At 39.9% G+C, this 144,179-nt stretch overlaps 2 protein-coding genes across 2 annotated transcripts; both read left to right on the plus strand.

Moving 5' to 3' along the window:
* The first annotated feature begins 441 nt into the window (after positions 1-441).
* DDC (dopa decarboxylase) lies at positions 442-98,494 on the plus strand. Its single transcript, XM_081286896.1, has 15 exons — positions 442-516; positions 18,235-18,462; positions 21,849-21,962; positions 26,147-26,266; positions 32,476-32,610; positions 40,076-40,219; positions 55,982-56,048; positions 62,294-62,388; positions 66,852-66,919; positions 79,865-79,941; positions 85,566-85,585; positions 89,451-89,549; positions 92,321-92,422; positions 96,023-96,241; positions 98,172-98,494. Exons 2-14 carry the CDS (start codon positions 18,262-18,264, stop codon positions 96,221-96,223), a joined length of 1,443 nt encoding a protein of 480 aa, XP_081143022.1. The 5' UTR covers positions 442-516; positions 18,235-18,261; the 3' UTR covers positions 96,224-96,241; positions 98,172-98,494.
* A 4,442-nt stretch (positions 98,495-102,936) lies between these two features.
* On the plus strand, positions 102,937-108,774 carry FIGNL1 (fidgetin like 1). The gene is made up of 3 exons (XM_081283380.1): positions 102,937-102,984; positions 105,315-105,434; positions 106,034-108,774. The coding sequence occupies exon 3, from the start codon at positions 106,044-106,046 to the stop codon at positions 108,072-108,074; it is 2,031 nt and encodes a 676-aa protein (XP_081139506.1). The 5' UTR covers positions 102,937-102,984; positions 105,315-105,434; positions 106,034-106,043; the 3' UTR covers positions 108,075-108,774.
* The last annotated feature ends 35,405 nt before the right edge of the window (positions 108,775-144,179 follow it).

A 144,179-nucleotide genomic window follows, 5' to 3' on the forward strand; every position in this document is an offset into this window, starting at 1 on the left:
GCTCCTGGCTTCACTTTCTGATCCAGGAAGCAGCTTGGCACCCTGCATCTCTCTCCCTCCTGCTTAAGGAGAGTCACAGTAGTCTCCCACAGAAGGAGCAGACCCCGAGAAGGGCTCCTCATATGCGGGGCTGACCATTTATTTACCCATGGAATGGAGCCTGTGGTTTCTGAGTAGCCAGAAGAGTGCCCGGGAGTGCTGGCCCTGAATCCCATACAGGGACCAGGAACTCGGGGCTCATATTTCCCTGGCCACTTCCACAGCCCTCACAGACTGCACTGTTCCACTTCGTCCTGCCGGGCTCCTGGATGACTCTCACATCCTGTGGGGGGCAGGAGGTGCTGGGAGAGTGGGAGATGCTCTGCGTAAATAATGCAGAGCAAGCTGCGCTGATTGGCTTCAGGGAGGCGGACACTTTGTCTACATAAATGGCAATCGCATCCTCTGTGTCTTTTAACTGTCACCAAGGAGAAGGGAGAGAGAGAGCGGACAGAGAGAAGCAACTCCCGGCTGCCTGTGAGTACGATTCTTTGTCCTCATGGCTCAGGGCCAGACCTTAGCGTCCACATCCTGGAAGGCTGCAAACCTGGGGGTCGGGTGGGTGCTTTGCAGTTGGTTCTCTCTACCTGTCTGACTCCCTCTCCTTCAGAAGGAAGGCTAAGACTGCCAGAGGAGACAGCTGAACATCTAGTGTGTGCAGGTGGTGGGGGTGCTATGGGAACTTTTTAAGAAATGAGGTACCAACCTAGGTCAGCCTAATTCTTTTGAGTCTTCTCTGAGCAACAAGTACAACAAAGAATCTGGAACTTTGAATGTTTTTTTTTTTTTTTTTTTAGCACATGTTCTTTGAGCCATGAGAGCAGCATAACCAAGTGAGTGGAAATTGATTTCCAGGCTGGTTCCTGTGCACATAGAGCCCTAGGGGCTGTGGAGTGAGGTGGGGAAGGAGGAGGCTGTGGGACTCAGGGACGGGGTGTGCTCTGCAGGTAAAGGAGAGCTACTAGCATCTTCCCACGGGACTGGAGTAAAATATAAATAAAATAGGAGGTCTGATTTTATAAAGGGTCAGGCATGCAGTAGGTGCTCAATAATTGGGAGCAAGTAAATGACAAGATGCTGCTGAGTGGTCCACTGAAATTCAGCAGGTGACCTGGATTTTCCCCTTAATCATCTTTCTCTCTCAAAGGTTTGCAGGGTTCTGCTCCCTACAGATAATTTCTCATTCACATAAGCAGTGTTACCCCATCTGAAACAGAATCAAAATAAAGGTGCACCTGCTGTGTAACCACTGACCCTCTTTGCAGTTGTCAAGGGTGTCAGAGAGAAACAGACTCTTTTTGTTGAGGGCCACCCCCATGCTCCAGCTAATGGTCTTACGAGCCCTAAGCAAGGACAGCAGACATCCCGGAACAACGATGCTGTAGCATATAGAGGTGTGTGGATTTTTTTAAGGAGACAAAATCCTGTCCATCTCATCCTCTTTTTCTCTCTCTCCTGGGCACAGGGTGGGTAAGCCTCTGTGCACAGTCAGTGTGAATAAAATAATTAAAACAAAATTCTCCTTTCAATCCTCCATGCGTTGGAAGAAATGGCGGGGGATCTGGTGATATTTGTTTTCCCTTCTTGGAAATGTCAATTATTCTGTAGGCTTTACCCTATGCTCTTGGAACCTCAACTTGTGTCTTGTGGGAAGTCTGGGGAAAGGTTCTGGGGAAATTAGAACCCTAAGCATTTTAGAAGAATGGTCTTGATGTTTTTCTCAGCGCTTATAAACATTTCTGAAGGGAGACACTGAGGGACACAAATACACCTTGCCGGGATAGGGAGCATCCATTGGCACATGGGCTTCTAGGAAATGTTGAAATCCCATTGCATTCTGAGTGGTGGCTGAGGGATCCTAGGCAAGAGGGAAATGGGCTTGTCTTCCAGTTTCGACAAAGCCATATTTAAAAAAAACCACTCTGGAGCTGAGATAAGCCATGTGCTTGCCCCAATTGATGTCCTCTTTTCTAAGGGTGGGGTGGGGGACAATGTTGCTGCTTTGCAGAGCTGATGTTCAAATAGAGAAAACAGGAAGAGTGCTTGCATGGTGCTCTGTACTCAGGTACCCATTCAACACACTTTATTTTGGAGAAGATGAGGACAAGCACCTCTCTTGGGCCAGAGTTTGTTCAGCCTCTGTTTCCACTGGGGTCAGCCCATGTGAGGAGGCAGATGGGGAGGCTCATCCTTCTTAGTAGAAGCCACGTTCTCCTGTTCTCCTGTGTGGGGTGAATGGGAAGAATCCCTAGAACTGCATTTCGGTTGCAGATACTGCCTTCCCAGCCTATGTGGAAGGCCCTGTTGGGGTCTGGGATCCATATGATAGATTCTCAAGCTATCATAACACTGGCTTGTGAGAATAATGCACTTTTTTGTGCACTTGATGGCCTAATAGTAATAATAATAATAATACTCAGCTTGCTGTTTTGTTGAGTGTTAAATGAGAAAATACATACCAAGTGCTTAGTGGGAGGTTAGGCAAAACTGATCTTTTTTTTTTTTGACAATAAAAGCTGGCAAGCAAATGTAAATGTGTTCTTGGTATTTGACTTGGAAGAGCCTCAAATCTAGGCTTCTTAGCAACATCGGGTAATAAGCCGGCAACTGTGCAATACAAGGAATAATGAAGGGTCACAATGAACCGGGAAGTCAATATTTACTACTGATCTGGCTCATGAAAAAAAATGAGACTCCCCAACTCGAGTGCCAAGGCATACCAAACAGATTCACAATGCCAGGTGTCCAATATTTATAATAGATGATAAACCAATATATGACATGGTCACAGGATGTTATTAATGTTATGAAAAGAAGCAACTAGCTAGAACATAATTCAAATCATGTCAAGCCTATAAGAAAAGCAGATGGCTATGATCTCTTGTAGACTATTAATGTGACTTCAAAAGCATAAGAGAATGGGGGAAAGAATTGAGGGGGTGAATCAGGAATAAAACAAACATGTTTAAGAAGGTGGGAGAATGCTTTCTATCTAAGGAAAATCTTTCCTGGCATAACACTGAAATAAAATGGGAACGAGGGAGAAATGTTAAAATTAAAATGACATAGTAGTTCTTATCTAAACTTTTAAAAATAGCAAACATGAATGAAAGTGATAAGATTCAAAAGATTTTGAATTTAAATGTTTTACAGTTTTAAATTTAAAATTTGAATGGTTGAGAAAAACAGAGACTGGCGTTCATGCTTATAATCCCTCCACGGTGGTGACATTTCTGTGCTCTCCTGTTTTTTTTTTTCCTGAAAGAAATGTGGCAACTCACAGAAAGAACTGCACGACTCCCTCCTCTTGAGGGCACTGGGGAATTAATATCCTTGAGGGACAGATTCGATGGGTGTCACCTGCATCTCGGTGCTGTGGTGCACAACCCTCTTTACACCGGCAATGCTGTTCATCACAGTAAGTGCCTGCAGACACACTGAAGGGTGCACACAGGACGGGATCCTGGTGACACTGAGAAATCCCTGCCCAGCAGTCGTAAGCAGGGCAAATTGGCATACTGTGTCCATGTAATTATGTATATTGTAATCAGGCACACAGGGACAATGTCAAGTGCAAGAAGGCTCCCCAACCCCACAAATATCCTCACTACAACTATTTGAATTGTCTTTGGTCAGGACTCAATTGAAATAATATCAATATCCCAGACATTCTTTGTTTTGCTTAAGTTATAGATTTTTTCAGCCGTCTCTTCAACGCAGGCTACGGGATGTTTCCAGAGATGTGATTAGAAATAACGGCATTTTCCCACATGAGTGAACGGGAAAAAATCATCACCTTCTGTGTGGCTCTATGCCATAGAGAATTGTCAACCAAGAAAATATCCAAATGGGGCATTATTGGTTAAACGGGGAATGAATGAGGAATAGTGGTCAAATCCCCAGAAGAGAAAGGCATTCCCATGGATTTTGATCTTTGTGGTGATTTTCTCCCTTTGGTCTCCTGTTTCCATGGCTGTTCCTATCACAGTGAAATCATCTGACCAGTTCAGGGGTACAGGCTCCCACCTTGCTTTCATAACATCAATAATAACACACACTAGACACGTATTTGAAATCCAAAGTGCTTTCTGCCTACATCATTTCACTGTCCTGTTTTGCTTTACAAATGAGGAAACTGAGACTCAGAGAGGGCAAGACATTGGCCAACAGCAGCACAGACTCCTACAACAGAGCTGGACTCAAGGAGGGTTTCCTCTTAACTCAAATCTACTGCTCTTTCTATTCCCTGTGGCCGTGGAGAGAAAGAATGCTGTCATAGAGAACGGTGATATTGAAAAGTACAATATTATAAAGTGCAGGTCCACCTGTAGAGGAGACACTAAAGTGAGTCCTTTATCCCTCATTTCATAGGAAGGCATGGGGAGAAGTCAGCAGTTCACCGTCTAGGAGGAGACTTCACAAGAACCTATTCATGATCTTAGACCCCAATGCCCCCCACCCCCGGGACGTTGCAAAATGAATATTTGTCGTTTATAAGCCACCCGGTCTGTGGTACTTTGAATAGCAGCCTGAATGGACTAAAGGAGCAGACCAGAGAGCTCAGTGGGCTTGGTTATGGTCACACCTCCAGCAAAGAGCTGTCCAAACCCACCCCTTTATGCTTTGCTTTTCCATTGGCAATGAACATGATCCTTTTGCCAATCCCTTAGCCATAGAGCCCCTCTGCTGTGTCCTCTAGGAACTCATTAGCAATTAGGCTCTGGGAGAAGCTGGGTTTTTAAACCTCTCATCCTGAAGTTGTCTTTCTGCAGGGTTTATCAACACACAGGTGTTTGCCAAATCTGTTAGGCATATGCTCTCTGAGTTTGAGTCCAGAGCCTTCACTTGAGCAAGTGCCTACAGAAACTGCCCCAGTTCAGCTGTGACCTGACTTTGCCAGCTGTGGGGTCTTGGTCTAGTTGCTTAGCCATTCTGTGCCTCAAACTTACCATCTGTTAAAGAGGATAAGAATCTGGAAGAGTCGTTCAATTGTGACGATTATAAGCAAAGACCTTAACATAGGGGTTGTCCACACCCTTCGGTGTGTCTGCAGGCACTTACTCTGATGAACAGCACCACCTGTGTTAAGAGGGTTGTGCACCACAGCACCGTGATTGATGCAGGTGATACCCATAGAATCTGTTGCTCAAGGACGCTAATTTCACAGTCCCCTCAAGAGGAGTTCCAGTTCACACAGGAGCTGGAGCTGGGCAAGTAGAAAATGGCTCCTGTGGTTTATTTAAGGGGGTCCATCAAAGGCCGGGGTAAGGTTTCAAGGTGGAGTCTTGCTTTGAGATGTCCTACAATTAGTGGTTGGCACATCTTGTTCATATAAATGGTAACTAATTTCTAGATCAGTGAGAGTGCTTACTTAAAGAACTCTGCGATTTATATAAAAGCAATTGTATGAGTACAAGAAAGTGATAAGTGTGCGTGAGGGCATGTGTGTATTTGGTATGATGTACACTGGCTTAATTTTTTGAATTCTAATAGAGGAAATTCGGCATAAAGGACAAAGGAAATCTTGAGTTCTGCCTTATCTTTGCTACCAACCAGCATCACATCTCTGGATTTCAGATTCCTCCCCTGTAAAATGAGGAAAGTGATTGTGCCTGCAGAACACCGCATCGACAAATTAAAGCTATCTTCTCCTCTCAGGTCTCTGCCTACAGATATAGTCCTGTCTCTGCCCTCCTGACCCTCAAAGATTGTCTCTCGGGTTCCAGTACCCCTGATTTCTGGGACCATTTTGCTATTGCCTTTTAAGGTGGCAGTTCTACACCAACAGCCTGAGCCCTGGCTCCAGGAGCAGTGCCCTCTAGTCTGGAGCTGGGGGGAGTGGGTGGGGGGGTGGAGGGGGGCCGTGAGGCACTAAAGTTCAGAGAGGTTAATAAGTTTCACAGGTCAACAGAAGTAACTAATTGATAAGCAGTGATAAGACCCAAACTGAGAACTTTGGATCCCCAGAGTCCACTCTCCGCCCACAGCCAGAGCCATAGCCACCTCCAGGGACATTTTATCTTTCTGTTGTTGTGATATCAACCCTCTTGTCCCTCTGCAGTTGTTAAAGATCACTATGCAGAGGACCTGAGTGAGATTACATTTAGATGTGGGACAAGACCTGAGAGCTAAGCTCTTGCCCCAGTTCCCCGACTTTGTTTTGGGGTGCTATTTGGTGCTGTGGATGAACCAAGGGCCTGGCACATGCTAGACAAGATCTGTACCTCTGAGCTGCACTCCGCTCCCACCCTCACACTTATTAAATAATCTGACTAAACAGCATTGAGTCTCCAGAAAAAAGAAAGAAAAATAAAAAACCAGCGGTTTCAGAACAGTGATTTCTACGTTGTAAATGGATGAATTTGTGAGACAGGGAAGAGAATTGCACATGAAATCATGATTCCTAGAGGAAAAAGAAAGGGGCTCCCAAATCATCTGAAGTCAGAAAGTGGGGTTCTCTTCCTCCGTTAATATCTGTTTGGTTTGGGGTTTTACTTTTTTTTTTTTAAAGAGAGAGTGAGAGAGGAGAGAGAGAGAGAGTGAGAGAGGAGAGAGAGAGAGAGAATTTTTAATATTTATTTTTTAGTTCTCGGCGGACACAACATCTTTGTTGGTATGTGGTGCTGAGGATCGAACCCGGGCCGCACGCATGCCGGGCGAGCGCGCTACCGCTTGAGCCACATCCCCAGCCCCGGGTTTTACTTTTTAAAAATAAAAATTAAGATATTCAGAGCCGTTTCTGGTTTGCAAGAAAATTTTTCCTTGTCTTGAAATTCCTCTTGAGTAGTGCATGTTCTGGGCTCCAAAATATCATGGGGTGGCCAGCCCCTCGCCTGGGAATTCTTGCCTGCTAGGAGGAATAAACCTCTTGAGGAATTAAAGTCTAGAATAATTAGTAAAGAACAAAAGACAAAGAGTTAGAAAGGATAGTTTCAAAGATGGAAGCCCCTGATAGGTCCAGTCCACACAGGAGCTGGAGCTGGACAATTGGAAAATGGCTCCTGTGGTTTATTTAAGGGGGTCCGTGAAAGGCAGAGGTAGGGTTTCAGGGGTGGAGGCTTGCTTGGGGGTGTCTTGCAGTCAGCAGGTTGATTGGCATCTAGGCAGGTCATACCCATCCCAGAGAGGCTGTGTGGCTACAGCAAGTCACCCCATCTCCAGTGCTGTGTGGGACCTTTCTAGCAGAGCGAGGGGTTGGAGGAGGGGTGTCACATGCATTGGGCGGTTTTCTCTGTGGAAGAGCCACAGGAAGTTCCAAATGGCTGTTCCCTCCCTGGCTGCGATGCCGAGAAAATGTCCTCATGCATTTCACCGATGGCTTCCCACAGGTTTGGGTTTTCACTTAAGAAGAGAGAGAGAGAGAGAGAGAGAGAGAGAGAGAGGTTTAGAGCTGTTTCTGGTTTGCAGGAAAATTGAGCAGAAGTACACAGTATTTCCCTATATCGTCTCTTCCCCCACACAGCACTTCCTCTGCTGCTAGTAAAAGTTCTTACTGAGTGTGGGTACCTAACACACCACTTTGTGCATGTGTCCCAGCAGTGCTCCATGGAAGGTATTTTCATGCCTGCTCACCTTTGCAGAGGCTTTCAGAAAGCCCTGGAAAGGTTGGAGATTGAAGGACAAACAGTAACGGAACTTGAGGTGCTCCTTGACCTCAGGTCTGCCTGACACTTCATGGAGTACCCCATTTCACTCTTGTGAACTGATTGGATTATTCATGCCCTTTGCGGTTCCTGGCAAAAATGCTCACCTATAGCTGCTTAATAACATGTTTAATAAGTGTATTAAGAGTTCAAAAGTAATTAGAGGATTGGAGGATTTTTTTTTATGCAAGGTATCAGAGTCATTCTTCCAATTCACAATCTCTCATGGCTAGAAACTTCTTCATGGGAGAAATGTTTCCAACCAAGACCATGAAGAAGTTTCTAGCCATGAGAGATTTTAAATTTATTTACTAAGAGTTGCATAAGATATGGCATAAGATATGGTCTACTTTAGAGAAGGAGCCATGTGCTGCTGAGAAGAAATGGATGAAATATTCTGTATGTATGTCTGTATGTATATATATATATTAAGTATAAATTATTGATTGTGTTTTTTAGTTCCATAGTTTCCTTACTTAGTTTTTGTTTGGGAGATCTGTCCAGTAATGAGAGAGGTGTGTTAAAGTCACCCAGTTTTATTGTATTGTTGTCTATTTGACTCTTGAAATTGAGAAAGGTTTGTTTGATGTTTGATGCTCTATTGCTTGGGGCACAAATATTTATAATTGTTATGTCCTGCTTTTATATATTTCCATTAAGAAGTATAAAATGCTTTTCTTTGTCTCTTCTGATTTTTTTTAATTTTTTTTTTAAAGAGAGAGTGAGAGAGAGAGAGAGAGAGAGAATTTTTAATATTTATTTTTTAGTTCTCGGCGGACACAACATCTTTGTTGGTATGTGGTGCTGAGGATCGAACCCGGGCCGCACGCATGCCAGGCGAGCGCGCTACCGCTTGAGCCACATCTCCAGCCCCTGTCTCTTCTGATTAACTTGGTTTGAAGTCTACTTTATCTGAAATGAGAATGGAAATTCCTGCTTGTTTAAGCAATTCATATGAGTGATAAGCTTTTTCCCATACTTTCACCTTCAGCCTATGGATATCTTTGCCCATGAGGTGAGTCTCTTGAAGACAGAACATTGTTGGCTCTTGACTTTGAATCCAATTTTCCAGTCTATGTCTTTTTATTGATGAGTTTAGGCCATCAACATTCAAGGTTACTATTGAGATATGATTTGTATTCGCTGTCATTTTGATTTATTTCTGATTTTTGATTTGTCTTAGTTCCCATTTGGTTGAATATCCCTTTAGTGTAGACTCTCCCTTTCTGGTTTTCACCTTTTTTCACCTCATCCTTATGGAATATTTTGTTGAGAATGCTCTGTAGTGTAGACTTTCTATTTGTAAATTCTTTAATTTTTGCTTATCATGGAAAGTTTTAATTTCATCTTTAAATCTGAAACTTAATTTTGCTGGATATAAAATTCTTGGTTGGCATCAGTTTTCAATATATAATTGAAATATATCATTCCAGAACCTCCTAGCTTGAGAGTCTGGGTTGGGAAATCAGCTGAGATCCAAATTGGTTTCCCCTATACGTAATTTGATTTTTTTTTCTTTCACAGCCTAAGATTTTATCTTTATTCTCTGTGTTAGTCATTCTCATTATAAATGTCTTGGCATGGGTCTGCTGTAATTTTGTACATTGGGGATCCTGTAAGCCTCTTGTATTTGATTTTCCACTCCATTCTTTAGGTTTGGGAAATTTTCTGTTATTATATTATTGAAAAGATTGTGCATTCCTTTGATTTGTATCTCTGCTCCTTCATCTATTCCAATAACTCTTAAATTTTGTCTTTTCATGTTATCCCATAATTTTTGGATGTTCTGTTCATGATTTCTTACCATCTTGTCCGAATGCTCAACTCTACTCTCAAGATTAGAGGTTCTGTCTGAGGTTCTGTCTTCCAAGTGGTCTAGTCTGTTGGTGATGTTTTTATTGAATTTATAGTTTGGTTTACTGATTCGTTCATTTTGAGGATTTCTGCTTGTGTTTTTTTTTTTTTCATGATCTCTAACTCTTTATTAGAGTGGTCTTTCACTTCTTGTAGTTTTTATTTGATTTCACTCCTCATACTATCCTTTATTTTACATATCAATGTTAACTATGTACAATCTGAACTCCTTCTTGGACATTTCTTCTCCTGAGTTATCAGTAGCTTCTGTTTTTGAAGCATCTTGGTTTGTTTGGGGCACTTTGTTCCCTTGTTTTTTTCATGTTGTTAGTGTGTTTTCACATCTAAAAGTATGGATCTAAGGCAGGATAAATTCTATGCTGTAGATTTTTAGCGTCCCTTTTCCAGCACTTCACCTTTACTGGTGAGATCAATATCAACCACACCCACCATACACATTTATAGCCTTAAGCCTAATAGTTCCCACTAAGGCATCTACTGCTTTCTCACATTAAACAAAAATGATGAGTTCAATAACTATCTATAGTACAAATAGAATATTTGTTAAAATGATTTAGAATTTTAAATAGTGGATGAGAGAACAGTGGTAATGTAGTATGCAATATTCACGAAGGAGGAAGAAAAAAGCTAGAAGTAAAATTCGCAGGAAGAGTGGAAGAGGAGCTGACAGAGATTGGATATTGGTTGGAGAAAAGTTGGAAAGAAAATAGATGAGACAGGAAGAATACAAACAAAGAGAAAAAAACTAAAGACATAGAATACAACAAAAATGCAAACCACATTCATATATCATTGTGCTCCACACACTGATGCATAAAAAACATTCTGTTCCAAATATGGTAGGAAGATTAGTGAATCAAAAAATAAAATAAAACAAAATAAATCTTGCTGGAAAGTCAAAATGTCTGTCAGTGTTCAACAGTTTCTCAGCCCTGTCTCTTACATCTCCTGGGATCATCAAATCCAGATCAGCCCTCACAAACCCAGTCTCTATCCCACCGATCTGGGCTTCAGATACCTCAGGCTTGGCCACACTGCAGTCCCAAGATGTCAATGCTGCTCCTAGTTGCAGAGAGACCACCAGGGATATACTCATACAAAGGAGCAACTCTGAGATGCAGCAGCAAGAAGGGCCACCAGCACTCTCAGCAGGAAGACTCCAGGCTCCTTCAAACCCATTGGCACCCCCACACTGGACTTGCAGGTCCCAGCTGGAGTCCCCAGACAGAGGCCCTTGTGGTGGTAAACCTGTTGGCACCCAGGCTCCAGGCCCTGGCTGGTGTCCCAAAATGGGTGCATCCATATACAACCAAACCTGGAGTCTCCCCCAAAGCAGTCCTCTACGCCATGGCAGCAGAGGTAGTAGCGATGGTTGTTGGCAGCAGGCAGAGGGTCAGCAGTAGCAGCAGCTGCAGGGGCATCTGAAACTGCAGCTATGGGAGCAGCTTGACCAGGCAGTCTCCAGGGGTCAACAGCAGTGTCAGCTTCAGTTGCAGCTGGAGCAACAGTTTCTTTTGTGGCAGCAGCACCCAGAAAGAAGACCTCCAGGAGATCTCAGGCTGGCAGCAGTGGAATCAGAGGCAGCAGCAATGGCAATAGTGGTACAGGCCCCAAATTAGATGTATACATATATGCTCAAGCGGAGGGTGGGGAGGAGAGAAAGAGATTCTCCCAGTTCCAAAGGGATCAGTGTTTTTGAAATATAAATTATGGTTCATATTGTTTCCTGGAAAAATAGTATAAAAATGTTAACAATATTCTTTTCATCAAGATAGGAAATGAAAGTCTAGAGGGGTTAAATGCAGTCTCCAGGGTCACAAGGTTTGAAGTAAACTGTCCTGTGTGAAATAATAGGCAGGACCATGGACAGATACAAAGCACTTTGTGGCTGTCCTATCCCTCAGCATGCAAGAAAGTGACTGGCTCATAGACACAGCAGTGGGGCTTGGTTGGTCCTGTGAGATTCAGGTTTGTAATCCCCGGCAACAGTACGTCCCATGGAGGCAGGATTCCCACTTCACATCCATGGTCTGTACAAACATCATCCAGAGGGCTGGGTCATGTTCTGGGCAAGTGGCTGTGGCCGAGGAGTCTAAGGAGTGAAATTCCAGTGCCCGAGAGTTGAGTCAGAGGTGTTGAGTGGTAGAAATGGGTCAGAATTCCATAGTGGAAGAGGACTGCTGTTCCCAAGTCATTAATGTCTCTGGGACTCTTGTGGCAGAGATGTGATAGGCTGCTGGTGTGGGGTGTCTTAAATTTAGAAAGTAGGGTCAAATATAGCATATAACCAGAAATAAAATAGAGGACCAACTTTCATTCATTCATTCATTCATTCATTCATCATTCAGCAAACCTCCACAGTGCTTCCTATGGCCCGTAGCCTGTGATTGACCCTGAGAATATAAAAATACATGAGCTGAGGACCCTGTTTGGAGAATCCTATGGTTAGCAAACAATATCTTTGGGAAAAAAATATATTTATATATAAAAATCTCATGATTGAAGGTTGATCAGGAGATCTGAGGGAGTTCATATCTTCCTGAAGCACATGGGGTTAGAGTTGGACTCTATCACTGAAATAAAGTACTGAGCCAGAAATCTAGGGAAGTAACTGACTCACTATGCATGCACAGCACACAACAGGGGCTGCATGTAAAATAGTGTGGAGTGCAGCTGCTGCAGACACACATCAGATTATGTCAACAGAAGCTCTTTCAAGGGCCTGGAGAGGCATAAGCCATCGCTGTTATCATACTCTACATCTTCCAGCTAATATTTGCCAAGCTTGGGGGCATGAAATATCAAACAGCTTCAGAATGAGCATAAGATTCTCTGTGGCTTTGCACTAACAGCCTTCTGAAAAGGTCTTGGTGGAAAATAATCTGTGAATAAATGACAGAGGATGATTTAAAAAAGAATAACCAGGTCCTATCCTACAATTTGACTGGTATTATTTCTTTTGGTGGAAAATTCGTATGTGTTTGTTTGTTTATTTCCTAAAGCCTTTCATTTTGGGCTATGTTATAGTCTATTACTGTTAGAAAGAAGCAATTGATCTCTGAGAAGCCAAGCATCTTTCTTAATTTCACACATCTCCTTCTGAGTCTTCAGTTTATTGAATTGTATGTGCTTCCTCTCAGTAGGGTAAATAGAGACTATTAGAATACACATTTTAAAAGGCATTTCTCATAGTCATATACATGGTCCAAACCATAAAGAAAAGATTATAAGATTTTGCTACATTGAAATTAAAATTCTTTTAGGTTGGGAGAAAAATCATAACCAAAATTAAGTCAAAAAATGAAGAAAATGTAAAATATGCTAGAGATGTAATAGTGGGTGGCAGTTTTAATTTATTAGGACTCTTGCAATTAAATAAGAAATAGCTAGTACCCTAGTAGAAGAGTACACGCTGAACAAGTAAGTCATAAAAGTATACATAAAAATAGCAAAGAAACATGAGACAACTGTTCAATGTCATTGGAATAGATTAAAATTAACACTCAAATCCAGTGATTATATAGCAAAATGAGCATTCTTACAGTCTCCCTATTAAGAGTAAAATTTGGTGAAACAATGTTCCAGGGAGAAATTTTGCAATGTAATTTTAAAACACTAAAAATATTTATATTTAGAAAAAAATCTACTCTAAAGGAATTATAAGATAAATGTTCTCCTTTTTAGGAATTTTTTATGCAAAACAAGTTTGCAAAGATGGAAAAAGAGGGGGTATTTAAAAAAATTCTTTTAAATTAGTTGTACATGATATCAGAATGCATTTTGGCACATTGTACATAAATGGAGTATAACTTTTCTTCTGGTTGTACATGATGTGGAATGACAATGGTTATGTAGTCATATAGGCACATAGTGTAATAATGTCTGATTTATTCCACTCTCCTTCCTACCTCCATAGCCCCTCCCCTCCTTTCACTCCCCACTGTCTAATCCAAAGTACCTCTATTTTTCCCTAGCACCACACCACCATTATGAATTGGCATCTGCATATCAGAGAAATAATTAGGCCTTTGGTTTGGGGATTGCCAGCTCCACCCATGTACCTTCAAATATCAAAATTTCATTCTTTTTTAAGGTTGAGTAATATTGCATTGTGTAGATATACTACATTTTCTTTATCCATTCATCTGTTAAAGGCCATCTAGCTTGGTCCCGTAGTTTGGCTATTGTGAATTGAGCTGCTATCAACATTGGTGGCAACATCACTGTAGTATGCTGATTTTAAGTACTTTGGATAAAAATGAGGAGTGCGATAACTGGGTCAAATGTTAGTTCCATTCCAAGTTTTCTGAGGAATCTCCATACTACTTTCCCATTTGGTTACACCAATTTGCAATCCCACCAACAATTTAAGAGTGTGCCTTTACCCGCACATCCTTGGCAACATTTATTGTTGCTTGTATTCTTGATAATTGCCATTCTGACTGGAGTTAGATGAAATCTTGGAAGCACATTCACAATCCATGAGTTGTAATCAGGGGAGCTCAGACTTTTTTATTTTATTTCTATGTGGTGCGGAGGATCGAACCCAGCGCCCCTCGCATGCCAGGCGAGCGCGCTACCGCTTGAGCCACAAGCCCAGCCCATTAGATGAAATCTTAGTAGAATAGTTTTGATTTTCATCTCTCCAATTGGTAGTGATGTTTTTGATTTTATAAAGAAATACGAATGCAGTAATCGCTCCTTATTCTCAAGGTGATATATTCCAAGACACTCAGTGGATGCTTGAAACCAAGAATAGTACTGAAATACATATGTACAATGTGTTTTCCCTATACATGCATACCTGTCTATGATAAGGTTTAACTTGTTAATTAGACATAGTAAGATATTAACAATAATTAATGAGTAAAATAGAACAATTACTGCATTAGATAAAATAGGGGTTACTTAAAAATCAAGCACTAGAATATCATGACAATTGATCTAAAAACTAAGGCAGCCACCAAGTAATTAATGGGCAGGTATCCTATACAGTGTGAGCATGCTGGACAAAGGGACGATGTTTCCTGTCCTGAAGGAGATGGAACAAAGCTTTCATCATGCTACTCAAAATGGTACACAGTTTGAAACCAATTAACTACTTATTTCTATAATTTTCCATTCAATATTTTTGGACCAGGGTTGACTGGGAGTAACTGAAACTTTAGAAATTGAAATTGCAGAAAAGTGGGGACTACTATAACTGATATTTATTGAGAGGTTATTTTATACCACTGTTCTAAACTTTTTCCAAGCACTTCCTTAATGATCACAAAAATTCCTCAAGATACTACTACTGTTATCGTGATTTATGTTTTCAGTTTAGGAAAATAAGATTTAACATGTTAGCAATTTATGCAGGATAAATATGAGTCAGGGTCTCATTCTTGAGTCTGTCAGCTCTAGATCCTGGCAAGTCAGCCCCTAGGACCCCACTCACTCACTTGTCCCGTGTCTTTTTCTTTGGGGGATTGAATCCAGAGGTGTTTTTGCAACTGAACTACATCTCCAGTCCTTTTTATTTTTTGAGACAGTTTCTCCCTAAGTTACTCATGCTGGCCTCCAACTTGTGATCCCCCTTCAACAGCCTCCCCAGTAGCTGGAATTACACACATATCACCATGTCTGGCCTTCTCACATCTAATAAATATAAGACTCAGGATATGACTCTGAGTCCTTCAGCTCTCGATCCTGAAGAGTTGGCCCCTAAGATCCATGTACTTTTCTCACTAATATAAGTGGAGACTGAAAATCATCCAAATGTTCAGCAATAGAGGCACACATTGTGAACATCATTAGAAATCACATGACAGAAAAAAGTGTATCACCGTGGAAAAGGGACTCAGTAATTATAGAATGAGAACCTGAACTTGCAAAAAGAGTTTTGGTGTGAGACATTTTGGTTGAATTCTAAGAATTTCACTTTCAAGTCCCTTTCACTTAAGGTGAAAACAGTTTCACTCTGTGTCCAAACTTTGAAATAAGCTGAGTCACTTCAAATAAAAAAAAATTAATTTTGAAAGCTATAAGACACTAAGAGTTGTGAACCAGAAGTTTTACCACATGGCTATGATATTTTAGCTGAGGAATGGAACCATACACAGCCCTTAGTTTATGAAGTGCAAAGATGCAATGTAAATTCAAACTGTCAATGTGGTTTTTCTCATGCTGTTAGTTTGGTATTAGCTATTGCTTTGCTATAATTTAGAGTCTTATCTTAAGTCCCAATCACTGCTTCTCACTCACTGAAAAATGTGCACCCAAATAATAACTTTAAAATGGGATTGGATCTAATGGCAGACCTTGAAGTAACCTACAAAATGCTATACATTGTTCATTTATCAGAGATCATTCTGAAGAAGGATGTTTATAAAGATTGCTGAGAGAAGAAAAACCATCTTCCAGCAGGTTCACCTTGGACAAAGGCTCAGTCCTTCAGCCAGTCTCCCTGATTCCTCTTCTTGTTTGGTTTTCTCTAGATTGCTGACACTAGTTTTAGCAGGAAATCCTGATAAGCCAGTTTGGTAACAAGGCCCCATCCTGTATATCCAATCAAGTTCATCTATTTTCACCCCTGGCATCTAATCAAGCTCTGCTTCCTCTCCACCCTTGAGACTAACCACATTACTCCTACTAATTTTCTATCCACTGACTCTCTCATCTGCCCTTTGGCTGTTGTATTGAAAGTTGAGTTCAATAGTCTCTTCCCTATTGCAATAATCTTCAATAAAATCTGTCTTACTACTTTTAACAAGTTCTTGGTAAATAGATTTTCAACACCTTAACATCACCAAAAAAATGTCAAAAATCCCAGAATGGACAATGGGGAACATGGAAAAATGCTGAGAATTTAATGTCAAGGTCATCCCTATTGCTAATTACAGTAGGTGTTGATTCACCCCTGAACTCTTCACAGGGAAATTCGTCTTGAATTATGAGGTTTTGGACTATGGAAGGAATCATAACTGCATCCCTTGCTTACCATATAATTGTCTAACACAAATATAGGAAATAATCTGAAAGAAGATGTGCCAGAATTTTTGTCGGTGCCTTTCTAGATACCTGTTTTGACAATGCAATCTGTTCTTACTATCTGAAGATTCCATACATGCAAATTCTCCTACTAGCTAAAATGTATTGATTCTTGTAATCAATGCTTTGTGACCACATATGCAGCAAGGGAAAAATTTTGAGTCACCAGATGTGCATGTTCACAGCTGAGGTTGAACAAGGCGATAATCTGCCCTCTGGTTTCAGCTCTCATACTAATAGCAAGTGTTCTGTTTTCCATATATTTAGTGTGACATTCTTTACAATTCTGTGCTTTTTCTTGGTGTTTTTCCATTTAAAATGATCTCCAAAAATGTAGTGCAGAAGTGCTGTCTAGGGTTCCTAAGCACAAGCAGACTGTGATGTGCCTCATGTAGAAATATGTGTTACGTAAGCTTCCTTAGGGCATGAATTATAGTGTGAGTGGCTGTAGATTTAATGATTAACATTAAACACATATTAATCATTCAATACATATTACATAAGGTGTCTTTTAAAACAACACACAAAATGGTCATGTATTGAAAAAAATATATACTCTTGATTACTCTCCAGGAACCTAACCCTGTGTTTTCCCTATGAGGTCTGGTATAGTGTTCACTAATTCAGAATTCATGCCAATTTTTTTAGGACATAATTAATCATTAGAATTGCCCGTATATTACTTATGTAATAAAAGTGCATTATTTCTGAAAATCAGGTTGTATGTTGTTTTAGTCAGCTTTTTGGCTGCTGTGACTTAAGGACCCAACCAGAACAATTGTGGAGGAGGAAAAGTTTATTTAAGGGCTCTTGGTTTGGGAAGTCTTAGCCCATAGAAGTCTGGCTCCATTTCTCTGGGCTTGAGATGAGGCTGAACATCATTGTGGGAGTGTGGCTGAGGGAAGCAGAAAGAGACAGACTCCACTCTCCAGATACAAAATATATACCCCTGCCTTGAACCACTTCCTCCAGCCACACTCCACCTGCCTCCAGTCCCACTCAGTTAATCCCATCAAGGATTAATTCACTGATTGTGTTAAGACTCTCACAATCCAATCATTTCTCCTCTGAACCTTCTTGCATTGTCTCACATGTGACCTTTTGGGGGACATCTCACATCTGAACCATAACATGTAGCAGCACAGGTCCCCCTGAAGATGGAATCCAGAGGAAAGAAGATGGTTGTGGACTGAGCCTAGGTAGAATGTTCAATCTCAGCCTTCCTCAGAGGTCGGAGCTGTTACAGTCATCCCTCAGCTGGGAAGTAAGGCTCAGGGGTGGAACTTGTCTCTGTCAAATGATCAGGCAGAACTTGGACCAGTGTTTGTCATTGAAGTTGGAATGGACCATGAGTATAAATGCATGCTTCTAGTGCATTTTATCAGTGTAGAAAATTAAATAAAGAGATGTTGTGCTGTCTTCTGTTGAGTAGCTGGCAAAGCATAGAATGAGCTACAGGACCCAAAGCCTATGTCCTGTCCGCCTCATCCACTCACAAAAGGAAAGGAGGACTGACTCTGTACTTGGGTGGCCTCCAGGGTATCGGGTCACTGCCCATGTACTTCTAACAGCTGACTTGGAATTGCCCTTCTCCAGTCCAGAGGCTGTTATGTTTTTTCAGCTGATTTCTTCTCTCTCTTTGCAGTTCCACCTCTGACAGAGCTCAGTCACCATGGATGCAAGTGAATACCGGAGGAGAGGGAAAGAGATGGTGGATTATGTGGCTGACTACTTGGAAGGCATCGAGGGGCGCCCTGTGTACCCTAATGTGGAGCCTGGCTACCTGCGGCCCCTGATCCCTACTGAGGCTCCCCAGGAGCCAGAAGCATTTGAGGACGTTATCAATGACCTTGAAAAGATAATCATGCCAGGGGTAGGTGTATATCCAAAGTCAGAGAAGAGGAAAGCTAGTGCTAATGTAGCACCTACTGGACACCATGCAATTCACATATATTATTTCCAAGAATTCTCAGAACAGGTTAGAGAGAAATTTCTATCATTTTTATCTTATATCAGAGGCAACTGAATCTCAAGAGATTAGGTGCTCCACTTAAGTTCACACTTCTAGTAAATGATGGAGCTTGGGTGCCAATCCAGATCATGCAGACTCCAAGTATAACTAGTGGGCTATCTTTTGAGGCTCAGTCCCTGCCGCAAGACACTTGGTACCTGCAGTGTGTTATCATATGCTGGTAAGAGGAAACAAGTCCCTGATTACTGATTGCAACTAATTAATTGCCCCAAACAAAGCATACTCCTATCATTGTTGTGCTCACCAAATGATAGATCATATGGATAGAGAAAAAAATTTTGTTCATTTTGTTTGAGTGGGCAACATGACACTGCTTCACCCCAGAGAGTGCAGATCAGCCCAGCCCCAAAGAAGCAGGACCTGTTGCCATCCCTGATACCCAGTGAGTGGAGCAGAGGGTTGGCATGAGACCTCATTTCAGATCTGTGTTCCTACGGTATGATTTTCCCCATCAAGGAATTCATCTCAAATCCCTTGAATTACTGTGGCTCTCTGAACAGGCCAGCCTCCCCCTGGCACATGGATGAGGATTGTCAAACCTGTCATCCTGTGTGGCTACTTTAATTTCCACAAACAATATGCAAAGTCCTAGTCTGGCACTGGTGGTGTTGGCAGGTTGATCCCCACCCTCTGCGCTTCTATGGTTGTAAGATCAATAAAAAGCAAATGTATTAGATACCGAGCAGGAGGAATCTAGGATCACTGAGATTCAGTCCCTCATTTTCAGACAGAATGCAGAGGCCCTTCGGTGGACCCAGGTCCAGGGCCTGGGGGCTGAGACTTAGGTCCTCAACTTCAGAGACAGTTCCTCAAAATAGGGCACTTCTTATGGCACTCTCCTTTCATAATACATAAAACCCATACAGAGGAGTATGGGAGGGGGGCATTAAAGTCCTCCTGCTGGACTAGACAGGAGTATTTACTGCTCAGAGCAAAGCTGGGAAACACATGGCTGCGGGGCTGGGTCCCTGGGGGTAGTCCAGGCCTCCCTGTTGCAGGTCTGTGGTTGCAGGGAAAGTAGGTGAGTGCTCTGCTCTAAGTAGAGAGTGAGATTGGGACCATCAGCCCAATGTGGTTGTGATTCTTAGCAGAGAGTGAAGCAAAAAAGGACATGTCCCAGTCAGGAACGACTCTTGCCTTCCCCAGGTTTCCAGAAGCGGGTAAGGGGGAAACAGAGCTGGAAGCAGTGTGGGGCTTCTGGTTCCCTGAAGGGAGGCTAAGACCCCAGGCCACAGTCTTACTGTCATGGGCTCTGCACACTTGTACCTTTTTAGGCTCCTTTCTTCATAGAAATATGCAAAATTAAACTGAATATATTAGTGTTATAGGTACATTTTTTTCCCCTTTGACTAGCAAGTTCATTTTTTTTTATCTTAAAAGAAAGCATGTCCTGGCCCCTAAATCTTTTGTGGACCCCCAGTCTGCTGCAATGAATGCAGCATTTCACCTGTGCAGCTCCTCATGGCTCTAAGAGTCACTGTCACCTTCCACATTAGAACCTCAGCCCAAATGCACTAAGCATCTTCCTCTCCCTCTCTCCCTTCATGGATCCCTAGTCCTGGCTGACTTGGAAGTGTCCATAGTTTCAGTGGGACCTACGGAACACTCTCAGCTCTTGGTGAGCTTTCTTAGTCAACTACCTTCCCAATCAAGATTTCTCATGCCACATCTTGGGCATTATATACTTAATAACTAGTTTCATGGAGAAAATTAACATTTGCATCTTTGTCTAGACTGTATGAAATGATGTCTCAGTCAGGTTTCTGTCACTATAACAAACACCTGAGATCATCATTTTATAAAGAGAAAAGGTTTGTTTTACATCACAGCCTCCTATGTTTCAATTCACGGTCAGTCGGTCCTATTGCTTTAGGTCTGTGGTGAAGTAGCACATCATGTAGGGGAGCACATGGTGGAGCAAAAACCCACTCATCTCATGGCTGAAAGAGAAAAACAGGAAGGGACCAAGGTCCCACACTCCCCTTCATGGGCATAACTTCAGTGACCTAAAGACTTCCCTCTAGGCCCTTCCTCCTAAGGGCTCCGCCACCTCCCAATAGCACCACCCTGGGGAGTGAGCTGCTAACACAGGAGCCTTCGAGGAAAACTTAAGAACCAAACTCTAGCAGGGGGTCAGAACAAAGGCTGTGCCTACTTAGGTGGCTTCAACAACATTGATTTGTCACAGCTCTAGAGGCTGGTAGCCTGAGATCAAGGTGTTAGGTTCTGGGAGACCCTCTTCCTGGATAACAGCAGACTTCAGATATTCTCACATGGAGGGAGAGAGCTAGCTCTCTGGTCTCTTCTCAGAAAAGCCCTAATCCTGTCAGGAGGACTCCACTGCCATCATTTGATGGGTTGGAGTTTCAACCTGTGGGGGGGAGGGGGGACAAACATTCAATCCATGGCCATCAATGTTGGCTTGAGGTGGCTTCCCTGCTACTCTGGCTCCCAGCACCCCTGGGCCCCTAAGGGTACTAACTAGGTCACAGAACTGTGTCCATTTATGGACCTCCTCCTCTTGTCCACCTTGAGCTTTTCCTCTGTGCCTGATTCAGGTGTGGCACAGAGCAGGTGTTTCCTTGGACTGGGATGGAGGAAGGCAGGCAGCTCACAGTCAGGGCCAGGAGGCTGGGGGACAGTGGCCGGTCTGAGGGACGGAGGGGGCAGGGAGTATACCAGAGGGATGCTTGGCAGGAGGGACTGGTTTGTACAGGAGAGAGTTAGGAGGCGGCCGTGAGACAAGATGTGTGTTTGGGATCTGACCGAAGAAACCTGAAAAATCAGGAATTTAAAAAAAAAGAGAGAGAGAGAGATTTAGATTTGATTTTTTAGAGCCCTCAAGAGAACAGTGCCTTCTCTGACCAGACACCCTGCTAAGAACTTAAAACACAATGCCATTTTTAGAGACTTCACTTGTTATGGTTGGTTCATTTTAACCAGTGATAATGATGTTCCATTTTTACTTTAAGGATATAGCATTTCCTTCTTACCTAGCAAATATATACAAATATAAAATAAAAAGAGTTACTTTACTGTAGTATCAGGTGAAATGTAGATGCTACAAAATGTTTGGAGGAAGGTCTTAGGATGACTGAAATTGAAGACATGCATCCAAGCCAAGGTCAGATGCTCCACCAGCCAGGAGCACAGAGGGCACCTGAGTCCCTGCTCCCGGTGTGGCCTGCTTCCCCTCTCCCCTGAGTAATTGCTCCACCTTTCCACAGGTGACCCACTGGCACAGCCCCTATTTCTTCGCCTACTTCCCCACGGCCAGCTCATACCCATCCTTGCTCGCAGACATGCTGTGTGGAGCCATCGGCTGCATAGGCTTCTCTTGGGTGAGTGTCCTGGTGATCCGGGAGGGGGGCAGTCCCTGTGTAGGGAGATGGCCTCTGTATACACAGGACATGAGCAGATGGCTGTGCTGCCGGTGGGCTGCAGGTCATTTTGCAGGGAGGAGGAAAGGATTAACTCCAAGAGGGTGCCTTTAAAGGAGGGAGATTTCCAGTGGGGAGAAGTTGACAGAGAAGCAAGAGTGCTTTATGGAAAGGTCTCCACAACCTGAGGTCAATCCTACACACTGATGTTTTTTATAAGCATTTAGTTTAAATTAAAACCACAGCCCAAGGCTGGGAATCTGCATTTCCCTAAAACAGACAAGAGGATTTCTATACATTCCAACGTTTGAGACCGATATTGCCCCTGTCTCATTCCATCTGCCTTTCCCCAGGGCTACTGCCCCAGGAAAGGCCCCAGCCCAGCAGATGGGCCCAGTGTGCAGTGTGCGGGTGTCTGGAAATGGGCCCATTGCTTGCATGATGGCCACTAGTCTCATCCTATCTGGCATAAGATGCCTAGAAAGTTCCTTGCTCAGAAAGCAGTAAGCCTGGCTCTTCCTGTGGTTCTCTGCACCAGCACAGAGTTTCAGGGAAGATCCTTTCAAAATTCAGAGAGGTCAGAAGCAAAAATTCCTGCTGACCATCACTGGGCCCAGGGATGCCCATGCTGTGAGGAGTTCTACCAAACTTGGAGTCTGTCTCGGACCTTCTAAGTCTAGAGTGTTCTCCTCATCTGTACCTGGGAGTGGATGGCCTTCTGAATATTAACTCATGTTGAGGGCCTGGGATACTGAAAGGAGAGGCTGATTTTTTTTTTTCAATTCACAGCACCAAGAAGCAGGGCTCAGCCCAGCTGGTGGCTTTATCTACTCAGCACCAATTGTTCTTTGGACTGGAGGTCAGCAGGTGCTGGTGCTGGGTCAGCAGATGCTGGTACTGGGTCAGCAGGTGCTGGTGCTGGGTCAGCAGGTGCTGGGCCAACAGGAAGGGCTGATGAGGTTCATCCAGTTCCTACCAAAGCTGACTGCATTGCTCCTCTGTTGAGAACCCGGGCTGCCTTCCTTGTGAGTCATAGCTGGCCCCGGGCACTAGCAGTGTAACCAGGCCTGGCACAGCCTCTTCGAAAGAACATTTTCTTTTCATTAGATAGTGTAGCAAGTTTTGTGTGCTTCTGCTAGTCCCAAGCTTTCTGTTCCTCCAGGGCGACTTGGCACATCAATCTCCAATTATATCTGTTCTTTCTAGGATAGTCTGATTCTCTTGGGCCTTTGAAGGGGTACATCCCTGTCTTGGAGGCTGTGTTGCCTGAAAGCTATAGTTCCTAGCAGGGAGTACATCTTCCTATGCCTGAATCTAAATTAAGTCAGGATGGGGTATAACCTATCAGGATGGAGCTGACCTGACCAGCAGGGAGAAGGACCTCACTTCTTTTTATGCAACGCATCATCATGCTGATGTACACAGGGTGACATGAGAACCCCTTAGCACCACATTTGGGTCCTTTACATGGAGCCTTAGATGAAGATGGAGGCTTAATCCATCTTTGGATGGGAACAAGCCCCACCTGCCACCTCCGTGTTTGCAATAAGGGAGAGTCCAGAGGCCCAGGTCATTGGAAGCTTAAAATACAAGATCAATGGCTTATCCAGGGATGTCCAGTGGATAAAAGCAGCCCAGAACCCACTTCCTTAACTCCATCCTAAACTCCTTTCATTCTCTTGTGACCATGGAGGACGGCCCACCAGTGGGTCTTTCTAGATCCTTCTATAAGCAATGAATACTGAGCAAGTATGCAGTGCCCATGGAGTGAAGCACACTGGAGTAAGGTTCACGGTGGTACCCATGCACTTTTTCCCAGCCTTGCATGGTTCTTAGTTAAGGAGCACATATTTGAGACTTGTTTCAGCTATTTAATGATATCTGAGATTGGGTGATTTTTATCTAGGGTTCAGCAGGTGTTTAATTCCTTCTGCTCCTCCCAAAATTATGTGACATCTGGCCTCCTTGCTCTGGCACTGGCCCCTAGACAATCCATGATTGTGTGTGTGTGTGTGTGTGTGTGTGTGTGTGTGTGTGTGTGTGTTCAAGGTGACATCTCTAGGCACAGTTCAGGGATCACCTCATGTGACCCAAGTCTGTGATGGAGAAATGATAAGGATGGTGAGTTCACCAAGTCAGGAAGGGCCCCTGAGACATGCAGAGACTTGCACATAGGAAGCACATCACTTCTAGTGGAAGATCTAGGAATTTTTCCAAGTGAAGGACAGGGAGGCAAACTCTCCTTTATGAAGGTCTCAGCACGGTTGCTCAGAATAGTCCTTTAGTTATGTATTAGTCTGGGAGAGACGTGGAACCCTACTGCCAGCCTTCCCATGGAGTAAGGTACTGTTAAGTATGCTGCTGGTTCTCTGAAACTAAGAAGGGAGAGCATACCCTTGTCTTTGTCCATTTTCTGATACTATAGCAGAATGTCAGAGACTGGGTAATTTGTAGACAATTGAAATTCATTTGGCTTAGAGTTCTGTAGGCTGGGAAGTCCAAGAACTTGGTGTGGTATCTGGCCTTTTTGCTGCATCATAACATGGTGGAGGAGCAAGGGAGCATGCCTGAGACAGACAGGACATCCGGCTACACTCCTCCCTTTTATAACTAATACACTCCTCTAATAGCCGCCTAATTCATTCATGAGGGTTATGCCCCCATGACCTCATCACTCTTAAAGGCCCCAACTCTTGACACTCTCACATAGGGAGTTCCGTTTTATGCAATTTGGGGAAACATATTCAGATCATAGCAAGCATATGATTAATTCCTACCCAGGAGTGGATGTTTTATTTTTTAAATTTTTTCTTCCTGGATTCTGTTTATTAGTGATTTTTTTTTTTTTTTTACGAACAACTTGTGTAGATTGATACAGCAGGAGTGGGAGCCGTTTGTTGTAGGACAGGAGGGGTATATATACATTCCACACAGCTTATCTTAATTAACATAAACTAGATACAGCAGTCAACCAATAAGGAATCTCCACACTTAATGGTTCGCTGGTGTTACTTCACAAACCACTCCCTCTGGCAAAATGCCAGGCACCATCCTGACTTGTTTACAGACTCTAACAGTATGAGGTCTTTAATTTTTAAGATAAACACAAAGGAGTGTGATAGCTGAGTTATATGGTGGTTCCATGCCTTCTCTTTTCAGGAACCTCCATACTTATTTTCATGGTGTTTTTATTAACTTACAATTCCACTAACAGTGTAAAGTGTTCCTTTTTCTCCACATCCTCTCCAACATTTACTTTATTTTTTTTTATTGGTTGTTCAAAACATTACAAAGCTCATGATATATCATCTTTCATACATTTGACTCAATTGGGTTATGAACTCCCATTTTTACCCCAAATATAAATTGCAGAATCACATCGGTTACACACTCACGTTTTTACATAATGGCATATTAGTGACTGTTGTATTCTGCTACCTTTCCTATCCCCTACTATCCCCCCACCCCTCCCCTCCCATCTTCCCTTTCTACCTCTCACCATGCACAAAAGTTAACTCGAAATGGATCAAGGAGCTAGATATCAAATCAGAGACACTGCGTCTGATAGAAGAAAAAGTTGGCTACGATCTACATACTGTGGGGTCGGGCTCCAAATTCCTTAATAGGACGCCCATAGCCCAAGAGTTAATAACAAGAATCAACAAATGGGACTTTCTTAAACTGACAAGTTTTTTCTCAGCAAGAGAAACAATAAGAGAGGTAAATAGGGAGCCTACATCATGGGAACAAATTTTTACTCCTCACACTTCAGATAGAGCCCTAATATCCAGAATATACAAAGAACTCAAAAAATTAAACAATAAGATAACAAATAACCCAATCAACAAATGGGCCAAGGAGTGGATGTTTTAAATAATTTTAAAACTTTTTTTAAAAAATAGGGCTGGGGATATAGCTCAGTTGGTAGGGTGTTTGCCTTGCATGCACAAGGCCCTGGGTTCAATCCCCAGCACCAAAAAAAAAAAAAAAAAAAAAAAAAAGAAGAAAAAAAGAAAGAAAAAGAAAGAAAGAAAGAAAAAGAAAACAGATTGAAATAATTTATCCTTTGTCTTTCCCTTGTATTCCAAGCAGACAAGAAGCAGAGGGCAGCTGCCCTTGGTTTATCCCTTCTCTCTCACCCACAGGCAGCGAGTCCAGCATGCACAGAACTGGAGACAGTGATGATGGACTGGCTTGGAAAGATGCTGCAGCTGCCAGAGGAGTTTTTGGCTGGAACAGCTGGAGAAGGGGGAGGAGTGATCCAGGTAAGACAGGGTAAGGTGGGGAGGACAGCTTGATGGGATTCATGGGTTCCACAATGGCCACAAATGTGGGTGGAAAAGGGGGCACATGTGCAGCTTTCTGCTGTGTCCTCTTTATTTCTTCCAGAGAATAAACAAAGCTGAGCTCTGAGGAAAATTCAGGTCTTGGAGAAGGCAGGATCTGGATTTGGATTCCAAGCTGTCTGTCACTAGCTTTAGGCAGGACACTGACTTCCCCAGGCTCCCAGTCATGGTTGGTAGCATAGTGGCTAATTCATAGCATAGCGGAGCAGGTGCACAGAAATAGAAACAACCAAATTTATGTTGGTTTTTCCATTGCCTAGATCCCGGCAATGTAAGCTCTATCACATAGTCATTCCCAACAGATATATGTTCAGTGTTAATAATCCTTTAATTTTCATAACAGCACAATGAATTAGGGAGCCCTATTTCACAGAAGACGAAACTGAGGCACAGAACATCAGTTAACTTCCCTTTCGCTCCAGGTGGTAATTTATAGGCCATATCTTTGTGACACAGAGACTGTAATCTCACCACCACCACCACAGGACCCTGTTCCCACCTTAAGTGATAGTTGTGGCTGCATTTCAATGAAGATAAATGTCACTTATCTATGAACCAATTGTTCGCCTAAAGATGCTGCTGTTTCTATGCATACATTTAATTCATTCTCTTCACTTAATATGTATCCTAACTAAACGAGGAGGCAATCTCCAGTACTGAAACTACTCAACAGGACTAGGGGTTTTAAACCCACATCTATTAGGTTTCTATTGCTGCCTAACACATTACCACCCCCATAACACATGTTAGTGAATTCAAACAAATTTATTATTATCTTGCAGTTCTGCTACTCAGAAGTCTGACTTGGGTCTTATAGGGTAAAATCAAGGTTGACACTTCGGAGGTCCAAGGGAAGAATCCATTTCCTCACCTTTCCCATCTTTGAGAGACTTCTGGAAATCCTTGTCCCATGCCCACACCTCCATCTGCAAAGCCACTATGCTACTGCTCTCTAACCTTTCTTTCATGGTCACTTTTTCTTACCACAAATGAGAAAGTGGGTCAAAACACCCATGTGATTGGATTGGGTCCACTCAATAATCTAAGATAATCTCCCCAAGTCAAGGTTCTTAACTTAATCACATCAGCAAAGTCACTTTTCTTTGTGAGGTAAATAGTCACAGGTTCCGGGGACTGACAACTGAAATCTTTGGGGATGGGAGATACATTATCTCAGTAGCCAGCATGAGTTATGGGAGAATGTGTGTACATAGCAGTTTTCTGGACTATTCAAATTCAACAGGTCTTTGATGGGTGCAGCCCTGTGAATTCTAATTCCTTCTGATGCAAAATGAGCAGGTCACACCAGTCATGGATGGCTTCCTTCTCTGTGACCACCTGACCATGGACACGCTCAAAACTGTTCCCTCTGTGAGCTCATCTCACCCCACTCATTCTCTGGTTATCTCACTCTAGCATATATAAGTCATTCTGAATGGGAAGCTGATGAAAATGAAATATTAGCTATATTGTAAGCTTTGATAGGATGGTGTGAACCCCACTTTTAAATACAACAGTGACAACATTCTTGCAAATTCAAAATATCTCAGCTCCCCAAGACAGGTTTCTTCTTATCAGAGATAATGAGGCCACTCCCATACTCTCTGGTCAAGGTCAAAGAAAAGACACCATGTATGGGCTGGGGTTGTGGCTCAGTGATTCAGTACAGCGCTTGCCTAGCATATGTGAGGCACTGGGTTCGATTCTCAGCCCTGCATATATATCGATAAAATAAAGGTCCATTGACAACTAAAAAAATATTTTAAAAATAATAATAAAAGACATCATGTCACAGGTGCCCTTTGGTCTTGTGGGCAGGCTGCTGCTTCTGGCCCTCACAATGACTGGTCAGTTTCATTTCCCCGGGGTGAAGTGCAGACAGGTTTCTCATTTCTGGTATTTGAGTCCTGATTCTCCATAGGATGCTGTTGTCCTCCTTGTCAATAAAGAGCAAGCCTGAGTGTTCAGAGACAGACAAAAAGGCAGCTACGATCAGGATGGGAGTGGTGCAGAGGAACTGCCCACAGGGGCCCTGGGTTTGGCTCTAGTTGACTCAATCCCAAGCTGGTCTCACCCTTCAAAACAGGCCTGATGCTGGGGGCAGACTCACTTTTTATTGTATTCCCATACATTTTGCCAAGATCTACTTTTCCATGAGTTCATTCACTTGGGCCCCTTAGCATTTGGTAACTCCTACTAATCCCAGACTCAACTTACATTAGAAGATTTTTCTTCTAATGTATCTTAGTTAATGTTTTAAGTCACTTCTACTCTGTTTTTCACATGCTTCAATTTCTACATAGTGGAAAATGCCTCTTCCATAATTTCTGTCTTTAAATAATTTCCTTTGTTTTTGTCATTTTATTCTGTATATTTTAGGGAGAATTTCTGATGGTTTTTCTCTACATCATTCAGTTTTCCACACCACCAAGATTTTGCTTATCTTGGATCTATGATTTCATTTTAAAAAATTATTGTCCCCTTTCTACTTAGAAAGGGGGAAATTAGACATTCATTGTAAAAATAAATGAATATGGTAACCATTTTGGGGCATGATTCCCCTCAGAGTTATTAGTGTTTTTTTAATACCAACATAGCTACACACACACACACACACACACACACACACACACACACATACATTTGCAACAAAATTGAGATAATACAATACAAATTTGCTTTCTGTATGGTGTTCCATTTTATATTAATTGTGAGGGTTTTCCATTTTTAAAATATTCTCTCTAAGAATGTTTTTATGCATGATTTCCTATGATGTGACAAAATTTATATAACTAATATCTTATATATATTTATATTAATTTTTATTCTTAAAAATAAAATTTCAAATGATATCCTATAGGGTGAGGTATGATAGTCTTATTGGTTTCCTCTTGGAGGCTCCTAGTTGTGGTCCATGTGAAACATTCATGCCGTTCCCAAACTTAAAAGAGCACTACCCCAACAACAAGAGAACTTTTCTGGGCCATTGGATTCTGTTCTTGTTGTTGTTTATTTTTAATTTTTTTTTTGTGGTGTTGGCAATCGAACCCAGGGCCTTGCATATACTAGATAAGTGCTTTACCACTGAGCTACATCCCCAGCTCCTCAATGGATCTTATAATAAAAACACTTTTATGTTTATATCTTTTCCAGCACCCCAAGATAAGTCTTATGATTTGGTACATCTCAAAGAAGTTAAAAATACCCCATAATCTGAAGTGTGTCTACTATAATAATAGCTACATTTATTGAACACCAGCTACAAACTTGGCTATGTTTTAGCCTATTTCTTATACTTTATGTTATCACTTTTTATCCTCAAAATAATTAGTGGATTGATTGCATTATCAAGAATCTTTTGCATAATTGAGGAAATTGAGGCCCAGAGTGGTAGTGTAGTATGCATGTTCCAAGAGCAAAAGCTATTTAAAGACAAAGCTATTACAATGGATCCCTGTTCATTTGTTAGGGTTAGTAACCAGAGGTGTACATGCTATCATGGGTTAAAATACCATTTTATTAAAGATGATCCCATTTTTGAAGCAAAAAAAGGGGGGGAGAGATCCTAACATGTGGTTAGGAATAGTCCTGGTATCTCAGCTCAGGCTTCAACACAATCCCCCTGTGCCCATCCCACTCAGTTTTGCTGGAAAAAAGCAGACTGCCAGACCCGTGTTTGTGGCAGGAAGCTTGCCTTTCCCAGATGACAAGGCTGATTGACTGTAATTTGCAAGACCCCAAAGAGCACCGAGGCTTTGGGTAACAGCCGGTGAGCCAGCCTGCCGCATCGATTCCCTAAGAGCTATAATCACAGCTACTGGGCATCTGCACAGTGATGGGCTTCTGAGCCAAGTGGCAAATCATCATTGTGAAGCTGAACAAATGTCACCTGGAAGAATGGTCTCCAAATTAGCTTAAAAGCTCTCATGGAAGAAAAGCTCCCAATTTCTTGCCCCGTATGGGGCGACACTTGAAAAAAAAAAAAAACAGAAGATGAAAAGGCAGTTCTGCTTATGACATCAGCAGCCCCAGCATCAGCTCTCGCCATCATTCCCTCCTGTATCCTGAGCAGGCTCACCATGGCAACCGTGGTCTACCGGAAGCAAAGCCATCAGGCACCCTCACTGCTCTCTTACCAAAGAACAGTCGCCCTCCCTACTCTTAACTCAGCAAAGCTCTGCTTCCAGCAAAAGACAGAGATCCACTTGCCATCCTGCTCAGATTTGCCAAAACCTGCTGGTTGCACTGGCCCTGTTGTGGTCTGGATGCCATACCAACAATTGGTTTCATTGAGTGTTGTTGTTGTTTTCATTGTTTTGTTACCTAAAGGAGGAGAATTTTTTCTCAGGACATGGAAAGTGCCCCCCTCCCAGCCCATGATGAATCAGCATGGTGACTCAAAGCCTTTCATTAGATCAGAGAATGAACATTTGGAATCCAAAGATTCAAGCAGGGTAGAATTTAGATAAGAAAGTTGCAATCATAGCTCAGTTTAAGGGAAACTGGACTTCCTGGGCCAGCCGTTTTATCTTCCTCAGGTGCATTTCTTTCATATGTTCTAAAACCATATTTAAAATAATTTCTCATCAAAATACAGCTTGAAGACCCATTTTAGATGTTGAATTAAGAGGATTCTCTTCTATACATTTGAGCTCAAGCATTGGAGCTACAGAAACATGAAAAATGAATTTATCTTCAAATCTTATCCATCTCTCTAAGGGATATAACTTGGTTCAAAGAATAAGTAAAAGCAGTGGAATGGGAAAACCAAAATGGAAAACCAGGCTCCATGAAAGAAGGATACAATGTTAATAAGAGATGTGGACATTTCTATGTAATTATTCCATTGTATTTTTCTCTGTATAACGCTGTAACTTTGAAACCTCCTTCATAGTCAGAAAAAAAAAAAACTACCTTCTTTTATCTGTCATTTCTAATGTTAGTACTGGCCAGCGGGTGGGTGTCTTCTGGGACTGGCTGAAGAGGAAAGTGCAGACAAATGCAGGGAGGCCAGAGCCATCCCTGAAAGGCCAGATGTGTGTCCACTGTTGACCATGCCACTCCCTAGCTACCGATTTGAGGGAAGTTGTGTAATGTCTCTGAGCATCAGTTTCCCTGTCTGTACATGCCAACATTTAAAAATGAGCTTTTGCAAATTAAATGGGATAATGTCATAGACACTGAATCCATATCATGCACCACTGTTAACTTCAAAGGAGGAATTTTGAATAGTTCTTTACTCCTTTTTGCTAAAATAAGTTGTTGAAATTAGTTGTATTAGTTTGTCAGGGCTGCCTTAAAAAAAAAAAAAAAAAAACAGAAATTCATTGTCTCAGAGTTCTGGAGGCTGAAAGTCCAAGATCAAGGCATTAACAGGTTCTATTTCTGCTGAGGCCTCTCCTTGGCTTGTACCTGGCTGCCTCCTCGAAGTGTTCACATGGTTTTTCCTGTGTATGTGTGCATGAATCTGGTGGCTAATTTCTTCCTCTTATTGAGATACCAGTCAATTTAGACTAGGGTCCACACTAAAGACTCCCTTTTAACCTAGATCCTATTAAAGATCCTATTTCTAAATAGTTACGTTTTGAGATATTGAGGTTTAGGGCTTCAACATATGAATTTGGGGGAAGGGCACAATTCAGCATGTAACATTCGGGATTAAAATAAGTACTATAAGGCCATCGCAGCCTATCAAGGAAAATGTACCTGTATTTTATATACAAATTGCTCTGTCTGAGGGCATATGAATACATAGGTGCCATGGACCAGTCTCCTTTGCTGGAGATATGAACAGTACATCCCTGGCCAGGCTTGAGGTGCCCACAGGAGAATGCCTGCACAGCCAGTTTAACAATGCAATGTGTGGCACATGCTTAGTGTTTGCAACTGTTGGCTACTGCTGATATGGGGGATAGACAAAGCAATGCTAAACTCACTATACGAACTAAAGAGGCCTCCACAGGTGTTAGATTGTGTTCCTTTGCAAAAAAAAAAAAAAAGAGTGAGCTTTGCAATTTCAGGTTTATCTTTTAAGAAAATAATGGATAAAAAGTATGTCTTGCCATGGTTCAGACACTGATTCTTTGACTGCATTTTGAATTTCATTTGGACCTTTCTCCTGGATTTAGGGGAGTGCCAGTGAAGCCACCCTGGTTGCCCTACTGGCTGCTCGGACAAAAGTGATCCGGCGGCTCCAGGCAGCATCTCCAGAGTTGACACAGGCCACCATCATGGAAAAGCTGGTAGCCTACTTCTCTGATCAGGTGAGTAAGTGCATGTGTCGGGAGGTATTGGGCTACAGCCCCACAGACATTCAAGGTCTGAATCCAAACAAACTTTACTATCGTTTCAAATCCAAGAATAGTTCCTCACAGATCACTAGGACAGAGACTTATACTAATTCTCAGGTGGGAACTTGAGAGGTCAAGTTGAAAAGAAAATATATGTACTGAGAACTCCCTGTGGCTGACTTGTTACCATATGTAGCAGCATGGACTTAGATTACGCTCATCTGGCCCACCTTCAGAGCAGCATTGTGTAGTAATTGGATGTTAGACTCAACAACCTAATCGCAAATCCCAGTTCTGCTTTTTTAAGCTTTGTGATCTCAGGCAAATCACGTAAATTCTGAGAGCCTCTCTTTCCCTCCTACCAAACAGGGATCAAAGCATCCATCCTTGGTATAGCTGCTCAGCTCAGCTTGTGGCTGAGCATAAGGGGAAAGATTTAAAGAATTTTGTAAGGTTTAGAAAACTCTGCAAATAGAAATATCTAATCTGATTCCATTGGTCAACCCATTTGAAAATAGTAAACAACAGCAACAAAACAAAGCCCAGAATTATGGGGAAAGGAGCAAGTGGAAAGAGAATTGATCAGCATGAAGAGAATAACTCTATTAGAGAAACTATGATCAAGAGGGCACAAAAAGAATAAAAACTGTGCCACCTTCAAGAAATTAGATTGCACAGGGAATTGCCGACTTAGGTTTGTCAATATTTTTATTTTCAGTGAATTCCTTAAGCCGCGCATTTGAACTATAACCATTTTTTCTAGGAAGTACTTAGCCTGAAATAAATACAATACCCATATTTCAGACCTAATTAGGAGGATTATATCTTTGTATCCTAATTCCATCCATTAAGATTCTACTTACATATGAAGAAAATTGTTCATTTGTACTTAGGACTCCCTTGTTTCCCAGAAGACTTAAAAAAAAATTAACACATAGGCACTCAATAAGTATATACTGATATCCACTGCTATGAATGTTAGGGTTTAGCCCTGTCCAGCAGGGCTTCTGTGAAGGAGCTTATCTCACCAGGAAGTGGCTGGGTGAGACAGAACTAGCATCATTCCAGATGCCCAGCAGCTCAGGATGCCAAGGACGCTATGGCATCTTTCTATGGATCTCTGTTAGGTTCCCCAGGAACTATACAGGGCTTGTGTCAATTTTTTTCTTTTCACTGTTTTTATTTTTATTTTCCATTTTGACATTTTGTAATTCTGTGTAAATTAAGTCACCATCACATTTTAAGTACGAGGTCAGCTGAATTAAGAAAACAGAACAAAGAAGCAAGAATGACAATGTTTTTAGAAGGAAATGGCAGTATTCATATCCATAAAAGCTAACTTTAATTGAGTAGCTGAAAGGGGAGTTAGAACACAGTGCAAACATGGTGGTTCATGGAGAATTCCCATCTCTATTCTGTGCTGCAGTATCTCATGGGTACATTCATCATTAAGATCTAAATTAGGAATGAAAGTAATAAAACAAATGAGAGACCTAAACTTTAGTTCAAATAAATGAAAAGCTGTGGGCTGAGATCTACTTTGTTCCCCGAGAAAAAGAAAGAATACGAATGAGGATTATTATTATGAGTTTGGGGGACCCAAAGATCACAAGTCAGCTGTAGGAATGCACTCTGTAGCAGCATATGTTGTTGTATCAACGCCCTCAGCAGAAAGTTCCTGCTTGTGTGGAGGTACTGCTTGGACCAAGCTGGTGTACATCTTCTGCAAAAACTGTGCTGCACGTGAAGCAGGCACATAGTCATCTGTGGCCTTGCCTTCCCCCCTTTTTTAAAATTCACTTTAGTTTTACATAATATTAGGGTTTATTTTGATATAATTATACAAGCATGAAATATAATTTGCTTTAATTCAGTATGCAGTAATTCCCCTTCCTCATCCCACCTCTCTCCCCCTGCCTTCCCTTTCTCTATGCTACTGATCTTTCTGCTATTTATTTATAGTTTTGTTTTAAACTAGTGCCTTGTAGATATACACAAGGTGAGATTCATTGTGGTATATTCATATATGTACATAGGAAACTTAGGTCAGATTCACAGTTCTTCCCTTATTCATTCCTTCTCCCTACCCCCAACCCCTTTCTCTACTCCACTGATCTCTATTCCATTTGATTGACACTCCCCCTCCCCACCTAGCTTCTGCATATCAGAGAAAACATTCAACCTTTGACCTTCTGGGTCTGGTTTATTTCACTCAGCATTATGGTCTCTCCAGTTCCACCCATTTACCAGCAAATGGCATAATTGTGTTCTTATTTATGTCTGAGTCATATTTCATTATGTATATACAACACATTTTCTTTCTCCATTCATCTGTTGATGGATTCCTAGTTTGGTTCCATAGCTTGGCTAATGTGAACTGTGCTGCTATATACATTGATGTGTCTGTGTCCCTATAGTATGCTGATTTGAGATCTCAGGAGTGGAATAGCTAGCTAGGTCATATGGTGGTTTCATTCCTAGTTTTTTGAGGAGTCTCTATACTGCTTTCCAGAGAGGTTGCACTAATTTTTAGTCCCACCAACAATGTATGAGTGCACTCTTTCTCCATGTCCTCCCCAACATTTATATTATTTGTATTCTTGATAATTGCCATTCTGACTGGAGTGAGATGAAATCTCAATATATTTTTTTTTAATTTTTAAAGAGAGAGAGAGAGAATTTTAATATTTATTTTTTTTAGTTTTCAGCGGACACAATATCTTTATTTGTATGTGGTGCTGAGGATCGAACCCAGGCCGCACGCATGCCAGGCGAGCACACTACCGCTTGAGCCACAACCCCAGCCTTCTCAATATACTTTTAATTTGCATTTCCCTGATTGCCAGAGGTGTTGAACATTTTTTTATATATATATTTACTGGCCATTTGTATTTCTTCTTTTGAAATTTATTCACTGGGCTATTTGGTTTTTTGGTTCTAAGTTTTTTGAGTTCTTTATATTTTCTGGATATGAATATCCTATTTGAGGAGCAAGTGGCAAAGTTGTCTCATTCTGTGGGCCTCCTCTTCACACTCTTTGTTGTGCAGAAGCTTTTTAGTTTAATGTCATTGAATTTTTATTTTATTTCTTATGCTTTAGAAGTTTTATTAAGGAAGTTGATGCCTGTGCCAATATGTTGGAGCGTTGACCTACATTTTCTTCTATCAGTTGCAGAATTTCTGGTCTAATTTCTAGGTATTTGATCCACTTTTGAGTTGGCTTTTGTGCAGGGTGAGAGATACGGATCCAGTTTTATTCTTCTACATATGGATATACTGTTTTCCTAGTACAATTTTTTTAAAGACTATCTTTTCTCAGAGTATATTTTTGGCACTTTAGTGTAGTATGAGATAGCCATATTTATATGGGTTTTTCCCTGTGTCTTCTATTCTTTTCCATTAGTCTTCCTGTCTGTTTGGGGGTCAATACCATGCTGTTTTTGTTACTATAGCCCTGTAGTGTAATTTAAGGTATGGTATTATTATGCCTCCAGCATTGCTCTTCTTGCTCAGGATTGCTTTGGTTATACTCTTTTATTCTTCCAACTGAATTTTAGAACTGTTTTTTCTAGTCTGCAAAGAATGTCATTGGCATTTTGATGGAGGTTGCACTCAATCTGTATAATGCTTTTGGTAATATGTCCACTTTGACAATATTAATTTTGTCTATCCAAGAATATAGATGATGTTTTCATATTCTAAGGTGTTCTTCGATTTATTTCTTCAGTATTCTATAGTTTTCATTGTAGAGGTCTTTCACTTCTTTGTTAGATTAATTCCCAAGTACTTTGCTTTTTGAGGTACAGTTTTCCTAATTTGTTTTTCACCAGATTCACTGGAATATAGGAAAACAATTGATTTTTGTATGTTGATCTTGTATCCTGCTACTTTACTAAATTCTTTATCAGCTCTAGAAATTTTCTGCTGGAGTTTTAAAAAATATTCTAAATATAAGATTATGTCATCAGCAAGAAGAAAATTTGACCTCATCTTTTCCTATGTGTGTTCATTTAATTTCCTTCTTTTGCATGATGGCTCTGGCTAGAGTTTCAAGAACTCTGTTAAGTAGGAGATGTGAGAGTGTATACCCTTGTCTTGTTCCTATATTTAGAGGAAATATTTTCTGGTTTTTCTCCATCTGGTATGAAGTTGGCCTTGGGTTTGTCATATATAGCCTTTACAATGTTGAGGTAAGTTCATTTTATCATTAGTTTCTCTAGTGTTTTAAATATAAATGGATGCTAGACTTTGTCAAATGCTTTTTCTGAATCTTTGAGATAACCATATGATTATTGTCCTTAACTTCATTTATGTGGTGAATTACATTTATTGATTTTCTCATGTTGAACCAACCATGAAAATCTCTGTAATGAAACCTACTTGATCATGGTGCACTGTCTTTTCAATGTGTTTTTGTATGTGGTTTGCCAATATTAATAAAAATTTTTGCATCTATGTTCAAAGCATATTAGCCTGTAGTTTTCTTTCCTCAATGCATCTTTGTTTGGTTTTGGTATCAGGATGACACTGGCTACACAAAATGAATTTGGCAGTTTTCTCTCCTTTTCTGTTTCATGGAATAATTTGAGAAGGAATGGTATTAGTTCTTCTTTAAAGGTTAGGTAGAACTTAGCTGAGAATTTGTTGGGTTCTGGGCTTTTCTTTGTTGGAAAACTTTTAAGAGCTGTCTCAATTTCATTACATAATATTGATCTGCTTAAGTTTTCTATATTCTCATGGTACAATTTGGGTAGATCATGTGTCTGTGTCTCTAGGAATTTGTCAATACTTCCAGATTTTTCTAGCTTATTGGAGTATAATTTTTCAAAATAATTTTTAATGATTCTCTGGATTTCAGGTGATATTTCCCTTTTTATATAATTTTGTTAATTTGAGTCTTCTCTTTCTTTTGGTTAGTTAAGTCTATCAATCTTGTTTATCCTTTCAAAAAATCAACATTTTGTTTCATTGATCCCGTATAATTTTTTTATTCTTCATTTTATTGATTTCAGCTCTGACTTGTAATTATTTTTTATCTTCTACCAATTTGGGTGATAGTTTGTTATTTTCTAGGACCTTGAGGTATAACTAGATTATTCATTTGGTATCTTTCTATTTTTTTAATGTAGAAACTCAGTGCTATAAACTTTCCTTTTAGAACTGTTTTCACACTGTCCCAGAGATTTTGATATGTTGTATCACTATTTTTTAAGAATTTTTTTTCTATAATATCTTATGATACCCATTTCTTATATGTCCACCGTTTACTGAGGGACTACTCACTGGAGTGAGGACCTAGAGAAGTGAAGTCAAGTAGGGAGAGGAGAAAACAAGGATATGGTCTCTGGGAAACTCTAGATCAGCCTTGTGCATAGGAAATGCTATAGAGTGTGAACTGTTCCCTTTTTGGGCACAGAACTGTTCCCTCCCTGGTCAAGTGCCAACTTTTTGTGCATTGTACAGTTTGTCCTGCAGTAGGTTTGTGGCAAGCTCACCCTGTGAGGAGAGGTGGCTCTCCAAAAGAGGGGACAGCTGATCAGCCAACATCCACTGCAGCTTGGCATGCACAGCTTTGTCAAGGGGAACCTGGAGCATCACACAGGAGGCAGGAGCACATGCAAAGAACTCTCTCTTAGGGACATCTTAAACTCCTGTTTTCATACTCCTCTCCACTGCCCACACATCCTTCTGTGACTGCCTGCCTCCCATTGCCTCCTCCTGAGTTTAATCTGCATTGCAGGCCAGCACACACCCCAGAAAGCTTGGGGTCAAGGTTTTGTCATAAGTTAATAAATTCATCACCTCCCTCATCCTCTAAAGGGTAGAATGATGCACAAAGATTATGAAAAGTACCACTTCCTAATGTGTCACAAGTTTCACAGGTGATTTTTCAAGCCTAGTAAAAGAAGGAGAATCTTAGTTTAATTTTTCTATGCAAGAAACCTGCCTGACACACGTTGATGTTGTGACACACGTTGTTGTTGTTGTTTACAACTATACTTTGAAGTGGGTATTTTCTGTTTCTCATTGTTTCCACAAGATCACCCAGGGTCACTGTGCAGAGTAACCTGGCAAGGGTCCCGCCAGAAAGGTCTGGAGCTGGGAGCCCCAGGGGCTCAGAAGATGAACATTATCTTCTGGAGCTCCTCTGCTAGAAGAGATGTTCAAAGAACAGGCAGGGAGCAGCAGGCCCCACAAAGGATCAAAGCTAAAGACAATGGGGGCTTCAGGGCAGAAGGTGGCAGCTTCAGTAAGAATCCACTTTCCTGGGAGTCTCTGAGAAGGGTGGACCTACCATCCAGTGACAGTGCCACATCATTTGCCATTCATCTCAGAAGATTCCATGTCCATGGATTCAACAACCACAGATCAAAAATATTTTTTAAAAATTGTGTCTGGATTGAACATTTATGGACATTTTTTCTTGTTATTATTCCCTAAATGATACAGTATGACAACTATTTATATAGCATGCCATTTGTATTTGCATTAGGTATTATAAGTAATCCAGAGATGATTTATAATATATGGGAAGATATAAATTGATCATATGCAGATACTATACCATTGCCATTTTATATAAGGACTTGGGCTTCTGTGGATTTTTGCATCCACAGAAGCCCTGGAACCAGTTTCTCATGGATGCCAATGAATGACTGTAGCATCTATTGACTGCGCTTAGCCACCAAGCTGCAAAAGTCTCCACAGGGAAAGGCAGGGTTTGAATCTGAACCCAGGATTTCTAAGTCCACCCATGAGCGTGCTTTCCAGGATCTCACTGCTAACTCTTGAGTTCAAACAAATGAATGAACTCATCACTTTATGGTTCTAAGTGCTTAATTCATTATATTTGTGGTTTAGATCTGAGGTGTCCTCTGAACCTCACATGAGAGACAATGCAAGAACATTCAGATGTGAAATGATTAGATTATGAGAGGTCTAACCTAATTGGTGAATTAATCTACTGATAAGAATCAACTGGGTGGTAACTATAGGCAGGTAAGTTGTGACTAGAAGGAAGTAGGTCACTGGGGTGTGACTTTGGAGTTTATCTTTTGTCCTTGTGAGTGGAGCTCTCTCTCTCCTTTATCACCACATCCTGAGCTGCTTCCCTCTGCCATGCTTTTGCTCCATGATGTTCTGCCTCACTTTAGTTTCAGAGCTATGGAGTCAGCCAACCATGGACTGAACCTCTGAAACCATAAGCCAAAATAAACTTCTTCTACTTTCATTTGTTCTTGTGAGGTATTTTGGTCACAGCAAAGAAAAAAGTAACTAAAACAAAACTTAAAAGAGCAAGGTTCCACATAAATAGAATAACAACTCCAGGAAAAAGAGGTGCCACTGTGGTGTCAGGTGTCAGGTACCCACTGCGGAACCAGGAACTTTGCCTGTGTGAGCAAACCTGCACCGATCTAACTCTAATCTTTCTTTCTAGGCACACTCCTCTGTGGAAAGAGCTGGATTAATTGGTGGAGTGCAAATGAAAGCAATCCCTTCTGATGGCAAATTTGCCATGCGTGCTTCTGCCCTGCAGGAGGCCCTGGAACAAGACAAGGCAGCTGGCCTGATTCCATTCTTAGTAAGTCTATCAGTACATTGTGCAGATAGTACCATGGGAGCCTCTCCCCGCTGCCTAGGGCGTGTGTGTGTGGGGGGGGGGGGGGCGGTGTGTGTATGCAGTGTGTATGCCAGGGTCACTTTCTAGGCTGCTGTGATAGTCACAGGCCAGGCATGAATTTTGTTATCTCCTTGACGAAAGCTAGAAACTCCACTTGTTTTTTTTTTTTTTCTTCTTTCCACATGCTTTAATCTCAAAAACAAGTTACTACAACATCCCAATTTGGAGGATTGTACTAAGCCAAGGAGTATAGTTTCTGTTTGTTGTCCAAAGGGACAGCTATCCCTTAACAGCCCTTTGTGCCATGGTAGATGCTCTAAGCAGTATGATGAGTGAACCAAACTGAAAATAAAAAACAGGCTTTGCTTCGTACATTAGTGGTTCAGAGTAGTTAATAAGATGTGTCATCTGTAAAAGGTTTGTTGCAAGCAGGCAGTGACTAATCCCAGATAAAATATCTAATTAACCAAATGACAGGCTGGTTCTCTTGCTCCCAGATATGCATTTTCCAATGGGGAAGAGTTACTTAGTATTGAAACTGAATTGTGGGAATTGTCACATTCCTGGCATGGTCCCAGCAGTGTGTCATACATGGGACAGATACATCTTGTGTGATGCAATCAAAATGTCGTGAGTATGGCCATACTTGGGCATTCAACCTGGCCACACATTAGAGTCACCTGGTAAGTTACTAAAAAGTCTAATGCCCAGGAATTCCCCCTGACTGATCTTGCCAGAATCTCTAGGGATGGAAGCAGGCATTGGAAAAAATTTTACAACATTAAAATTCTGATGAGCATGTAGGTTTTAGAAACATGCTCATGGGGATACTCCTCAGTGTCGGGATACTCCTCATTTCTTAATCATTAGAGCAATCTATGTTGGATAGATGTTTTATGGGCCACACATTAATAACATCCACCACTTTTCTTTTGAGAATTAATCTTTTTAAATGCTTTCCTTTCTCTGAAACGTTTTTTGCCAATTAAAATCAATGATCATTTAGTGAATATCTAACACACGTCTGTACTGAGGAAGTCACAGAAGGTATGATTTTAATATAAGTCTATCCTAATCTGAGGAGCTCACAGGAGAATCGGGAGCATAAACACATATTTATAGTAGAAGAACTGGCAAGTTTCAAAGGTAGCCCAGAGAATGAAATGATAATCAAGTGAGTTTGAAGGAGACAGAAATCAAACTGTGGGTACAGATTCAACTTCCACCTTGCCCTAGACATCTTTCTCAGTCCCCTTAACCCTGCTTGATTTTTCCCCATTGCATGCATCACTCCCTGCGATACCCATTTATTTACTGCCTTCTTCCCAACAGAATGTACACGAAGGGAGGGTTCATTTTGATCACTGCTTTATCTCCACTGCAGGAATAGTACAGAACTGACACCAGGAGAAATTCAATTAATACAGTTGTTCCTTATACACAGGACATCTGCTCTAGGACCCATCACAGATACCCAAACTCTTGGATGCTCAAGTCCCTTATATAAAATGACCTAATATTTGCATATAACCCATATACATCCTCCTACATACTATTTTTTAAAAAAACATTTATTTTTTAGTCGTAGGTAGACACAATACCTTTATTCCATTTTTATATGGTGCTGAGTATGGAACCCAGCAGCCCATGCATGCTAGGCTCTTCCTCTGAGCCACAACCCCAGCCCCATCCTTCCACATACTTTAAATCATCAGTAGATTACTTGTCCTACCTAATGGAAATGATGTAAATAGTTTTTTAGGGAACTATGACAAGAAAAGAAAGTGTGTGTTCAGTACATTAAAAAAACAAAAACAACAACAACAGAAACACATTTTAGAACCATGTTTGGATGAATCCATGATTGTGGAATCCATGGATATGGAGGGTCAACTCTAGTTGTCAAATATAGAAAGATTTGAAAAGATCATCTTTAAAAATCCCAATTATAAACCGGGCACAGTGGTGCATGCCTGTAATCCCAGCCACTCAGGAGGCTGAAGGAGGAGGATTGCAACTTCAAAGCCAGCCTCAGCAATAAGCAAGGGGCTAAGTAACTCAGTGAGACCCTGCCTCGAAATAAAATACAAACAGGACTGGGGATGTGGCTTAGTGTGGTCAAGTGCCCTGGGTTCAATCCCTCATACTCCACTCCCCAAAAATCCCAATTATAGCTGGGTGTGGTGATGCATACCTGTAATCCCAGTAGCTTGGGAGGCTGAGACAGGAGAATCCCAAGTTCAAAGCCAGCCTCAGCAACAGTGAGGCACTAAGTGACTCAGTGAGACCCTGTCACTAAATAAAATACACACACACAAAAAAAGGGCTGGGGATGTGGCTCAGTGGTTGAGTGCCTCTGAATTCAACACCTGATACCAAAAATAAATAAATAAATAAATAAATAAATAAATAAATAAATAAATAAATCCCAATTACAATTTTAGTGCACTTTTGAAGGATTTTATCTAAATGAAGTAAAATATTTTTAAACCTGTAGTGTCAATTTTAAGTCACTGAAATTTTATATCTAGGGAAAATATATATATATATTGAAACATACTCCTTCATATTTGAAGAATGAAAGCAATGGAGAATACATCGCATAAATGATGAAAATATTTTATGAAAATTACAAAGCTCATAACTATAGTAAAAGACAAATGTTGGTAGGAACTACTGATAGGACATATTATAAAGTAAATTTTAAAATAAAAAGAAGGCTTACATATCAATAAGTAAGGAAGCAACATTTCAATGTTAAACATGCAAAATATATATAAGAAATCAGTTCCACATTCAAACACACACACACACACACAAAATATAGACACAAAACCAATTCTGATCATGCAATAATCAAAGAAATGCAAATTAATTAGTGAGAGAGGATTGTGACAATCCCACACTGTGGTTACAGAGGTGTCAGTTTCTTTTATATCTCTAAACTTTACACAAATTCTGAAGGTCAGTGATGGGGTATATGCAGATTTAGAATCGTCATCTTCTCCTGAGAAATGACTATCTATTCTTAGGAAAGACTAACATCTAGCTATCTGGATGGATATACATGTTCATTTCTCTGGGATGAATGCCCAAGATTGTGCAATTAAGGATCATTTTGTAGTTATGTGTTTTAAAGAAACTGATAAAATCTTTACTGGAATGGCTGTACTATTTCACATTTCTTCTAGCAGTGCCTAAAACAATCAAGTGTATTTTTTTGTTTTCATTTTCACCCGTGTTTGGTATTATCATTATATTTTTTCATCTTACCTGAATTAATAGATGTATAGTAATATCTCATCACACTCATAATTTTCATTTTCCTAAAGACTAATGAAGTTGAACATCTTTTTTCATCTGCTTATTAACCATTAACACATCCTTTTTTAGTAAAACATAAATCTATGTCTTTGTCCACATTCCAATTGGATGATGGATTGATTTTTTAAATTAACAGATTTGTGTTAGAACAGCTTTAGAACAGTAAGCATAATTAAAGAGAGTTCCAGCACTTACTTAAATGTTTTACAAATACTTCCTCTCAATCTGTGGCTTTTGGTTTCATTTCCCAAGCAATGGTCTTTTGCCAGTCAAAAATTTTCAATTTCACTGATGTTCAGTTTATCAAATTCTTTCATGGATTATGCCTTTATTGTTACGTCTAAAAACTTACTGCTGAACCCAAGATCATCTAGATTTTCTCCTGTGCTATCTTCTAGACATTTTGCATTCTATAATTTAAGTCTACTATGTATTTTCAGTTAATTTTTGTGAAAGGTGTAAAGTCTGTGTCTAAATTCTTTTCTCTTTTTTTCTGCATTGGGATGTCTGGCTGTTCCAGCATCTGTTGAAAAACTACTCTTCCTCCACTAAATTGCTTTTGCTCCTTTGTCAAATGTTAGTTGACCTCATGTGTAGATCTAATTCTGTTCCATTAATAAGTTTATCTCCTTTGCCAAGATCACACTGTTTTGATTATTTAAGGTTTATACTAAAGTTGGGTAAGGTCATATATGACCTCAGTCGTTAGTCAATATTATGTTCAATATTATGTTTTTTTTAGTCTTTTGAATTTTTATATAAAATTTAGAATCAATTTGCCAATGTGTACCACATAACTCACTGTATTATTAAATATGATTGCAATGAATCTATAGATCTAGTTGGAAGAGCTGACATCTTCATGATATTGAGACTTCTTGTCCATGTACATAGAATCTTTCTGTATTCATTTATCTCTCTTCTAAAAAGTAGTTGCATCAGAGTTTGTAGTTTTCTTCATGAATATTGTATACATATTTTGGTAGATTTATATGTATTCCTTTTTCCCCTTTCTGTGCTAAATGTAAAGGGAATTATGGCTTTTTAACTTCAAATTCTATTTTTTAAATTTTTTTTAATTGTAGATGGACAAACTGCTTTTATTTGTTTGTTTGTTTGTTTGTTTGTTTGTTTTTATGTGATGCTGAGGTTCTAATCTAGTTCCTTACATTTGCTAGGCACGTACTCTACCACTGAACTATAACTCAGCCCTCAAATTCCATTTCTTATGCTAAAACATAAGAAATAAATTAATTTTTATCTATTGCATGTTTATCTTCCTATAATTGCTCATTAGTTCCCAGAGGACTTGCCTTTGGTTTATTCTTTGGTATTTCTACATTGACAGCCATGTCATAATGATCTATCTTTTATCGTCTAGTCATATCACACTAGCTAGATATATAATGTTAAAAAAGGTGTGGAGAACAAATATCCTTCCCTGATTTCTAATCTTAGACAAAAAACATGTAGTTTCTCATCTTAAAGTATGTTAGCAGTGGTTGTTTTTGTTTTTGTTTTCTGATGTCAGTTATCAAGTAAGTTCCACTATAATCCTAGTTTGCTAAGAGATTTTTTTTTTTGGTGTATTTGTTTGTTGTAAATCATGAATGGATGCTGGATTTTGTCAAATGGTTTTTGTGTCTCTATTTATTTAATATGATTTTCTTCTTTAGCCTGTAGATATGATAAGCTATGTTAATTTATTTTCAACTATTGAATTGGTCTTCAGGCTTTAATCAATCAAATTCCACTTAATGGCATATAATATTTTTAAGTATTGGACTCAATTTGATAGTCTTCTTGAAACTACGGGTCTATAATTTCTTTTGCAATGTCTTTGTCTAGTGTTGGTATTAGAGTAATGCTAGCCTTGTTGAGTTAGGAAGTATTCTTTTTGCTTCTATTTCTGTAACAAATTGTAGAGAATTGGTGAGATTTCTTCCTGTGCTTACCAGTGAACCTAATTGGGCATGGTGCTTTCTGTTTTAGAAAGTTATTAATGATTGACAGATATAGCCCTATTGAGACGATCTTTCTCTTTCTGTGAGTTTTGGTAGATTAAATCTTCAAAGGAATTTGTTCTTTTCATTTGCATTTTCAAATTTGTGAGCAGAGTCCATAATATTCCTTTCTTATCCTTTTAATGTTTAGGAAATCAGTAGAGATGGCTCCATTTTCATTTCTGATATTAGTAATTGTGTTTTCTGTTTTTTTCTTAGTTAACCTGGTTAGAGATTTATCAAATTTAATCTTTTCAGAGAACCAACTTTTTCTCTATTGATTTCCTGTTTCCCATTTCTTTGATTTCTACCTTAATGATGAATATTTTAATTTTTTCTTATGCTTACTTTATATTTAATTTGCTTCTTGCACAAATTTCCTTTATTATTTATAAAGTGGAAGCTTAGTTTATAGATTTTAGATTTTTCCTATTTTTCTAACATATGCGTTTAATGCTAAAAATTTCTCTTTAAACAACTGTATCCACAATATTGATGAATTATATTGTCATTTTCATTGAGGGCAAAGTATATTTTAATTTCTCTTGAGAATTCTTGTAGGACCTTCAGAACCATATTGAGTTTGGTGGTATTCCAGCCACATTTTTAATTATTGATTTCTAATTTAATTCCTTTTCAAATGTTTTTAGTAGTTGCCCTTGAGTTTGCCGTACACATTTACACCTCATCTATGTCCTCTTTCTAATAACCCTGTTCTACTTCATGGGTAATACAAATACCTTGTAAAAGAGTATTCCCATTCATCCCTCCCACCATTCTCTCATAAACATTGTTAACAATCATTTTAGGTATCTCTAAGCTAGGATAAATGAATACATTGTCACTCTTATTATTTTGAAAAAAAAAACTCCTTATCTCTGAAACCAGAAATATAGAGATCCTATTTTATCTTCACATCCTCCTAGAATGCTCTTGCTTTCTTTATGTAGGTCCACGTGTCTAACAGAAATAATTTTTCTTCCTTCTGAAGAATTTCTTTTAATATTTATTGCAAGGCAGGCCTACTGGTTACCAATTCCCTTAATTTTTGTTTGTCTGAAAAAGTATTTCTTTTTCACCTTGGAGGGTAATTTTGTTAAACACAGAATTCTAGGTTGTTGGTTCTTCACTTTTAACACTTTAAATGTTCCACTCCATTCCCTTCTTTCTTTCATGATTTCTAAACAGGAACCTGACACAATTCTCGTCTTTGCTCCTCTGCAGATAAGTTATTTCTTTCTCTTGTATTCTCATCCCTTCAGTAGCTTGTCTAGAATCACTAGTTTGCTACAAGCTAGTATGTCATAGCTAGAAGCTAATCTGGAAATGCAAATAAACCAGAGTCTCATAACACTCCATTCTTTCTTTCTTCTTTTTCTCCTCCTTCTTCTTCTTTCCTCCTTTTCCTCTTCCTCTCCTCCTTTTTTCTCTCCATCCTTCCTCTTCTGGTGCTAAGAATCCAAGCCAAGGACTCATGCATGCTAGGCATGCCCTTCACCACTGAGCTATATCCTCAGCAAAAGTGTATTTCTTTTTTAAATTATATATATATATATATATATATATATATATATATATATATTTAATTTTTAAATTTGTTTTAGTTAGTTATACCTGACAGTAGAATGCATTTATGCACTTTGATATATCATACATAGATGGGATACAATTTCTCATTTTTCTGAGTGTACATGTTGCAGAATCATATTGGTCATGTAGCCACATATATACATACAGTAATAAAGTCTGTTTCATTCTATGTCTTTCCTATCCCCACATCCTCTCCCCTCCCCTCTTATCACTTCCCTCTACCTAATCTAAGGTAACGCCATTCTTCCCTAGTGCCCCCGGCCTTATTGTGAATTAGTATCTGCATATTAGAGAAAATATTTGGCTTTTGGTTTTGTGGGATTGGCTTCTTTCACTTAGCATGATATTCTCCAACTCTAATCATTTACTGGCAAATTCCATAACTTTACTATTCTTTAAAGCTGAGTATTATTCCCTTGAGTATATATACCACATTTTCTTTATCCATTCATTTATTGAGGGACACCCAGGTTGGGTGCTGCAGTCTGGCTGGGCACAATATCACGAGCCACTCAAGCAGGAACAAACTTTATTTTTTGAAACTGCTGACAATGCTCCGTCCACGCCCGGGAGATTTTCGATTGACCCACGCCGCCGTTCTCCTGGATCCCAAGAGGAAGTTCCTCCTCCGGAATTCCCTCCTACCACCGCACTTCCCCAACCAATGGGAACTCTCCAGGAGTCAGGAGTCCAATATCCATATGAATGTAAATCTTAACATAATCATATCATCTCAATGGCTAGCTGGTGTCACCTTACAACCAAAAAATGCCATGCAATATATTACTTGGCTGTGGCTCTTAGCAGTTGGGTTCATAGTCTAGCTATTGTGAATTGAGCTGCTGTAAACATTGATGTGGCTGTGTCACTATAGTATACTGATTTTAAGTCCTTTGGGTATAAATCAAGGAGTGGGATAGCTTGGTCAAATGGTGGTTCCATTCCCACTTTTCTGAGGAATCTCCATACTGCTTTCCATAGTGGTTGCATCAATTTCAGTCCCACCAGCAATGTATAAGTGCACCTTTTTCACCACATCCTCACCAACAATTATTGTTGCCTGTATTCTTGATGATTGCCATTCTGACAGAAGTGAGATGAAATCTTAGAGTAGTTTTGATTTGCATTTCTCTAATTAGAGATGTTCAACACTTTTTCATATATTTATTGATCAATTGTATTTCTTCTTCTGAGACGTGTCTGTTCAGTTCCTTATCCCATTTATTGATTGGGTTACTTGTGTGTGTGTGTGTGTGTGTGTGTGTGTTTTGGTGTTAAGTATTTTGAGTTTTTTATGTATTCTAGAGATTAATGATTTATTGGAAGTGGATGTGGTAAAGATTTTCTCCCAATCTATAGGCTATCTCCTCACTTTATTTTTTCCTTTGCTGAGAAAACCTTTTTAATTTGAATTCTTCCCATTTATTAATTCCTGATTTTACTTCTTGAGCTTTAGGAGTCTTGTTAAGGAAGTCAGATCCTAGGCTGATGTGGTGAAGATTTGGGCCTTCCATTTCTTCTATTAGGTGCAGTGTCTCTGTTCTAGGGCCTAAGTCTTTGATTCACTTTGAGTTGATTTTTGTGCATGGTGAGAAATAGAGGTTTAATTTCATTTTGCTACATATGGATTTCCAGTTTTGCCAGCACCATTTATTGAATAGGCTATCTTTTCTCCAGTGAATGTTTTTGGCACCTTTGTCTAGTATGACATAACCATATTTATGTGGGTTTGTCTCTGTGTCCTCTATTCTGTACCATTCATCTACAAGTCTATTTTGGTGCCAATACTATGCTGTTTTGCTACTATAGCTCTGCAGTATGGTTTAAGGTCTACTGTTGTGATGCCTACTGCTTCACTTTTCTTGCAAGGATTGCTTTGGCTATTCTTTGTTTCTTATTTTTTCAAATAAATTTCATGATTGATTTTTTTAATTCTATGAAGAATGTCATTGGGATTTTAATAGGAATTGCATTAAATCTGTATAATGTTTTTGATAGTATGGCCATTTTGATAATATTAATTCTGCCTAAAAGTGTATTATTTAAAAAATATATTTATTTTTTAGTTGTAGTTGTACACAATACCTTTATTTTATTTATTTATTTTTATGTGGTGCTGAGAATCAAACCCAGGGCCTCACACATGCAAGGTGAACGCTCTACCACTGAGCCACAACCCCAGCCCTAAGAAGTGTATTTTTTTTTTTAAAGAGAGAGTGAAAGAGGAGACAGAGTGAGAGAGAGAGAGAGAGAATTTTTAATATTTATTTTTTAGTTCTCGGCGGACACAACATCTTTGTTGGTATGTGGTGCTGAGGATCGAACCCGGGCCACATGCATGCCAGGCAAGCGCGCTACCACTTGAGCCACATCCCCAGCCCTAAAAAGTGTATTCTTAATGAAGAAAAAAATCTTCCACTTTTATTATACATATTTCCTGATTTTAAATGTTAATCAATTTATAAATCTTGTTTTTTTTTTAATTTGGTAGTCATAGGAAAGCATAAGAAGTCAAATAAAACCTAAAGGAAAAACATGTTAACATTTTGATTTACATCTTTAGGCCCCTTTCTCTGTAAAATATACTAATATATATCTATCTCATCCCTAATTTGTGATTTTATTTCTTCATTTCATACATTTTAAATATTTCCCCAGGTTGTTATATATTATATGAAATGATATTCTGTTTAAAAGTTTCACAGCACTCCATTATATTTCTATTTTCTCTTTCTCCATGCGCGCACACACACACATTCACATATGGATAGCATACATAAATAAAATATTATTCTTTTCATAGGAATTCCCAGGATAGCAACATCCTCTGTTAAACATTTAGACTATTTATCTTACATTGCTTCTTGTAATAATTAGTGTGTGTAAGATATTGTATTTACTTACTTGTTTCCTCATCTTATATCTGTCAGCATTTCCTTGGGAACTGTTTCTAGCCCTGGAATTACTTGACCAAAGAGATGTTTTTTCCCCCAAGATTTTTGATATGCATAGCTGTATGCACTTTCAGAAAAATTGTATCAATTGACTCCAAATGCTTTATTAAAAGCTATTAAAACAGTTGTGAAATAGTGACTTCCGTGGTAAGAAATCTAATGGTAGTGATAATGTTGTGAGGAAGAGTGATGAATTATTTATTAGAAATTTCCCGTGCTCCCTTTTGCCCATTTTGTGTTCTTTTATTAGAATCTTAATTTTTCACTTGCATTAAAATTTATATTTTAATCAAAGTCATATGTGAACCAATCTTCAATTTGTTCTGTGCATCTTACAATACCAAACCAAAACACAGGGTCCACTGAACAGTACCACCCTCCTCACTCATGATCCTTCTTCTCTAAAGGCTATACAGCTTTCTTTGCGTTTAGTGTTTCTTGTGATCCTTTGAAAGGAATTCAAATGTATGGATTGAGAAATATAAAGTTAAAAGAGAGTTATACAGATAGACAGATTTGGAGAAGCTGCTAACGTTTTCATGCCTGGAGCACAATGTGAATGGAGGGATGTGTGATACTGTAGAGGACACCGTGGAGGGACCAAAATGAACATTAACCTAAGTACAATGGGCAGTCAATGAAGGGCTTTTAAGACAGGAAGCAACACATAAGGTTTGTGCAGTTGACCCTGTGTATCTGTAGGTTCTGCATCCATAGATTCAACAAACCATGAATTGAAAGCATTCTTTTTTAAAAACAAAACAAAACAAAACAAATCTGTTTTTGTATTGAGCATTTACAGAATTTTTTTCTTGTGGTTATTTCTTTTTTTTTTTTTTTTTTTTAAAGAGAGAGTGAGAGAGGAGAGAGAGAGAGAGAGAGAGAGAGAGAGAGAGAGAGAATTTTTAATATTTATTTTTTAGTTCTCCGCGGACACAACATCTTTGTTGGTATGTGGTGCTGAGGATCGAACCCGGGCCGCACGCATGCCAGGCGAGCGCGCTACCACTTGAGCCACATCCCCAGCCCTTGTGGTTATTTCTTAAACAATACAATCTAACAACTATTAACATAGTAATTACATTGTATTAGGTATTATAAGTAATCAAGTGTGATTTAAAATATACCAGAAGATATACAGAGGTTATCTGCCAATACTATACATTTTATGTGATGGATTTGAGCATCTGTGGAAATTCATCTATATTATTAGGCCCAGGTAAGGAAGGGGTGGTAGCTTGGGCTTTGTCTTTGTGCCCACTTGTCCTGGGGTGGTTGTAGCTCTGTGTGTGTGCATAATGAACACACGCACCCTCTTGAAATGCAGAGGCATAGCCTTCAGAATACTCTCAAAGGGGTCACAGTCCTCTCCACGTTCAAGACCTGCCACTGAGAGCTAGGGGTATATTTGGCAGAGTCTGAATCAGGCAAACTAAATCTTTGCCCCTTCATGAACTCACTTGGGTCATGGGGTAAATTTTTCCTATTTAACTCAGGATGTTTTGCTTCTCTCACGAGTTGACTTAATAACATCAGGCCACCGACAAAAGGCAGTGCCTGCAAGGCAAGTACGTGAGGAGACCAGGCTGGAGGATGGGGCCAGGACAGCAGCGGGGGAGGTCATGCTAGTCTCTGCCACCAGCAGGAAAGCCGCAGACTCTCAGAGATGGAGACTTGTGCCATCTCTTGCCCCTCCCTCCCCTGTTCAAATGTGATTATGTCTCCCAGAGCAGACAGAAATCAGGTTAGTGTCACTGAGCAATGCTGAGCTGAGGTAATAAGAGCCCGCAGCAGAGCAGGTGCTAGCTGTAATGTGGCTTCGGAGAATTAGGACAAGCTGACTTGTAGCTCAGTGCCACGTGGACATTGGAGGAATCATTACCAACACTGTCCACGTGGCCCCCTGCTGCTTCTGCAGCCTGGATCCCTAACACCTGCCCACTGTCCTCCCTCTCAAGCTACAACATGCTGGGGCTTGTTGGAAGTACATCTGGCGCTGCCCCAAACACTGAGTTCTTTAACTGGCAGCTCAGGGACAATGCTCCAGGGATCCTGTCTTTAGGTGTGACAGGACAACAAGGTTAACTAAACCTGATGTCACTTTTGGTCTGTTCCTGCTTATGTATTTTCTTGGACAATTACCTACCTCTGGGACTCTACATAAATTGACTATAAAGTAGGAATTTTGATCCTATCTAATTCATGAAGGCTGCTGGGGTGATTAAATATAATTTAGAAAAAAACTCCTGACACCCAGCCTGCCATCAAGTAAACACTGAAAAAATGTCACCCATTTCTAGTCTCAACTGAGGCTGAGCTCAACAACAGGGAAGTGGTTTAAAATGTAAGGTGTATTCATAAAATAGATCATGTTTTCTTAAAAATTAGTTCATGATATGGCTAAATCATCACAATGAAATAAATAATGCAAGATGCCAAATCATATCTTAAATATTTTAATTTGCTGAAAGAAAAATTGTAAAATTACATAACATGCTGTATTTTGTATATTACTTGCGTGACCTTGGGCCTATCACTTATCTTTTGAACTTCAGTCTCCACTGCTCTCAAGGGACAATCACAATACTTACCATGCCTTTCCTAAAGAGTCAAATGAGATATGTTCTTCGAAAGCACGAGACCAGTGCAAAGTATCGCCCACATCCCGTGTAGGCAATGGAATAGGGATCACTCTGCTTGGTTCTTGCTGGCGACAAAAAGACCACAGGGACATGGAAGTAGTTTTTTCACAAAGAGGGCTTTGCAGATGCCTCTGCGACCTCAAGGATCCTCTTCTACTCTGGAAGGCAAGAGAGCGAGTGCACCTGGAACCCCTTTATTTATAGGGAAAAGACATTTGATAGAATATTCTACCCAAAATAAGTCAGGGGATAAGTTTTCAAAGAGGTTGCTCAATCTTGTTGGGTAACGCTGAAGTCCAGAGCTGAAGCACTTCTTTGTTGAGTGAAGGTAAAAGCCACTTGCTTCCCGCATAGCGCTTGGCATGCAATCCCAGTCTGATACCCCCTTTACTCAAGATTGAGAGGGGACACAGGGCGCCCCCCCCAGTCACCCACAGCAAAGGATGAGGCATAATTTTATGGTTTCTACAAAAATGTTTCATGCTTATTACAAATAAATCAATAATTACATAAGAGTGTAAGAAAAAAGGTGTGTGTTAACCAGAATCTCATCTCAGGAGATGAGTAGTCATAATAATTGGTGAACATCATTCTAGAGACTCTTCTATGCATATAGTAATAGATAAAAATAATTTTAACAAGGGAATATTTAATATGTATGCAATTTTAATAGCAGAAGTTATTGCATTTAGTCCAATTAGCATTTAGCAGAGAATCATTAGCTGAAACTCAAAGAATTGCTACACTACAGTTAGATCATTTCCAAAAAACTGGTAAAATGGAGAAAACACAATAACAAGTAATATTAATGTCTTGAGTCATTCTGTGGTTTTATCAAGTACATAATTTTCACTTTTAATGACACAGACAAAGCATTCTAACAGTATCATCTCTACCAACTGAGCTAACCAGGTGCCTTAAAGCATTTTAACATTCAATTAAATATCAGGATGAAATTGCAAATATCAGAGAAAAATAACACACTCAGTTGATTCCCACTAAATGCCCCCAACTTGTCTAAGTGGAACAAGTGTGGAAAATGTTGGATGCTTGCAATGAGACAGGTGCACACAGAAAGATGGACAAAGAGGTTTGAGGTTGCCAGGAAAAGTGGAGCTATGGGACTCTAAGTCCATGGGCACCTTTTTCAAGGGTGGGTCCCACGTGTGCTATATGCTGGGAAGACTGGAGCCCAGCAAGGTGCCTGCCAATATAACACAGAGCTGAGTCACCAACCCAGATCTTTTTGTTTCAAATACATGGCTTAATTTTGAATTAATCTTGCTTTTTTTATTTTCTGTGTTTCTGATGCTTTAACATCTTTGGGACTTACTGAGGAGGGACTGCCTCTCCTGGGCTAGCCAATTCCCATTGACATTCAAAGATTTGCTAGACCTTTCATATGCAGACTAAGCTATCCAGAGCTCAGGACTTGCTTCCCTCCACCCCCACTGCATTTATGAAGCTCTGACTCTGGGCCATTGTCTACCTACTCTAATCACCTCAAACTAGGTACCACAGAACAGGTGGCATCCCCTGTGCCCCAGAGCCCACTGACATTGTTCAGAGATCATTGACAATGCTAAACCTGCCTCATCTGTAATTCTCCACAAAAAACACAATAAAGGCTTTTGCTCACATTTTCTCCTCAGTCTTCTGTCTCTTGACCAATCCTGATGTGTCCCTATATGGTCCCCCATGACATGGCATGGTACCCCTCTTGGGTACCATGAAAGACAAGCTAACTTCACTGGCAGTAATCTCCTGATCTACTGGGCTCACTGAACTTGCATAATGATAAAACCCACATTTTGCAACAGCCCGCCTCTTCTGGGCCTGTGGGTAGCCTCTTATGGAGTTGACTGTGCTTGGGCACAGCTCAATGATAAGGGAACTATGCCCAAACAGCACCTGAACATCCTAGGAATGACTGGGCAGCAGGGGAACTCTGGTGCCCGGACATATTTTGCCCGGACAGGACCAGTTGGATGAGCTACCCAAAGGCAGATGCCATGCTACCTTGGCAAGAACATATTGATTCTCACTGAGATGAATTTGTCTCTCAGATCAATCAAAGGTAGTCATAGGTGAGATGGAACCAGGAAGACCTATGCCTGGGGTTCTTACATGTGAATTCCTGACCTCTTCAACTTTATCCTTATGACGCATGGTGTTGCTGAGACCTTTGTGGGGGCTTGATAAAGGCTGCATACATTGTGTTAAGTTTTACACTATTGTCATATATAAGGAATAACTTCATATAGGACATCCATAAATCAATTAGACTCTTTGCTTTTGGAAATGTTATTTTTGTTTTCATTTGGAGAAAATTTCAACTCAGCAAATATATTTAAGCATCTATTCTGTGTTATGTATAGAGCAAATTTCCAGCATTACAAAGAAATAAGGCACAGACCATGGTTTCAGGAGCATCATGGGTCTAGAGAGACAGTGAGGTATAGGAGAACAGCATAGGTAGTGCTGGTGTAGTCACAGCAGCTCAAGGTGGTCAGGGGACAGGACACAGCCCAGTGAATGCTGGACCACATTTCCTAGTTATATGATCTACAGCACTCAGTGCTTTTTCAGAACACTGCTTTTATAATTATTTTCAACATCAGCGTGCTTCCTCATGAATCTTCTGACAATCGAAGTTAATCTTTTGGGAACAGTATCAGGATAGGAAGTGAGACAGATAAAAGCTAGTGTCAGATACTCTTGGTCAATGCCCTGATGTGGTTCTTAGCTGATCCCAAAGGCTCTTCTAAAAGAATCATTTCACTGATGCCTTGGGCAATTCCAGCCTTGCTGGAACAAGGATTATTTCTGATGTGTAGTTCTCTGCTCTGCCCACACACTCCTGCCTAACCTCAACTGAGGAAAAAACTTTCATCATAGTAGAAACTATGTTCTTATATTAAATAGATATGTTTAAAAAATAGAATATAGGATTATCTATCCATATCCTAAGGCATCATACATGGGAAATCTTTTCCAAGTTCCCTATTTTCTAATCTTACTTCTCAGGTTTCTGTCTGCAAGTTTGTTTCTCTTAACCTGCAAGGATACTTTCATTAAGCATGCATTTTTGGATTTCCATTCACTGAGTACCAAGTTAAGAAATTGGGCTAGTCCCTGGCAATGGTTGTACATGTGGAAGTTACAGCAATGACTAACACGAGTTTCAAAGGTTGTCTCTCTACTTTCCAGGTGGTTGCTACACTGGGGACCACGTCTTGCTGCTCTTTTGACAATCTCTTAGAAGTGGGCCCTATCTGTAAGTATCTAATTCCATATTCTTTTTGAAAACTGTCCTCAGCCAACCTTTCTTTTTGGATTTTATTCCTTATCATTCATTTCATATTGTGATGATTTTTCGAACTCTTCTTGCATTTCCAATACTACAACTTCATTGACTAGAATTCTAAAAACTCAGAATTTGGTATAGTTGGACAAGAGCTGAGCTTAAGTACACCAACATACTATCTGTACGGGAAAAAAAATGCTCCAAGCAATATAATAATGTTACAAAATTGCAGGCTATGCTGGCCCTGTTGAGGAGAATAAATTCTTCAACATCTTAAAGCTAACTACCATCATATGAGGGTTCATTATATATACGTGACATCTATATTGCTCACGCTTAGAGTGAGTTTTGTGGCATATTTTTTAGCACTACCCCCCCCCACCCGCACGCCATTTTAACATTACAATCATGCACTACATAACATTTCTATTGAGGACAGACCACATATAGGATGGTATATGCCACATGGCCTCGGTGTGCAGCAGCCTGGACCATCTAGGTTTGTGTAAGAACTCTATGATGTTCTCACAGTGACAAAATCGCCTAATGACCAACTTATTTCTCAGGGCCTAGCCCATCATTCAACAACACATGGCTGTGCTGAATGTACTTAAGCAGATTGCTTAAAGTAATTTAGCAAATCAATAGGTTGAAACTGGATTTCTCCAAAGAATACTCTGTGATTCACAAGATGTGCTGACTCACGCCTACCTCTTCCTCCCTTTGAGCACTTTGGTTTTCTCATGGAAACTATGATTCTGCTTCCCAAGGTACAACATGAATAAGTGGCTGTGTTTGTAAAGTTTCAACTTCAATGGGAGACTCTGGAAGCTCCACAGGCCTTGGAGCTCTTTCTAAGGATGGGAAAACTCTCCTTGGGCACCAAGGAGACACTGGTCCCTGAAACTCTCCCTTTCTTTGTCCCTCGGATATAAACATTCCAGGTAGAGCTGCCTCAAAGTCAGGCTCTCAGGCTGAGCATGGTGTCGTACACCTATAGACCTGGGGCTCAGGAGGCTGAAGCAGAAGGACTGCAAATTCAAACTCAGCCTCATCAACTTAACACACCCCTAAGTAACCCAGTGAGACTCTGTCTCAAAATAAGAAAATAAAAAGGGCTGGGGGATGTGGCTCAGTGGTTATTGAACCTCTGGGTTCAATCCCTGGTACCAAAATTAAATAAATAAATGAATAAAAGAACAAAAAATGTCAGACTCTCAGACTATCATGCCTATGGCTTGTGCCAAGCAACATGCCACTTGCTTGGCACTAGGCCCAATTCTCAGTCTGCATACATCAAGTACGTTTCTCATATCTCCTAACCCAGGTTGCTCCTGTGGTCTGTCCTCAGGAGTGGATCCTCCTCTCCAGGGCTACTGTCCTCTGGTTAGTGTCTGGGGAAAGTGGGTGCTTTAGGTACTCTGCAGTGATGGTGGGAGACCATGGCCCTGGCCACAGAGAAGCTGTGGTCCATCCAGCCCAGGCCTGCCTCTTTCATTTTCCATATTTCAGAATTGGAGGGAAAATCATCAGTTGTCATTGAAAAAAAAAATATTTCCTTCACAGGATTGTTCTGAGGACGAGATAATGCAGGGGGACAATGTGTTAAAGGTGGACAGTATTGCTTGTGCTATAGGGAATGCAATGCTAGTTACGTAGTCTGGGAAGTGGGGTGGGTACATACTTTCCTGTTCACCCAGGATTTTGCTCCACCCATTATGAGCTATGGCTGAAGGCAGCCAAACACAACCAGGTGGAGAAGAAGAGACAGAACTAACTGGCCCGCACAGGGTTTTGGGGTAGCATTGGCCTCCTTAACTGCAAACCTTCACTGGCTCAGCCAAGCAACTCGAAGTCCTCTGACTCAGATGTCAGGCTAAGAACTGAATGTCCTGGCCAAAATCTGGCTGATGTAATTCCCTAGGGCTATCAAATTTAAAGGGCCCAGGTCTTCTGTGGCTGCTGACCCCTGAGCAGAGTGCTGTCCACCAGTGGAAGCAGGTGATGATAACCAGCAGGTGACATCTGCCATTTGTGATGACCCAGTGATTGCATCTCCATGGTCCTGCTGTCCTGGAGCTCCCTCTGCTTTGCAGGGTCTGGAGGCTGTGGGTAGAGCTTGGCTTTTGTTTGTGTTTGGTTGAAGCCCAGAGGTTGCTTCTGGGTTATGCTTGGGGAGCTGACACAGGTGAAGGCAAAACCCTTTCATCCATTGCCATAGTTTTGTACTTGAAGATGAAATTACTAACTTTGGGTTGGTATTGCCTTAGCAATTCAGACAGTACCTTTTTAACCTAATTTTCCTCATCTAATACCTCTTATTTGACTATCCTCAAAGAGTTAGCATTCTTCAAACCCAAGCTGCCTTTTCTGAGATCCTGAGCTGACCTCACCTTAGATTATGATTAAAATAATCTATTAAAACAATTCAAGGAAGTTTTTCAACCACCATCATTTGACAAAGAAACAAAGCAGAAGATGATTGTCCTCAAATTTCTGTCTTAGGAAAGACAGTTTCTTTTTAGTCACTTTGAAAATGATTTCCCCAAAAAAGTGGTTGCTACTAGTTCACTTGGACGAGGTAGTTGCCCAGGAAGGTTCTAGTGAAAAAAAAAAAAATGATGAGATACAACAAGAAGATAGTTGATGACAGAAGCCAGGTGTGCAAGTGTGGAAATTAAGGCTGGGACGTGGCTGAACAGGTGAGGTGGTCTCAGGGAATGAGGAAGGGGAACAGTGTAGGGGAGGCAGACAAAACTCTGTCCTGGGGGTCAGGATGGCCGGGAGGAGAGCATGAAGCCGGAGGGGCAACCTGGCCTTGTAAGAAAACAGGTGCCAGTAGCAGGAGGCTGTGGAGGTAGCCCCTGTCCTCTCCACCCAGGTGACCTTGCTCAAGGGCTAGTTGTATCACCAACCCATGCAACTCCCCTAGCTCTGGCTGTGGATCTTTTGTGTCCACCCAGCTCCTAGATGTGCACACATATGTGGGAAGGAAATGTGTGTGTCAGCCAATCACGTACAAGGTGCACAGGACAGAGGTAGCATAAACCAGGCTTTATTTCCCCAGGCACAAGAGAAGCCCACATGGAAAGAACTTACAAGGAGTGTCTATGAGTTCCCTTCTGTTGGAATTTTGGGCCAATACAACCTTAAAGGGTGGTCCATAAGACCACCTTGCTCTGACTGCCCTCACTCTGACACCAATTCCTTCAGGTTTGATCATCTTCTAAAAGACTAACAGTATTCAGTAAAAGCTATGCTCCTGGTTATGGTTTATGGCAGGGATTAAAATCAGCCAAGGAGGAGACACACAGGTCGGAGACCAGGAGTGTGCGAACATGGAGCTTCTGGTGATCCTCTTCCATGGAGTCATGAGGGCATGGACTCTCTTGGTCACAATGTCTAACCATATGCCTAGAGAAGGGAGATTTTTCTAGCATGCAAATTCACCAGACTTTTTTTCTGTTGGATTTACTTTTATTCTTTTTAAATATATTTTGTGGTGCTAGAGATTGAACCCCCGGCCTCATTCATGCCGGGCAAGAGTTCTACCACTGAGCCATGTTCCTAGGTCTCTTGTCAGTTCTCAAAGGGCCTTGATCCTACTCTGCCTGCTTGGCTGACCTTTGGTCTCCAGTTCCTCTTGGAAGCCCAGCTAATACCTTTAGTAATCAATTTCTCAAAAGGTCAGAATTGATATGGCATAGTCCAATGCCCCCATCATAAATCATATTGAGATTATCTGAGGCCAAAGGCCCAGGCAAAAAAAGGAACTTGTATTAAGCAGGACATTCTTGTAGTAAGCATTGGTCCATCTCCCAGGAGCCAAGGGCAAAGGCTAGATGTTTTGGTGGTAAGATACATCTTTGTTGCATATCTTTTATCTGGTGCCCCCTTCCCTTCTCTCACTAGTTCCCTTGGTCTTTTCTTACCCATCATCCCCCTCCCCAGGTGTCTGATTCATTCTGGAGTGGCTTGGGTGCTGACATCCTTCTTGATCCCATCCTGGGGTTCAGGACCTCATCTCCCCTCTGGACATTCTGGAGGAGGTGCTGTGAACTGAGAGTTTGTGGGACTGAGCGGCTTTCTTTCTCTTCACTATTTTTCTGTGTTACCCACCTATGCCTATGGATGGTGGCTATGGGAGGAAGAACAAGGAGTGAGAAAGAAAGAGAAGCTCCTTGACTCCATCTGGATCCTGCCCCTTTCTCCTCCCATCCTGTGTCTGGTGTGTTCATCCATCTTCCTGTTCAGTCTCAGAGTCTTGCTCTGCCTCCTGCCTTCATACAACAGTCCTGAACTGAACACAAACATTGAAATCTATCGAATTCTACCAGAGGGCCTCAAAGAGTAAAGGAAATTCCATCACTAAAAGTCTGTGTGTGGCCCAAGCAGCTCCCATGGGAAGACCAAAATTGCCCGTAGTCCATCTGGACTGCTTAACAAAATACCTTAGACCAGGTGGCTTATAAACAACAGAAACTTGTTACTCATATTCCTGGTGGCTAAAATTACAAGATCAATGCTCTGGCAGATTCAGTGTCTGGTGAGAACCCATTTCCTGGTTCACAAATGGTGCCATCTGTGTATCTTTACATGATGGCAGGCATGGGGCTCTCTGGGGTCTCTTTAATGAGAATGCTAATCCCATATTTAGAGGTTCACTCTGATGAGCTAACTACCTCCCAAGGGCCCTACTCCTAACACCATCTCCTCTGGGGTTAGGATTTCAACATATAGTTTGGGAGGAACACAAGCATTCAGACCACAGCATGCTTTGAAATTCTGTGTCCTCTCTTATAAAGCAATGTGAAGTTTCTATTGACCCCACACACATCTGAGCTGTAGCTGTCCTGGTCATCCTGACATCATCTCCTGAATGACTCTTCAGGAAGAAGCCCCATATTATGCTAGGGCTTTGTCTCCTGCCTCATGCACATGGGGTCATGTGACCACCAGTTGGGTCTGATTGTTGGAGAGGTGATGAACCCAGACATCTTGGCCAATAAGCCTTCCTTCAGGCCATTCAGGTCACCCTCTGCTCCACGGTCTTTGGCTATGGTGCCCTGACGTGTGCCCTTACAACACATTTGATCTTGATCCAACTGAGAGTTTTAATCCTGAAGATCAAACCGAGTCAAAGATTTAAAATGTCTTTTGTATCTTTTATCAGCAGAGTTCAGAGTGACTTATCTCTCCTCAAAGTACACTGGTTCATGAGCATTACATATGCTCATTTGAAGGGTGGCTCTGCTGATCAGCAAAAGTCCGGGTGCCTGACTCTGACATCTGGCACCCTCATCTGTACAGGGCACAGCTTCCTCCCACCCGCTCTGTAATTCTCACCTATCATGTGATTAACTGGTGCCTGGGATGAAGGAAAGACTAGTCATGGAAAACGCATTTATTTCTCACCAACCTTGTGCTGATAGGCATGCTATGAAGATCACCTAATTTATTGCTCAGAGTTATGAGTACAACTTGGATGTCCATTTTGCCTTTGAGGAGAATGGACCTTGGAGGAAGCAGACAGGATCATAAAGCTCCTTAGCAATTGGAGCAGGAGCTGAACCCAGATATGTCCAAATTTGGGGAGCATCCCTGTGCATGAGGCTCTCTCACTCCCCACAAAAGCATGGCCCCGGCTTCCAGGCTCTTCTGGTATGATTGGAAAACAGAAATCCACTTCAGGATTAAAGATAGTGTAAGATGACTAACTTCATGGTGGTGATGGAGTGGGGCAGAGTATGTGGATTGTGTGCCAGACCTTTCTTTAGAGGATGTTGTGAGAACTTGAGAATGGGATGGCAAAGAGGATAGGGGAGGAAATTCTGGGTGGATGAGATGAGGGAGGACTATAAAGGGTGGTGTCCCTTGAAGACAGTGAAAGGGTGAGCAAGGGAGGCAGAGGTGGCGCTTGCTGGCCCCTAAGCACTTTACTGAGCAGTGAGGGTTTGGCAATGGATTCTGTCTCCCCTACTTTCCAGTCACTCACTGAGCAGCTGGCGTGTGTCCAGGGCCAACGGCACACACCTCTGCTCTCAGCTTCAGTACTTCTAAGAACAGGGGCCCTTTGGGGATCCATTCATTAATTTCACAAATACTATGGATGAGCTATATATACAAGAAGGATCCTGGCCAGGACGAGGTCATCTATCCGACTACACGTGGACAGGGTGACCGTGTAAAAACTCAACAATTATTTCTGGCTTCAGGCAAGAAGGAGGACCTGTGGCTGCACATTGATGCTGCATACGCAGGCAGTGCCTTCATCTGCCCTGAGTTCCGGCATCTTCTGAACGGAGTGGAGGTGGGTGAGATTTTTGCTGCGTAATAAGGTGAATTTTCTTTTTGTTTGTCTGTTTTACATGTGTGTGAGGTTCTGGCAATCAAACCCAGAGCCTTACACATGCTGGATAACACTATACGACTGAGCTATGCCTCCCAGACCAAGTTTTTTTTTTTTTTTTAAGCACTATGTTTATCCTTTATGAAGATCTGACAATCAATTTCTCACTGTTGTGGTTTGTTTCAGCAAGTCATTTTCCAATCAATTCCACTGATTATTGGAAATCCTGCTTCCTCAGGCTAAGGGCTGAGAACTTTCTCCAGTCCTACAAGTCATACAGCCTGTCTTTTTGAGGTCCTCCGGATTTTGACAGCTATTTTTCAGTTCTACAACATCCTGGGCAGAGTTACGCATAATAGGTTACATTTAACTTACAAAATTATGGGAAAATATTTAGGAACAAAATAAAAATTTAATGCATTTTATTCACAAGATAATTTAAAGTCCCAACCTGGAATCATCTACAATCTGTTTGTTATTCACATTCTACTCCTACATCTGAGCATGATGGTTACTTTAACCAACATGGAACAAGCAGCTACCAAAGCTTTTAAAGTCCCCAGTCACCCTTCCGGAAATTATAAAATGTGGCCCATAAAGCCAAGTAAAATACCTGCTTCATTTGAGAAATAGCAATCAAAATTATTGATCAGTTCTCTGCTTTTCCAGAGAACTATGGAACATGACGTGGTACAGACTTGCACCTGTGGCTGTGCTGACATTATTTTAGACTCGTCCTTGTGACAGCTCGCAGAGTACAAAGCCTTCCTCCCCAGAAAGCAATGAAGGGTTCTAAGAAGCTGCTGTTGGAAATGTGTCCAGGGAAGGAGATACTGAATCAGGGGAGTCGTAGTATCGACCAGGAAATAATTGCTTTCTGCTTATGGGTGGAAGGCTTGGTGAGATCTCTCCCTGCATGTGATCAGGATGAATGGTGCAGGTTTTTCCATTAGAATCCCTGGTTTTATTACCAGAATTACAGGTTCTGCTTCTTGTAGCTCAATCAAAGTTGAGAGGGCAGAGGTTGATGAAGGAAAACAAGTTTATTCAAAACTGGCTCTGGGGAAGATAGAAGAAACCTCTTCTGTTTCGAATCTCCATTTTGTGAGGGCTCAAAGGCATGAACAGCTTTTATAAGAGGAATGGGATATAGTGGACAAGATAGGAAGTATGCATATGTAGATTTATGATTCCAGGAGTTAGAATTAGGATTCCAGCTTTTCTTTTCCTTTTTTCTTTCTTTCTTTTTTTTTTTTTTTTTAATTTCAGGGATTGAACCCAGGGGCACTCAACCACTGAGCTATATCGACAGCCCCCACCCTTTAAAAAAATATTTTATTTAGAGGCAGGTTCTTGCTAAGTTGCTTAGGGCCTTACTAAGTTGCTGAAGCCGGCTTTGAACTCAAAATTCTCCTGCTTCAGCTCCCCAAGCCTCTGGGATTATAGGCATATACCACACTGCCTCACTGATTCCAGTGTTTCAACCTTTGATGGTACCCACCAAGATTTTGGGGCCAGTTCTTCAGTTTCCATCCTCAGCTTAAGGAATTTCAGCCACCAAAAAAAAAAAAAAAAATTAATCAGGATACTGGGGAAACTGGGGCTCTGTTACGGTTTTGATCATTTAGAACTAGCTGTGCACCCTTGGGCAAGTTAGGTATTCTCTCTATGTCTCATAAAATGTATTTCATAATGATGCTTCTTTTATGGGGTTGTCATAACGAGTAGATGAGTCAATCATATTTAAAGGGCTTAAGAACAGTCTGGCACACAGGAAGTACTGAGCATGCATTAGATGCTTTTATTATTTTTCACCATTGCTTGGAGAATTTTCCTTAAAACCTCTCTCTGCTTGCATGTCAGGGTCAGACTTACCAATCAATTTTCTAATTACTGTTTTGAATTCTCATAGTGCTGTAAAACCAGAAAAGTGAATGTCTGAGGTATAGAATACAAAAGCCCCATCTTTGAAGAGAATAATCCCCTTATTACTAATGAATAAAGTGTCATTCTTGTTTATATCTCATCATATTTATTCATTCACCAATTGCTTATCAAGTGCTTCATACATGCTAGGGCTTAGAGGGATCCCTGAGGATAAATGAAGCTTCCAGAAACATATGTAAGTCCTAGAGTGGGGGTTAGCTTGCAAGATGTTCTCATAATGTGATGGGAGTACCAGCCCCTCTATAGTTCATTGCTGATAGCTAGTTTTGTGGATGCTTAGTGCTAGAAAATGAAGAATAAATTTCTATATAGATTGAGCACTCCTAATCTACAAATCCAGACTCCAAGATCTGAAGCTTTTTGATCTCTGACATGACATCACAAATGGAAATTTTCACACTGTGAAAATTTGCTTCACACACAAAGATTTAAAAATATTGTATAAAATTACCTTCAGGCAATGTGTATAAAGCGTATCTTGAAACATATTTGAATTTCATATTTGGACTTGGGTCCCTTCACCAAGCTCTCTCATTATGTATATGCAAATATTCTGAAATGCAAGAAATCCGAAATCAGAAACACTTCTGGTCCCAAGCATTTTGGATAAAGGATACTCAACCTGTGCCATGCAAATACCTTTAATTATGGAGATAATACTCATTGCTTGGAAAGACTGTCCCTGGAAAGCTTCAGGGAAATTCTTCTTGAGTTTATGTGCTTCTCTCCAGAGCAGGGCCTGGGCCAAAAGCTCCAATCTAACTCCAGGTGTCAGGTTTGGGAGTTTCATGATCTTTTCCTACCACTGCTTTTCTTTTCCCCATGGATTGACAACTTGAGGTTTTTCCTTTCATAGAAGGGTGCCTAGCAGTCAGACCACCTCCGAGATGAGCACTCCCGCCAGATCCTATCGACAGCAGACAGTGTTTCGTGCCCAACAAGGAGTCATTTCAATTTTTCCTCCATTATTGTTCTGGACTCTCTCCTCGCCTGGCTGAGGGCTTTGCTGCTCAGTGGGTCAGATAAGCGAGCTGCAATATCCTGTGGTGGCCCTACCCTTGGAGATAAGAGCCTTTCTCTCTGTCAGCGGGAGGAAAATATCACTGTTGGGTAATGAAAGAAGTTTAAACAGATCAGCCTCAGAGGAGGGAACTAATAAAATTCCTAGCAAACAAAGCTCCTCTTTAACCTTTTGTTTCCTTTTATCAACAAATGAAACTTGCTGTAATTTCCTGTCTCTTTCTCAAAATTACTTTTTTTGAAACCTGGAAGGAAATGAATCTGTACCTCCAGAGGAGGTCGATGTGGAAGGTTGCCATCTGCTGACCAAATGTCTCCCTGCTGATGCTGACCTGGCCTCTTCAATCTTTGCTGCCTCCTCAGTGTCCATCCCAGGAACCAAATAGAGAAGAGGGGTCAAGGCTTGGACAGATTGAGAATTTTTCCCATTAGAACATGGGACCAGACTGGCTGCCCAATGGCACCTCCCTCTATTTCTGCTTCACTATGTCTTTAGACATGTGTCCAAATCCCGTGCATTTCTGATGAACTTAGTTCCTATTTATCAATCAGATGGTAAACCAGAGGGTGTATTTTGAAAAATCGAAGAAAGTCTCATGTATGGCAGTTCAGTGAGGATGAACAGTGCCCTCCATAGCCACTCTAGGTGGTTGAAATCTCTCATTTTTTCCTTGAAAATATGGTGGATGAAGCTGCTGCTTGGTTGTTTGCAGCTGCTACACATGATTTTCCAGCCATGGAATCTATAACTTTTAGGAATACAATAAACTTGGATATTGTTTTTAAGAATAGAGAAAAATACTAAGGTAAAGGGGAAGAGTTGTAATCTTATGGCATGTTGGCAAAGGAACTAATCAGTTGCATGAAAAAAATGAGTTTCTAATTACTGTAAATTAGATATGAAATTTTCACTTTCTCCTGGTTCATGATGATATATATAATCTAAGAACTCTGCTTGCTACATCATGGAGTTGAAAGAACTGTGGACATAAAAGTATTTCATGAGCACAGTAAGTACAATTTTTAGACATAGTACTTGTGAATTAAATATTCCAAATATCCTAGTACCTTGAAATACAATAAAGATACATTTTTTAAAAATGTATTTTTAGTTGTAGATGTATACAATGCCTTTATTCTATTTATTTATCTTTATATGGTGCTGAAGATTGAACCCAGTGCCTCCCATGTACAGGACAAGTGTTCTACCACTGAGCTACAATTCCAGCCCAAAATATGGAAAATTTTGATGTGACTTTAGACTATGTAAAATCTGAAAGTGCTTTCATTTGGAATATAAACTCTATTTATTTTGGTTCCCTGTAGTATATTTTAACTGTACTTTTTTATCCTTTGAAAAAATGTAAACTTTTAAAAAATGTAAACTTTTAAAGGTCTTGTTTTATACTGAAACATCTATAACTAGTTTACTTTTTATTGTTCTTATTCTTTGACAGTTTGCAGATTCATTTAATTTTAATCCCCACAAGTGGCTTTTGGTGAATTTTGACTGCTCCGCCATGTGGTAAGTTCTCTTTCACTGGACACCAGTTACAGGCACCCCCTGCTCTGCAGAGATGATAGCCCACCTGAGGGAAATCTGGCAGAGAAGGATGAGACAGCTGAGGGGGCGCACCTAGTCATTCAGCTCACTGCTGCTTTCGTTTCTGAACCATTGATGGAGTTCTTACTAAATCTTACCCTGGCTGTAAACTTTCATCTAGAACATGTTGCAACATATTGGCATGAGAAAAGAGAAGGCAAAGAGAGACAGTCTGAAATATGGTTGATGTAGCAGAAGAGAAAACAAATCCAAGGAAATTTCAGTGCATACATTTAATTAGATTGCTTCTGCATTTTAAATCTTGGATTCATCATCATTCTTGGTCTGATGCTAAGTTTAAGCAATCCAAATCTAAATGCTTGGAAGCATTTGCTGAGAGAAAACAAGAGCAATTCTGTGCTCTGAAATAAATTTCCCTGGAAATTCTTAATAACAGTGCCACATCACTTTGGTTTTATTTAGAAGTAGAAAAAGAACTCAAAAATTAAAGTGAGTGATATTGTCCTACAATAGATGGTGTTTAAAGAAATAATGATGACTAGAAGTGGCACTAGATAAAACACAGAAACTTGTTCTTACAATTTTTTAGAGTAAAAAATTGATTTATCAATCATAAGACCAAGGGGTCTTGCATGAATTTTGTGCAGTATGCAAGATGGCAAATTTTCAGCACTTCCAGTTATGCTTTGCTTTGCAAAATTGTTCAGTATGTAATCAAATGAATGATTTTTTTAACCTTAAAAAGATGAGGAATATAGCTCTCACACAATTAAACTCATGTCAGGTCTCTCATTTAAACAAATGAATAGTTTATTCTTTTACTGGTTTATCTAAAAGCAAACCTCATTTACAATTCTTTTGTTCACATCAAATTCTTTGTGTCACAGTCTTTTCCCCCAAACTTTTGATATGTGATTTTAAAAACTAATTGGCACATGGGCATTTCAGATTTAGTTTTGTCTGAAATACTAATCAGGATTTGTAAAATCTTCAGCTCCTTTGAATGTGAGTGCTCTTTTGTACTCGTGTGGATGTGTTCTTCCATTTTATTGAAAGTAGAGCACAGCGGTGATCCCTCATACAGTGTGTCAAAAATCTCTTTTGTCAAGTTTAATTTTAGTAGAAATTAATTTTTTTGGGGGGGCTGAGATATTTGGTCCATTAGAAAGCTGGTAAGGAACTAGAGTTTTGAGAACTCTGTCAGAGAGCCAACAGGGGCTCACTCACTAGAACAGGTGCAGAGAGCATCCTTAGATGAGAGGGAGGCTTCCAGAAGAATAAGACACAAAACCATTCTGAGCTGGGTGTCATGGAGCACACCTGTAATCCCACCTACTTGGGAGGTTGAGGCAGGAGGATTGCAAGATCAAAGCCAGCATGAGCAACTTAGCAAATCCCTGTCTCAAAGCAAAATAATAATAACTTTTTAAAGGATAGGGATGCAGCTTAGAGGTAGAGCACTTGCTTAGCATGTGTGAGACTAGGATTCAATTCCCAGCACTGAACAAAAAACAAATCCTGCCAGGAGTTGCTGCGTGAGGGCTGTTGGGGAAGGGATGGAGATCTGCCTGGCAGTGTTGGCCAGAGGAAGGACTCTTGTTGTGACAAGAGTTTTATCACAACCTGTATAAACCAATAACCTCCACAGTAGTTGTACAGCAAGAACCAAATAGGTGTGGGCTTCATTCTAAATCCTGTACTTAGGTAGCTCAATAGAACCTCCTGAGCAGCCCTTGAAGGACAGGAAATTACCATGCCTCACCTTTACAGATGAGGAAACTAAAGCTATCATGGACCAAAAATATTTGGGACCAAAAAATATTTGGCCTATAATGAAAATACTGAATCTTCTAAGGAGGATTATAATAAATGGGGTATCTTGCTTCTTGTTCTGGACAAGCAGTACATGCAATAAGGCTGGGAAAGCATTCTGCACCCATGATATGGTGAGAAACGTTTGAGCCTTCCCCAGGCCACTGTGTGCTTGTCCCCAGAGCTGATGTGACCCAGGATGTCAGTCTTTCTGGAGCAGATGCTAGGAGAACTGAAACTGGGTTTTCATATGTCTCAGACAGACCCTACCTAGCATTCAGACACCAATCTGTAAAGAGAAATTGGATAAAGTGGAGATGAAATAGGGAGGAGACACAGGAAATGTGTTATCCTGAGCCCAGGTCATTTGGAGAAAGAAAGGAAGAGAGTAGGATTACTTGTAGAAACAAACAAACACGAGTCCCAAGACACAGAAGTGGCCTCTGGTGTCTGAGAGCTTGCCTGAGAAGCTGATGGAGTTGGTTCTCATTCCTTGGGGTGAGGAAAGACAAGGGAGGGGTTGTTTGCAGGGAGGGGTGTAGTTTCAACACTTGAGAAATTTTCTACTTCCCCATGGATTTTTAAAGGCTAAAGTGTAGTATTTAAATTATAATAGGACATGTGCTCTTTCTCTTCTGAGCTGGTGGGTTCTGGATAAAATGGTTGTCAAGAATTTTTGTGAGAGTCTTAGGAAAAAAAGAAAAAAACAAAAAACAAAAACAGCCTCTCCCAAACCCACGATATTGTTCATGACACCAAAAATTGCATGAATGTTGACTGATGGAATCTGAGTTTGAATAGTGTGTTAATATAAATATTGCTAAATATTTACTATTTGGGACACTGTGCTTGTTTTGGTTGGTTTGCCAGACCTGTCATAACAAAGTACCACAGACTATACAGTTTACATGGCTGAGATTCCTTCTGGGGGACCTGGAGGCTGGAATTCCAACATCAAGGTGTCCATGGGGCTGGTTTCTCTGAGGCCTCTCTCCTGGGCTTGCAGATGATGCCTTTTCCTATGTGTTCCACATTGCTGCCCCTTTGAGCATCTGGGTCCTAATCTTTTTTTCCTTGTAAAGACGCCTGTCATATTGGATTAGTGCCCATCCCTATAGCCTCATTTTAGCTTAATTAACTCACAAAGGCCCTATTTCCAAATACAATTACAATTTGAAGTCCTGGGTCTTGGGGTTTCAACAGGTGAATTTGGGGAGTACACAATTCAGACCTTAACAGTGTTTGTAAGAAATGACTGAAGCTTTAAGATTAATATCTAGAGATTTAAACCTGATTAGCTTAGTTTAAACCCCATCATCTGAATTACGCCAACTACTTCCTGCTTTGTTTATTTGATTCTTACTAAACTTATGTTTCTTTTTGTCTCACTTACACCTAAATATACAATTTCCTGGTTTTTTTTCCCTCGTTGTTCTTTTCACCAAAGAAATTGTATTTTCCTTTCATGGTGAATATTTTTCATATTGCCGTTACAGTGATGGCATTGTTGCTTGTGCCGTAGCCCTTCAAACATCTGTCTAGGCCCTGCTCCCAGAATTACACTGCAGGTGAAGCTGGACAAGCAGTATCTGAATTAGGAGTAGCCCAGGTGTGGTTTTAGTCTGATTTCTAATACTATAATCAAATAAATGAGATAACCCATTTAAAAAGAAGACAGGTTTATTTTGGCTCATGGTATCACAAGATTCAGTCCAAGATGGATTGGTCCAGTTGCTTTGGGGCCTGTGGTGAAGCAACATGTGGTAGAGTAAACCACTCATCTTATGGCTAGGACATGAGAGATAGCAAGAGGCTGACTATGCACATCCCCTTTAAGGGCATACTCCCTTGTGACCAGAAGACTTCCAACTAGGTCCAATCTCTTAAAGGTTTCATCAGTTCCCAATACTGCCATGACTGAGGACCTGAGTTAATGGGCATCTGGGAAACACTGATCTCAATTATACCAGGCATCTTATTCCATTTGGGTTGCTATAATAAAATACCATAGATAGTTGACTTACAAAGAAACTTATTTCTCACAGTTCTGGAAGCTAGAAAGGCTTGACTTTGATCAAGGCTCTGGCAGATTTTGTGTTGGTTGAGGGCCTACTTTTTCACAGATGACAACCTTTTTTGAAGTCTCCTCACCTAGGGAAAGGGATGAGGAAGTTTTCTGGGTTCTCTTTTTTTAAGGGCACTATTTTGATCAGCTTAGCATGGCTGTGACTAAAATATCTGACAAGAAAATCTTAGAGAGGCTGGGATTGTGACTCAGCGGTAGAGCGCTTGCCTTGCACATGTGAGACCCTGGGTTCGATCCTCAGTACCACATAAAAATAAATAAGTGAAATAAATGTCTTGCTCCCAACTACAACTAAAAACTAAATATTTTAAAATAAAAATCTTAGAGGAGGAAGTTTATTTTGGCTCATGTTTCAGAGGTTCAGTCCGGGCTTGGTGGCCTCCATCGTTCTAAAGTGAGGCAGAACGTCATGGCAGAAGGGGGTGGAGGAGGAAAGCAGCTGAGGGCATGGCATCCAGGAAGCAAAGAGAGTCCTCCACTCACCCAGGACAAAATGTCAACCCTAAAGCAATCATATCCTGCCTGCCTCTTGTTACCACCCAGCTAATCTGTATCAGTGGATCAATCCACAGATTAGTTCACAGCTCCCCTAATCTAATCATTTCACCTCTGAACATTCTCGCACCTGTCTCACACATGAGGTTTTGGGGAACACCTCCCATCTAACCCTTAGCAGGCACTGATCCCATTCCTGAAGGCTCCATCCTCATAAGGTAATCACCTCCCAAGGCCCTACCTCCTAAGATCATCACCTTAGGGGAGATGGTTTCAACATGTAATTGTGGGCAGAGACAAAGCATTCAGAACATAGCTAGAGGGGAGCAGTCACCATTTAGTCGAAAGGGCATTTGATTTTTGATCATGATGGAATTAAAATTGGAGCAATTATTTTTATACTTTGGGAGTCTGATCCACGGGACAGAGTTTCCAGAATATAAAATACAACTGAAATAAATTAAGAAACTAATAAAATAAATTACAGGCCAACGCAGGTGGTGAGCCAGGTGATTAGAAAGATGTGAAGGGAGGGGCTTGGAAAGATAAGAGAGAGATTTAGGTAGAAAACAAGAAAAGGACCCAGAGGACAGACAGTGAATTAACTCTATTATTCATTGAGTGATTGTTTGTGATAGGGAAGTCTGGAGAAGCTTCTCTGTTGAAGGGGCATTTGACCAGAGAGCTGCATGGGGAAAGAGCAAAAGGGAGTGAGTACATAATGTGCAAAGGCACTGAGGTATAGAGAACATGTGATTCATATCAGCTAAAGGACTTATAGATCATTTTGTTTGGTCCACATGGGTTTAAATTTATTTTGAATAAGCTACATATATGTAAAAAAATGATTTTTTTAAATAAACAATTTTTTAATAGCCCTATAGATAAAGAGAGCTCTTTAAAGTGTCATTTCCATAGTTACAGTGATCTGGAGCGAAGCAGCCCTAGGCAGGGCACTGGCTTTCTAATTTGGCACAGCCTGACTGGCCTGCCACACACAGGCTGTAAACCTTTCCCTGTACACATTTGAGTGTGAGGCTCCTGGAGAACACACTTGGAAGATTGACAGCTCCTCACAAAATACTTTTGTTTTGAAGAAGTGCTGTGCCAAGTTAAATTACAGCATCAGGATTCTACAAAGAAGCAGAATACAAGCCTAAGTTCTCAGGCTCTCTGGAGAGAATCCCACTGCTCTCCTCCAGGTCCTTCCTGTCATTTGGCAAAGTGATGCACCTAAACCCTCCAGGAAGGGAACCTGATTCTGACATTTATTGCAACAATAAGTGCCTTCTGAACAGTACCTGCTATTTATGTAGCACTTCCTTTTCCGGTGCATCAGCTCATCTAATCCTCTCAGCAGCTTCCTTGGGGGAGCAATTATTAATTATTCCTACTTTATAGATGAGGAAACTGGAATTCAAGATGTTTAATCTAGCAGAAAATAATGACACTTGCAGTCCAAACTACTGGGGTGGGGCTGGGGTCTGAGGCCAGAGGTTCACTTGAGCCAAGGAGTTTGAGACTAGCCTGGGCAACAGTGAAACCATTTTTCAAAAAAGAAAAAAACAACAACAAAAAATTTAATCCATCCTCAAAGGGCACGTGGTTACCCATGTCAGAGCTGGAGTCACACATGCAATGTTTAATGGCAACAGGAGTGAAAAACATTGTATAATCTAATTTTTAGAAAGAAGAGTAGATAGAATTCTGTATCTCAAGGCTAAACTCATGAGGTTTAAATTTCTAGATATTCATCAGGTTTAAATCTCTAGATATAAATCTCTAGATATTAATCTTAAAGCTTTAGTCATTTCTTATAAGCACTAAACTAAAAGTACATGCCTGCAAAGGGATTCCCATTTTACAAACACACAGATGATGTTGAGATCATTCCTTGTGGATACAAAAGAAGTTGAAGAAAAAGGGCTATTTTATGTGAATGAACCAAAACCATGTTTCCCTTCTATTTACACTTTTACTCAATTTGTTAATTGATTTTGATTTTTCTCTGAATTCTGAAAATAGCCCTCAATTTTAGCCCAGGAGGTACAGTCTAATGGCAAAAGATGTACATCATCCTTTTTCTTCATCCACCTAGCTGAGAAGTCAGATCCACTGAGCATGCTCAGTCAAGGATGGTCCCCACTGCCTGTCTGCAGAAGGTATGAAGGCAGATGGCATTTTTGCAAGGTGGCAACAGGGAATGGGGAAAATGAAGTCTGAGAATTTATTCAGAGGCCCCTTGCACTGAACTGAGTACACATGGAATAAAAGCTAAATATTTTGCTAGTCTCAGAAATTATTGCAGTAATGTGAACTACTATAACACAATAGAGTACAGATTATAAAGATGCTTGTAAAAATCAGAATTCAGAGAAGGGCAATATTTTTACAGATTTTTTTTAAGATTTCACTAATACAGCAAACTCACATTTAAATGGACTTTTTATTGCTTTCATTGGCTTTTTTTGTATTCTTTAAAAAATAAAGAGTGTCTTTCTTTTGTTTAATGAAATTTTACCAATGGTTAGTCCATAATTTAACATAAACACTTTGGTCCTATTCTTTAAATATTGAAATGGACAAGATAATTGAAGTTCTAAAATTGGCAATCATTATAAGCATAGTAAATACATTTCCTAATGAATTCATTATCCTGTTCATAAGTGTTTTACTGTTCATTTGATATTTCAAATCTTTTATATGTAAATGTGAACAGCTCTGCATGGAGCTTAATATCCCTTTAGTATCAAATATCTTTCAAAGAAAGTCTCAACATCCACATACCCCAAAGGTATATATTATCTCTATGTTTTTAAAAGGCATGAGTCCCCAAATTAAATTTTATCACAAATTGTTTTATAGTTTTTGTACACCTACATTACACAGGAGATTCCTCCTCATCTTCTCTTCCTCCTTCTTCTAATCTAGTTACTTTGAAACAGTTTTAATCACTTCAGTTATGGTAAGACTTTATTCTTGAACTTGTTTCACTAATGGAAGGTTTTCTATATATCTTTTTGATTGCCTTGCCTAATTTTGTAGACTTTTGGGCAGGGAGGAGAGAGTTAATTGGGGATTGAGCCCAAAGATACTTTACCATGGAGCTATATCCCCAGCTCTTTTGAGATAGGGTCTCACTAAATTGCTTAGTGCCTTGCTAAATCTCGGAGGATGACCTTGAACTTGCAATCCTCCTGCTGGGATTACAGATGTGCACCACTGTCAGAAGAAAAGAAGCTAGACTTCCGAACCAAAACAAAGGCCATTTCCTCAGCCCTTAAGAATTTTCTGGTGATAGAGAAGGGCCCATGCAATGTGAGATGACTCTGATGCCACAAAAGCATCAGAGTGTATATCTCTTATGTAGAGGTATATAAGCCTCCCCACAAACTTATTTATTAAAATAAAATTTATTCTCTTTATAGTATTCATTAAATGCTACAAGGAAATGCAAAGTTGTCACCTAAATATTGAAGAGGAGATCACTATAGGCCCATTAGAAATGAGTCAATTAATAAAATATAATGGGAAATTGGAAGTATTTTGAAGTACCAAGAACCAAGGAAAAAATAAAGATGCAACAAAACTGTGTCATGCAACTGCTGTACAACTTAGAGAATAGATTTAACTAGAAAAGAAGAAAGCCAGAAAATCATGAGCTCAGGATGCAATGAATCCAGGAGACAGTGTATAATTAAACCCTCAAACAGTAAATGGAGTAAAACAGTTAAAGTTAACAGAGGTAGTAAAATTGACACAGTAGGGAGAGCCAACAATGCCAAATATTGCTCCCTCACCTGGCAATTAAATGAATGATCTCTGGAAACACCAAACAGAAATAAAAAGAGGACTGGGGATAAAGCTCAGTGCCCTAGCATGTGCAAGGCCCTGGGTTTAATCCCTTCAAAATAAAATAAAATAAAATAAGTCACTGATAAACTGCTGTAGAAAATAAAAAGGTCCTCACTGTAGTATGTAGCTATACATCCTTACCTGTATGTACTTTAGAGATTTCAAAAAATCATAAGGGAGAACTTATGAATAACATCTTGCCAAGAATTGCCCCACAAAATACACATCATTACAAAAATCACTTTTATCAAAACTGACTCAAGAATAACAAAAACCTGAACAATCTTACAAAGTTCCAATAGAATTTTCCTACAGCAGTAATATCCGTATTCTTTTAACAGTGAGTATCCTACTCAACTGTCAGGGGAGATTTCTATCCAATCTCAAATTTGATTCACAAAGAACAGCAAGTGTCACTTATGTCATAGAGTGGGTTTTGCAGCAATTCTAAAATCAGGTGAGAAGCAGAGAAAGAAAAACTGTAGAACAAACTTAAACTTAAAAGTTAAAATTCAAAGTCAAATGTCAGCAATAAAATCCAATGATTAAAAAAATAATATTACATGACCAAATTGTGTTTATTCCAAATATGCCAGGGTGGTTTAATGTTAGGTTAGTAAATGTCATGCTGAAGGAGAAACAAAGTTATCAACACATCAGGCCCCCCCCCAAAAAAAAAATTACATAAAATTCAATACCCAGGCAGGACAAAAAGTCTTAGTAAAGCAGGAAGAGAAGAGAATTTAAACTGATAAAATGTATCTACTGAAGAACTATAGTAAAACCTATTCTTAATGGTGAAATATTAGAAGCATTCTTTTAAGATCAGAAAAAAATTGTTCCTATCATTATCACTTCTATTCCACATTGTGCATTCCTAACATGCATAGTAAAAGATAAAGAAGTGCAAATATAGGAATTGGAATGGAAGATACAAAACTCTCATTATTCTCCAATGAAATGACTGAAATAAAGAGAATCTTCAAGGCTTTGTCTTTAATAAGAGAACACAGAAAAATTTCTAAGTAAAATAACTTTTAAGGTTGCATTTTTTTGTGTGTCTACAATTAACAACACATGAAATTTAAAAATCCTTTTTATAATACTAAGAAAAGATATGAGGTTATTGTGTATAAATATATCAAAATCTATTCAAACTTTTATGACAAAAATTCTGTATTTTTTTGGAATTCATTAAAGAAGTCCTGACTACATACCGTGATGTGTTATATGCATGGGTAGGAAGCCTTAATATTTATTTTAATAAATATCCCAACTGCCATAATATTTTTATGGGCCAAGAATAATGAAGAGAATTGTTAAGAAAAATATGGTAGAGACTTTGCCTAATCAAGTGTCAGTGTGTGTAAAGCAACTGATTGAGCTGATCTTGTATAGGACAGGTGTGACAGAGAGATTAGACCACAGGAGAAACTGGAGCAGGCCAACCAAGTATGCAAATTAGTATTCCTAATAATTCCATTCCATTATGACAGAGACAAGCAATCACACAGAAATATGAACAAACTTTTCCTTACCAAATAGGAAACTCTAGATATGGCTTCTTAGTGAATGCAGAGTTACTCAACCTCATTCATTATCAGCAATGCAAATTAAGCACCATTAAGCACTATGAATTTTTGGAAATGAAATCTCTCCAAATGATATGTTGGTCAGGATATGGAACTGGAGGAACTTGTACACTGCACAACCATTGTGGAGACTAATTTAGTGCTATTTGTCCGGTAAGGTTGTAGACATATTCGTACAACCTTAAGAGTACCCTGTGCCATTTCTGTGAAGAGATGAATATTCTACAAACACAGTGGAAATGTGCTAGAATGCCCACAGAAGCAGATCTTGTCTACTAACAAATGGGAAACAACACAAGAATGAATGGGTTGTAATATGTTTGTACAATGAAATCCAATTAGGCAATAAGAGAGAATGAACCAGCAGGTGTGGAGATACACACCTGTAATCTCAGCTACTTCGGAAGCTGAAGCAGGAGGATCACAAGTTTGAAGCCATCTTGAGAAATTTAATGAGACCATGTCTCAAAAAAAAAAAAAAAAAAAGAGTGCTGAGGCTCAGTGTTAGAGAACTTATCTAGCATAGGAGACTAGGAGAGGCCCTGGGTTTGATTCCCCAGTACAGAAAGGGGAAAAAGAAGTGAATGAATGTGGTGGGTACGGTGACACATGCCTATAATCCCAGTGGCTTGGGAGACTGAGGCAGGAATATCTTGAGTTCAAAGCCAGCCTCAGCAAAAGAGAGGTGCTAAGCAACTCAGTGAGACCTTGTCTCTAAATAAAATACAAAATAGGGCTGGGGATGTGACTCAGTGGCTGAGTTCAATCCCCAGTACCAAGAAAAAAAAATAGAACCAAAAGTGAATGAGTGCAAGTGACTTGTATGAATGAGTGTGAAATTCAGTCTGTTTTTATAAGAAAAAGTAAGTTGTAGAAAAATACTCAGAGAAGGATGACATTCATATTTAAACACCTTAAGCTGTTACAGTCTATTTAGAAACAAAACCATACTATAGATTACTTGGGGATTTGTGCAAAAGATTTTGTAGAATGACGTAGGCATGGTAAACCCAAATTCAAGTTTGTGGCCTCTGTCATGGACTCCAGAGAGGAAGGGGCTGAGGGGAAGGATACACAGGAAGAATTTCTTTTACTTAAAAGTCAAATTTTATTTCGTAATCGGGGGACAGAGAAATTGTTCTTTCTGCCTTTTATATGACTTCATAATATTTTTAAATTAAAAAATAATGAGTTCAGGGCTGGAGTTGTGGTTCAGTGTTAGGGGGCTTGCCTAGCATGTGTGAGGCACTGGGTTCAACTCTCAGCACCACAAAAAAATAAATAAATAAAATAAAGGTCCTTGAACAACTAAAAAAATAATGAGCTCAAACGTCGTTTCTGGAGTCATGAATAAGAGAATTCTGGTCTTCATGAACAAGGAATTCTACTGATAGCTGCAGATATCCATACCCCTTCTTGTCTTTCTTTTTCCCTGCTCTTTAACGCTAGGCTCAGAGCTTCCCCTAGTACAGAGGGACCCAAAGAAAAATCCTCCGGGGACTTCTTAGAAAAGGCTCATGATGTAGCAAAATGCCCATGTGCACACACACAATGTTTTTGGTACAATAGATTTTCTTCCATGGGCCAAAGAGAGAACATACACTAGACAGCTTATGATTGCCCACTGACATGGTCTGTCTTTTAACCCTTTAAAGAAACAAAGCCTCTATTATCTTCTATAAATAAATCTAACCTCTTTCTCTCTCATCTCCTCATTGTTAAGCCTCATCTGGGCATCCTATTTCATGCTCACTGGATTGGATCTCTCAGGGACTCTCACACTGTATTTGTTTTCAAGCCCAAACTACAATCAGATTGACATTTCTTCTCTAGTTGGTGCCTAGGATACTTTATTTGCCATAAAATGGCTTTGAGATGATGTCCCCACTGCCAAATGAAGCGGAGCAGCAATTAGCATAATCGCCCTTCAAATCCAAGTCCCAGTGAGAGTTGGACCCAAGTTATCCAGAATGGCGATTGCTGTGAGCGCTCCACAGGCAGAAAGGTGGACAGGGATCCATGTGCACAGCACTAGGCATCTCTCAGTGTTCATCCAGTGCACAGTCACTGATACCATCAGGGGCCAAGTGCTGCACTGGGCCCAGGAGCCACAGGGGAATAAATACAACTACAGTGCTTTCTTTGGTCCTGACACCAGTTGTCCAACTCTGCAGACATCAGTGGGGTGTTTCACAAATCAATCCTATTCTGTTTGCAACAGACCCCACAGGTTTTGGGATTCAGCCCCACAAGATGGCTTCAATTTCAAGTGCCAGTCTCAAGAACCAGACCCCCCAAGTAGCACCCTTCTGTCCAACATAGCTTTGATGCTGGGGGTTCTCATAATCCCCCACTCCGAGTTGGATAGTTTGCTAGAACAACTCAGAACTCAACAAAATGTTCTATTTATGTTGATAGGTTTATTATAAAGGTTACAAATGAACAGGCAATGAAGAAATGCACAGGACAAAGTGTAGAGCCAGGCAGGGAAGAGGGCTAGGTTTGGAACTTCCACATCGTCTCTGAAAAGAGAGCACCTCAAAATGCCAATCAACCCAGAAACTTTTAGGCCTCTGATTTTCAGGACTTTTTCACAGAGCTTTTCTTACTTAGCATGATTGATTAAAACGACCAACTCAGTCTTCAGTCCATCTTCCTTCCCCAGAGACTGAAGAGGGAGCCTGAAAGTTCCAACCTCAGTCAGTTTATGCTGTGAGTTTGGGGCCAGAAGTCCCCATCTGAAACTATCTAGGATCCCCAGCCATTAGTCATCTCACCAAACTCTTATTACCACCAAACTTTTAGGAGCTGTGTGCCAAAAACCAGGAACAAAACCTACTATTTATTTATTTTTCTATCCCCTTCTCCCTATTTCTGGGAGTGGTGCATGCTGGGCTGGAGTGAGACCAGGGAACTGGGGACAGAGGTGGCCATGTATACAGAAGTATGTCCAGACAGGTCCCTGGAGGCAGGTGCCTAAGCAGAGCCACAAAGGGGACAGCAGACAGCATGGACCAATCCAAAATCCTACATCTTGAGCCCTATCATTTCTTTTTTTAAACCCAGGGTGAAAAAGAGAACAGACTTAACAGGAGCCTTTAAACTGGACCCTGTTTACTTGAAGCACAGCCATCAGGATTCAGGTAAGTTGGGTGCTTGCTCTTACAATCTGTTCCAATATATGTTTTCATCAAAGCTTCATTAGAAGGATCTAAGAGCCAGGAGTTGGTCGTTCAAGTCTGGGGAGACACCAGAGTGGTTGGTTGCTGTGTGTACCTGAACTTGCCCCTCACAGCTCTTTCTTGTGCTGAGAAATCTCAAGAGCCCTTAACCCATCCATGGAGCCAACACTGATCAGGACTAGGGCAGAAGCAGCATCTGGAGCCAGTGGTGCAGCCAGGGGACTTCAGTATAGGTACAGATACTTCCTGTTAATAAGGAAACACCTTTACAAAAATGTCTGCTCTAACGTCTTTCCAGAAAAGAATTTTCATGCCTTCCACTAATACCAAGAGGAGGGAAGAAAGTAAATGAAGAAGATTCTGCAGGGAAGGAGAGTAAAGAGAAAATATGACAAAGCCCTGGGAAGGTTCAGTACACCAATATGCATGGCACTTGTTTAATGGTAGGCCCTCTGTGCCAGACACTGGTGACAGAAGTGGTGACAAAGACCCAGTGCTTGCATAACCCAGCGAGGAAGGTGATGAGCACACAGTATAGTGAGTGCCCACATCATAAGCCAGGAAGCAGAGAGAGAGAGAGAGAGGGAAAGAGAGAGAGAGAGGACTGGCAGAATGCCACACTCCCCTTTGAGGGCACACCCCCAATAAACTAAGGGACTCCCCTGAGTCTCCACCTCTAAAAGGCCCACAGCACCTTCTTACAGTGTTAACCTGAGGACAAAGGCTTTACATACCTTTGAGAATTATTATTCCTATGAGACCTTTACAGTGGTTTAGGGTTAGAACTTTTCCTACAACAGAGATGCCTCCATGTCTTCTCATAAAAAGCGTTTCTACAAGGCAGCAGAATTCCCACAAAACATAAAACATCATATTCTATACAATTACTACCCTTGTTCATAGGCCACAATCAAATGCCAAATCACGAGTTAGCACAGCAGGGCTCTGAGGGGGCACCCACGGTGTGGAAATCCAAATTTCCCTGAAAGGCAGTGCCGTTCAAAGATAATGATAATGATGAGAATGACCTCAGCAACACCAAAATGTGTGGAGTGGAAAATTTCAAAATGTTCACAGTGCTCACATCGAGATACTGCAATTATTTGTAAATGCTCTCAATTTTCTCTATGCTTTCAAAAACAGAATCATTAGCAATATTATCCTTAAATGTCAAGGCTCATGCATGCAGCACAGAAAGCCACCTGCATGATCCCTAAATACAGGGCACTATGAACAGAGGACCCCTGACAGCAAGGAGACTCAGCTCATCATTAGTCCTTTTCAGTCTTCTCCTCCTTTTGGTTTTCTCTCCATCACTCAGAGACAGGATCCCTGGGTCTTGGTTGGTTGTGGCTCTTGTTCATCCTTCCTTAACCATGCATCCTAACTGAGCCTGCCTGGTACATCCCCATGTGCACCAGGGCTCATGCCCCTTCTATTATTCCCATATGGTCTTCTTTAACATTTCTTCTCAGTTGTCTTCAACCACTCCAAACTGTCTTTTGTTTCCTTTCCCTGTAACTTCCTTTCAGCCAGAAATACCCTTCCTGGTGTCTGTGTTGCCTACCTATTGAAATTTTAAGGATTTCTAAAAGAATACAACTTTATTAAAAATATAAAATTGCTATACATTTATTATCTTAACTATTGAACAAAGCATTTTCTTACCCAAGGAGAAATAAAATAATACTTTCCCCGATAAAGAAATGTAATACATATATCATCATCACATTGAGTGCTATACTACCATGAAAACATTCTTTTGAGGTCAGAAATAAGGGTGTTTATTATCACCACTTCTATTATCTGGGCACTTTCAGAAGGATCCAGCCATTGTTGTACTACATTAAAGGAATACATCTTTTAGTGTAAGTTTTTTTTGGGGGGGGGGATCATTTGAGATCCTGGTCAAGTAAAATGTGTAAGAGCAACCTAAGCCAACACCCTCCAGCGAATTATTATGCTACTTTTAATCGACCTATGAGAGTAGTTGCATATGTATCTCTCCCTGAGACACAGTACCTCCTGATGGCAGATCAGTTTTCTCATTCCTTTTGAAATCTCTCATTGCTGCCAGCTTGGTGCCTGTGTGTGGGCTATCTTGGGGCCTGTTGCAGCACAGAGTGTGAATTAGTGAGTGAATGACAGGCCACATCTTGGGGAACTTCTATTATCTTCAAGCGTTCTTGGGTCCACAGAACCATAAAATATTAGTGAGAGAAGAAACCTTACAGAACACTTGATCCCACCACTTCAATTTATGGGGGAGGAAACAAACTCTGGACTGGAAAAGGATGTAATTTTGGTCCCTGGGTAGAGCACTGAGCAGTGTAACAGAAGTGAAGGCAGAGGCGCCAATGTCTGCCAGCCAAAATGGCAGCAAACTAAGACTTTGCCTCCCAGCAAACAGGTTGGCCCTTAGGAAAAGATGATAATGTATTGCCTGGTCTTCCTTCCATTGCAAGGCTCTGTGGAAAAACACTCTCTGGCTTTCTGCATGGCCCTGGAAGCCTGCCCCTGTTCTGTACACAACACCCTCAACTGGTCCCTGCATGGGCATTCTCCAGAGTCCTTAGGATGGATGTGTTCTCCTTGATGAGGTCTTTCTGGGCCTTCCCATGTCCACAGGGCCCTTAGCAGCCTCAGGTCACTCTGTGCTCTTCCTGGATCTTGTCTCCAGCTGCAATCATATTGCTCCCTGGTTTCTTGTCTGTTGTTCATCTTGCCCACCAGAACACTATATCTGCAAGCAAGAACCTTGCCATCCTGTTCACATCTCCAACAGGAACTGAGTGAATGGAGCACACCCAGCATCAGGTGTTACCAGGATGATGATCAACCCCTGTGTTAAGGCTGCACTTCACACATGTGGTCTCAGCTCACCCGGGGCCAGTAGAGTTGGCCTTACATAGCCATAGGTCTTGCTCCACTAATCCAACCAACTGTGAATAAAAAAATACTCAAAAACAAAAACAATTGCACCTGAACAAAGCAATTACGGACTTATTTCTTGACATTATTCCCTATGAAATACAGTATAAATATTAACATAGCATTTACACTGTATTAGATATGATAAGTAATCTACAGATGATTTAAAGTCTACAAGGTGATGTATGTAGGTTATATGCAAATACTATGCCATTTTATGTAAGAAACTTGAGCATCCTTAGATTTTGACTCCCACAGTAGGTCCTGGGAACAATTCCCCTTGGATAACAAATCAGTGTCCACAGATGCTTAATGGAAGACATTGAGCTAGAGTCAAAATAAATGAGAGTTTCCTTTATAACAGAAAGTTCTGTCAGAATTCTAGTGAGAAGGGAAAGTGGTCACTCCTGTTACACAGGCTTTTCAGATAGTCTTAATTATTAAAGGTTTATATTTGGAAAACAGAAAACAGTCAATGCTAAGCCAGAAGATTTCACAATCCAACCACTCAAATGCCAACATTATTGATATATTGTTGTATTTCTCAACAAGTCTTCTTTTATGCCTTGTTTAGTTTTACTGCTTTATCTATACATCATTTATAATTTATAAGCTGCTCCTACACCACATATATCTTATGAAGTTTTAATCTCACCATCATGTACATTCACAAGTCACTAATTTAACAAAAAATAACTATAAGTAAATAGCAGAAAGATCAGTAGAGTAGAGAGAAGGAAGAAGGGAGTGGGAGGAAGGAAGGGGGAAGTACTGGGAACAAAATTAGAACCAATTATATTCCATGCTTTTATAATTATGTAAAAATAAATTCTATTGTCATGTCTAGCTAAAAAGAACCAATGAAATAATAAATAAATAAATGACAGTAGGCACATAAGACCTATTAAGACACATTAAGCTCTTAAGACAGTGTAAGTAAGATCATTGTCATGGGAAATTAATGGTTTAGAGGAATTCATTATTGTTTACAGTAAATGATTGTTCAAGGAAGCTCCAAAGTTGAGCCAGTTATTCAAGGAGTCCTTAAAGAAGAAAGCAGATTCACTGAGAAGCCAATTCCATCTTTCATCAATGGTGTTTGGCTATACTAGCTGCTGTGTCTGAATCCTTGTCTTTGAAACTACGAGTTTCACTGTCCAATAAAATTTTCTACAGTAAAGGAAACATTCTATAATTTTGCACTGTCCAATATGGTAGACAAGGGTGGCAGGTGAAACCTTGAAATGTGGTTCATCACACTAAAAAAACTACTTTTTAAAATTTTCTATAGTTTTAACTACCTAAAATTTCAATAGCCAAATGTGGCTATTGGCTACTATATTAGATAGAATAGTCATATAAACTCATTTATTCATTTTTCATTTATGACAGTCATCTGGGTATTTAACAAGTTCTCTGAGTACCTACAACATGCCAAGTACCGTGGCCTCTGTGAATCACTGTCAGTTTCCTTCTGATGACTCTGCTATTGATGTTATATTTATTTAACAACTCTGTTACTAATGAGAGACCACGGGGTATAAAGGAATGAGAGAACTGGGTAGGAGTTGAGACAGGCTATGTGACTGTGGGCTTCCATATCAGGGTCTTCCAAATCATTAAATAAGGGACTGATACTGATGGTCCTACATTTTTCTCCAACACTGCCATTCTTATCCTAGCTGAGAAAAATACCTGGTTTTTCCAGGAAGCCAGATGCAGTCAGGGAAGGACTTCAGATTTCTTGTAAATAAAGCGTGGACGTTCCTTTGTAGTGGATGTGGGTTCTATTAGGTTGCTTGTCCTGGCTGAACATGGTGAAGGTCTGCTACAACCACTCTGCAGTCGATATTGCACAGGAAATAGGGGATGCCTACAATGTGCCTTGCCTGGCCTACGCTGGTGGAAAAGATTTCCATAGCTCATAACTCCTCTACCAAGCAGTGTAGCTACTACTGCATATCCTTATAACTCTTACCTGATCCTTTGACAGGGTTACTTGTAGAAACTCATCTGAGTCCTCACCCAGGGTACTTTTGCCATGTGATCCTGGGATGTATTGCTTTAGGTGTGAGGGAAGACTAAAGTTCAAAACATCCATTTTTTATAACCAATGTGGAGCCACTGAATCCAGAATGAGGAAACTGCCTCGATAGATACATATTCATGGAGCATCTGCTGTGCGTCAGATGCTGAACTAGATCTGTGAATACCGAAATGAACACTCCCATCAGGTTCCATTTTTTTCTTTATTATTTTTATCACTCTTTGAACCACCAATTCACCTTCCCATGCATGAATGAATGGATGATGAATGATTTACATGATTTGAATGTAACTTACTACTGGGCACTAGATGAAATCTCAGCTTTCCATTCTTATGCAACTGCAGAAAACAGAACTAATTGTGCTTCATGAATAATTCAGCATTTTCAATGTGCATCCTGGATATAGTGCTTTCAGAAGACTCCCTTGGAATCTGTTACCTTGAGATGTGCCACAGGGAACTCCCAGGCCCAGTCAACCCTCAGGCAGTTTTACATCTGCCTCAAAAGATTGTGTTTGTGACACAGAAATCTACCTTGAAGATGAAAATGATTATGTATGTTAACATTTTTTGTCTAATGGTTTCTTTTTCTTTCTCTTTTCTCTAGGGCTTATCACTGACTACAGGGTAAGTGGACAACTTGTCTCATCAAACTAGGTCCATTATAATCCAAAATGTGAATGGCGTGCTATCCCTCACTCTCCTGAGCAGGATTCCTCTGCAGAGCACCTTCTAATTGGGTCTCAACTGACCAATCAGGTGGGCTCTGTCAGGCACTGGGTGGATCTGCTGAGCTCACTACTCAGGGGTTCCAGGTTAGGTAGAATAACCTTGAATGCACCCTTAGACAGGGGGAAGGAACTTCTGCACCCCTATTCCTCTGGAAGGAAGGCTCTCTCTCCTGAGACAATGCAGCCCCTTCTTTCTTTGTTGCAGTTATGTTGCTGAGGTGGCATCCTGAGGAGTGAGAGAATACACAGATACCAGCAAAGGTGCTCAGACAGAAGGACAGTTATCTCAAAGCCTTGCCTCAAATTGCTTTGCTTCTCTCATCTTTTTATTTGACACAGTGTTCCATAAAGTATATTTTGAAAATACCGGGTTGTCCTAGCCTTACTCTGGAAAGGATTTGAAACAATAAGTAGAGCTGGGAGACTTACCACATGAGTAGGAGCTGGGGACACTCAGGAGAAAAGAGGTATTGGCTGCTTCCCCCTCATGACTTGTACCCAATTCTTTTTGTGTCAACGCAGAGGTGATCTGTGCGGTGGGCTTAAGATGTCATCAAAGCAAGGGCTGAGCTGTCCTGACAGAGGTTATGTGGCTGAACTGTCAGGGCCAGCATGTCTCCAGCTGATAAGCTAGCAGGGGCTGTGCCTCAAAGGCATACCTTTTCCTTTCCTTTTCCTGTAGCAGCTACAAGCTGGGAGTGCAGGGGACCAGGAAGCCTTCCAAAGCCATCATGGTTTATCCTAGGACAGAGTTTTGGTGAAGTTTTCCAGGAACCATCCAGTTGTATGCCAGGGAGAAAGACCAGGGTGTGTGAGAAGAGGGGCATGACAGGGAGATGTGGACATGAATGATATCATCGTTTCTTTCAGAGACTGGAAAACCAAACTGAAGACCATCAGAGCCACCAGGCAGGGGAGAGGACTCCCAGAACAGAATGTTGCCCACTGGGCTAGTCAGGGAAGTGAGGGATGACAGAAGTGAACAGGGTGAGGCAGGTCTGTGGACCCACCCCTGAATGAGGGCATGAGGAGAGAGTGTTAGATCTAAGAGGTGGCTGTTCAGGACATATGGTTTGGCAAAGTCATTTTGCATTCTTTCTGGTTATGAACTGAAGACCAAAGAGGTAAGGATAGCATCATTTGCCCAAAATTTACATGATTATGGGCAAAGTGGGTATCCTTATGCTCATTGTATAGGTGAGGAGATAGAGGTTCAAAAAAGTTAGAGAAATTTCAGAACCCAATTGAAAGAAAAAACGTAGGACCCAGGTCACCAGCTCATCCCATTGAGCTGTACCCTTCCCCAAACTATTTGGATGAGGAAACTGCAACTGCTGGTACATGTTGGTAGCTTACCAAGAGTGGTTCAGTGTACTGGTTTTAAAATTTTTGATCATAGAGGAAGAATGTCCCAAGAAATAGATGACTAATGTCTGGAGACTCACATAGAAGCACCAGAGGTGTAGTGTAGCTCAGTGGTAGAGTGCTTGCCTACTGTGCACAAGGCTCTGGGTTCCATCCCCACCATCTCCTAAGAGACAATACAAACTGACTTCCACATGCAGAGTCATTTTGGGTGACCCATGTGGGAAGGTAGAACGGTTTTTCTTGCTGATTGCTTCAGTATGTAAGTCAAAAATATTCCCTAAGGTGAGGATGGGCTGCTCTGAGTCAGACCAGGTGCTGGGCTTGGGGCCAGGAATAAAGTAGCGAACTAGACAGAGTCCCTTCCTACAGAACTTACATTCTAGCAGGAGGTGAGGCTGATTGCACAGGAAATCACAGCCCACCTGATGAGTTACATTCTGGTCTCATGCAGGTGAAAAGGAGTGGTGGGCGGGGGCATCTCATCCAGGCCTGTGTCAGGCTCAGAGAGGCAGTACAGGCATTAGGGAGTCACGTTCGAATGAGCAAACAATAAAACTGTGCACATTTTCACTCAAGTGTCATAAAAATTACGTTTGCCTTGTTTTTCCTCCAAACGTTGGACTTAAATCACATTTCGATTGTCAGGAGGTTGACTTGGCAAGGGATGGTTTTGGAACGCCACCTCCGTGCTGAACAATGGCAGGGAGCCATTGCTTCACTGGCTGTTAGTTAGTTGTGTGTGAGAGGTTCCTCTTTTAGATTTTCCAAAAAGGTAAGTTAGCCTAATTTTTCCTGAACCTCCCAATAGCTTGCAGACACATGGTTAAATCACAAACAGCTGTGTGTACACAGGTACGATTCCAGCTCTGCCACATTCTAGGTTGGTGACATTAGACATGTCATCCTCCGTGCCTGCTTTCCATCCCATAAAGGGAAGATCTGAACCCCTATTCCATAGCACTGATAGGAAGATGAAATGTGATGAAGTGTGAATACACTTAGCACAGTGTCCCGCATAAAATCAGAGGGAAACCACTGTAATCGCCTCTGAGCCTAGCTATGGGGTCCATGTTTCTCTTTGCAACTTGAGAAGCTTTCCCAGTTTGGACATGGCTGCTCTTCATTCATTTTACACACTCTGTAGTCATTCCCCCTTAACCACAGTTTCACTTTCTGTGGTTTCAGTTACTCATGATAAAGGGCAATCTGAAACTGTTAAGTAGAAAATTCCAGAAATAACAATTCGTACGTTTGAAATAACTTTTATTACAGTATACTGTTACAATTGCTCTGTTTTATTCTTAGTCATTGTGTTAATCTGTCTCTCTCTGAGGCTAATTTCTAAATTCAACTATCATAGGTGTGCATGTACAGGAAAGAACAGAATATGTAGGGCTCAGTACTATCTGTGGTTTCACACCTCCACTGGGGGTTTTGGAACGTGTCCCCAGTGCATGGAGGGTGACTGTATTTAAAACACACCAGGAGCTGTGCTGGGCTTAGGCTGAGCTTCTCTGGAGCCCCAGGTGAAAGGCAGTCCCAGTGAGTCTGGGGGTCCTTCCTCACCTTATCATGACACCCTGCACCCAGCAGGGGGCCCTCTCTTCCTCAAGGAAGAGAAGATACAAAAGAGTAGCCATCAGCATCGTGCTAAGTTCTCATAGAATATTATTATTAAAAAAAAAAAGCCATGATTTGCTCCCAGACGGTCTTCACAAATTGGCCCATCCTTCTCTTCCCTGTCCTTTTCCAACTTACTTTGTTACATTTTCAACCTTCCAAGAGTCACACCGGATGCAAAGTGCAGTCAGCCAGGAAAGTCTGGAAATTCAAGGGAAAGCAGAGGGAACACTTCTTTGAGGACCAACACATGGACACATGCTATGTCTTTCAGTAGAGGGGTCTTGGGGGTCACTCCCCTGCGGTCACTGAGATAAGAAAGGAATCAGTATTGGTCTAGAAAACAGTGCCAGGACATCATGGGAAGCATATGGCAGACAAATGTGGGTTTCAGCTCTCTCCATCCCTGCAGACAGACACCAGTGCAAAACTCTGCTTGCCCCCGCTGGTGGTAAGCTTCCTAGGAACAGGGCCACATCTTTCCTGTTAGCTCGCTGTAGAGCCTCTTTCCCAGAACAGGTGTGAACTCTGCAAACATTTGTTGAGTGAAAACAATAATCATCAATGCCTCCCAAGTCAATAGTCCCTGTCCTCATTTCTCTCAGAGGAGCTTTGCAAAGGCAGCCTCCCTCTGTGGCCCTGCTCATACCCCAGGATGGAAAATGTGCAGCCAGAGTGGGGTAGACACGGGGAACTAGTTGCCTTTAAGAGAAACAAGCCAACCAGTGGGTTAGAAAGGAAGCACTGATGCCCCTTATTATATTTTATTTCAGCACTGGCAGATCCCACTGGGTCGAAGATTCCGCTCTTTGAAATTGTGGTTTGTCTTTAGAATGTTGGGAGTCAAAGGACTGCAGGCTCATATCCGCAAGGTACTGCCTTCATTCTTTATCTCAGTAATACTATGGAGGGCTTAGGGGACTTAGAAATGAATTCAGATGTCTTAGTAAGTAAATACAAGCATGCATCACTTAACAACGTGGATAGGTTGTGAGAAATGCATCATTAGGTGGTTTTGTCATTGTGTCAACATCATAAAATGTACTTGCACAAACTAGGATGACTATGACTGTGTTGGAAGATATAGTCCATGGGGACCACCATGGCACATGTGGTCCATTGTTGACTGAAATGTCACTACACAGGTTGGGGCTGTATATGGTAAAGGATGCAAACTGTACTTTGGGTTGTCGAATGCACAATTATGGATCTTTGAGGACACCTTTATTAGGATTACAGGTTATCAGCTCCAGGATGATGATTGTTTTAGTTATCCTTTATACTGCTGTGACTAAAAGACCTGACCAGAACAATTGTAGAGGAGGAAACATTTATTTGAGAGCTGATGGTTGGTTTCAGAGGGCTCAGAACATAGACAGCCAGCTCTACTCCTTCAGGACTCAAAGTGACGCAGAACATCATGGTAAAAGACAGTATGGAGGGAAGCGGCTCACATGATGATCAGAAAGGGAGGGGGAGAGAGAAAGAGAGATATCTTATCAGACACAAATAATATATACCCCAAAACCATACGCCCATTGCCCCACCTCCTCCAACCATACCCTACCTGCCTTCAGTGACCACTCAATTAATCCCATCCGGTGATTAATTCACTGATTGGGTTAAGGCTCTCACAACCCAATCATTTCTCCTCCAAACCTTCTTGCCATGTCTCACACATCAGCTTTTGGGGGACACCTCACATTCAAAACATAACAATGGTCAAAGTAAAAACATTATGTAGGTTGTACTTTTGGCACAGTGAGTTTCAGTGAGCAAAGAAGCAAAAGTGAGAATATAATATATTTTTCTTCAGAAGATTGCCAAAATAGGAGAATTTTAGAGTTGGTGTGGAATAGATACCATCTACACCAATTGTTCTCAAACACAGTTCCTGACCTACAGTGCCAGTGGCCTACGGCAGGTCCCAGCAACCTGCTTTAACAAGCAGTCTAGTCACATAATATGCACTTAAAATTGACAACCACTGATCTACTTCAAGTCCCACTACTCTACCATTTTTGTTCATCAGCTGGGGAATCCGAGGCCTGAATATGAACCAGGACTTGTCTAAGGCCCACCCAGTTTGCCAGATGCAGGAGGCATGCTGACTTCAAGCTGGGTCCTTCCTTCTTCTGATCCTTTCTAAGCCAAGGCCTCATCCTGATGGTCAAAAGTCTCCAGGCTTCACAGGGAAGGCATGCCTGTAGTTTCTAACCCTAATGATATGACAATGCTTAACTTTAAGTCCTGGTGCTGCTGCATCACCAACTGTGCAGCTAAGGGCAGGGGTCAGATATGTTAGGGTCCTCCCTGTGACAGAGATGCAGAAATGCATCTATTTTCAAGCATTTGCTAAATGCTTGAAGCCACAAACTGGTACCCATCTACTTCAAGCCCATTCTAAGAAAATTTATGGAGCATCAAGCACTATGAGAGTCTATATGGTAAAAAAAAAAAAAAAAAAAAAAAAAAACTAGAAAAGGAACATGTGTATGAATTTATAAATAATGTATCTTATGTTCTTAATTGAGAAAAGTAGCAGGAGAATTGAATTCAAATTATTTGGAGAAAGAAGGCTAAAACATAAGTGGCTTATCTGTCCACAATGATTTCATCCATAAGCTCAAGGACAATGAGCTGTGATTATGCTGCCTCATGTGATAAACACATCACGCCTCTTTTTGAAAGGATTCCCAGTCCTACCTTAGCAGGAATGTGGGAAAGGGCTGGACCAAAACCTCCTCCCTAGGCAGGAGCCTGCTTTGGGGATACCTGAGTCCAAAGTCTTTGTCGCCCTCTGGTGGTCATAAGAGGGATTGCTTATTTCCCAACAAGCTTTGGTCCAACTTGCGCAGAGCTCCTCTGGTGCATCTACCACGTGATGGTGACCAGAAGCGCGCTGGATGCTCAAGGTTCTGAAAGAACGAGAACTCGTAATCCGCGAGAGGTTTTTCTCCATGGATCACAGATAATTCGAATCAGTTTTTGAGTTCTTAATATCTAGGAGTTAAGTAAGGTTGACATCAACCTTATTCAGTGACAGGAAGGCAGCTCTTGAATGTGATGGTGTATGTGTGGTTTCTGTGTCTCAGGGGCAAACACCAGGGAACTAGAACCACACCAACCGCAGAACTGAAAGTCTCATATTAGCTGCATTCGAATCCTAGCTCAGAAGGCATGGAAATAGGATATTGGGCATGTTAACTCTCTGACCCTGTTTCCTGAACTGGAAAATGGTTATAAACCAGTATCCATCACTATGTTGTGAGTTGTCATGAGGAAGAAGTGGTAGATAAATGTTAGCCTTTATATCTTCTACAGTGTTCCAGCACCTCTTTGCAATTTTGTTATAAAATTATAAAAGACAGATTTTTCAGGGGCAAGGGTGTAGAAATAGCCCCATGAACAGAGGAAAATGATGTTATTTTTTTTCTGAGGACATTAAGCCTTTCTTCATAGTAATGAATGAGTTTCTTTGGGAACAGATGGTGAGGGGACAGCACAGACACTTGAAGAAAATTGCAGAGAGTATGTAAATGAATTATGGATGTGCAGTTTAATAGGGTTTTCTAGATGGTTAAGTTTTGAATTCAGTGATGATGAGAAACTCAAGCACCTTTCCCCCTCTCTCTCTCTCAAGCACGTCCAGCTGGCTCATAAGTTTGAGTCTTTGGTGCGCCAGGATTCCCGCTTTGAGATCTGTGCAGAAGTCACTATGGGGCTAGTCTGCTTCCGGCTAAAGGTTTGTTTATGTCTATCATCGTCCTCATCATTTTCTTTGAATGGGACAGAGGGGCAAGTCCCATTCTGACCTCCACACTCAGATGCCTTCATCAGCGTCCCAGGAACACGGAACAAAAACCATGGTATTTAGCCCACAGCCCTGAGGAAATCTGGCTTCCTGGGAGGCCCTGCCCAGATAGTCCTGCATGGACCATTGATGTTCAGCTTTCTTGGAGATATACTTGTAGACTTCTTGCTCCTTAGTCCTAGATTTCTCCCTATCTTTTCCATCCCCAAGACTCTGTCCCACCACTGAAATTCTCTACGGGACGCCCATCTGTGGCCTCACTAACTTGAGCTTCTCTGTGGATCTATAGCATGGGCCCCATCTGGGAGCTGGTTAGAAAAGTAAATCTCTCCAACCTAGCCACCCTGACTCCATATCTCAACAAGACCCCACACAGGAGGGTGAGGTATTCCAGGCTGTGTGTTCCATGTGCATTCACTAGGTGAAGGAGTCTGGCCCTGGGGAGTCAAGATGAAAGTCATCTTGTTGAGATTCTTGATGATATTTCTCAAAAGGACCTATGGCGTACTGTATGCATACCCCATTAATCTTTGCGGTGTAAATGAAGTCAGATGAGAATTAACAACCAACTCTCGGACATCTGCAGAGATGGCTTTTAATACAATGAGAGGATTTTATTGTCACTGTTTCAGTGCTGGGGATCCAACCCAGGTCCACACACACACACACACACACACACACACACGCTCTATTACTGAGCTAAACCCCTAGCTCCCTTACCCTTTGGGTCTTGCTGTGTTTCCCAGCTGGTGGGGAATTTGAAATCTTCCTAAGTAATTGGGAGGTACATGCTACCGAGTTTTACTGGTTTATAGTTTCTGAATCAGTTTGAGGTCGTCCCATAAGGCCTCCTATTTCCAATCACAGACCGAAATCAGGAACAGGAACAGACTGGGTTGTGTCATTGTCATGGTACTGTCACTCAAAGTGTGGCACTGCCCCTCCATGTATTGTCTCCTTTCCCTCACCTGATTCTTGGAGCTTTGCAGTGAGGATGAGATCCAGGTATGGAAAAGTCGGGAGGCAGCAGGACTAGAGGGGCCTTATAACAAGAGAGAAGCCTTGGGTGATGGTGTCCAGAACATGGTTGTGCAGATGACATGATGTGGCAGTTCCATCAAAGTTGGGGACTGGCATTTTGCTCAGACTTGTCTGCCCCCAAGTGGTTGCATTGTTTTTATTGCCAGGATTCTTGCAGGAACTTTTTATTTTAATTTTTATGATTTATTGAGATGTAATTCACTTAAATTGCCCATTTGTGTGATTTCTACTGTATTCACAGGGCTGTGCAGACATCACTAATTTTAGAGCATCTTCACCCTAAAAAAACAAAACTCTCACCCATGAGCACTCATCCTCCATTCCCCAGATTAGGTTGATTAATCTGATCTCTGTCTCTAGACATTTTCCTATTCCAGACATTCATATAAATGGACTTTTAAATATACGTTGGCTTTTGCCACTGACTTCTTTCAGTTAGCATAATTTTGTCAAGGTAAAGACTTTCATTCTAGTGGCATAATTTACTAATTATGCCAAACCTATCTGTGCCTTAGTCCTTTCTTCTCAAGTGAACTGTAATGTGTGTGGCTCTTACATGCAGGAAACCCAGGGAAGTTTTCAGTTAACAAGCTGCTTCCATCCCATGAATCTGGTTTCTTCTTGAAGAAGCACGTTAGTTAAATGTTATGGTTCATTTTTCTGCCACTGTAACTATTATATTCTCATTATTTTCTCCTCATCCTATTCCTCTCCAGTAGGAGTTTCAAGTCCTCCACATCACTTACTACCTTAACATACACTGTGGCTCTTTACTTAAGCTGAAGCATGTGATGTTGTGATTGTGTAACTGATTCTCTTTCCCTCCATCCTTACCCTGGTCAGTCTCCTGTCTCATTCAGCTATTTTTGTCTTTCTTTCACCTCTGACCATTTTTCCTGTTTGCCTTCTTGCCTTTACTTACACATATCTAGTCCAATTCATTTGGAAATTGCAAGCAATTTTTTCCCCTAAATCATTTGCCTTCATTTTCTGCGCTATATAAATTTCAGACTCATACTTAGTCTCTTTAATAAAATTCCATTCCCTTGGTACCATTTTTTTTCTTTCCTTCCTCCCTCCCTTCTTTCCTTCTTTTTGTTCTCCACCTTGAATTTGTCTACCTGGCATACAAGGCAGCAATTTCTCTAATGTCTGTGGCCCCTTCACTGTGCACTTGGGCACTGAAGGCAGCCACATTCTAGCTCATAGCCAGAGTCGTGGTGGATTTGTCCAAGGCCAAAGCCATTTTCCAGTATTGAGCAGGTGTTCAGCTAGAGTGGACTGCCAAGTAGACTGGATCCCCTACTGGCTCCTCCCTCTTCTTCTTTCTCTGGACTTTGAAGAAAGGGCCAGAAGAAGTAGCACAAGTCTAAAAGGGTCATATGACTAGGATGCAATGCTCTACATCCAGCCCTTTCTATTTTCCACTTAGAGGAAGGGGGGCCACTATGTGAAAACTAGACAGAGGCAGAAACTAGAAAGGGCAAAGAAGAGCCATAAGCCTGGCTGGCTGAGTGCACCAGCGGTTAGTAGGGGAAGCACTGACTTCCCATGTACTGTTTGATACAGACCTCTCAGCCCTGATTAGTCAGCAGGAGCTGTGCACGTGGCCCCTGGCCCCCAAGCTGGCTGGCTGTTCTCTTCCTAAGGGGCTGTGTGGAGGCCACCAATGATCCCTGGATCCTGTGGTTCATGGACATCTTCCCAGATTCGAACAATAGCTTGACTATTGTGCTTCATTTTCTCTGTTGTTGAGATTTTCTCTGTGTTTCAGTACGAATTTAGACTCCCACTCTGGTGCTATTCAGAATCCTCAGGCATGTTGTTTAAACTCATTCATTTAAAATCAATTAAAAAAAAATAAAGATATAGGTCAAAAACAATAATTATAAAATGAATAGGGCTTACTAATTTTAATGAAATTTTATATTATATATGCAGATTAAAAAAGCAAAACTCATTCATTTGTAGATGACATCTCTAGGGATCTTCATTTTTCTTAAACAAACTTGGACCATATGAGGGTCATCTTTTTTTGGGGGGTGGGAGGTACCGGGGAATTAACTCAGGGGCCACTGAACCACATCCCCAGCCCTATTTTTTATATATATATATTATTTAGAGATAGGGTCTCACCGAGTTGCTTAGCTCCTCCCTTTTGCTGAGGCTGGCTTTGAACTTGCTATCTTCCTGCCTCAGCCTCCTGAGCCGCTGGGATTACAGGTATGTGGGGGGTGGGGTCATCTTTAGACAGTACATTAGAACTTGGAGGAATGATTTTGTGAGGAAAGGAGATGGTCTTTTAGCCTGTGTTACTATTATTTTATGGAACTTTTAAACACTGTAAATGAAAGGTGGATTGGGAAGGTCCTCTTTCACCGGGCATCCTAGTCTTACCAGACTTGGTGTTACCCAACGATGAGATGAGTTGAATTTTGGGGACCTCAGAGGAGTGAACGTAGTTTTTTCCCTTTGAATCCCTCCCTCCAGGGTTCCAACCAACTGAACGAAGCTCTTCTGCAAAGAATAAACAATGCCAAAAAAATCCACTTGGTTCCGTGTCACCTCCGAGACAAGTTCGTGCTGCGTTTTGCCATCTGCTCTCGCCTGGTGGAATCTGCCCACGTGCAATTCGCCTGGGAGCACATCAGAGAGCTGGGGGAAGACGTGCTGAGAGCAGAGAAGGCGTGAAAGTGGAGCCCGATGCAGGTAAGCCGAGTGTGCCAGGAACATCCTGTCCTCCTGGAGTCAGGGTCAGAGTGGGGATCCCCTACTGGCTCAGTTCTGGCTCTGCCCCTCAGCGCTGCTATGGACCGAGTTTTCTCTTTGGTAAAGTCAGAGAAAATTCTATCATGCTTGGTCCAGAGGAGTGGAAAGAGTGCTATCTGTAATGATTCTCTACAGATTTTTTGTTATTTATTTTAAATGAGAACATCGTTTTCTATCATTCTTTCCCTTCAGATTTCCCCAGTTTATTAAGCTAACTTGCTATCATAATGAGCTTATATATCAAACTGGCAAGCTTTAGATAAATGAAAACAATAAAACAGGAATTTCATGTGAGTGATAATTTACTGTCAGGAAGGACCCAGGTCTTGATGGTTTAGAGAAAGAACCTATTTAGACGACTGGGGTTCTTGGTAATAATGAGGGGTTTTAACTACATCAATTAAGCCCTGCAGAGAGAACACAGGTAACTCTTAAGGACAATGTTTTAAGCAAACGCAGCACTGGCAACAGGAAGACTATTTAAAATTATATGTGTGGGAGTTAAAACAATCTTAAACGACTTCATTAGATTATTTTTAGAATATCATTCAGAAAGGGAAGGTACTGGAGAATGAAATCGACCAAATTATGTTATGTGCATGTACAAATATGGCATAATGAATTCCACTATTATATATGATTTTAATGCACCAATTTAAAAAACAAGAACACACCCAACAGCAGCCCTCCCCACCAAGAATGTCCTTCAATTGGAATTTTCTACTTTTTTCTGTGTCTGTCATTTCTTTCTTTTTGCCCCATTTGGGGAAGGGTAGTAGACCCCCCCCCCCCAACCTCTGCTTGTCTTTGTCTCTCTCCTCTTCATTTCTCCATTGACCTCATTCATAACCCATCAGAGATGCAGAACGTAGGGGTATAGTGTAATTTATTTGACCAATTGTATGCAACTTTATCTTCCTTGCTCCTAATTTTAATTGAGAATTCCTGAAATATAGTGCTTAAAAAATCCAATAGTTTAAAATTGTATTTTATTACATGAGTGAACAGCCTATGGATGGTCGATTTCAGTAAGGTGAGGCCAAAGAAACCACCTTCTCAGTGGAAATATGCCCAGTAATACAAGGCCCTTTTCCTGGTGTGGTAAGGGCCTTCCTCCACGCCTAAATTAAGAGACCTCCCTCCCCAGAACAACTCGATCATACATCCAATATCTCTGGAAGGTATCAGGGAGAAGCTCATACTTTGATAGTATTCCATTGCTCTAAGCATATGTTAGTATACACAAAACAAGCAACCCTACAAGCAAGTACTACTGATTATTCTTTCTGCAAACCTATATTTGAAGATATCTAACAAGTATCTATTATGTCAGAATCTTATTCCCATATGCTCAAAATGATACACAGAGAGACTATAGCTCTGGAAAATAACATGTGGGGAGACTGTAGCTCACAGGCATATTTTAAATAGAAATCATAATTCCTGTGGTGTCATTATTTGCTGCAGATTCAAAAGGTAAAAATAAGCTTCAATTTTCTAACCAATATATAGAGGATACCATAGTAAATTATAATGCATGTATATTGTTTTGACCAGATTAATTGGAATAATGAAAATCTTAACACCTTGGTTTTATTTACTTGTAACTACTTGATGTTGTCATATCATTTTTAGGTAATCACAGTTCTAAGAGAAAGTAGGAGCTGTTTCTATTTTACAGAGGGTGGGAAATTAGAGAGTCTATTTGATGTTGATAAAATTTGTCAGTTTGTTAATAAAAGTTCCTTTCTTTCAATTCAAACTATTTTACATTTACAATTGACCTTCTTCACTGGAGAAATAGTATGCAAATTTTTATTCTTTATTTTCTTAATGTAGCCATATGCTCATTGTATTTTTTTTTCTATAGAGATGAAAAGTTGAAAGGACATATATCTGAAAACTGAAATAAGAAGAAAATAAATATCATCCTGATTCTGTGGAACTGAGTCTGTATGTGACCTCCCATGTCTGCTCCAAAGTTAACCAGACACCTGTCATTGTGTCTTTTAACATTAATCAAAGTTAATCAGACCTATCATAGCGTCTCATCAGTGAAGAAATATTTACTATATGGAAAGTTTATCCTAGTGACTACAGTTTTCATTTCTTATTTAACTATGATTTTTCGTGATTAAAAATCATAAGTTTCATGCTTTTGAATCAATTAGTGTGGCAAAAGAGGCTTATTGAAATATTTTCCAGGGCAGTCTATGATCATAACTAGAGATTATACCTGTGCTCCTAAATTATCCTGTCATGTGACTAAATGCTTAATAAACAGTTGATGTAAAATGCTAATTGTGGTGGGTAATCATCTTATTCTACATTATATCAATGGAATCTTTTAATATAAACTTATTCTTTCAACTAGCCCAAAACAGCATTCTTGAATATTATCAAATTCATTCATTTTTTCAAACATATGTTATTAAGAGCCTTGTATGCATTTAAAAAACTATTCTAGATGCATTCAAATGCACATCTTACTTGGAGATGACTTCAACTTCTAGGGCAATAAGTTCAGGACACTAGACAACCTGGATTCAAACAATGAGCTCAAGAGTTATATGACTTTCTGGGCCATGGCTTTCTTGTATGATGAATCCATCTGCTATATTGTATCATGACTAATAAGCAATGGAAGAGCACCCATAGAAACATAAATTCTAATAAGGATGTGGTATTTATTGAAATAAGTTCCTATCTTTATTTGGAACCATTTTTCTTTTAGAAACATGTGTTGTTATTCTAAGGTTAGTTATTATCCTCTAAATAATAACTGATAACTATGTAAATGTAATTGAATGATATGATCTGTTATTCCTAAATCTGGAAATTCACCAGATGCTATGTAGTTCTCCATCTGATTTGGGGAGGATATTTGTTCATCAGTGAACCAGATCTGAGTTCTGTCATGGGGTGGGGACATGGGATGGTCCATTAGGCTCCACTGGGGTTATATGTGATAGGACCAGTGGGTGTGGAGACCTCAGATCATTGAGTTGAGGCTGGAGCACCTAAATTTTACAATGAGATGTTTTTGCACCTGAGTGTGCCCTTGTGTTAAGATTATTGTAGCCTGGCAAGATTGCTGTAGCCTGGAACAGTGATACACACCTATAATTCCAGTGGCTCTGGATGCTGAGGCAGGAGAATCACAAGTTCAAGACCAGTCCCAGCAATTTAGCAAGGCTCTAAACATATTAGCAAGATCCTGTCTCAAAATAAAAATAAAAAGGGCTGGGAACATGGCTCAGTGGTAAGGCTATAAGACTCCAAGATGAGCCACTAGTCACTGTTATTAGCCTTCAGATTTTTGCAGCATCTGCATCCAGCCTGGATCATAAATGTACTTTGGGAAGATGGCTGAGACCTAAATTCAAGACAGGGGCCTAGGCAGAATTAGCACTAGAGATATTGCACAGATGTAAGGCAGGAGATTAGCTGTCTTCAAACTTTAATTTGGAAAGCCTTCTCTGTAGCTCCAAAGAGTGACTGATAAAAAGACAGGTCTATTAAACATGAAGAAAAACTTAAAAGTCAACCCATCAGCAAATGGAATATGTTTTCTTATAGGGGAGAGAATTCTCCACCATTGTGGAGACTCAAGTTGAGATGGGGAAAATCAAGGTTTGGGAAGTGGTAAAGAATATTCTTGCATGAGACAGAAGGTGGACTAGAAAGTAGGCAACCTTCTATGTAAGCCCTCTCTTATGCCTGAGATTCTGATATTCTGTGAAAATAAAAGAGAATTTGGCTACATTATTAAATAGCAAGATTAAGGAGCTTAAAATGTGGAAAAACCACAACAAGGTGGGTTAGTTTTCAGTACCAACCTCTAATCAGGGCAACCTCCATGTTACAAAGGGATGGCTTCGACATAATAACAACCCCAACACATAGGCAGTGCTAACTGGGGCCCAGGCAATGGTCTAACTGCTGTTTAGGCACTGACTATGTTTATTCCCAACAGCACTTGGTAGTGACTGGTGAGCTGCAGAGTAGGCACTTGAACCCTGGAAAATCAACCCCACAGGCCCTATGATCCTGTCCCTTTACAACTCCTCTGGTGCTATAAGAAGAGGTATTAGTTTCCTGGAGCTAATAACAAAGTATCACAATCTTGGAGTCTTTAAACAAGAAAAAATTATTCTCTTACAGTTCTGGAGACTAGAAGCCCCAAATCCAGGTGTCACCAGGCCATGTCACTTCCAGGTCCAACTCTGGTAAACCCCAGACATTCACTGGCTTCTGAGGAATCACTCCAATCTGCTTGTGCCTGCCATCTTCCCTCTGTGTATCTCTTCCTTGTGTTTACAAGAACACCAATTGGATGACTGCCTTCCCTAATCCAGTATGACCTCATTTTAACTTGATTAAGACTCTTTAAAGACACTATTTGCAAATAAGGTCAGATATACAGATATTAGGGGTTAAGATTTCAACATAACTGTGTGGGGAACACAATTCAACCCATAACATATCAAACTAGAAGCACCTAAGAGGACAGACTCAGGTTGGTAGCATGGTTCTGGAGGAAAATAACCAAAGCAGATTGTTCCTTCCCACTCTGCCCTGCCCCATAACAGGTGTTAAGTAAAAATTATGGGAGACCATTATTTTGGGCTGAGCTCCTTCACTAAGCCCCAACAGACCAGACCAAACCAAAATGGAGTCACTCATGCCAAGTGCCCTGTAATCAAACTGAAACTTTAAAGAAGTAGAGGATCCCCAAACAGACCAGTTCTTCCTGGAAACAGGATATTTACCGAAACTAATTGGAGAGAACTCAGTTTACCTGAGTCAGCAGAATAAGCAAGTCCCTCTACTATAACCCTTACTTAAAAAGTGTAACTTGACATAACCTGATGTTAACCCATCAGTTCTTTTTCTATCGTCCTGCTTCCCTATTCTGACCTTACAAAATCCACCCTTCTGCTTTTGCCCAATGGAAGCACTCATTCTATTTTTCAGACTCAACGTGCCTCTAATTCTGCCTCTAATTCATGAACTGCAAATAAAAACTAGTTAGAACTTCCGTTAAATTTGTGGACATTCTGTCTTCTGACATAGGGAAAGGTACCACCTCCCAACTCATGGGTTCTGTTTAAGATGGTGATGCCAGGTAGAGATTCTTCATATCCCTTTATGATTTTCTGTGCTGCTGATGAAAATCTCTCACTAGAATTGTGCATTTCCTCTACTCCAGGGCAGCATGTCTTCTTTAATGGAGGGCTAAATACTGTCTCTTAATCCTCATTCTGCCTTCTTCCTCACCACAGAATTAGGAAGCTGAAAGGTTTGGGTTATCATTGTGAATCTAACTACATTCAGGGAATCCCACAGAAAAGGAACTAGATTTAAATTTGTTTGTCTTATCTGCTTTCCTATCTCCTGGAGGCAAACCCAAACCCACCTACAAACACATCTCATTAAACTTTTACAAAGTAAATCTCCTGGCAGAAAAGGATGCACATTATTTGGGGCCATACTATCCCTCTGTTCAAAATCAAATGAGCTCACTGCACAAACACTGGCATTATCCAGAGACCATGTTTACAGCATTCATGAATATGGAAATAAATAAATAGCTCCCAGAATCCCTCACACCAAAAGGACTGGCACTCTGTCTGCAGTAGGTGGAAACGTCTTCCCTGAAGGTTAATTACTAACCAGGAGAGAAAAAAAAAGAGTCTATTACACTGTGTTCTTGGAATGAAAGACTAATATTTATATAGCTCAAGCTAGTGCTTTCATATTATGTTAAATTATTAGGATGCTATTACAACATGTCAGGTTTCAAAAAGATGGAAAAGTCTTGTATAGCATAAGGTTTTGAATCTCAGTAATGGCATTTTTAGTAACAATAAAAATTAAAGAAAAAAAGACATCACATCTTCTGTTAAATATCTGCCACATGCCAGTTACTGCTTTGATATCTCCAATTGATTGTGGACTTTACAATGGCATTCTGAGTCACAGATTATTTCTGTCTGAAAGAGGAGGAGATAGGGAACCTGCTAATGGTCCGCGAGGAGCGAGATCCCCAGGCTACAGTGAAGGCAAGGGGCTGGCAGGCCCCAGGACTCAGCCTAAGGACGTCTTGAATAATTCCTAACTTAAACGCAGTCACTCCTCCCCCGCCATCCCCACCCCTCTTTGCTCTAGCGCAGAAGGCGGGCGGTTTGCTCACCCAGGTGAGTCCTGGAAATCTCTATCTATCGGAATCCTTCGAAATTTCATTCAGCTCTCATCACTACTTCTCTTTATTTTGGAGCACTTTAAAAATTCATGCTTAAACTCATTGAAACGAAGACACTTAAGATAAATCTTCCCCAGCTGGACAGATCGCAAGTCTCCGTTCGCAGAATATCTGCAACAAGTCTCCTTTATCAGAATGTCACCATCCAGCACCGAAAAAATAAATAAACAAAAAGACAAGAAAGAGAAAGTGAAAGAAAGAATGCACGAATGAATGAATGAAAAGGAAAAGAAAAAAAAAAAAAACCCGCTCGCGGCCCCCCATAGAGCCGCGGCCTGGCGCGCGCCCCCGCCTCCGCCGCGCACGCGTCCCCGCTCGCACGCATGCACGCACGGCGCGGGCACGAGCACGTCACGCTACGCAGGCGCACGTCGGACCCGCGCTTTTCGGAGGCTGAGAGCAACTCGGCCAGCTGCAGGTAGGCTGTGGTGAGTCCCGCGGGGTTGGAGACTCGGGCGCCTGGCAGGTAGTCTGCAGAAAATCTCTGTGGGCCTGTGGGGCGCGAGGAGGGGCTCTGTGGGAGGCCAGTGACAGGTCAGAGTCCAGCAGGTGGCTACGGATTTTCTTTTGGGGCTGTATCTTCCGTTCCCCATTCTTTCACGTTTGTCGTACAGGACCTTGGTCTTGGGAAGTTAGGATGAGGTGACGATAGGTAAACCGGAGTGGGCTTGGCGGTGGGCTGAGAGCTGTTGGGTGCGGTTGAGGACCGGTTTTGGGCTGTGTCTGCCACCGCTAACTTCAGCAAAGACCGGGAGGGCTGGAGCCATTACTGTGTAAATGTACTGAGTCTCAGTATCTTCTACCATTATCGGCAATACTCCTAGTACAGGTAGAACATCCTTCATCAGAAAACCCGTATTGCTGCCGAGTCTGAAACTTTTTGAGCCCTTACACGACATTGCACGTGGAAAACGTTGCACCATGAAACTTTCCTTAATAAAATTGTTAATATTGTATAAAATTAACCTTCAGGCTGTGCTTATAAGGTACATATGTAGGTCTCTCCCTAAGATAGTTCATCATACATATACACCCACGCCACGATTTTTTTTATTTTCAGAAATCATAAACACTTCTGGTCTTAAGCATTTTGGATAAGGGATGTGCAGCCTGCAGTAAGTCAGAGCTGCTTTCTGCTGGTCCCTGACCATATGTGTTTCCTATAGATTGAGGCAGTCTGTTAACTTCTGTGGTGAGAAGGAAATGCTAATATCTCATTGTGAAGAATAATAAGACATATTTTATCTATTGCTGAGAAGTGTTTTGCAGAACTAAAAGACTGTCAGCTAGTTAGTTGCATTTTTTTTTTTTAAATATGTGAAAACAGACACACATTAAGAGACCTACCCAAGGTCAGTGCTGGATGATAATGGAGCCAGTATCTGAACATAGTCAGCCAGTATTCAGATCCTGTGCTCTTATTTCCTGTGCTATTTTTGCCTTTGGGAAATAGTTCTATAAAGGACCTATACAGTGTCTGCCATATGGTAGGAGCTGTACCAGTACTCTATTGCTATTATTTTAGTGGATACCAGATAGTCTAGGTTTTGAGAGAATGTAAATGTGATAGAAAAATAGTTCCTATTAGCAGAAGCTAACTATCCAGTTTGGAAGGCAAATATATTCAATAGGTAATTAGAAAATTATAAATAAAAGGAATTTTGAAACAGTTCTTATGTCAATGCTAATTAACCATAATTTTTAAGTCTAGGAAAGGCCATAAAAGTTAAATTGACTTAGAAATGGTAAATAGGATAAAACTGCCATTTAGTAGTGATGGCCAGTTTTGGGTTAACTGTCTTTATAATTGTTGGATAGATAATTGAATTAAAAGGAAGAAGTAAGACTTGGGAGATGAATATTGAAGAAAAGTTGATAATGGAAAGGAGAAAGGAGAGTTTCCTGAGAATAGTGACTAGAACTCTGAGAGGTTGGAATTATTCCAGGATTGCACATGATAAACTGGAATGAAGTCATGCAGAGGAAGAGGATTATTATAAAAGTTGTGGAAATATTTATTATAGTAATTGTGATAAATATTTTCCAAATTATTTCTTTCAATTTCTTGATTCCAGTATTGTTCAAAGGAGATTAAAATAAGAGCAGAATGGTATGGTGAAAGCAGGGTGACCTGCTTTTCAGGCGGAATGCTTGCATAGTGTTGATTCTAATTTATTAATCTTTAAAGCTTTAAATAGATTAGTCTCAATGGATGTTAAGTTTCCTCTTTTTTTTTTTTAAACAAAGATTTATGAACACCTATCTATAATGTGACAAATGGTTTGCAAGGCATTGTTGGATGTGCAAAATTGTATTGAACATGGCTCTTGCACAAAAAGAATTTATTGATAATTAATCTATACCTCCATGTAATTTAGGAGGGAAATTTAAAATATTTAAATTCTTAATTTTTAATTTATTGAAGTACTCTTAGGAAACTGAAAAGATTTCTCATAATTTGTTTTTGTAGGTAAATTCTTAGGTCCAACAACATGATACTTTCATTTATGATTCTGTTCAGGATAAATGTGAAGAGGTTTATGAAAATAACCTGAGAAAAAAATCTAAAGTAAAAGCATTTTAGTAGTAGGCGATTTGGCTTGTTCTCATAATTCATGTGTCATAACACTTTCAATTGTTAATACTTTACGTGAAATTGGGAAATTGTGATTCTGCAACTTTTTTATGTGATTTATTTATGAATAAGTCATTAAAACATTAATTATTCTATATTTATGATCTGTGCAGCTCAATCTATGACATTTGGAAGCATCAAGGAACACTAAGTACGTGGGAAAGTGCACAAGCACCCAGAATGAAACTGTATATTTGATTGTGGCTTGATTCATAATGTCTCTGTGATTTCCAGTAAGTTTCTTAACTCTCTCAGCTTCAGTTTCTACATTTTTACAATAGAAATAGCATTAGTAGTTTTCAGACTATTTTCATATTCATTACTGACTTGGTTGTCAAAATGGTTCCTTTCACTTGACAGATAAGGAAACCCAGAGATAGTAAAAGCCTTGCTCAGTCTATCACTTATTTTATTTATTTATTTATTTTTAAAGAGGCTACATGTAAACTCTGGTTTGTTGTCTGTATCTGCCATTCCTTTGTTCTTTCATATTGCCTTTCTTTTGGTGATTAGTTTTAAATCTTTTCCATTTAACCCTTACAAATGCTTTTCTCTGTTTTGGGGGGAAATTGTTATATAATTAAAATAGTTTTACTCATAAAAATCACTATAAAGTCTTTAATTTTGAGATTATATTAATATATCTTTATATTAAAAATTTATTCATATATATATGTGTATATATATATATATATATATATATATATGAATAAATATATATATATATTCCAGTGTGCCTTTCTTACCAGAGATTTTTTAAAGCTGCATTCAAAGCATTGTGTTTGTTTTCTTCTTGCTACTGATTTGTTTTCATTTTTGCCATTTGTTATAGAAACTTGAACATGCAGACCTCCAGTTCTAGGTCTATACATCTGAGTGAATGGCAGAAGAATTACTTTGCAATTACATCTGACATATGTACATCAGGACAGAGGGCTGATGCATATCGTGCACAGATATTACGCATTCAGTATGCATGGGCAAACTCTGAGATCTCCCAGGTCTGTGCTACCAAATTGTTCAAAAGATATGCAGAGAAATATTCTGCAATTGTTGATTCTGACAATGTTGAAACTGGCTTGAATAACTATGCAGAAAACATTTTAGCTTTGGCAAGATCTCAAACTAACAGTGAAAAGTGGCAGTCTGGATTGTCAATAAATAATGTTTTCAAAATGGATAATGTACAGAAGATGATGCAAGCTGGCAAAAAATTTAAAGATTCTATTTTGGAACCTGGTGATGCATCAGTAATAATCCACAAGGAGGTTGCTGCCTTTGATCTTCCTAAATTTAATGTTCCTGGAGCTCCTGGAGAGGGTGACCTATTACCCAACTTAATTCATGACACAGATAGGGCCCAAGACAACCCAGGAAACAACCCTTTGAGATGCCCTCAGGTTGTCCAGCCACCTGTAGTGACTAACACCACCACTAAGACTTGTTGCATGTCTTCAGTGCCTTTAGGTGAGTCATCCACTGCAAAAGTACATGCGGCACCATTATTTGGAAATGTCAAAAAGGAAAATCACAGCTTTCCCAAAGCCAACATAGGACTAAATATGTTCTCATCTAATCAGTCTTGTTTTCCTTCTGGCTCTGAAAATCCACGGGAAAGGAAGGGTTTTTATGATTCTGGCATCATTGATATCCTTTCTAATCCAGTACTGAATAAGGGTTTTAGTAAAATGGAAGATAATGGCCACAGGGAGGGTAGCAATCTGCCCACCTTTAAAACTGCAAAAGAACAATTATGGGTAGATCAACAAAAAAAGGGCCACCAACTCCAGCGTGCATCAGGGTCTTCCTATGGTAGTGTTAAAAAGTCTCTGGGAGCTGGTAGATCTCGAGGGATATTTGGAAAATTTGTTCCTCCTATACCTAAGCAAGATGGGGGAGAACATAATGGAGGAATGCAGTATAAGCCTTATGGGGCAGGAACTGCAGAACCAGCACATCCCGTTGATGAGCGTCTGAAGAACTTAGAGCCAAAGATGATTGAACTTATTATGAATGAGATCATGGATCATGGGCCTCCAGTACATTGGGAAGATATTGCAGGAGTGGAATTTGCAAAAGCCACAATAAAGGAAATAGTTGTGTGGCCCATGATGAGGCCAGACATCTTCACTGGGTTACGGGGACCTCCGAAAGGAATTCTGCTCTTTGGTCCTCCTGGGACTGGTAAAACTCTAATTGGAAAGTGCATTGCTAGTCAGTCTGGGGCAACATTCTTTAGCATTTCTGCTTCATCCTTGACTTCTAAATGGGTAGGGGAGGGGGAGAAAATGGTACGGGCTTTGTTTGCTGTTGCAAGGTGTCAGCAACCAGCTGTGATATTTATTGATGAAATTGATTCCCTATTATCTCAACGAGGAGATGGTGAACATGAATCTTCTAGAAGAATAAAAACTGAGTTTTTAGTTCAGTTAGATGGAGCAACGACATCTTCTGAAGACCGCATTCTAGTGGTGGGAGCAACAAATCGGCCACAAGAGATTGATGAGGCTGCCCGGAGAAGATTGGTGAAAAGGCTTTATATTCCTCTCCCAGAAGCTTCAGGCAGGAAGCAGATAGTAATTAATCTAATGTCCAAGGAGCAGTGTCACCTCAGTGAAGAAGAAATTGAATGGGTTGTCCAGCAGTCTGATGGATTCTCTGGAGCAGACATGACACAGCTTTGTAGAGAGGCTTCTCTTGGCCCTATTCGCAGTTTACAAACTGCTGACATTGCTACCATAACACCAGATCAAGTTCGACCCATAGCTTATATTGATTTTGAAAATGCTTTTAGAACTGTGCGACCTAGTGTGTCTCCAAAAGATTTAGAGCTTTATGAAAACTGGAACAAAACATTTGGTTGTGGAAAGTAAATGGGACACTTGAAATTAAAAAGTGGCTTCTTTGTAGTACAGTCTTTTTTGGATTTTAGCATAGAATGCTGGGAGTATACTAATTGCTTTTTTAAAAAAATCTGAATTGTACCTCAAATAAGAAAAACAATAGCTCAGATTTTTATGATCTACATAGCTTATGTTAATACATGTTTTTGCCTTCCTATTATTTAATATGTAAGCCTATATAAATAGAATGAGAATGAAATTTTTGTTCAGTTTCTGTGAAGTCATTGAAGATGTATAATATGAATAGTAAGCTCAAATAATCTGAAGATTGCATTTAGGATATGTCTGATTTTATTCACTTTTCATTGAAGAAAGTTCTGTCTGAAAGCCCCATAATTTTTAATGTTGGCTAGTATAATGGTTTACATTCAAAGCAACATTGCTTACTGTTTAGATAGATTTAAAATCTCACCAAAAATTAAAGTGAAAGTACCAGTTTTTACTTTCTTGTGCTGGTCTGTAACCTATTTTGTGATTTTCTTTCCTTACCAAAACAAACTAATAAAAACATGTTCAGAAATTGCAAGATAATAATCTAGTATCAGAGACATATCCACATAACCAAAAACTGAATAATAATATATTTTTTCAGGGGATGTTTATCATTAATATGGTGTTTATCATTAATACTTTATCTGATATTACTTCACAGCCTGTAGTATTGCTCTATTTAAAAAATAAATGTTTTCAGATTTCTAAAATGGACCATTTTTTATAAATACATGTTCATGTACAAATAAAACTGATCACTTTTATATTACCACTTTGGGATACATATTATTTCTTTTTTTTATTAGTTGTTCAAAACATTACATAGCTCTTGACGTATCATATTTCATACATTTGATTCAAGTGGGTTATGAACTCCCATTTTTACCCCGTATACAGATTGCAGAATCACATCGATTATACATCCACGTTTTTACATACTGCCATACTAGTGTCTGTTGTATTCTGCTGCCTTTCCTATCCTCTACTATCCCCCCTCCCCTCCCCTCCCATCTTCTCTCTCTACCCCATCTACTGTAATTCATTTCTCTCCCTTTTTTTCCCCTTTCCCTCACTTCCTCTTATATGTAATTTTATATAACGATGAGGGTCTCCTTCCATTTCCATGCAATTTCCCTTCTCTCCTTTTCCCTCCCACCTCTCGGCCCTGTTTAATGTTAATCTTCTTATGCTCTTCCTCCCTACTCTGTTCTTAGTTGCTCTCCTTATATCAAAGAAGACATTTGACATTTGTCTTTTAGGGATTGGCTAGCTTCACTTAGCATAATCTGTTCTAGTGCCATCCATTTCCCTGCAAATGCCATGATTTTGTCATTTTTTAGTGCTGAGTAATACTCCATTGTGTATAAATGCCACATTTTTTTTTATCCATTCATCTATTGAAGGGCATCTAGGTTGGTTCCACAGACTAGCTATTGTGAATTGTGCTGCTATCAACATCGATGTAGCAGTATCCCTATAGTATGCTCTTTTGAGGTCTTTAGGGAATAGTCCCAGAATGGGAATAGCTGGGTCAAATGGTGGTTCGATTCCCAGCTTTCCAAGGAATCTCCATACTGCTTTCCAAATTGGCCACACCAATTTGCAGTCCCACCAGCAATGTACAAGTGTGGGGTACACATTATTTCAGCAGAAATTATTTTAGGTATTTTTTTTAATATAGAAGTGGGGATTATATTAGCATTCTCTTACGTAGTCTGCTCTTTCAAGTATATTTTCACTTTCCATGTTAACAAATGTCTACAATAGTCTATAAGATTGCATAGGAGTTCATTGATTGGATGGACTGGATAATTGATTTGATCTCCTGTTAGAGTTCATTTAGGTTAAATATTAGGGTATCTTTTGTTTATTATAAACAAAATATGTTGACTGTCATTTAGTGATCTTTGTGTGTGTGTGTGTGTGTACACATATATAAATATATATACAAATTTATATATATATATAAATTTTTAGTAGAATTCTTGGAATAAGAATATGCATATTTTAAAATCTTTTGGCATGTCTAAATTGTCATCTAGGAAAATAGTGCCTGTTTAGAATTTTCATATGTACTAAGTGAAAGGGACTGCTTATCTGCACTGTGGCAGCACTGGGCAGTAGACAGTTTTAGTTTTTTGTTAGCATTCTTTTCCCATTCATTCCTTAAAAAATTGAATGCTGGAGTGTTCTAGGTGCTGAACACAGATCACTAAACCATACAGACATGTATACTTGTTCTACATTCAAGTTCTAATGTTTTGTCGAATAAGCACTGAAACTTGAGGTGGAATTTGAAATATTTGTAATAGGTGAATTTAGACCTTGTGTGTATGTGGATTTTTATAGTATATAAATAAATTTGGGGGCTGGGGTCGTGGCTCAGTGGTAAAGTGCTTGCCTAGCATGTGGGAGGTGCTGGGTTTGATTCTCAGCACTGCATATAAAGAAATAAAATCAAGGTCCATTAGCATTAAAAAAATGTTTACTCTGGGTTTGCCTTTTTATACTGTTTTAAAAACTTTATAGTTGCAACTTTTAGTTTTCCCCTTTGCTATATGATTGTCTTTTATCAGAATGTGGATGTTAAACTTTGTATGTTTAGTTTTTAGTTATATTTTCTAACATTTTAAATTTTTAATACTTTGTCCCATTTCTATATAAACAATATAACCTTGGATTCTTGCTTATTCTTAGTCAAGAAATTCTCTGTAGTTTTTTTCCTATTATTTATTAATTCTCTTTAATAAATAATTTAGGCTGCCATCCTCTGGGGTCTTTCAATCACCCTAGTTATTTGGATTTATCAGCAGTTGCTCACTAGGTATTAGCATTTTATTTAACTCTGTAACTTAGTCTTGGTGTTAATAGTTTTTTTCAACTACAATTTATGTCAATCCTGACTTTCTGTTCCAATGATCACCAACCGTGGGGCTACTTTCTCTATTCAGAGATTAGATTATGTACAAGAGAGAATTTCACCTCATCTTGGTTTAGGCAGAGATCATGTCTCTCCTTAGCATGTGAAATGGATCCTTCCGAAATAAGTATACTGAGTAAGAATCTAAACCTGAAATGAGTGGTCAAGTAGGATAATTTAAAACTGGAAAGAAAATTTGAGCTAGGGTAGTGACGGTTGTCTACCTAATGTCACATCGAAGCATTCTTTCTCTCATCCCTTTGTAATTCTGTTTCTGAGGCAGTTAGTTGAGTAAGGACTTTTCTGAAACTTTCACTCAAGATTGTGAAGATATGGTAATCTTGGATTATTTTCTCTCAAATGTTGGCATCATATCTCTAAGCCATTGTTTGAGAAAAATGAATGCTAAGCTGACTAAAGGTCCTTGAAAGTTAATATTTTTGAAAAAAAATGCACATTTTACCAACATATGTCCCCTGGTTGTGGTACTAATTCTTCAGAGTTTTGGTAGGAATATAGTTGTTTATCCATTTTTATAATATCAGCCATTTATTTGCTAATTTCTGGGTTTTATTTTATGCTTAGACAATCATCCATTCTGTATTCTAATTTTTCCTTAATTTGAGCCCTCATTAAATTTTTATTTTTTAACTGATAAAAATAATTACACATGTTGATGTGATTTTTCATTTATGCATACATTGTATAATGTTTAATTCAGGTTAAACATGTCTGTCTCCCTAAACATTTTTCATGGTGGAAACATTCAATTTCTTTCTTGCTTTTTGAGATATACTATACTTAATTGTTATCCAATAGTTACTCTACCATGCTATGCTGCACCAGAGAGTCTCACTCATGTTTAGTGGTAACTTGGTATCCATTGAAAACCTTTTCCCCATCCATCTCTCCTCCTTATCCACCACTTTCCCCCTATCCCCGCCACCTCTAATATCCTCTGTTCTACTCTGAAGTTCTAGAGAATATTTTTGTTCTTTTATTCGTGCATAATTGTTGTGTTCATTTGGACAAAATCATACATGAATGTAATTTGATTTACTCCATTTCAGTCCCCAATGCCCCCCATCATCCCTTTCCTCCTCCCTTCTATTCTCCTTACTATTGGTCTCCTTTCACTCATTTATTTATTTTTGATTGGTGCTTTATAGATACATATAAAGGAATTCACTGTGGTATATTTATACATGCACATAGTGTGATTTTGTTAAGTTTATTCCACATTTCCTCCCTTTGCATCTCCTACTTCACTGTCTTCACTACATTTTTATGAAATCTCACCACCACCCCTTTTCTCATTTTACTCTAGCTTTTGCATATGACAACAAGTATTCGAAACTTTATTTTCTGAGTTAGGCTTATTTCACTTAGCATGATGTTTTCAATTCCATCCCTTTACCAACCAATGTTATAATTTCATTCTATATGGCTGGATAAAATGCCATTGCATACACACACACACACACACACACACACACACACACATGCACATACACACATACATGTATATATCACATCCACTCATCTATTGATAGCATTTGGGATGGTTCCATAATTTGGCTATTATGAATTATGCTGCTATGTACACTGATGTGGCTGTATCACTATAGTACGCTGATTTTATTTCTTTTGGATAAATATCAAGGAGTAGGAAAATGGTCTTCTTGTTTTTTTGCCCTTCTTTCTGGAGTGGGGTGATAGCTCATTGTTTTGATTTGCATTTTCCTAAAGACTAGTGTTGAACAGTTTTACATATACCTGTGACTCATTTGTATGTCTCATTTGTATTTGAAAAATGTCTTTTTTCCTGTTGTTTTTTTTCTGTTGTTTTTGTTTAGTTCCATGTATTACTGGATGTTGACCTCTTGTTTGCAAATATTTTCTCCCATTTCATAGGCCTTTTCTTCATTCTAATGGTTATTTTAGTGTGCAAAGCTTTTTTGGGGGGGGAATACTTTGGCTCATTAGAGAAACGGAATGGGAAAACATGAATCAAGCATATATAACATGCTATTGAATAGGTAAACCATTTAAGCAAAGGGAGAAAAGAAATGAAGTCCATTTAAGGTGAATTTTAGGTAGCCTGCTGTGGTTGAAGGATGCCACGAACATTGGTGCTTGACAGTAGCTGAGCCAGGAGTCTGTTATCAGCAAAGTGCCTTCTGACAAATGGAGTCTACCTAGGTTAGAGAAGCCCAGGTTTATACATTATATATTTACACCCAGAAATTTACAAATGATTTAGGGAAAAACAGGCAGGTCCCAGGTTCTTATGGCCAGGGCCAGCTCCCTGATAGCACAACAGGTGCAGAATCAATGCAGAGCAAAACCTTGTCCCCATTTCCCCCTTTCTCATGCCTACCAACTGCTCTGGACTGTCAGACCCAAGTTCCCATCTCCAGGTGTCACTCAGACTTACAGTGCCAGAGAGAGCCTTCCTTTTGGGTAGTCCCAGTTTTTGGTGTCAGACTTGCTCCTTTGTATTCAAGATATGCAGAAGTGCAGCTTAGCCTTTCCTTAAAATGCTTTTATTTATAAGTACGCCAGTTCCCCAACAAACCCCACCTTTTTCAAAAATAAAATACTAGTTTATTAAGATGTTGTATGGAGATTACTATTTAAGATATAGACTAAGCCACAGATTCGCTTTTCCTACCCTTGTGTGCAAAATTCTCATTGAAACGAAAAGACAAAAGTAGAGTAGAAGAAGGAAAGAATGGCCTTTTCAAATGTGACATTTAGGTATTTCTGAGTTACAAGGCAAATGATGAGTAGGTTGTTGGAATCTCAGAGCTAAGAAACCTACAGTCTAAAAGCATTGTGGGAAGGCCTGCTGATTGATCTTCAGCACAGTGCCCAGGCTGCCCTGATTCAGGCAGCATAGCAGGCTGTGAGCCAACAGTCTGGTATTTGAAAGGATTGTGGAGACTATCCTGGGGACTCATGTCCTATTCTGTTCACATTGGAACCAATGGGAAGCAGACTTCCATAAGTCAGGCATGATTTATAGTATCCTTATTTTTATGGGCCCTGTGGCCCAAGAAATGTGTCAAGATGTCAGTTAACTTCAGATTGTCGCATTACACAGAAGTGTAAGAATTTGATGAAACTGAAAGTTTCCTTCGTACCCCTATCTCATTGTGTAAATGGTTACCTACTTAGTCATTTTTTAGAACCAACCACCTTTCCTGTTAGCCTCTGAAGAGAGGTCCCCTCTTTATGTTCCTCCCACTAACATACATGCAGACAGTTGGGCACACAAAGAAGATCATGCCAACCTCCTGGTTAAAAAAACCCTTCTCATCCAAGGCCTTGCTGAACAAAATAACAGACAATTGTGAAAGAAAAGTTTTCCCATTCACTGTACTGACCAATTTAAAGTATAAATTAGTTTGTTTCCTTTCCCTGTGGGAGGAAAAAATCCTCCAATAGATTTCTGTTGAAATAAAAATAATAACCAAAATCACTACTTAAAGATGAACATTTCATTTTCCTTCTTTTTGCTTTATTGCTATGGTCTTTTATCCATGTTTTAATGTCACCTGGAATTTTTACTTATTAAAATAGTTCTTATAGATAGACCCAGATGTACCTGTCTTTATCATATAGTCCTCTTGATGCCTCCTGCTTTCTGCTCAGTTTTTCAGAGTCTTGATTTCTTCCACTTAAAATTCAGCAAAAGCTTCAAGGAGTAAGGTGGCTCAGGGTATCAATCTCACTTCAGGGGCCTTCTCTTCTCCCTAAAATCCTGGCTGCCTAAATCCTAGCTGATTTACTCTTGTTTAATTACCAGAACTATGGTAGGCTGAATCTTAGGTGTTCTTCCAAGATTCCTGTATCCTGATTATTTAATCAAACATTAATTTAGATATTTCTAGGAAAGAACTTGGTAGATAAAATATAGTTATAGACCTTAAAATAGGGAGGTTATCTTAGATTATTTATGTAGGCCTAATCTAATTATGTAAGTCCTTACAAGAAAAGAATGTTCTTTATCTGGTAAAGAAAGGGAAGGGAGAAATGGAAGTTAGAGATTCCAAGTGTGAGAAAAATTTGACCTATCTTTGCAACTATGAGATGTAGGAACCTATGTGCAAGGACTGGAGAGAGGACTTGAGGAATCAACCATGGATCTAGGACACAGCCAGCAAAGAAAGAGAGGCCTCAGTGCTACAACACATAAAATTAAAATTTGCCAACAATTTCAATGAGCCTGGATGCCTCCCTTTGGGGACTGCAGACAAGAACCCAAGCTGGTTGACACTGATTTCAGTTTTACTTGACCCAGAGCAGAGAAACCAGCAGAGCCACCTTATTGGATGGGGCTGGTCTAGAATATTGAGCAGCAGTAACGATGTAATTAAGTGAGGCAGTTTCTCTTAACTCTGCTGAATATTTTCAGAAAGCCTCTTGCACTGGAAAATAATTTCTATACCTTTAAGGTACAAATTGAGAATCTGTTTTTGAGAATTAGTGTGCCTCACAGAAACAGACTTGTTGTTACCTCAATGTAGCTATAAATTTGAATGCTGGTCTTTAAAAACCCTCAGCCTTGATTGTTAGGCATTTTGTTATAATCTGTGCTCATTCTGTCATCCAAAATCATGTGGTTTTTGAATTGTACTACAGAAATTATTTTCAGTGGAAAAACTTTAAAAAACAATATTTTATAAATAATTTAGAAGTAGAAAAAATAGAAGACTATAAAATATAAAAATAAAAATGATAAAAATAATGATATGATGTAAATTTTTATTGAAAAATGTCTCTAAAATTATTGGATTAGAATTTAGAACTCTTAAAGTAGTTTGTATCTAACATTGCATTTTAACTTACTGTAAGTAAGTTATGGTAAGTTATTTGTTGTAAAACAGTAAGTTAATATTGGGGTGAGGTGACTGACTAATGAATTATCAACTGTTTTCACATGAAATCCCTCCTTTAAATTGAAACAATATGATTCCAATAGTCTTGAATAAATGTATAACTAGATATTATGTATGTAATACATAAATAAATGTATATGTAAATATATGTATCTAAGAGCAAAACAAAACTTGTGTGTGCACATGTGCATGCATGTGCATATTTAAATATATCTATCTAAAATGTAGGTGTAAAAATGTTAAATGAAATTAGAACATATATCAGAAATAGAAAATGAAACCTAAGTCATAAAAGGAAAAAAATGAAACAATTCAGTGAAAAAATATTTTTAAAATCTGAAGAAAAATTAATAAAATTTTAATGAAGATAAAATTTTAAATAAAATGTCAGGAAAAAGATCACACATTCCAAGGTTCACAGTAAATGCAAGGAACTCGTTGATTAATAAATAAAATCTCATAAGTTAGTAAAAAAGCAAAGTTCAATTACAATTTGGGGGGAGGCATATGAGAAATTAAACCCAGGGATACTTAACCACTGATTGAGCCACTTTATTTTGAGACAGGATCTCGCTAAGTTACTTAAGTCTTCACTTAGTTGCTAAAGCTGGCTTTGAATTTGGAATTCTCCTGTCTCAGCCAGCTGGGATTACAGGCATGTGTCACTATACCTGGCTTAATTATATATGTATGTATTTGTAGAATGTAATAAATGCTGAAAATAATAGGAAAGTATAACAAAGGGATAAAAGAGAAATCAAGACAAAAAGCATTTAGTTAGTTGGAAAAAGAATATTTTAGCTGGATAAGTGTGATTGCCTTTTATAACAGTCACAAACCATTGCACATTCAGCTAGAAGTGTGAAAATGTAAAACTTTTAAAATTCTTAAAAATACTAGCAAAAAATGAAAATATTAAAATATTTAGTGTTGGTAAAGGTTTGGTGAGTAAGGTGCTGGCATGCATTGTTGGAGAGAATCTATGTAAGTCTAGACTTTTTGGAAGGCAGTTTAGTAAAAGCTACCAAAAATGATTCCACTTCTAGGAATTTATACTACATAAATTAACTCATTGAAATAGTTTATAAAAAATAAGCAACCTAAATATCCATTATTGGAGAATGAAAAAATTCATTCTGTGGGTTTCTATATAATGGTTTTAGTAAGTCAAGTAGATGTACATGCACTGATATTAGAAGAGCTCCAAGTTCTATTGTTCAATGAAAAAACAAGTTACACAATAATTCATATATGTCATTAAGTGCATGATTTTACTTACGTAAGTGTTAAAATGCAAAAAAAAAAAAAAGCTTCAAAAGGATATACAAGATGGTTTACCTCTCTGTGGGCAGGAGTTGGGTAAAGGGAAGAGAATTTCCATATTTGAATTTACATATACAGTATGGTTGTTTTGATAATTTACAACATTAATATACTTTTTGAAATTGTAAAAGCTCAACAAAACAGTATTTTTAAAAGCATTGAACATGTTTTTTAAAAATAATTAGTATTATTTAAAAACCGGAGCCATTAGATTTGTTAGTAGGTAACAGAGAGGCAGGATGTAAGAATTGAAAGCGCCTATTATAAATTCCTCTTAGAAAACATTATGCATTACTTATAGGAAATGCAACTGAAAAGATAACCAAACAAAAATGTAACTTTAAAATACTGACTGAATGCCTCCATGTTTTGCACATATATAAGATTGTATTTTAAAGTAAACAGAATCAGAATCCATAGCAAATAATAATTCATCCAACTCCAAATTGAGCAAAGCTATCAAAATTGCTTTAAAAAGTAGCTGTGAGGCAAATACAGATTTCATCTGCATTTTAAGAAACTGAATGTTCAGAAAGCCATTTTACAAAGGAATCTTTGAGCAAGCAACATATATGCATAACATTACATCTGTGACTATAGAAGTGGATAAATTCTATTTCATCAACATTTGGTATAGAGATAATGTTGAGCTCTCAAATCTGGAAGAAATGGCCTAGCTATATACATGCTTCCGACCCAGTGGAACAATGCAACCTCCAATGCATGATAAGCTTCTGGAGACATAATTTCACAAAACATAGAAAATTGCTTTAAAACGAGGGCATGATTGCAATTTGAGGGAAATGGTGCAGATAAATCTATTTTAATGGATAAGCTTAGTAGATGCAAAATAAATATGTCAGTACTTCATTATTTATTCCTTTCAGCTGGTCTAAATTAGAGTAGAAATGCACATAATATCTACTTTAAAATTGTACACATAGAAATGGAAAAAAAAGGTGCTTTTCCTAAGTCATTTTAGTACTTTGGAAAAACTTAATCCTAGTATATAATTAACTTCAAAGGCTTTGCTGTACTCTCAATTCCATGGCACGATCTATTGTGTGTTATTTGTGTCTCAGAATTGCCTAGACAATCAAGTTGCTGACCACTGGATGGAGTTCGAAATTTCCTTTTGATGAAGTGAGTCTCTTTATACTAGAGTCAGTAATTTCATTTAGCAAAAAATAAGTTAGTGAGACTAACACTAGAGATCTAGTATTAAGTCTAACACTAAGCCTAAAACTAACAAAGAGATCTGCTTGGCATTGTTGCCAGTCAAAAGTACAATTAGAGATGTCCAATCCAGATACCCTTAAAAGACTTGATACCTTCCAACTTGGTAAGTTTTGATTTATTAAGTAGTAATACTAAGAAAGACTTATATTTCTTGCAGCCTATACAATAGATTAAGAAGGGGTAGGAGTTAACCTTTATTATTTAAGGGCCCCATAAAACTATCTATTAACTAACTATTTAGAAATCAGTTGCAGGTATTGATTCTGAGAAATGGGGGAATTCATTAAAGTATTTCTTTTATTGAATGAAATGTGCCATTTTTTTTGTAAAGCATAATACTTTATAAGATTGTAGAGAAAATATGACATTCAAAAATATATAGAAACAAGCTTCCTGAAAACTTGATATATGATGTTATCAGCTTAAGATAATTGAAGTCTTCTAAGATTAGATAACAGTTTTAAGTAAGGCAAGGCTTAATTTTTGCATGAGGAAAAAAAAACCTCAGCATTTCTTAGGTAACCACAAAAAGTATGTATAGAACACAGGTCAAAAAATAAAACAACCTAGCTCTAAAAGATACTAGAATTTAACAATCTTTTTATTCCTTGTCTCTTCTTGATTTTTCTTATGGTTTACTTTTTGTGAGGGTAATGATCTCTACTTTAAAGGTTACTATAAGAAGTAAATAAGAAATATGAATTTGAAAATATCAGGTAAAGGCTTAATATATATTAAAATACTTTTATTCCTTCTACTCTGCTTTCTTTCTTCTCTGTAGTTTTGTTCAAGATTGTTTGAAGCTTCCTGATTATTATTTGGTCAAATAAGGTAGTTTAATGTTTTTTTAAATAGGAACAATTAAAATTCAGAAAGTTTACCTTTATAAAAATCTCACCTTGAAGTTACAGTTCAATGTCTCTTTATGGTTCCTGCAATAAGTTTCCACTACAGATTTTTCCACTCCTAACAACTGGTGAAATCCTAGTTGTAAAAAATGTTTTAATGTATATAGTGAATTTACTGTAATACATTTTCATTGACTAAAATTTAAAAAGTACAAAATGTATAATGGAAAAAATAAAATTCACAACTCACAATATTTTGGTATATTTCTCTCAAGGGTCATTCTCTCTGTATATACACAAATACAGTATGATACATTTTATATAGCTAAAATTATACTGTAATTATAGGCATCATTAAAACATAATGTACTATATATACAATCTCACCTTTCTGAAAACTGTTTAGGGTTGTGTAGGTCAGTTAGTTCTTGGTATCTCAGGATTTAACATACCATAGATTGAACCTATGTTCAAACAAAAAAATTTTTGCATATGTGCAAACATTTACAGATTGTTCCTGTCATTCCCTAGACAATATAGTGTAATAACTATGTATTTAGTTTTTACATTCTATCAGGTATTATAAACAATCTAGAGATGATTTAAAGTATACAAGAGGATGCATGTAGATTACATGCAAATACTATCCCACTTTATGTGAGGTAATTAAGCATCCATAGATTTTGGTATCCACGGGTGCCCAGGAAGCAATCTCTTGCAGATACAGGGATAACTGTATCTCATTAAATAGTTCTACCATACTTTATTGAATCCCCTAATGTCTGACTAGTATAGAGAACAAGTTTGTTAGATGTTGAGAAATTTCTTAAGAACAGCAGGGAATTATAAAGGTTGAAGAAAAGTAAGAGGCTGATAATCTTAACAATGCTGTCAGTTTTATTTCTTCAGCACCTTAATTACTAGGGGATGTTTTCCATGATTCAGCAGCACCTTCATCACCTGGAGCCACCCCAGACCCACTGAATCAATAATCTGCATTTTAACAGGTAGTAATTTACATGCATGTTACTTTGAAAAGCTCTGATTAATGCAACTGAGGAAATTATGCCATCCAGAAAATTCCAATATTTTTAAATGGTGTAAACATCAACCTTTGAGAAACATTTTAAAAATATTTCATGTCATAATATTGTTCACAAATATATCAGGCTAGATTAGAAATGGGATTGAAGTTCAGAACATCTCAGTGGAAAGTTGGACTGAAATGGAAGAGGTAATCATCTTGGAAATGGATTTTTTAAATAAAAGTCAAACCTTCAAATCTGTGTTTTATAACTTCTATTGCATTTGGTTTAGAAAGTATTTTTTTCTAGCTGGAGATGGACTATTCTGATTAGCTGTTAGATTTAAATTCTCATGTACCTTTTTGTCTAGATATTCTTAGTGTTTAATATGATATGAGGCAGTAGATTGATTTTTTATAGTAGCTTAATAATTTTATAGAAGTATTAAATATTTTTTTTCCTGTTTAGTTTTCAGTGTGTTTTTGATCTGTGTGTTCTTTGATATCAGTAGTTTTCAGAGTGGGGTTTACAGACCTCTTTGGTTCCCTATCTCCTTTCAGGGGAGGTGCAAAGTGAAGGCTCAGGCATGATTCAGACTTTACTTGCTGTCTCCCTGTGTGATGGTGGGTAAAATTGTGAGCACCTAGGCTGAATCATGGCAGTAGCTTCACATTGCTCTCATATCCATTGTATTCTAATTGTCATGCATACACATTTTTAAAATACCACCCTGAAGAAGCTGCAAAATTTATTAGTTTTATTATATCTCATCCCTTGAGTGTACCTCTTTTTTGTTGTTGTTGAGGAAAAATGGGAAGTACACATAGAGTGATTCTACAGTCACTGAAGGACTGGTTTTCTGGAAGAAAAGCACTTGTCCAATTGTTGAACTGAGAGCTAACCTAACCACTTTTCTCTGTGGAACACCTTTTTACAGGAGATATGTTGGGGGCCACAATCAAGTCAAGGTGGCGCCTGGCAGTTTGCCAGGAGGAGTGATTTGTGAGGCAACGCCACCGAGCCATTAAGATGGTGGGGATTCCTTATTGGCTGATTGCTGTATCTGGATGATGCTAATTGAGTCAAGCTGTGTGTAATCAGTTAGGAATATATACCTCTGCTGTCCCGCAATAAAGTAGTTCCCGCTTCAACCTTCACAAGTTGCTTGTCACCTCCTGGGTATTTTGCCCAGCCGGACTGCCGGCAGAGATACTGACAGGAGAAATATAGTTATTCAGTCTTGGGCATTTGGCACTGTGTTACAGAGCAGTGGCCCACTGCAGAGCCCAGCAGCCATGGTGGTCCTCAGTTACTGGTTCTTGAGATCATGCTGGAAAGATTTCAGACATGTTTGGAGCAGCAGACATATGTTCATTAGAAGGGATAGGAAAAAGGAAACACTCTCAAGGGAGAGAGTGGGTCCTCTCAGAGAGGAAAGGAATGGTGGACTCCTCCTGCCCTCCTGTTTTATTGGAGGGGTCCCAGGGAAGTTCCTAGAGAGTCTTGCCTAGGTCCACCTCTTTACTTTTGGCTGACAGCAGGATTATATCAGACTTTCAAGTCCCTACTGCATGTGGTCTTATACCATGGAAGGGAGATTTTCTAAATATCCAAGGCAACTCTGGTTCACTTTGGTCCATACTGCCTGGTTCTAATTGGTACTTATTCTTACAGATTTTATTGTTAGGAAGGTTTTGCCTTATGTCCCTGAGTTCTGAAACCAGGTCTGCGTAAAGGTAACCAAGGTCCCCCCTTCAGGGTAACTTGTGTTCTTCTTATTGGCAGGGAGGAGCCTTTGGGGCCTGCATTTCTTCTACAGATAACAGGTTGTTTGCTGAGGAATGTAACATATCTTATTAAATTAAGCCTGGCAGGGCTGCTAGTAAATTGCTTCTAAAAAGAAAGTTTGTTTGGGGTTCAGCACAATGGGCACAGTTTATAAAATTATCCCCTTAGCTCATGTTCCCACTGCTCTTGTCTGTGTTAACTATCAGGAATTTTTTTTTAATAAATGAATGGAGCAAGCCTGTTACTTCAAGGAAAATAACTCACAGTATTTATTGCAGATAATCAAATTCAACTTTTCAAAGAAAAATATGAGTTTTAGGAAACTTTCATTTGTCATTCAGAGCAGCTCACTAACAATTTAAAAACTTTTCTGATGACATCAGTAGTGGACACTTCCATGTGACCTTCATGACTCTTGCTTCATGGTGTCCATGCCTGTCTTTGAATATGAGGGGTACTTTGTGGATTGCTTCTGGCCAGTAGAATGTGGCAAAAGTGATGGGATATCATTGCCATGATTATATTATCTGAGACTCAGTCTTGCTGGATGACTCATTCTCACTCTCTTGCTGACCTTGAAGAAGCATGCAGCCAAGTTGTGAACTGCTTAGGGGGCTCTGGAAGCTGATGACTGCATTTGGCCTATTGGCAACAAAAATCTAAAGTGTCAGTCATATAACTACAAGGAAATCAATTCTTCCACTGCCTGACTGAGCTTGAAGTAGACACTTTTTTCTGTTGATCTTCCAGAGGAGAATTCAGCTGACACCTTGATTGCAGTCTTGTGAGATCCTGAAACCGAGGACACAGCTCAGTTAGGTCTAGACTCTGGCTGCATAGCCACTCTGTTATTTTAAGCTGCTTAAGTTGTAGTAATTTACTCTGCAACACTAGATACCTAACACAGATTTTGGTATCTGGAGGCAGATGGTGGCCATCACAAAGACCTTCAGATGTGGGAGTGGTTTTGGAAGCAGGCCACAGTGGGAGGCTAGAAAGATTTGGGAGTAAAATAAATAAAGCTTAACACAGACTTCAACAGACTGTTATTATCTATGTGGATTTTGGCATTGCCATAGAGTCCTCCAAAGGAGGGAGGAACATGGTTAGTAGAAACCAAAAGAAGAGGAATTCTATCGTATAGTGGCAGAAAGCTTAGTGAAGTTGTGTTCTGAACTTTGGAAAAAACAGAGCTTTAGGTGATTAACTTGTCATCTAGTTTAAAGGGGTTTCCACACAAAGTATTGAAGATGCTGCCTGACTTATGATTTTTGCTTAAGAAGAATTGTTACATAGGATAGAATCAGGACTTGATGATATTGAATACTTTAACCACCATCTCTAGGTGGCAATTAAGGGATATATTGTCAGGAAAATGTGCTCTAGAGGAAAAGCAAAGGAGTAACTATACAACGTTTGCCAAAATCTCAGAAGAATGGAAAGTTCAGAATATATGATCATATAAAAGACCCTCTTGTGCTTCACAGGCCTTCTCAAACTAGAGGATCTTTGGGAGAGGTTATGGCCACTGTTCCTTAGCCATGACAAGGGGACTAAGCTGGAAAAGAAGTTACCTGATAAAGGTGTCTATGTGTGACTTGTGTCCAATGGTGTATACCCACTGAAATGCACAGGAGGCCTGTAGAATTTCTGAGAAAACGTTTTCTGCAAAAAACACAGCACAGACTGATGGGAACCAAGAGAGAAAAAAATGAAAGGCAGTTGTCACACTCCCAAATTATACTGGCAGGAAACAGATGGATAAAACTACTCACCTTCAAATTCTTTTTATGAAAACTGAAAGATGACTCAGAGAGTCAAATTAAAAATTCAGAAGACAAGCTATTCTCAGGCCTCAAAACTTAATCAAGAAACTCCCAGCATTTGCCTACTTGGATTTCAGAACGTGGACCACCGACTTCTTATTTCTCCTTCCATTTGAACGAGAATGTGTATGGATGCTCTTCTCTGCTTGTCTTACCATTGTGAAAACTGTAATTGGGGAAGATAGCTCAGTTCTTTAATTTCATACCCCAGGGACTTTACTTAATGCACTACACCCTGGGAGTCCTTTCTGAACCTGGACTTGATTTGGATTAAAGGACTTTGATCTTTTTGTTGAACTTTAAGTGGAATGGGACACCTGGGTACCTCAGAAGAGGTGAATGTATTTTGCATATGTCAGGGATATGAATCATGAGGGGCCAGAGGGTGGACTCAGCCCCATTGAATAAGGTGGCTTACAAGAACCCGGTCTTCTGCTATCCACATTTTTTATGTAATCTCCTCACCTGGGGAGTGTGGGGGACTTGGCTTTCTTCTAATGAACAGGACACAGAGAAAGTGATAGAATCTTACTTCCATGATTAGTTTACAAAAGACTGTGGCTTCTAGATTGTTCACCTGCTCATGCTCTCTCATCCAAATGAGAGCCAGCTTCCATACTATAAAGTGTCCTTTGGAGAGGCCCACATGGCAAAGAACAACAGGAAGACTCTGGCCAAAAGCCAGGAAAGAATTGAGGTTCTTGGCCCAACAGCTTGAGAGGAACTGAACCTGATAGTCATTAAATGAGTTTGAAAGTGAATCTTCTTCTAGTTGAGACTTCACACAAGATCTCAGCACATTCAACTCTTCTGTAGCCTTCTCAACCATCCTGAGCCTGAAAACTCAGCTAAACCATATCTGAGTTCCTAAATCCCAGAAACTGTTAGATAATAAATGTTTTCAAATTTAAGCTCCTAAATTTGGGAATAAATTATATGTATCAACTTATTAGATACCTAGTAAAGCTGGTAAAATGTGAACCCTTCCATACTTAAGTTGGTATCCCCAAATTCAAACACATTGCACTATTCATCAGTTCACATCTAAGCATATTTTTTGTAGTAAAAGACAGTTAGCCTTCATAAATTCCACATTTACTTTCCAATAGCAACTATTTGCTAAAAAAACTTAAGAGATTCTAGAGCTTATTAAAAGGTTGCTCACTTGTTCACATTTTTAAAACATTTTTTAAGTGAACACAATACCTTTTATTTTGTTTATTTTTTATATGGTGCTGAGGATCAAACCCAGTGACTCACCCATGCTAGGCAAGCATGCTACCACTGAGCCACAACCCTAAGTATAATTAAACTATATCCTACCCTACTCATTTAGAAATGCTTTTTTTAAAAAAACTTTATACACAAAAGAAATTTCAAAAGCAGTGCAGAGATAGGTGTGATGGTGCACAACTATAATCCCAGTGACTGGGGAGGCTGAGTCAGGAGGATTGCAAGTTCAAGGTCAGTCTCAGAAATTTAACAAGGCCCTAAGCAACTTAGCTGAGGCCATATCACTAAATAAAAAATAAAAAGGGCTGGAGGATATAGCTCAGTGGTAAATTATCCCTGGGTTTCAAGCCCCATACCAAAAACCAAATAAAGAGAAAATCACAACTTCTGGGACAGGATTTCTCTGTGTTTCTCCTTTGTAAGCAAAGCAATAAAACTTCTTTTTCCTTTTTCTCAAAATAGTGACCTAAATATTATTGGTTTGGCATCAGGGACAAGAACCATGCTTTGAGTAGCAAATTTGGTATCCCAGGTGGAACCCGAGAACAGACCCCCACTCCAGATTTCTTGAGCAGGCTTGTTTCTCCAAGGAACTTCACTTCCGTGCTAAGGTTGGAAGGTGACTAGTGAAGTTGTTGAGAGACAACTGCAGGAGAGTTAGGAGATGGCTGAGTTTGCCTCGTGTTGAACTAGAGGAGCTAGTTCGTCCAGTAAAGGGAGGCACTGAGGGATAGTCTTAGTGGCTGCTGAAGCTCCTTTTGGGGAATTCCTACCTTCTTTCCTTGAATGGTACAAGTTGCTCCATCATAGTCCACTTTGAGTAAAAGGAAACTGAACTTTGTAAAGTCTCAAAACCCTTGGCCATTTGGTAAGTCCCCTGGTGTGCATACCAAGACCCTTGATTCCACACATTTGGTTCCTCTTCATGGGAGCATCTGGTCCCTCTTTGTGGGGACATCTGTGGCACCACTGGTGTAGGAGTTGTGGTTAAGCAGGAATCAGGAACCTAGAGATATTTACTTCCTTCCGGTCTGTTCTAGGTTCTCATCTCTTTGTTGGCCTTGGGTTTGGGGATTCCCTCTGGTTGTCTGTCTGTACTTTTGTTTATATCTGTTACTGCCCCTTTTAAGACATGGCCAGTACTGCATTAATACTATAGGGAGTCTCTTGGGAAAGATCTTGGCTAGTCAATTTAAAGGTTCTCATCTGATGGTCATGGTTTTGGGGGCTCCTCTCTGGTTGTCTGTCTGCATTTCTTTTTTGTATAATCTTACAATTGGAGTTGTTCTATCAGAGGTAAAGCAAGTTGAAGAAAGGGCCACTTAGAGGAATAAGCCTGTTTAAGATAATGTTTTACTGTAACTGGTTTCTGAATAGTGTTCTGGATTATTATGTAATCTTGCAGTTGGAGTTGATCTGTCAAAGGTAAAGTTAAGTGGAAGAAATGTTGAGGCCTGCATGCTGAGGATGCAAGGTGGCTGGAGAACTTGTTGAGAATGCAGAAGGTCTGTCTGTTTTAAAGGTTCCTGGCTGTCAGCCCTGGTTTTTGGTGATACTCTCTTGTCTGTGTTTCTTGTATCTGTTACTAGCCCTTTAAGACATGGGCCATGCTGAGTTGATCTTGAGCAGAGAGTAGTCTCTTGAGCAGAGAGATCTTGGCTGAATGGGCCACCTGTAGGTAGAAACCTGTCTAAGATAAAGATGGTTTGCTGTAATGCAAACTGGCCTTTGGATGGTTTTTCTGGGTTATTATATAGTCTTGATGTTAAATTTGGTCTGTCAGTGGTGAAATGTATAAAAGAGATTCTTTTTATACAGGCATTATGAGATTGCATGATAAGGGGTCTGAACAATCAAGAACTAAGTTGAAGGTGCTAAAAGACATTGCTTCTGGTGTGCATGGATAGCAGGATACCAAAAGAAAGGGTTTTAAAAGATTTAAATCCTTTTAACCCAGTACTGGCACTCCCAGCGCTGTTTCTCAGCCTGGCCCCACACAGCCACAGACCATGTCACTGTGGGTCAAGGATGTAGCCCTAAGGTGGGGTTAAAAAAAAATCCAGAAAAGCTGCCTGGACTGTAGAAAAATGGTCGAATCTGTTTAAAGATGACATTGTAAAACATGGAAGCATTTTGCTGCTTTTTCCACATAAAAAGTTAAAAACTCCCTTAGCCTTTTTTTTTTTTTGATTCAGCTATAATGTTATATTGTGTTATTTGTCAAGAGTCCCACCTTACTTGAGATAAGGCTCTGCCTCTCAACTTATTCCATGTTAGAATGGCTCCAAAATAGGTTAGTCTTCACCTTATTTAAAGTGTTCAAAGATGGATTTTGTTGTAAATATTACTGTGATATCAAAAGAAACAGGGGATATAATATATAATTAAGGGTTTAAAATTATAAAAATCATTTTTGTGGTTCATAGCCATTACACAAATTAAATATTATTTTACTCTGTTAATTATATTTTGCATTTTCCTTGTAAACTTTGTAACTGTTGACTATTGGTGTTTTTGTTTTTGTTTTTGGGTACTGGGGATTGAACTCAGGGACATTCAAGCACAGAGTTACATCCTCAGCCCTATTTTGTATTTTATTTAGAGATAAGTTCTCACTGAGTTGCTTAACACCTCGCTTTTGCAGAGCAAATATTTAGACATTCCTTCTAACAAAGGTAGAACTTGAGACCCTCCTGCCTCAGCCTCCAGAGCTGCTGGGATTATAGGTGTGTACCACCATGCATGGTGCCTGTTAGTGTTTTGATAAACTTGATCTGATTTTTACTGATATGATTATGAGTTATTGTCTTCATGATTTTTAGAGACTGGCTAAAACACTAATTGCCTTTGTGCTAATTATATACAAAAAAGTAAGCTTTGCTGTCTTCTTTATTGTTGTCTTACCATGATCCCTGCCCTGTGTATGCCTTGTCCAGTCACCTGCCACTGTGGACGTCTGAACTGCTCTGATGCTGAATACCCCAAACTGTCCATGCCCTATCTGATAGAGAACAAGGACTTTGGGCTACTTCCCCCAACTTCACTCTCTTTCAGCAGGAAGCAGTTTGGAGATGTCATCGCCTAATTTTTTTCCATAGAAATGGAATGTAGAAATTGACAGCGGGGATATGTAACAGTGGTCCACTTTATGCTTTCAATATAGCCCTTGCTCTTCTGCCACCATGACTTATTTTTAAAATGGACACACTTCTTTCTCTTCCTCTCTCCCTATTCGTCCCTTATCTCTCCCCCTTCTTAATCTCTGGGGAAACAGGATTATCTTTCTTTCTCATCTGAGGCAGATGGGAAAGTGTGTACTTAAAGTACACAATCACCATAGGAACAAAGTAACCAGACTTTGGAGATGGTACCAGAAGATCTCAGAAATGACTGTCTCCCAAATTAACAAGTGAATTACAACTTCAATAGAGAATATGTGGAATGTAGCCTTTGAGTCATTCTCTCTCTCTCTCTCTCTCTCTCTCTCTCTATATATATATATATATATATATATATATATATACACACACACACACACACACACACACACACACACACACACACACACAATGCCAGGCAAGTGCACTTCCACTGAGCCCTAGCCCCAGCCCCTGAATCACCCCTTTAAAAGCCCCCGTTGCTGCTGAAGAGTGAAATCACAGCCTGTGGGATAGGAGTTCCCTGTGCTAGAAAAGCAATAAAAGTTATTTTTCCTTTAAAAAAATAATGACAACAAACAAACAAATAAACAGTGCAGAGATGGTGGAGCAGGTTGCACATGTCCCACCTCCTCTGCAGTTCAGAATTGAAATAGCTACTTTGATTGGTAATAGGGAGTTCACTGAATTTCAACACTGGACTTTCAGAGACTTGGAAAGACTCTGAGACTCTTATTATTGGAATAGTGAGAAAGAGCTAATCAGGTTTGAATCTACACTGGCAGCCAGGAGCAGGGCAGGGCAGAGATGAGGGGTCACATAAAGGTAGAGAAAGAGATGTATGACATAATTGTTGCAAAAACAGTGCAGAAGGGAAAGTCAGTGTGAATTTAGTTGGACCTGAAGCTGCATACTGAGCAGTTGCATAGTAAGTACTCAACTTTTCTCAATTTATAAGGAGAGAACTGTGGCAGAGAGCCATCTTGATGGGCTCCCTAAGTTTTATTCCCTAAGCATGCACCTTAGAGAAATAATCCCTTGCATCTTCATCTCTCCTAGAGATCAGCAGCAATTAGTACCATGGAAAAGTGAAACAGTAGCAAGATATCTGAATAATTTATACAGTGAGATCACAGTCATCCTAAATCCTGTGAAATCCGCCAGCCATCAGAAGGAAAGGAACAAGGCCCACTCTGCTACCCAGGAGCACAAGCACTTCTCCCTGCACACCAATGATTCTAGAGAATATACACAAAGCACCCTGCCCACGTCCAAGTGAGCTTATTTGGCTGAGCAGGGGATGTCCTGGCCCCAGAGCTTCCATAATTTGAGTAGGTCCACAGGTTTTCTACCAGTCTGGAATTTTCAGAGCTATCTAGGTCCCACCAGAAGAGGATAAGGTCTTTGTGATCAATTCTGGTCCATGGTGCCTCTCTCTGAGCACCCAAAAAATCTGAAGTGCACACAAAACTGCCACCTGCACTGGTGAAGACCCAGCATACCTAAAGTCAATGAAACCTGTTATCTGTCCTGCAGACAAAGGGTCCCACCCACTCCAGAGAGGGTTGGGTCTGCTGGGCAGGGGAATTTCCCTGCATCAGCCACTTGGTGAAAATATCCCCCACCACCCCACTCCCCGACCCCCCACCCCGGCCCCAGGTACCCAGTCCATCTGTGGAGTCTCCAGAGCCACAGAAGAGAAGGACATGGAGAAGCCTTTGTGATTAACTCAGGCCCATAGTATTCCTTGCCTGCACCAAAGAGGGATCTGGCGACTGGACTGGAAGCAACACAGTCCCTAGGGGGAACACTGACCTACATCAGAATACCAAGAGCTGCCTGAGTTTGTGCCAGATCAGGAATAGGACTAGTGAAGACTGGGTGTGTAGGCTACAGTGGCTGGACTCTTCACAGTTTTTTGAAGCAAGAGCCTGATCTAAACCTGGGAAAAACCAAAAACACAACCCTCACACTAATGCTGAACGGAGCAGTTTCATTGCTGCCTCCACACCCACAGCCAGTCATGGAGGTCATGCAATCAAGGCTCAGACATTGGCCATGCTTCTGGTGACTGGTGATTTCAAAACTACAAGTACCTGAAAGAAGTCTCTATGTGTTAAACACCTTGGCAGAGAAAAAGTTGAGTCTTTTTCGTATGTGTTTTTGATTTGACCTGTTGGTATGTTTGGTTTCCTAATATTACTTGTTATTTCAAACTTTTATATGATTTTAAATATTTTTAATTTATTAATTGGATTTTTCTTTTTTTTCTTTTCTCTCATATGTATTACCTCCCTTTTTGTTTTCTATCCCTCTTCCCTCTCATCTTTGTTAATTTTTTAATTTGTTTTAATTAGTTACACATGACAGTATAATGCATTTATGCACTTTGATATATCATACATAGATGGGATATAACTTCTCATTTTTCTGAGGGTACAAGTTGTAGAATCACATTGGTCATGCAGTCACATATATACATAAGTAATAATGTCTGTTTTGTTCTATTATCCTTCTTATCCCCACATCCCCTCCCTTCCCCTCCGGTTACTTTCCTCTATCTAATCTAAGGTAACTCTTTTCTTCTCTAGTGCCCACCCACATTGTGAATTAGCATTCACATATTAGAGAAAACACTTGGCCTTTGGTTTTTTGGGATTGGCTTATTTCACTTAGCATGATATTCTCTGACTCCAACCATTTATTGGCAAATTCCATAATTTCATTCTTCTTTAAAACTTAGTAATATTTCACTGAATATATATGCCACATTTTCTTTATTAATTTATCTATTAAGAACATCTAGGTTATATCCATAGTTTAGCTATTGTGAATTGAGCTGCTATAAATATTGACGTGGCTGCATTACTGTAGTATGCTGATTTTAAGTCCTTTGGGTATAAACTGAGGAGTGGGATAGCTGAGTCAAATGGTGGTTCCATTCCAAGTTTTCTGAGGAATCTTCCTACTGTTTTCCATAGTGGTTGTACCAATTCATAGTTCCACCTGCAATATAAGAGTGTATCTTTCCCCCCACATCCTCCTCAACATTTATTGTTGTCTCTATTCTTGATGATTCTGAGTGGAATGAGATGAATTCTTAGTGTAGTTTTGATTTTCATTTCTCTAATTGCTAGAGATGTTGAACACTTTTTCATATATTTGTTGATCAACTGTATTTCTTCTTCTGTGAAGTGTCTGTTCAGTTCCCTTGCCTATTTATTGATTGGGTTATTTGATTTTTTGGTGTTACGTTTTCTGAGTTCTTTATATGTCCTGGAGATTAATGCTTTATTGGAGGTGCACGTGGTAAAGATTTTTCCCCAATCTGTAGGCTCTCTCCTTACATTATTGATTGTTTCCTTTGCTGAAAAAAAGCTTTTTCATTTAAATCTATCCCATTTATTGATTCTTGATTTTACTTGTTGCGCTTTAGGGATGTTGTTAAGGAAGTCAGATCCTAGGCTGACCTGGTAAAGATTTGGGCCTAATTTTTCTTCTGTTAGGCACAGTGTCTCTGTTCTAGTGCCTAAATGCAGGGTGAGAGGCAGAGGTTTAATTTCATTTACTTTTTTCTATTTCTCTCTTCTTTCCTCCTCCTTTCATTTTCCCTCTATTTTCCATACAGGTTAATTTTACTTTCTCTATTATCTGATATTTTAGTCTATTCTATATAATCACTTTCCCTTTTTCTCTTTGGTTAGTGAAAGGTAGAGATAATTTTTCAATAAGTTTTTATTGTATGTGGATATATGATTTGCTTTAAAGCTGTAGCTCTTACTGATGCTTATTCACTCCTCTCAAAGTGGAGCTAGTGATTGAACATAGCACTTTGAACATGTTGAATGAATGCTTTGAGACTAAGATGAATCCCTAGATCAGGGCATATTATAAAGAGACAGTAGCTTTCTAAAAAGACTCTCACATAACAGTGCTGGAGAGATCTACTGTAACAGGAGAACAAATTTCAACATACAACAAGAATAACATGACAAAACAAGGCAATGAGATGCGTTCAAGTGTTCAAAACTCTCCACCAATTAAATCCAGAGATACTAAAGTAGAAGAAATGCTGGACAAACAATTCAAAGAGTAGATTGTTCAAATGACAAGGAATTAAAAGAAAATCTAATCAATGAGCTGAGGATATTAAAGAGCATTTCAATAAAGAGAGAAATTCTGAAAATGAATCAGAAATCTTGGAAATGAAAAACTCAATCAAAAAAAACCTAGTGGAGAGTCTCACCAGCAGACTAGATCAAGCAGAAGGAAAAATATTAGGGCTAGAAGATAAGGTGCAGAAACTAATGCTCTGACAGTAATAAAGAAAATACCTAGAATCAGATGAAGATAGAAATAACAGTCTCTGGAATGTAGTGAAGGCAGTGGAAGAGGGGAGTTATAGAGAAGTGCTTACATTAAAAACCAGAGCAATTTCAAATAAATAACCTCCTCCTGCATCTTAACTTCTTAAAACAAACAAACAAACAAAAAAACCTATCCTAAATCTAGTAGAAGTAAGTAAACAATGAAGACCTGAAATTAACAAAATAGAAAGTAAAAGAATAATATAAATAGACCAATTACAAGCAATGAGATTGATAGTGTGTGTGTGTGTGTGTGTGTGTGTGTGTGTGTGTGTGCATGCCCATATCTCATTTTCATCATGAGTTTTAATTTATATTATCCCTGATGCTTATTTTTAAAATTTTTAATATTTTCTTATATAGGAGGAAGGATGGTTTTTGAGATATTGACTATTTTTCCAATGTCCTTTTCTTCTTTCTCTGCTTATAACAGTAACTAAGTCTATAGGTTCTTCCTTGGGAAGGTGTTCCAACAAAAATAAAAAGCCCAGAACTTGTTAGATGGATAGCTGAATTTTACCAGATCTTTAAACAGAGCTGATGTTAACACTCCTCAAGTAATTCCATGAAATTGAAAAGTAAGGAATTCCTTCATACTCATCCTATGATGCATTTATCCCCCTGATTCCAAAGACCCAAATATACTTCAAGAAAAGAAAAGTACAGGCCAATACCATTGATACAAAAATCTTTAAAAAATACTACAATTATTGCCTGCCCCCCATCTTGGAACCTCTTTCCCCATGATGATGCAAAAGAGATGATATTTACTTTCAATTCTCCCTCTAATGCAGAGTACTAGGTTCCTCTTGAAAGATGCCAAAACACAGCTAACACAGAGCTATAGTGTTAAGCTAGAATTTTCTGAAAATTTAGGAGTAAGTAGAAGTTAAAATACTTACAATGGAAAGCCTTAAATAATATAGGAAATATTACTGTTTCTAGAATTCACTGACCACAAACTCCATAGAGGGCTCCCTTGGGCTATCCTTCTCCAATTATTGCTTGCCTCCTTGGTGCAGAAGGGCCCTTTAGCCTTATCTTTCACCCAAAACCCAGATCCAATTGCTTCAAGCTCCCAAAAAGCCCTTCACAAATTTCTTCCTTTCTAGTTATGGGGCAGTTGTAGAACCAATGGTCATTCCCTGTTTGGATGTGAGCTGTTCCCCCAAAGCTCATATTAATGCAAGAATGTTCAGAGGTAAAATGATTAGTTTATGAAATCTGTAATTAATTGGTTCATCCAAATTTGAATGACTGACAGGATGGTAACCGTAGGCAGGTGGATGTGTGGCTGGAGGAGGTGCGTCACTGGGAGTATACTCTGGAAGGATTGCTATTCCAGTAGCCTGTCTCTCCCTCCCCCAACTCTCTCTCTCTTTCTCCTTCTCTTTCCTTCTTTCTCTCTCTGCTTTCTAATTTGTTCTTTTTAGATATTATGACAGTAGAGTGTATGCACACATGTATACATACACGTATAAACACACATGTATACATACATGTATACATAATGTATACATGTATACACATATGCATCTATATGTATACCCGCATGCATGTATATGTATACATACACGCATGCATGCACACATGCAGGCATGCACACATGCATACACACATGCACACATGCATTCACACATACACACATGCATATACACACACATCCACACCCACATATATACACATGCATACATGCATACACACATGCATACATGCATACACACTGTGTAGATGCATACACACTGTATAGATGCATACACACAGTATACATGCATACACACAGTATACATGCATACATACATGTATACAGGCATACACACATGTATATATGAACTTATTCTAATTAGGATCCCATCTTACAGTTTTTGTTTGAAGTCACAGAAAGGAAAAATTCCTCTCAAATTCCTCTGTATGCTGAATTTTCCTAAATGAGGGAATTTTTAAGACTGGGGACATTTTCCAGGGAACTTAGAACTGTGTGTGTGTGTGTGTGTGTGTGTGTGTGTGTGTGTGTGTGTGTGTATGTGCATGCCCATATCTCATTTTCATCATGAGTTTTAATTTATATTATCCCTGATGCTGATTTTTAAAATTTTTAATATCTTCTTATATGGAGGAAGGATGGTTTTTGAGATATTGACTATTTTTCCAATGTCCTTTTCTTCTTTCCCTGCTTATAACAGTAACTAAGTCTATAGGTTCTTCCTTGGGAAGGTGTTTAAGACAGGTTCCCTTGGTCTAATAAAGAGGAGTGCTGAGGAAAATACAGAGGAGGAAAGTTGTCGTTCAGATAAAAGCAGTCCTTCTCTGGACTGGGGGAAGGAGAGAGAAAAGGGGAAAGGGGAGAAGAGAGAGAAAGGGGAGAGAGAGATCCTTTGTGGTAGCTTTTTGGCAGTGCCCTAGAACAGTGGAAAGATTTCAGAGTCCCGGTGCCCACCATACAACAGAAGGGGTGATGTCATCTCTCCAATGACTCCCTCACTCACCCTGGCCTTAGAGCAAAAGAGCCAGCAGGGCCTGAGTGACCCAAGAGGAAGAAATCAGGGTGGACAGAGGAGATGATGTTGGTGCCTCTTGGATTCATGCTGTGGTGTGAGGCCTCAAGATAACTCAGACTGACTTTTCTGAATAGACCTGGAGATAAAAATCAAGATGATTAATTTGATAAAGGGAAGAATACAGTAGGAGATGTGCTTTCTTTATGCTCCTAATATTTAAAATCATCTCAAAGGATTTCTGAGCTGAAGTGATCAGTACATTGATTAGGCCAATAAAATTAAACATAAAAGCATACCCTAGATTTTCTCTGACCAGCACATCAATACCTGTAAGTTCATATCAGATATCTAACCCAGGGCTTCACAATTGTATCATAACTTCTGAATATTCTCCTGAGATGTGGTGTCTTCTGTTTTCTTCTGCGATAACAGAATACCACACACAGGAATTTATAAAGAAAAGAAATTTTCTTCTGAAGGTTCTAAAGCTTGGGAAGCCCAAGATCAAAGGGCCACATCTGGTATGGACTTCCCACAATGGAAGACACACATGGCAAGGGATCCTGGGCAAAAGAGTGGACAAGGATCAGCAAGAGAGCCAAGGAGCTGGCAGATTTTATCATCAACCATCTCCCCAGAATTCTTCCATTCTTGAGGACAGAGCCTTCATGACCTAATATACTCTTAAAGATTTCACCTCCTAGTACCATCACAATGATGATTACATTGCAACATGAGTTTTGGAGGGAACATTCCAACCATAGCAGAGAGTGTCATGTAAATCATATCTGAAGGTCTTCAAGGAATTCAGCAAGATTCTCAGAAAAGCCCTCAAAAATATGTTGCAGTTCCAAAATAACTGCAACCCAGATATCTTAATTTTTAAAATGGCAGCACAATTTGCATTAGCCAAACTAGCCTAGGTGTCCATCAATGGATGAATGGATAAACAAATTGTGGTCTATATACACAGTGGAGTTTTATTCAGCCATAAAGAAAAATGAAATTATGGCATTTACAGCCAAGTGGATAAGAACTCGAGAACATCATGTTAAGTGAAATAAGTCAGAAGGGTAAATTATGGGTCAGATCTTTTCTCTAATATGTGGAAGCTAGAGAAGAAAAAGAAAAACAAAGATGGGGGTGGATCTTTTAAAAAATCAAAGGGAGCTGGGCATGGTGGCACACACCTGTAATCCCAGTGGCTTGGTAGGCTGAGACAGAAGAATCGTGAGTTCAAAGCCAGCCTCAGCAAAAAGCAAGGCGCTAAGCAACTCAGTTAGACTCTGTCTCCAAATAAAATACAAAGAATAGGGTTGGATGTGGCTCAGTGGTCAAGTATCCCTGAGATAAATCCCTGGTACCCCTCAACAAAAAAAAATCAAAGGAAGCTAGGTAGGGGAAAGGAACCAAGGATTGAGAGGTGGGGAAAGAGGGGGAAGTACTAGAGAGTGATATTAGTCAAATTATATTGTTATATTGTGTGCATGTACAAATATGCAACAGCAAATCCCATCATTATTTACAACTGTAGTTCACCAATAAAATGAAAAAAATTTTAAAAAGAAAGAAAAGATATAAGTGGAAAAATGTAGTTTTATTGTAATGGAATATAATAAATTGCAAAATTTGATAATTTTAATAAGTGTACACACAGTTTAAACCAGGACCACTATCAAAATAAAGTACACATCATGACTCCAGGGTATCTTTGCATCCTTTTGTAATTCCCCCTTCCAACCTGTTGCTCCCCACTGCAACCCCCAAATTCAGACAACAACTTGGTACTCTTTTGACTTAGACATTAGTTTGCATTTATTATAATTTTATATAAATGGAATCTCACAATATTTGCTCTTCTAACTTCTTCCATGGAAGGTAAGTATTCTGCAGTTCATTCATGTTGTTGCATGTATCAATTGTTCATTCCTTTTCCTTGGGGAATAGTATTTTCCATGGTGTGAATATGCCACAATTTTTCATCCATTCACATTGATGTATGTTAGAATCCTTTGACTATTACCAATAAAGCTGGTCTAAATGCTGCTGGGTGATTTGGATCAATTTAATTGCCTATTGAAAATTACAAGAAAGCCATCAAGAGGGAAATGAAGGCTTCTCACAGAACAACGCCTGTTTCATGAAGATATTATAGGAAATAGGTACAGTAGATGGGTTAGTACCATGTGCTTCAAGTGCATGCCTCCCTTCCCCACAACTCTACCAGTCAGAAAGCTGAGACTCTCACTTCTAGCTTAATTTTGATAATTAGGTCACCAGTTCTCAATAAAGTCAAGGATGTAGAAGAAAATGGGAGGCTAAGGAATGGGAGCTACCTTTCCCCAAGGGTCTTCCATGGGCCAGCACTATGATTTCCTATGTCACTGCATTCCATCTTCACAGCCACCTTTGAGACAGTGATTATTATCGTGCCAGTTTCACAGACAAATCAACAAAGTCCTGCAGACAGTGAACAATGTGCTCCGGCTCACCTATGCTAACATTTGCAGACTTGGAATCTGAGTCCATATCTGTCATCATCTGGGGCTCATGTCATCCATACTCCACGGGGAGGCCTCTCCTGGGATGGTCAGTGGAGGTGACCAGCAGCAGCAGCAGCAAGATGGGGGACCAGCTGTTGAAAAGTCTTTGTTCTGAGCTAGGCTGTTATTGCAGGCAGGCTCTTTCTACCCTTCCTTCAGGCATGGGTGAGGTGCAACGGAGGTCAGGGTGAGTCCAGGCGAATTGGACATGAGCATCTGGCAAGGTTTAGAAGTATTCTGGGCCACAGAATGAGGATGTCACCATAGCCCTTGTGGGTGTGGGAAAGATCCCTGATCTTGATGTTAACAGGGTTTATACAGGAATTGATTTTATAAGGAACACTAGTTGGATAACTGATTTTAAGGGAACTTTCAAAATCAAGCCACAAACAAGGAGACAGATAAAACTCATTCATCTGGATGACAATTGGTAGTGACCTAGGTACATTCCCTGCTGCCCCTGGGCTCAGCTTCTCCCTCTCCTCATGGGGAGATTAGCTTTGCTCCAGCTGTGGCATGGCATCTCCTGGGAACCTTCGGCTGTCAGCGACTCTGTTCCCTCCAGTCTTGCATCCCTTCACCACTAGGTGGAGAGCGTCTCTCAGGTTTCCCCAGGGCTCTGTGAACCACTACAGTGGTTGTGTCCCTCGTGGTATTTTGAGTATCGATGCCATTCTGAGGAATTCCAGCTCATGTTAGAATTATTCATTGGCTTGCTAAAAAGTTCAAATTTTATGTTTCTTTCATTCTTGTCTGTTTTAATATAGTGCACTTAGATTTTTAAAACATTTATACTTATTTAATTATACTTAATTCATTTTAATTAACTTATTTAATTTACTAGACTTAAAAATGCTCTGGTCTATATGAATTACTTGGGAGATTTCCAGAAGACTTTCTTTACAGATTTTTTTTTTATAACGGTGAAAAGTGCTTCGAATTCCTTTTAAGTGAATTGTTTTCTCCTGGATCAACAGAGGTAATGAGATGGTAGAGATTCAGGAGGGAGGTAGAGGCTAGCTCTTGTTCCTGATGTGCTTTTAAGACTTCTGTTACCTGTATTCATAAGTCCTCAGCACAGATAAGACTGTGCTCATAACGGTGCTCAACAGTGAATTGATTGCCGTGTTAGGCATTTTGCAAGTACTTCCTTCACGTCTTTGATCTCATTGATAGTAGGAAAGACCCTATTCCTCTAAGAATAAGAGGAAGAAGATGAAGCTATTACGAACTATTCAGGTCCTCTCTTGCTCCCCAACATTCAAGATATCCAAGCACAGTTTAAGGTTAGGAAACACACTTGACTCCATGTGTCCTTGAGTGTAGGACTGGTCTGGCTTTCTCAACTCCTGAATTCTGCAGCAGGGGCCCAGAGAAGCATTACCATTTCAGGTGGCTATATTTCCTTATATGGTGATGGCCAAGCTATGAGATCTCCAGCCTCCAGAAGGAACCTTCTAGAGCTGAGTGTTGCCCATCCCTAGGGTCCAATGGAGGCCAACATTTAACACTGAAAGTATCCAATGATTTCAGCCAATCTGACTTGCACAGGTGCATTGGTGTTTGTCTTCAAGTGGAGATGCACAGACAACTTAAACTACTGGGACAGAGGGAAGTTGGAAATGTAAATGCCTTCCAGAGCCCCAGAATTCACAGTGTGTGAATGTGTGGAAATAGTGGCTTTCACAAGGAACATTTCTTTAACTGCAAAGGAAATTAGGCAAGCAGTTTATTTAGGAGAAGCAGAAGCAAGAGGAAAGTGATTTGCCTTTTTTTCCTCTTTTCTCCCGAGAGGAGGATGATCCTGCAAGAATCAACCAGCAGGGTGTAGGGACTCCTTCCCTATTTGCTGGAAATCCCTCCCTCCTGATACTGCTCATCACAGTTTCTGTTTTGCAGGTTGCTAACTGTCGGGAGGCAGCTGAAGGTCACAGGATCCCACCAGGGCTCAGACCAACAGGGAGGTGGGGTCAAGTCTGAGCCATCCCAGGGGTACCTTGGCACGGAGGGAAGAGAGTTGGTACATCAGCAAGCACCTTAAGAGGGACCGGTGTGAACACTTTTTGTAAAGCACATGTCCTCAGGCAAATGCCATTTCCCTTTCAGGCAAAGTGAAGGGCCTGGTCACAGAGGGGGAAGTGAAACTTGCTGCAAACTTTGAGTACTGAAGACAGCCTTCAGGATTCAACACCCCACAACATGGCTTCACTGGGAAACATTTTGGGAAGGCATGGTTTACTTGGGGGAAAAACTCTTATTTGTCAATCACCAGCCCCCATGCTAGAAATTGGGGAGATATGAGGAGCAAGGCAGGCACCCATCAGGGTCCCCTCAGCACTACCCTACAGAGCTTGCTACAATGATGGTGCTGTTCCATATCTGTGTGGTCAAATATGGCAGCCAGAGCCACAGTCACATCCAGTTTATGGAGCCTTTGGAGTGTTTACAACTGAGGAATGGAACTTCGTATTTTATTTAACTTTAATTTTAATAACTACATGTAGTTATGCCCATGGCATAGCATTGTTCTACACAGATCCACCATTTGTGGAAGGAAATAACTGTGCTGTATTTTAGATCCTGGCATCTCAATGTTACAAGTATAGAACTAATGCTCCATTTTTTTTTCCAAGCAAACAATCAAGACATAGGATTACTGTTTGCTTCTGTCAGGCATCCCTTTTCAATTACTCCCTATTTAATCTCTCCATGTATTAATCGCAGCCCAAATGGCATGTGTGTGTATCAGTAACGTGACCAAGAAATTCTTAGGATGAGAAAAATTTCCTCTTTTTTGGTTGTTCAATGTAATCCTGCTGTAGATGAGTCCCAGTTCACATTATTAGGAGTATGAGCTGCTCACTGAGCCCCAGAGGATGGTGAGAGGCACAGCTCTCACTAGCTCGGGGACCTTACCTGAGGTCCCTGACAAGCTCAGTCTCTTTCTTCTCCCTAAGGGATGAGAATAATTATTAACTCTTTTTGTTACAGCTTAGTTGTCAGGACTCCCCAGTGGTGTTGCTTTTTTTCTCTGTGTCTGGCCCCCAGAGACATTCATTCAGTAATTGGGGGGGTCATTGTCTACTAAGAGGAGCTTCATTCAACTACACAAAGGGAAAGCTAGTTGTTCCCTGGGTCCAGAGGCCTTTGTAAGGAAGGCCCAGCAGTGAGAAATGCTTTCCTTTGCAGTCAATGTTGGAAAAGCTGGAGGAGGCTGACAACTTCATTCAGGTCAACAGTTTCTTACTCTCTTGGATATTAGGGCAGAATTAAAGCCTCACATTCATTACGACTTGATCTGCAGCCATTATTTGTATTCAGGAGTATTTAGATCCACAGAAAAACTGATTTTAGGATGCAAAGCAAGAGGATTACAATCATTGCACAAATATTTAATAGCAAACCTATTATGTGCTAAGTTAGGTGTTATTCCTTATGGGTTCCAGGCAGAAAGTTGGAAGGTTTTCAGCCACTTGTAGCTTTAAAAAGTTAAAGATATTTTTATATTTATTTGACACATAGTTATTGTACTTATTAATGGGGTGCAGCTTGTCATTTCAAAACATGTATACACCGGGTAATGATAAGATCACAGTAATTGGCATAGCCAACATCTGGACATTTGTTATCTCTTTCTGCTGACAATGTTCAAAAACACTCTCTACTAGCTCTTCTGAAATAGTCAACTTCACTTGCAGCTTTACAAATGGGCTTTTTACAATGTAGAAAATGCCATGAACAGGAGAGAATGAATTTTTTTTTGTAAGGTTGAGTAAGGATTTTGTGTAACATAAAGCAAGTTCTGTTGAGGAAATCCTTTTTGGATTTCTGAACCTCACTTCATCCAGGAAGATGGATTCTTGGCATCTCATGCTGTGTGTCTGTTTGGTACTTGGCTAAGACTTTGAAAATAATCATGACATACTAACAAATGCAGTTGAACCTTTTTTTCTGTGCTTTTCTTCCACCCAAAATATCATTTCCACTACATCTGATTTTCCATCTGAACTACCACCAGCCCTTCTCAGCACTTTTCCTCCTCTGTCATCAAAGAGACTTGTTAAATTTTTTTCACACACCACAGAGATACATTGTCACATTTCTTCACAGGTTGTCTAGTACCTTGTCAAATTTCTTTATCATAATTCTCTTTCCCTAAACCATCTTGTCCTCCACCCACTCTCCGCCCAGCAACTTCCTCACATGCAGTATTGTAAGCAGGTTTTACTCTACCCAGGTGAAACATGGGGAGATTCTTCCTCATGATTTGAAACTATCAACTAACTCTACGCTGAAAAGCCTGAACACTGTCAAGCATAAACATGAATAATGACTAAAAGCATCAAGTTTCAAGGAAATATATTTGGAAAGAAGGCAATTTATTAGCTTAAATGGTACATTTTCTTTTCTAATTTAAAAATGACATATTATATATATTATTAATATCTTCTATCACCTCAACATTGGTATATTATGCTTATTATGTTTTTGAAAATTGTATCATCCTAGTTGTCAAGTATGTGGACATGTGGCTTTGGGAAAATTTCTTGTCCTGAGTTTAAGGATTCCATATTTGTAAATGGGTCCACTAAAATGTCTTCCTGCACAGTGCCTGGTGCTCCATAAAATTACTCAACAAATGCTGTTTCTCTTTCTTTTCTTGTTTAATTCTGTAGTCATATCTAATGATATTTTAATCCAAGGTCTGAATTAGAAAAAAAAATCTGGAAATAGTATGCTTGCTGGTCAACCCAGATTCTTAGGACCCAAATCTGTTCTGAAATTTTCAGGCCCTAGGTCAGGTCCTCAGTTTTAATGTCAAGTCTAGACATAGGCTGAGGAAGTCAATGGCTCTGCCTCTTTGTTCCCTACCATGAGAATAAGCCTTGGTGCCTACTCGATGCCCCTAACCTCAGTTCTTGAAATGTTCTATCTGTGGCACTGTGAGTAGCAGACAACAGGGCCCCAACTCTAAGCCAGTTTGACCCCCAGGGAAATACTGAATTCTGGAAGTTTGGAGAGAGCTCATCGATGATGATCTTCCTGAAAGCCAGGGAACCAATGAGCCCACAGAGGGGACAGGTTCCCAGGCCACCTGGCCTCACTCCAACAATGGTCAAGTCCCCCTGTGAGCAAAGCCTGTGTTTTCACTCATCATCTAGGGCTTGGCACTACAAGAAGAGAGTGACCACGTTCAGGATGTTAGTGTCCTGAAGACCAAGCCAGGCCAGGGTGGAGCCAGGGACAGGCTGATGCAGATCTGCCAGGGCTTGCTCATGGCTTTTCCTCTAAGACCCTGTTCCCTAAAGTGATATGCATGTGGAAGATAATAAAAAAGGGTAATAAGGACTTTTGGAGCTAAATACATTTGTGGGAAACTGGATTAAATAAATCAAATTCCATTCTTCTTGGGGTTTTTTTCAAATGCTAAGAGATTTTGAATCTCCAGGAGGAGGCGAGAGTGTGTGGCTTTCTCTGAGCCACTTTGCACCATTCCCCTTTTTAAAATTATGCATAATATGCTTTAGGAAATATGGTTTAAGATGATCTCTGTGACATTGACCAAGGCCCTCTGTTTCCCTGGCCTTAGTTTCACTACCTGAAATTAGTGATCACACCCATTTCCACCCTTCCTCCAGAGGGTAATGCTGTCTATAACAACCCAGTAGCTATAGGGTAGAACAGGATTCATCCTTGGCCTCTTTCCTCAGCACCCTGCTTGGCTGTGATGCTGAGAGGGCCTTCTCCAGCTCAGTGGTGTATTCCTCCTCTGGTCTCCCTCAGCACCACTGAGACTAACAGACTCACAAAGCATGCCCCTCCCGCTACCTCCAACACCCCAGCCTAACCCTACCCTCTGGCCTTCCTTCAACACAATAGTCCACGTCCAAGCCTCTGGGCCTATATTAATGCTGCCCAAACTTTTCTTCTCTCTTCCCCCTCCCCCTAAATAACTTCTTTCAGTTCAACTGCATCCTTACTGATTTTCTACCTCCTGGGTCCATCCATTTCTGATCGAGAGCATAGGAGTAGGTTCATCTAGCTCTACTTGAAGTTCTATCAGTTTTGACTTTAGGTATTTCGAAGCTCTGTGGTTAGGCACATGCATGTTAATGATCGTTATGTTTTCTTGGAGTATCAACCCCCTTATTCATTACACAATGCCTGTCTTTACTCTTGATAACTTTCTTTGCTCTGAAGTCTGCTCTGAAATTAATATACCTAGTCCTGCTTTTCTTTTACCAATGTTAGCATGCAACTTCTTCATATCTTTACTCTTAATCTATGTGTCTTTATATTTAAAGTGAGAGTTAATCTATGGTAGGTCTTGTTTTTGGATCCACTCTGATAGTAGTCTCTATCTTATAATTAGTGTGTTTAGACCACTGACATTTAAAGTGATTATTGGTGC

The sequence above is a fragment of the Spermophilus citellus genome (genome assembly GCF_964194105.1).
Source record: "Spermophilus citellus genome assembly, chromosome: 3".
NCBI classification, from domain to species: domain Eukaryota; kingdom Metazoa; phylum Chordata; class Mammalia; order Rodentia; family Sciuridae; genus Spermophilus; species Spermophilus citellus.

What these genes read in the sequence shown, in the direction of transcription:
- FIGNL1 (XM_081283380.1), top strand. Translation starts at nt 106,044, where the DNA reads ATGCAGACCTCCAGTTCTAGGTCTATACATCTGAGTGAATGGCAGAAG.
- DDC (XM_081286896.1), top strand. Translation starts at nt 18,262, where the DNA reads ATGGATGCAAGTGAATACCGGAGGAGAGGGAAAGAGATGGTGGATTAT. An exon ending in ATCTTCTGAACGGAGTGGAG is followed by an intron (nt 62,389 to 66,851) that starts GTGGGTGAGATT and finishes ATTCTTTGACAG; the next exon opens with TTTGCAGATTCATTTAATTT. An exon ending in GGCTTATCACTGACTACAGG is followed by an intron (nt 85,586 to 89,450) that starts GTAAGTGGACAA and finishes ATTTTATTTCAG; the next exon opens with CACTGGCAGATCCCACTGGG.